The sequence below is a fragment of the Budorcas taxicolor genome, chromosome 4, assembly GCF_023091745.1.
Source record: "Budorcas taxicolor isolate Tak-1 chromosome 4, Takin1.1, whole genome shotgun sequence".
In the NCBI taxonomy this organism is placed as follows: Eukaryota; Metazoa; Chordata; class Mammalia; order Artiodactyla; family Bovidae; genus Budorcas; species Budorcas taxicolor.
The window spans coordinates 50,095,492-50,239,670 of record NC_068913.1 but is presented as its reverse complement, the minus strand read 5'-3'; the positions used below and the strand labels follow the sequence as shown (position 1 = coordinate 50,239,670).

At 39.5% G+C, this 144,179-nt stretch overlaps 2 protein-coding genes and 1 pseudogene across 4 annotated transcripts in view; all 3 read right to left on the bottom strand.

Moving 5' to 3' along the window:
• Positions 1–10,099, bottom strand: part of HBP1 (HMG-box transcription factor 1) — a 30,866-nt gene extending 20,767 nt beyond the window's left edge. Inside the window, exons 1-2 of one of the 3 annotated variants that reach the window (XM_052638448.1) lie at positions 10,056–10,099; positions 549–732 (exon numbers count right to left, since the gene is read on the bottom strand). In XM_052638448.1, coding sequence (XP_052494408.1) covers positions 549–732; positions 10,056–10,070 — 199 coding nt within the window. In that variant the 5' untranslated portion in view covers positions 10,071–10,099. Of the gene's footprint in view, positions 1–548; positions 733–5,251; positions 5,430–9,898; positions 10,019–10,055 lie in introns of those variants that run through there. The other 2 variants (XM_052638449.1, XM_052638447.1) reach the window with 2 other exon arrangements.
• A 4,337-nt stretch (positions 10,100–14,436) lies between these two features.
• Positions 14,437–16,526, bottom strand: LOC128046269 (WW domain-binding protein 11-like; annotated as a pseudogene).
• A 7,833-nt stretch (positions 16,527–24,359) lies between these two features.
• PRKAR2B (protein kinase cAMP-dependent type II regulatory subunit beta) lies at positions 24,360–133,777 on the bottom strand. Its single transcript, XM_052638811.1, has 11 exons — positions 133,474–133,777; positions 108,426–108,461; positions 63,316–63,368; positions 55,680–55,763; positions 39,371–39,477; positions 36,040–36,193; positions 31,103–31,204; positions 29,437–29,511; positions 27,023–27,088; positions 26,753–26,891; positions 24,360–24,493 (listed from the first exon to the last, which is right to left on the bottom strand). The coding sequence occupies exons 1-11, from the start codon at positions 133,775–133,777 to the stop codon at positions 24,360–24,362; spliced, it is 1,254 nt and encodes a 417-aa protein (XP_052494771.1).
• Between the last annotated feature and the right edge of the window lie 10,402 nt (positions 133,778–144,179).

Here is a 144,179-nt window from a genome sequence, read left to right as displayed (position 1 = left end):
ACAAGCTCACTCATCGGCTGTTTATTCTCTTCAACACTTACCTCAAAGCAGTAACATTCAAAGTCATACCTCAACAAACCTACACAGTTCTATATATCATGCATCTTTGGGGTAGCTCAGCAGTACTGATAATTACAAATGTCTGATCCTCCAGTTTCAAGTGTCCACTGGAATTTCCCCCATCATACCAACAAACCAGGCATAAAGGCATAGCCAGCATAATTTGCTGAGCTTACAAGGCTATTTCAAAAGTAACAGCTTTCGAAAAGCCACACCACAAGGTTTTCATAAGATGTTTAAAGGCTCATTTTTACCCACAAAGACAGTTGAGTTTGAATTTGTAAATGAGTCTCTATGATAACTAACATAATCAACATAAAGTTATGTTGGTTTAAATAATACTTTATAAGCAATAACAAGAGAACATTGAAAGTTCCTAGTGAACAAAACTTAGCATACTTTTCAGCAATTCAAGCTGGGTGGAAAAGTTAAACATGAAAATTAATCCACATCTCACTGAAGATCCCTAAAAACTGAATTTTGTTTACCAAGTTCCATGTGCTCATCACAAGAGTTGTACCCAGGCGAGGACGGCAGCGTCTCCTTGCACTGCAGCAGCTGCAGCGAGTCGCTCACTCCGGGCGCTCTCTTGTCCATGACTAGCAGGAGCTTCTGCACTGCATCAGGCATCTGGTTGCTCTTCACTTCCCACACCATGTTATGGCGCTCCGACTAAAAATGACACAAGAAAAAAAAGTCACGTGGTCTATGAAAGCATAAAATCAATCAGAGACATCACAATGTTGTATCTTTAATCATATATTGCCATCTGTATCCCCCTCAAAATCACTACACATGGACAACTGAAGGTCCATTCTATTTGGCACCTTTTTTGGAAGATTTGAATTTCTCTATCAATTGTGTTCACTATTTTGTTTTCTCATCTTATGAAAGTGAACAAGTGTAATGTTACAGTCTCTAAAGAACATTTGAGAAAGAGTTTTTTGGGATTTCCAGTGGTTAAGACTCCATGCTTCCATTGCAGGGTCACAAGTTCAGTCTCTGGTCGGGGATCTAAGATCTTATGGCCAAAACAGAAACATAAAGTAAAATAGTTTCTTCAAATGGACATATATTATACTTCTCATAAAAGTAAAAATATTTTCTTAATGATAATTTGGAATCTAATCATAATAAAAAGGCTACTATTTTTACAAAGATGTATAATAATAATGGGAAATTTAGCTAAACATTATCTAAATCTACCATTATCTCAAGCATACAAAATTGAAACAATGAAGAAAACAATATAAACTGATACATCTAAATAATTTCTCACCTATGTCTACCAACTAAATTGTTATGAAAGTAAAACATGGTTACACCTTTTACATTCTTGCCTTTGAACAGTGATCAAATTAGTTATTTAATACAAGTGACAGCAGCAGGGGATTTCCTGATTTCTCAGGCTCTACCCCAAATTTCATTTTTAAAAGTTCTAATGAAACATACCAACACACAAAATTCTAACATATTTTTTTTTCCTCGAAATAAAACAATAAAGTATACTGCTGTTAAAAGTCACTTAAAAAAATGAAGTTGGGAATTCCCTGCCAGTTCAGTGTTAGGAGTCAGTGCTTTCACTGCCAGGAGCCTGGGTCCAATCACTGGTCAGGGAACTAAGACCCCACAAGCCACATGTAGTATGGCCAAAAAAAAACAGGCATTAAAAGTCAATTACCGTAGCCCAGGCTAATCAAAAAATGCAGTGAAAAGATATTTAAATCAAAAGCTAAGTCATGACATAATCACCAACAAACACTGACATTTTTTCTACAAAGGCTTTTTTCATGAATTTTCTTATGAAACATTATCCTGACTATAAAACATATGATCACTGTGGGAAAAAAAAAAAAGAGCTTTTCTTAAGAAAAAAGGAATATAGTAATTATTTCTAATTCCACCAACCTGAGTTACTGGGACATTCTGATGTTACTATCTAATGATCCAATCTCTTTTTCACACAGACATCTACATTTTACCTAAACAAAATCATTTCTTTTTCTTCATATGTCATATTATATATAAATGAGACCTTTTCTTAACATTAAGTTCATAAGCATTTGCCTGTTCATAAGCATTAATTCTTTCAAAGATCTATTTTTAAACATTAAATTATATATAATCACAGGAATTACCAAAATTTACTTATCCCTCCTACTACTAAACATGTTCCCAGTTTTTTCACTCTTACTTTATACATTCTTTTTTTAAAGTATTTGTTTACATCTGGTTATTTCTTTGGACTTCTAAGAGATAGATTAGTGGTTGGATGGCAATTAAATATCTTCTAAGGCTTACTCCTTGGAAGGAAAGTTATGACCAACCTAGACAGCGTATTAAAAAGCAGAGACATTATTTTGCCAACAAAGGTCCGTCTAGTCTAGGCTTTGGTTTTTCCAGTAGTCATGTATGGATGTGAGACTTGGACTCTAAAGAAAACTGAGCTCTGAAGAATGGATGCTTTTGAAGTGTGGTGTTGGAGAAGACTCTTGAGAGTCCCTTAGACTGCAAGGAGATCCAACCAGTACATCCTAAAGATCAGCCCTGGGTGTTCACTGGAAGGACTGATGCTGAAGCTGAAACTCCAATACTTTGGCCACCTCATGCGAAGGGCTGACTCATTTGAAAAGACCCTGATGCTGGGAAAGATTGAAGGCAGGAGAAGGGGACGACAGAGGATGAGATGGTTGGATGGTATCACCGACTCAATGGAGTCTGGGTGGACTCCGGAGTTGGTGATGGACAGGGAGGCCTGGCGTGCTGCAGTTCATGGGGTCGCAAAGAGTCGGACACGGGACTGAGCAACTGAATTCAACTGAAAGCTTTTGACACATACAGCTAAACTGACCATTGTCTTACTTTATTTCTACTATTTTATTTCAGCTTTCATATTTCTGCCTCAAATATGACTCATTTCTTGGGTACTTGGAGCCTTACACAATATAAACTGTAAGATGTACTATGGAGTAGTGGGCAAGTAGTGGAGAAGAGGGCACTGGGTTAGGTGTAAGGAAATGGGTTTGATTCCAGCTTGATCACTTATTAAATCTATGACCTAAATGACTGAGCTTCTCACTAATTCAGTATGTCCATATGGAAACAGGGCTCATGACACCTGCTCTCTCTTCTTCCCAGAGCAGTTGTAAAGATGAAACAAAATGAGCAAAATAAAGTAAAATGATCTTTAAAAAATTTTTATCCCTAGACCGACATAGGGCAATATTATGCATATTTTGGATACTTAATCTCTTAACAGAACAGTTACTGAAAATAATTAACAATAGGAACCAGACAGGCAGTTATTCAGCTTTGGTAATTTCCTCCCTGCAAAATATGACAAATTAGCCAACACATTTCAATAAACGTCACAGATCATACCATTACTTTAAGCAAGTAACAGTTTATCTAAAAGATGTTTGAGGCATTCCCAAGAAACGAACACTTTTCAGTAAGTACAATCTATTATGTAATAATCACAGTCTTATGATATAATTACAGCAAATACGCTAGTGTATAACAAATAGCTTCCTACCAACTTGGTGGCCACAAGAGATGTGGTTAGTAACACAAATTGACTTCTCAAGCATAAATGGCCAAATCCTGATTCTGAGCCTCCACTTTCTCACTGCAAAAGCTCAGCAAACTTAGCTTGATCTGTGATGTGCAGGACCATGTCTGCTTCAAACCAATGATGCTCAAGCCCTGCCTTCCAGAGCATGTGATTTATTTGAACTGAGGTACAATCCTGTGCACTGGTTTTTACTTGTTTTCATTCAAACAAACTCCTGGTGCACTGGGAGAAGGAGCAGGCTAAAAATGATTGCCATATTCCTTTCTTATCTAAACATATGTGTGTATATATATAATATATTCAGTCATTTAATACATATTATGTACAAGGCACTCTACTAGGTATTACGTTGAAACTCAATGATGAACAGTTTATCATGAATCTCAAGGAACCTACACTTGAGTAGAAAGACAGAAGCAAACAACTGCAGTTCTATGGAGGCACGGCTTGGCTACGAATAGGTAAAGGAAGGAAGGGAAGCTCCTAATGAGAGAAACTCACATGAGCAAACTCAGAATTAGCAAAGTACTGGATGAAATCAGAAGGACATAGAAGCCAGAGGCTAGGATATCTCCTGGTTGTCAATAACAAGGCTGGAAGGTAGACTGGGATCAGAAACTTCAATTCTAGCTCAGGAAAACTGGTTTGCTGCTTTTTTTTTTTTTTTGAAACTAGGCTCCTGAGTTTATACATTTGCTACCTGCCAGCTATGTGCCCTGGACAACTTATTTAAAATCTTCATGCCTTCTTCATAAAATGGAAATAATAAAAGCACCTACATAGGTTGTTATAAAAACTCAGTGAGCTCATAAACATCAAAAGCTTACAATAGTGCCTAACAGAGCAAACTCTCAACATAGAGTGGCCAGTATTATTATTAGCGACTAGCGAACAATGGGAACCACTGCAAATTTTTTAATAGAAGTCTAACATAATCAGAACTATACTTCAAACATTTTTTGTCTATTTTAAAAAATCATACTGAAATACAATGAGTATGCAAAAACATCTATAATAAATACTTCAGGGAGAGTGTTTTTAGAGCACAATATATTCACATTCCCAGTTTCTGTCTACGCCACTCACTCCCAGCTTCCTTTGCAAGAGTCCTCATGAGGGACTTTCCTGGTGGCCCAGTGGTTAGGACAATGCTTCCACTGCAGGGGGCATGGGTTCAATCCCTGGTCAGGGAACTAAGATCCCACAAGCTCAGGGCAAGGCCACCCTTCCCCCCAAAAAGGCAAAATAAGGCCCCCTGGTGAAAGCCCCCTCCAGAAAAGCAGCAAGGTGCTCCCCTCCCCATGAAATAAGTGGTAATTGGTAGTATCAGTGCAGATTCCTCTTAGTAATGCCCCAACAAGGGAAAACTAGTTATTCTATGTGGGTTCTTGGCACAGCTAATATTAAGTTTGGTCGATTTTAACCCTTTCCATAGAAAACTTTCTGACATCCTAAGGATACAAGACACAATTTAACCTGACTTAATGACTCAAATTTCATATGAACATCTATTGGACATTTCACACATGGAAGTGATCAGCATAAATCAGTGCAAGCTGCAATCTCAAACATGAAAAACTTCTCACTTTTCCCCAGAGTTGCACTGGCCACGTATACCTCCTCAGCAGAGCTGCAGCTGGTCTGTCGTGTCCCATCGCCTGCAGAGCCCTTCCCAGCGAGGTCTGCTCTCCCCTCAGCAGGTCCCAGGTGCCCAGTCACCATTCATAGTGCACTCACATCTCCTTACAACTGCTACCATCTCTTCAGCACTCTTAGAAACCTACCAACATCCCATCACAACACACCTTAAATGAAATTGGAAGAAACATTTTGGTTTCAAATCAAAGAACAAAAGTATCAAAGAAATATTTGTTGAACTTGAGTTCTACCTGTCTGTACCTCTCACTGTTTGTACCTTATTGCACAAGGCTATCAAAAGTTTGGTCTAGATAGTGGAGATTCTCCTTCTCTAAACCTGTAAACAGGAGCAACAGACTTGAAAATCAGACCATTTTCTCTAAAAAATATAAAATAAAAATTGAGAAAAAGGTAATCTGAGGTAGGTCACTTAACCTCAAGGTACCTCTACTGATCTCAGAAGAGCTATTTCGAGAAAAAAAAAAAAAAAAAAGGCCTCTGATACAATAAAGGAACACCAGAGAATCCATATTCAAAATAACTCCTCACATACATCACACCAATTAAACATTCATTTTGAGAAACAAGCTTCTCTTTCAAACTTTTCCTGGGAGAGCTAACACTGTTGCTCATTCATGCTGTTGTATGCTGCTTTGGCATTACAGGATTTGACACAGCTCATACTGTGTTTTAGTTGTCTCTGCACATGTCAGCTCTCAACTAGACTGGTGATTTTCCAAGAGTAAAATTCTCCAGCAGTTGTACTCTGAAATGTCATGATCAATATTACATATTTTTACTGGGTGGAGATGAGACAGCCCTATTGCATCTGTTTTGCAAACTTTCAGAAGTAAATATCCACAAAGTCTCAATGAAAGGAAAGGAAGAGATGACTAGAAATAACCAGGTTTCAGTGAAAGAAAAAGGAAATTAGGTTTTACTAAATGCCTACCTGCTATTTGCCAAGCATTTCCACGTACTTCATCTAATTTTGTATAAACTTCAAATCACGTAAAGCTCAGAACAAAGTACTGTTCTGGATCAGGAGGGAATTCCCTGTCAATTCAGTGGTTAAGACTTCTGTGCTCCCACTGGAGGGGGCAAGGGTTCAATCCCTGGTCCCTGGTAGGGGAACTAAGATCTCACATGGTGTGCGGTGTGACCCCAAAAAATAAATACTATTCTGGATGATGAAAACAGGGCTCTGATGACTGAATCAGACCATTTTCCCTCCCCACGCCCCCAAAATGAGAAAAAGGACAAAAGATATAGACCAACACAGACATCTAATTTCAATTACATTCAACTGCCTGTCCTTCCCTGAATCTTTATCTTTTCAGCATTATGGATAAAGGAAAAGGATCTTCTCTGTGCCTCCCATAATCCCGAAGGATGACTTCTTTTTTTTTTTTTTTCCGAAGGACTTCTGTATGAAGCTCCAACTCTTTGGGGGAAGGAGGTGAAGAAACGGTAATCTGCAATTATTTTATATCTCTAACATGAGAAATTGAGGTGGTATTTAAAATGTATTACACAACTGCAAGCTAAAATCAACCTCCATAACAAACCAGATTAAACACAAACTACACCAAAAGCAGTTGAGGGCCTCTATGCGGTTCTTTCAGAAACTTCAAACCAAAGAGTTCAGAGAGATTTCTACAACTCTAGTTTCCCATAATGTTAAGAAGGAAAAAAATCCACATCCCAATAGTGGGTGGTATTCTTTCCATAAAATGTTACTGTAGAGTATCACTTACAGTGTCATTTCTATATATAAAGTAGAAAAAATAATTTTCTTCTCTAATTTAGTTGATCGAATTTTTTACAGCTATTGGTAGTAGTTTAGAAAAGCTATATGACTATTAACAATTTAACTTCTATGCCTCAGTTTTCTTTTTCGTAAAATGGGACCAGTCTACCTGTCTACCTGTGTCTACCTGTATCATAATTACCGGAAGTATTAAAGACACATGACGCACCCTCCTAATGGTTCCAAAGCATTCCCTTAACTCATCAGTCGCTGCTGCTAAGTCGTTTCAGTCGTGTCCGACACGGTGCGACTCCACAGACAGCAGCCCACCAGGGTCCCTCGTCCCTGGGATTCTCCAGGCAAGAACACTGGAGTGGGTTGTTACTGCCTTTTCCTCAGTCACTGCTGCCCAGTGCTAAATACATCTATACAAGTTCTTATTCATTTTGTGCTGACCTGACACAAAATACTGAAACCTGAAGAAGAGAACACCAAACACACCACTACAAGCCATCTGTAAACCTGTTCAAAGGTACTATCAATATAAACAGTACACAAGATAAGTCACTGCACAAAAAAACTTGAATCTTTACATCATGTGTAACAACCTGTGAGAAAAGTTTTTCTAAACTACCAATAACTTTAGAGAAGAAAATTATTTTTTCTAATTTACAGAAAATGACAGTTAATATGATATGAAATACCAAAGTAAATGCAGGTCAAAATATGAAAGGTATACGATTACTGTTGATGAGTTAGGCACAAACAATATAAAATATCATTAAGAGTATATTATTTTTCCTGAATTTTTTAATATACAAAGTATTTGTCAACTTAAAAATATCTGGTGTGATTTCTCATTCCAGGTAAATATTCACTTTCATAATTAAAAGATAACACATGTAAAATACCTGGCATCGTTTCATTAACATGATACTAACTTAATGAATGGCAGAAAAAAGAAGTACTAATATTTTCATTTCAAACAGAAATAAGGAGACGAGCTAGCTTCTCCCTCATAAAGCCCAGGTTATTTGCACTGAGCATTTAGGTAGTGAGGAAACGGTCCGAAAAAATTAAAATACAGTGGCGGAAACAACTCTTAAAGTGACAGTACCATTTTTGAAGTCTGAGAAGCAGGCATTGTGAAACATGGAAAAATGTGGGAAATCCCGGGAGAAGGTTACTTTGAACTAAGGGGAAGATTTTTCTAAGCTGAAAAAGGTAACTGGGGGACCAGTGGTTCGGGCTCCGTACTTCCTCTGAAGTGGGCAAGGGTCTGGTCCTTGGTTGGCGTGGCCGGGGAGCCAAATAAATAAAATCTTTAAATTTGTTATAAGTAACTGGGCTTATAAAACTAAGTAAAATGGAAACCAGGAAGTGAAATCAAAATTTCACCCTATAATGTACTGTCAATTTAGAATTTAAATATTTTGTTTTGGTTTCCTCAAAAGTATAAAACAGCTCCAAAATGTATTGGGTGTATTGAATTCTTTTGAATATAATTAAAATTTCCTTAAAACTTTGTCAACTATTACCTACTCAGCAAGAACTGAGGAGTTCAATCGTGGAAACTCAACAGTTGACCCTAGTACTCAGCAAGTTAAATCGGAAAACAGCAGAAACAGTAACAACAAAAAGCAGAGACTGAAAGAACTAGCAGTACATTATAAATTTATTACCAGTAGTTAATAGAAAAATATTTACAAATGTTACAACTATTCTAATTCTCCAAACGTAACTTTAATTTCACTAAATCATTGTTAGCAATCACCTGTTACTGCTAGTTAGAGGGAAATAAATCTATAGCACTCAGTCGGAATTGTTGGTAGGACTCCAACACTTCCTGGTATACACACAACTGACTTTTAACCTCCTCCCTTAGCATCACTGGCTCCCAGAATTAAAGACTCTTGAGTGTTTCCCTGCAGTCAGAGCTTCCTTTACAAAAGATTCTTGCTGAAAACTCCTAAAGAATTAACTCTAGGTGATGTGTTCAAAAGAATGCACGGCGGCGAGCGAACTCCCCTAGACAGCACGCAGCGTTTGAAGGAGCTACAAAAACCCGGCCCCGACAGTCGATTTCGCTAGCCGTCTTTTTTGTTTTAATCCGCCTGGGGCAGCAGCATAGGTTGGAAGGCGGAGACTGAAATCGCCTGCCAAGCCTCGATCTCGGTCACACAGAGGCAGTGCCTCCCGGTTCACGCCAAGTCCATCCCCCACCCTCTTTCGCCATTCATCGCGTTCCCCTCCCCTCCCCCCATCATGTGACCGCAGCCTGGACTCCAGGCTTGTTTTTCCCCTCGGCTCAACTCCACCGCGCAGGCGCCAAGGAGTCCATTCATTCGAACTGCGTAACAATGAGCCCCGGGGCCCAAAGGCTCCGCGAGCTTCCCAGTTCGGCCCGAGCCCCTCTCGGCCCCCAAAGAGGCGGCGCCTCACAGGAGTCCTCCACCCGCGGCCGGCCGCCCACCCTGGGCCAACCTCCGACCCTCCGCCCACTCGCGGGGAGTTGAAGTCAAACTTTCCTGGGCAGCCCCAGAGTCGCGTCGGCCCCCTTTCCCCCGCCCAGGCCCGCCCCATCTCCTCACCGGGCCCGGCCACCCACCGCGCCACCCGGCCCAGAGCGCCGTCCTCGCAGACGCCTCCCAGCCCTCGCCCCAAGACCCCCACGGACCGTGCCGACGCGAAGCCCAGGTGAGCTCGCGGGAAGCGCCAGTCCGGTGGGTTCGCCGCAGGCCGGTATCGGACGGTTAACTGCCCCCGCCGTCAGGAAGAGGACAGCCGACCTGAGTTCACCCGGCCGCCAGATACCCTCGGGATCCTGCCCCTCCCTTCCCCACCCCCACCCCTTCCCGAACAGAAAGACAACAAACCGCCGCGGAGTATAAGCAGCCCCGGCGCGGGCCGCCCCGGCCGCGACAACACCACCAGCAACTCGCGTATCCCCTCTACAACTGACGCCGGCCTTCCCCGGGCGCGTTACTGCTCCCGCCGCCGCTCTTAGTCCTCCACCGAAACTTTCCTACTTACCAAACCCGTCGCCATTACCAAGTCTTTCAAGCTTCGTCTTCCCCCTCCCCTCAAACCCCCGGGGGGTTGAGCCTCCGCCCAGCTCCTTCGCCTTCTTATTGGCCCGCCGCACTGCCATTCGATCGTTTCTCCTCCCTATTGGTTGGTACCGTGGTCCGTCTCGGTGGGCGGGCTTGTGTTGACTTTTGCGTTGTCTTTACTGGGGAAGACGGAGTGTCAATCACCAGGGTGAGGGCTTCGGATTGGATTGCTGCCGAGACTCCCGGGACTCCAGCCAAACGTTGCCGCCGAAATGGGTTGTGGGTTCGTAGTCTGGGTCTGGCTGTGTTTCTCTCCGAGACTGCACGTCGGAGTAACGGGTTGGACTACATTTCCCAGAAGTGCGTGCACGGTGCAGTCTTGATAGTAAACAAGAGTCATAGGGACACGTGTATCAGCTCGTTTGTTTTGGTGTCTGGGACAAAAAGGAGGGGGCGGAGGAAGGGAGTGTTTTAAAGCTTTGGCCTCTTCTCTTCCTCTGGGCCTGTGCTAGCACTCAGAGCAGCCTCAAGCCTCTCGCAGCACCCATTCCGGGCCATAAACCACCAGAGTCGCTTGCAGCTCAGAATTTGGCAAGAGGCCAAGGTATTGTTTTAGTGCGAGGGGAAGGAGATGACTGAACAAGCGGAAGCAGTGCTGCCTCGAAGGGGACCCAGTCACCCAGAAATCACGGCCCCAGGCATGATGGGGATAATAAAGGTGGCGCTGGGGTCCAGTGGGAAGACTTAGCATTCCTTTATCCTGAGCCTGGCTGCGCCCCTCCCTGGACAGCAGCTTGAGGTTTCTCTGCGGACTCTGTTCAGTTCACCCGAGATTTTTTTGAATGCCGGCTGCGTGCCAGGCACCGAGAGGCTTGGGGATGAACAATGAGAGAGAAGCTCGGAGGTCTGGACAATTTACAAAACTGTGAAGCGGGAGGTGGGGTCGTTACTGTTGACTTAGGAATTGAGGAAAGGCAAATTGATGTTTTCTATATTTGACCAGCTTACTCGTTGTTTAAGGTAATACGGAGGGGTATAATGTGTGACTTAAACTGATGTAATTTGTGAATCGTTATCAGGGTTTCTCTGGTGAGTTTCAGTTTAACCATTTTTCCTCTCCAGAGGTCTTCCCATTGATGAAAGAATGTCTTCCTACTTTGTTTCCACTGGGAGTTCCTCCTCAAGTTACGAATTCTCTGACTCAAAGAGAGGAGAATGGCTTCTCTGGCATTATAGTTACCTTCATTTTAAACGAGGCTGTCCAGTTCCTAGTCTATAATTGATGTTTTTACCATTCCCATTACAAAGGCATTATTAAGCTTTTTTCCCTTTGAACTTTTAGTGTTTAGTCATTTAAGCTATGCTTTAGGTTTTATACCTTTAGATCACTGTATTATGTTTAAGAGGAGGAAAACATACTAGAGAGAAATCTATAAAGTCAAACTTTTGGAAAGGAGCCTTAAATCCTTGCAGGTGATTCCTTTAAAACCCCTACTTTTCTGGAATTTTTAAATCTGAAAGCCACGGAACAAATAAGGAAATCCAAAGTAACTTTCCTATACTGAAACAAGTTTTCAAATTCTTTTAGGGATTCCCTGTTTGAATCCTTAAAGGGAATTATAAAATAGCCCTCCCTACCATGTGATCAAAGATGGTATTCAGATCAAATACAGATCAAAGATTCTGTATTCACAAATACTAATCAAATTATTTTGTTTCTTAAAAATAATTCAGAAGGCCAGTAAAATGCCTAAATTTTTCCCTGAATAAAAAGGACAATATTTGTATTTATCTTCGTTCAGAGATTAATGGAGTGACCCCAAGACTCAACTGTGGCCCTGCTCTTTTGTGTATTTTTATTTTCTTTCTTCACTTTTTTTTTCTTTTACAGTGGAGGTTCATTGTGCCTCAGAATTGAAAAATTGAAAATATGAACTCCAATGTTTAATTTCCTGACAAAAAGAAAAATCCGTGGAATTCACTTGATCATTGGAAAACTAAAATCTCAGCTATTAATGACTAGCTCCCTCCAGGAAACTAAAAACCTTTCCCACCATCCAAAAAATGAACTCTTAAGAGCTGGTACCACACCATCTCCCCCGCCCTCCGCCCCCCCCCACACACACTCCATGAACCATGAGATCTGCTTTTGGGTGAACCTTAACTCATTTTAAAAGGTTTTCTGTTTCAAAGCGGTTAGTAAAAGCCTTAGTGGAGATATTTTTTTATTTGTGAACACAGTGGTAGGAAGAATAGCACCTTCAGATCAAGGTGTACATTATTAGAAATGATTATCCTTTAATTAGCACTATAAGATTTTCCTATCCATTCATTCAGAAATACCTATTTAGTTCCTACTATTGGTTGACCACTGTGCTAATTCATATGGATACAAAGATACAAAATATTTTCACATACTCTCATTTTTGTCCAGGTCATTAAATGGAAGAGTAAAATTCTCTTGAGTTAATTCAGTCATAACTGATTAAATGTCAGTGTTAGAATCTCTGTACCTTTAAGAGGACAGTTAGTCCATCTTTGGACTCTGCTGGGAAGCTAAATGCTTACCTTATGCACCCATGTATATTTAACAGGAACCTCATTATTCATTTTTGGATGACTAAGAAAACCAGACAACTCAGCCAGAACTAAGATCAAAGTACAAAACCAGTAAGATCTCCTTAGAATTCTTTACTTATATAAATTCTACTACTTCACTAAAATATATATAAAGAATTTTTGTACCAATTACTTATTATTTATATATGATAAAATATAAAATGACAATTATATTTTATATAGTATAAAACATTTTAGCTCTGTGGTGAAGGATCTGCCTGCCAATGCAGGGGATGCAGGAGGCATAGGTTCCATCCCTGGGTCAGGAAGATCCCCTGCAGAAGGAAATGACAACCTACTCCCGTCTTCTCGCATGGGAAATCTCATGGTCAGAGGAGCCTGATGGGCTACAGTTCATAGGTTTGCAGAGTCGGACACGACTGAACCTGTAAGGGATTTTTATATATACTAAAGAACATTTGTTCATAACATACTTACATGATAAAGCTGACATTAAAATCAATTTTGGGAATTCCTTGGCAGTCCACTGGTTAGGACTCAAAGCTCTCACTGCCAAGGGTGTGGGTTCAATTCCTGGTCAGTGAATGAAAATCCTACAAGCTGTAACCGAAAGACAGTTCAAAAATAAAATTTTCTTTAAATAGCATCTACTTCTGGTCAGTGCAAATACCATACACACACACACATATTCCACATAAACTATGCCCAAATATGTCAAGAGTTGTCATCCAAAATCAAAATGTCTTCAGCAATTTGTAAAATACTTCTGTATTCATAAAGAAACATCAAATTCTTTTTTTTAAATTTTTTTTATTTTCTGTGCTTTTAATAACAAAAGCTCACAGAAGTGACAAATTCAAAAACAGCAATAGCAGTAGCCTTTTCTAACTATCTAACAGCTTAGAAATGATTTGAGAACTTTTTGCTATTCAACAGGTATCCATCCATTCACAGAGCTCTGGAAAAGTAATCTTTGAGAATAAGACTCCTCTTCTTAGCAATGAAACCTCTCAACTTCCTAAGCCAATATATAATAATCCTAAAGGAAAATAATTATCTCTTCTTTATCTTTTAAAGCTTAGTTCTAACCATTTTCAATAAAATTCTCTTTCCATATTCCATACCAGAAATGGCAGTTCCTTAAAACCCAAGTTTTAAACACTTGCTTTTCTGCCCATAAAATAGTTATTATGTTTATACATTGTCAGTAAGACAGAAGATATCCTGATGTAGAACATTTATTTATTTATTCCATGGAACACTCAAAGTTTAGATCAGTGGGAATTTTAATCGAAGAATTGTCCATTTTCTTCCCACATATATCGCTTTGTATTAGGAAATGACATTGTGATCCATTTCACTACAATATTACAAAATATTTACAAGAAAATATTAAAAATAACTCAAACATGAAAGGCAAGATGGGGGTGAAATAAACTGGTTTTTCCAGAAATCTCTACTCCAGTGCCCACAGCACACAATAAGAGAGCCAAAACAAATAACAAAGTTCCCCTTGATCACAAGTTGCCAAGGAATTGGAGTAGGGGAAGAAATCTGATGAAAATGGTGGTATGAAAGGGGATGGATGTTATTAGCAGCACTGCTTCAATAACCAATTTATTTTGAATGAAATACCCTCTCTTTTATATGCAGTAAATTCTGAACAAGGCTAAACTTTAAGATATTCCTTGAAATGAAATTAAAAATACCCTGACAGTGAAAGCAACTCTTCCACCTAAGCTGAGTAAGACATGAACCACTGATGTGAACAGAAGCCTGATCTAGCATCCAAAGCTGTCACAGCAGCCCTTCCATCCTTTCATGAAAGCCTCATAGACATCGTCCTTAGTCTGCACCGACACGGGAACAGATGGGCCAGATTTGGGTGCTGTTTTGGCAAGAGGCACAGCAGAATCATCCTCAGACTTTCTCTGGGGAGCAGTAGCAGCCCCTTTATTCTCCCGACGCACCCGCAGTGCGGTCGGCACAAATCGTGTGATCTCTGCCTTGGGATTAGTGATCTGTGGCTTGGCACTGATGGTTGCCGTGGCTTTCTTCTCGATGGTGGCTGCGCTTGTGTCATCCGCCTTGGGTCGCTGGATCAAGTTGGGGGGAGCACTTAGAACCCCCGGGTTGGGTAAGGGAGCTGGTGGGAAGAGCCCTGGTGGGGCAGGTCCAAGAGGAGGCACCAAAGGTGGGCGCATCATGCCAGGACGGGGTGGAGGGATACCTGGAGGTGCAGGGGGAGGTAGCCGTGGTGGGGGTCGCCGAGGAGGAGGGCCAGGAGGCAGACCTGGGGGTGGGCCAGGAGGAGGGCCAGGGGGTCGACCGGGTGGTGGGCCTGGAGGTAAAAGGCGAGGCAGAGGCCCTCGGAGTCCTGGCGTTCCAGGCGGTCTCAGGAACGGAGGAGCTCCTGGAGGTGGTCCAGGAGGAAGGCCTGTAGGTGGTCCAGGTGGCTGTAAAGGTGGAGCAGGTGGCGGTCCAAGCGGAGGTGGTCCTGGCATGGGGGGTGCTTGTATCTGAGATGGAGGAACAGACTGTGGAGGGGCTTGCTGCTGGGAAGCTGCAGACGTGCCATCAGAGAGAGATTCCTCCTTATGCTGTTTCTGTGATTGCTTTTCTGCTTCAGAATCATCCGAATCTTCATCATCGTCCTCTGAAAATTCCTCGACTTCACGTCCCTCTTCAGGGATTTCCTGACCTGCCATTCGAAGCATCATGGCTTGGAGAGGAGTCAGCTCCTTCATGTTCTTCTTCTTCTTCTTCCTAGATTTTCCAGGCATATCCGCAAACCGTACACTCAGACCTGATTTCTTTTCTTCATTGTTTTCTCTCTCAGTGTCATCACGGTGCACAAATTCATCCCCTTCACTTTCTCCATCTGATCTGTCACTGTCGCTGTCATCAGTACTGTCGTCATGCTTATCCTGGTCCATGTCTTCAGGATAGCCATCATCTTCACTGGTGCTAGAAACATCATCGTCATGACCCCACTGAGCAAGTTCAGAACTATATAACATGTCTTCATCTCGCCTACGAGTGGGAAGATCTAGGGCAAAGCCCACTTTGCGGCCATACATTTGTAAGACTTGAGGAGGAGGTGGGCCCGGGGGAGGACCTGGAGGTTTCCTGCCAGGGGGCAAACGTGGAACGCCATGTCCAAGAAGAGGAAGTATAGAAACTGCCCGAGTTGGAGGTCCATAGGCTGAGGTCTTCTTAAGGATGGAGGGTGGCTGGGCCCCAGGAAGTGGAATGTCCTGGATCAAGATGTTGGAAGGAGCATGCGGCATATCTGGGAGAGGAATACTCTCCACTTCCACATGCTGGGCATTCTTGACAGCATCAAAATACTGGCTAAGTTGAGCCCTCTTCTGTTCATATTCTACTTCTAGCTTTCTCAATTCTTTGTAAATATCTGGATTCTCTTTCTCATAGAGTCGTAGAATACGTTCAGATGTTTCACGTAGCTTTTTACGCTTGTCTTTCAGCACTTACTCATTTAACTGTGGCTGCTGCACTGGGTTAAACTCCCATTTCATCCAATGTTTCCATGTCCCGGATAATTTGTTTGGGATCCTTCATCTTTAAAACTGCAGCTCGTACCATCATGCGCTGTTTTTTGTTCTTCTTTAATTCTCTTTTCCGAGCTTCTTTTCTGGCTTGGTCTGTAGGGTTCATAAATTTTCCACTTTTGGTGGATGACGTGGATCTCCGCCCCATGTTGACAAGTTGTTTGATTTACTTGCTTGTTTAGAAAATAAAACCTAAAACGCTTCTGCTGGGCTCCTGGGGCTGTGAGAAGCGGGGAGGGGACGATTCTCGGCCCGTTCCACTTCGTAAGGGCCTTCACCTCTGCCTTTCGGTCAACCACCCAACCACTGCCATCTTGAAACCTCGCGCCCCTCCCCATCAAATTCTAATTTGTTTTTTAAAAACTAGATAAAGGTTATTTAGGGGTGAAATTACTGTATTCCAACACAGTTGGCATAACAATGACTACTGGGCTAAGAAACATAGAAGTTAAAGTACCTGGCATTGCTTAAATATTTAAAATATCGCTGTTCAAAATGTTAAAAGGTAAGCAAGCAAATGAAGTCAAGTATTCAAATTAGGAAATGGAGCACAGATGCCTACACAGTCTCTCTCATGTCTGTCTGGTATGCTAGGCCTTTCTCTGTGTAGTTTCTTTTAGTTACCAATCCAGGGTAGCGAATGTTAGGTGCAAAGCCATCAAGGTCCCAGGAGTAACATGTACCTAACTGCGGCGTTGTGCTCAGTCACGCAGTCTGACTCTCTGCGGCCCCGTGGACTGTAGCCCACCAGGCTCCTCTGTCCGAAGGACTTCCCAGGCAAGAATACTGGAGTGCGGTGCCACTTCCTTCTCCAAGGGATCTTCGTGACCCAGGGATTGAACCCATGTCTCTTTTGTCTCCTGCACTGACGGACGGATTCTTTACCACTACACTGAGCCACCTAGCAAGTCACTTAAATGTGCTGCACTTAACCATTTTTGCTTACATTTACCTCCCCCCAAATTCACATTATTTATTCCTTCCACGTTCCTTATGCATCTTTTTGTCTGGTCCATATCATATGCATCGTTTTGCCCAGGCAGTCAATAAATATTATAGATACCTGCTGAACAGATGACTAAAAAGAAATAAGAAGATGCATTTTCTTATTTATAGTATATGTTATTTTGTATGTCATAAGTTGCTTTGAACACTGACCTCATTAAATATAGTTTCTGTATGCTTTGTGTCACTTGCTGTGTCTACTCATCACCATTTTTTTGAAAACAGATCTCATCTTACTCTCATAAGAACTATCTTGTAATTCATTTTGATTCCCGTATGTACCAGTCACACAAAGGCAGACAATATTTGTCTAATTAATACACTCCAGCTCCTTCAAATTACATTGCATATCATAATGTGCAATATAGTAAGAAAAAAGTGGAGGATATTTCGGTTCAGCTTTGAAAAGCAATTAAGAAAAGACTTGCCAAAGATGTCTTTATAGTAAGCACCTCTCCTAATTAAGATATTTGGCTTTTAAAAATGTCATTTGTATACATTTCAAGAATACAGTCATTTTGTAAAGAGAGATTCACTTGTATTAAATGTCAGCCTTCCACCTAAACGCGGCAGTGCAGTTCCAGGGATCCGGGACACTCTCTCTTGTTCCTCAGCAGGACTGTGGTCATGGTAGGTTTTAGGGCAGAGATGGAAAATCAGGAGTTGGAAGCAACTTTATCCAAGGTTGTGCCTGGGCATATTTACTGCTCATGAACTCATTCAGAAGTTCTACTTGGTAAGCTTTTATCGTGTGAAATATATAAGGCATTGAGGGTTCCATTTCTAGGTGGTTACAGTCAAAAACAAAGGCAGCTTTTGTTATTTCAGAGTCCATTTCCAGCTCATTGAGTTTCCCTGGTGGCTCAGTAGGTAGAGTCCACTTGCAATGCTGGAGACCTGAGTTCAGTCGTGGGTCAGGAAGATGATGCGGAGAAGGAAATGGCAACCCACTAAAGTTTTCTTGCTTGAGAAATCACACGGACAGAGGAGCCTGGCGGGCTGCTGTCTATGGGGTCATAAGAGTCAGACAAGACTTAGCAACTAAACCACCCTAACCCCCCCAACGCCTGGGTAATAAAACCATCTTTCCAGTTTTTTCCAAAGGCAAGTGCCTGACGCACAGTGAGACCAAAGGGGTTGGGAGCAGAGAAAGGTTTAAGGTTTACTGCAGGCCAAGCAAGGAGAATGGGCACCTCGTGTTCAAAGAACCCCAGACTCCCTGGTGGGGTTCAGGGAAGAGTCTCTAAGGGCAAAATTTGGGGTGAGGACACAGGGTGTGTGACTTTCCACTGATTTGCTGGTGATGAGGTAACAGGAATCTTGGGTTCAGCCTGAAGTTACCATCCTCCCCCTGGGTGGGAGCCGTCAGTTCAGTTCAGTTCAGTTGCTCACTCGTGTCCGACTCTTTGCGACCCCATGAACTGCAGCACACCAGGCCTCCCTGTCCAGAGATGCATACATGGGTTATAAAAACATAAACGCAAATGTCTATCATCACAGTCAGGAGGGAGGAAGAAGGCTACAACTGTGATTGAACGTGGAGGGACATCTGAGATGCTGGAAAAGCACTATTTATAGTGATCAAGGTGGTCTTTGCCTTACAATAATTCACTAAGATAAATATTTATTCCATGTAGTTTTCTGTGTTTGAGCTTTATAATAAAAAGGTATACAAAGCTAATTGTTAGGGAATATATTTTTATATGTATATATAAACATATGCATAGATAGGTATGAAGGTAAATAGAAAAAGAAATACATAGGTAGATCAGTCAGTCAGTCAGTTCAGTTGCTCAGTTGTGTCTGACTCTTTGGGACCCCATGAATTGCAGCACGCCAGGCCTCCCTGTCTATCACCAACTCCCGGAGTTCACTCAAACTCCTGTCCATCGAGTCGGTGATGCCATCCAGCCATCTCATCCTCTGTCTTCCCCTTCTCCTCCTGCCCCCAATCCCTCCCAGCATCAATCTTTTCCAATGAGTCAACTCTTCGCATGAGGTGGCCAAAGTACTGGAGTTTCAGCTTTAGCATCATTCCTTCCAAAGAAATCCCAGGGCTGATCTCCTTTAGAAAGGACTGGTTGGATCTCCTTGCAGTCCAAGGGACTCTCAAGAGTCTTCTCCAACACCACAATTCAAAAGCATCAATTCTTCGGCGCTCAGCTTTCTTCACAGTCCAACTTTCACATCCATACGTGACCACTGGAAAAACCATAGCCTTGACTAGATGGACCTTTGTTGGCGAAGTAATGTCTCTGCTTTTGAATATACTATCTAGGTTGGTCATAACTTTCCTTCCAAGGACTAAGTGTCTTTTAATTTCATGACTTCAATCACCATCTGCAGTGATCTGGAGCCCCAAAATATAAAGTCGGACACTGTTTCCACTGTTTCCCCATCTATTTGTCATGAAGTGATGGGACCAGATGCCATGATCTTTGTTTTCTGAATGTTGAGCTTTAAGCCAACTTTTTCACTCTCCTCTTTCACTTTCACAAGAGGCTTTTTAGTTCCTCTTCACTTTCTGCCATAAGGGTGGTGTCATTTGCATATCTGAGGTTATTAAGGTGGGAGCCTTAGTTCCTGCAAAAGAACTCAGCGATTTATCAGATGGTTATGAATGTATCTCTTCAAGAGAAACCACAATCTTGCCCTTTCTCTGCACTGTTATTCACTGCTTTTCCTTTCTTTTGGCATTCCCTTGTTTCCCTAATGAGTAACTTTGAATCTGCCCTCAGAAGATCAGGAAAGGTCTAGGAAGCTGAAGCTTTTCCCTACAAACAAGAAACAGGACATGAAAAGTTTCCATACCCCATAGGTCCTGCTTAGTTTCACAACTGAGTAATAAATGCATCTACTTTAAAGATTCAATTATAATTGGTACTAACAAAACATTTCATGTATTTACATGTTGTAGTGGCTTGAGTTTTTCAGGAAGATAGCAAGACCCAAGCTGTGGTTAAATCAAAATGTGGGAACACCACCTAAGAGATGGCACTTCATTTTTATGGTGGAGACAGTCACTTCCGTAAGGTCTACCATCACATCTTTCCATATATAAATGTTACCTTTTCAGGACTTACAAACTTAAAGCATAAAGAGGGACAGAAAGACCGAGATCTGTTGGTCAAAGAAAGTCTTCCTTGGAAACTCTGTACACATTTGTCTATATACCAGGCTCAATTACATCATTATTCAGAGAGTATGAGTGTGGACAAAAATAAAAATGTTACCTACCATTTCAGTAAACAAAGAATGTTGCCTGCCCTCAAGCCAGCAGCCATTGCAGTCACTGCACCCTGAGAGGAATTCAGGATGGAAAAAAACCAGATACCGTCCCAAGAGGAGAAAACGACTAAAACCTTTTCACTTGAAATATCTTTTTGTGTGTGATTAGCAATGATCTTTTGATATCTGACTACATTTTTCGTCTTTTTCAGCAAAAACTCCTATGTATCCTGGCTCCTCCCTTACCTCTCTGAAACAGTCCCTCAGGGTTATCTGAAAGGCTGTTTCCCTAGGCTATAGTCTCAGTTAAATTCCCCAGATAAATATCTCTCTCAACTTTTAGGCTGTTTTGGGCTCCCAACCCCCCCCCTCCGCCCCCGCCCAGTTGAAGTATGAAGCCAAGAACTGCAGGGGGGAAGCGAGAGAGTCATGACTGCCCATGAGTTCTGCCATGGATGCTCAAATCAAATGGTTTTGGTGGAGTCATGGATCTTTCTCACTTATACAAATGAAACTGATCTAACTTCTTGTAGTGACTAATTGCGGAGAAGGCAGTGGCACCCCACTCCAGTACTCTTGCCTGGAAAATCCCATGGACGGAGGAGCCTGGTGGGCTGCAGTCCATGGGGTCGCTAAGAGTCGGACACGGCTGAGCGACTTCACTTTCACTTTTCACTTTCATGCATTGGAGAAGGAAATGGCAACCCACTCCAGTCTCTTGCCTGGAGAATCCCAGGGACGGGGGAGCCTGGTTGGCTTCCATCTATGGGATCGCACAGAGTCGGAAACGACTGAAGCGACTTAGCAGCAGCAGCAGTGACTAATGGGCACACAAGTCCTCCACAAACACCTGGTTTACCTTACTGCTTTCATTTCCGTAATTCATTTTACTTTCAATTTTTTTTTTTAATACCTGTAAAGATTATTTACTAACAACAGTATAGTTTCAGTTGCTCAACCAGTTTTGCTGCCTTGAAAAGTATCCTGGAGCAGGTAAGAGTTTGTCTTAACTCTTGCTCCAATTTCTTTTTTTCCCTTCAATTTCTTATCAGAATTCTTTCTGATACTCAACATGAGGCTGTACCTCACACATTTATTTTAGAAGCCAGGTTTCCTTATTATTCTATTTCTCCCTTATGTATTTTCTCCCACATGTGTTAGTAATTCTGTTTCTCCCTTAGTTATTAACATTTTATTTAGATTTGAGACTCTCCTTTCCAGTTGTTAAAGCTGGATAGTACAGCTTATCCAGATGTGTTACTTAGCACTCTAGGCTTATACATTATTAATGTTCTTTAAGAATGCCAAAGGCCATCTAGTCCTTGTTAGAAATGTAACACTTCTTGAACAAGGTTAGGAAAAATTACATCCATATTTTAAAGATGCTTTAGAAAGAAAAAGGACTCAGCACTTAATCCCACATATTCCAGAAAAATCCCAAGTGCCTTGCTTCGTGATGTATGTTTCACTTGCAGAATTCTAAAGCATTTTAAAGAGTCTGCTCGCCAGGTTTGTAAGAATAAACCAAACACATTCACAGAGCATGCGTCCCAGGTAGTGTTTTACGTTTATACACACCAAGCCCTAGTTTGTATCAACAGGACACACACGCATACACATATAAAACAAAGAAAAGCACCTTTGTATTAAAATTGGGAGTCCTCCCAGAATTCTTAGTCATACATGATGCATGCCTGAATGAAACATCGACAGAGAATTTCCAAACAGAAAGACTCTTGGCTAGTGATTTAACAGTGGCATCCACAACTCAAGCTTGTGGTGATTTAATTACTTTAACACATACATTCCCTAGTTAGCCAGCCAGACTTGGTTATTCTAAATGGCTGAATGAGTCTGCCACATATCACAACTATCTGTATCACATATAACCAATAGCTAAGATTTTTAAAAACCTCTTGTCCTACAGAACCACAGTTTCTTGCTGCAAGATGCCCGATCTTACCTTTCTTTTCACACATGCCGCACCTCTGTCACACATTTCACATAGTATAATGTGCACTATAGAAGTCACAGTAAAGAACAGGAAAGAAAAAGACACCTCAGTAATAACATTTTATTATAAAACTGTGCTTTATTATAAGGAAATTTTAAATATAACCAACAATACTGAAAATAATATAACTGGCATTTACAGCCTTGGTCAGAGTTCTTTATTAAACAGGCATTTGTAGTTAACAATTAGCTTATGCAACAAAATAGGTAACTTGAAAAAGTGAAGGAAGTTGAAAATACAGAATGATAAACCAGGAATTTGTGGTTTTTTGTGTTTTCTTCTTGTTTGGTAGACATGACTTTTAAAATCTGAAATATTATAGAAAACAAGTCTGCACGCAGTAAGCTGTCTTCCCGTGGGAAAGTTTGCAAAGTAGTTAAAACTGTCCTAAAATGTGGCTGAAGGTATATTTTACATACTTCTTATATATACATTATCCAATTCACGTATCTTTACCACATTTTCATTATACAAGCAAGACCAGAAACATTCTCTAATAAGACCACACTAGCCACAGAATTTTTTTACCCATGTATATATTTCTTTGAAACATATTTCCCAAAATGAAACCACTGATTTAAAAGGGAACAACTGGTTAGAATTAATGTCTCTAGACACTGGAGTCACATAGTCCTAGAACTCATGTAAGAGTATACTGCTTTGGTGGAATATAATTAATTCATTCTATGTAGCAGGATACTAAGCATTATCAATTATCAACAAATATCTATTCAGCTGAGTTCATTCTGCATTTGCAGAATGAAGTGAATGCAGTTGAGAGTCTATATTAAAGCAAGTGGAGGGGCCTAATGGTATACTTGGAATGGGCAGAAATTCCTTTCATCCTTATATATGTTTTACTTACAAGAATTTATTTCTCCCACTTTGGAGGAAACCCATGGGAGCAGATGTCTGCAAGGATTTTATTACACATGTCTAGTGAAGAACAAAGAAATATCTATGGGCATGTTGATAAGGACCCCAAATATTTTTGGTATAGGAGACTTTTTTTTTTTTAGCATTTATAATAAGATCTTAGGCTTTTAGAAGACAACAATTAAGTTTAAAGAGCATTTAAAAATATTTGTGACATTAAATGTCAAACAAATTTTTAAAGATAACAAATACAGAGAACTGCAAAAATGAAAAAAGGAAGCATAGATAGATGCTTTATGAGGAAAATAATGACCTTTCATCTAAAGACGCTTTCCTGTTGTTGTAATGACTAAACTGCCTGTCCTTAAAACCACTAGAATATGTAGGCTACTGACATTATACCCAAGAAATCAAAAGGTACTTTATTGCAAAAATATAAAAGATTTTAAAATTGCATAAGATGTTTTATACCATTTCACCAATAGGCCAAGGCCAGCACATAACTTATCAAGCCAGAAAAACTTTAAAACAAAAATGGTTAAATTGTACTTACTATATATAGTGAGTTGTAAAAAGAATGTGATGCCATGCTGTATAGCATGATTCACTGCCAAGTTCCCTTTTACATGGGTGTAGTCATAACATATCAATCTGAGTAAGTCAAAATGAATACACATTGCCTATGATAACATCCTTTAATTATCTTCTTAAACAGATACTTTCAACATATTACAATCATCTGAATTTTCAGTCAAATCATAATTTTGTGGAGTAGAAAGTCATTTTATCAGTATGTTGATTTTTTTTTTGATCTACTCTTTTTAGAAAGTGATGTTAAAGCCTATTGACTATTAAATATCTATCCTGTTTACTGATACATTGTAAATGTAAAAAAAGGAAAAAACCTGAAATCACAGAAAATGCTTGGCATCTACACAAACACATTCTCAGTGGACTAACCACTACTGTGTAATTTTGTCACTAGAGGTCTTGCTCCAATACTTTTGCTTCATGCAGTGGGTTCAACAATATCCATGTTTGTTCCAAACAGGGCAACCAATTGCTCTTCATAGGTAGCGATGTTCCTTTTCATAATTTCCATGCAAGGTCCCAAAAGCCTTTCAAACGCTTGCACATCCATGGCTAAGAAGAGTGGAGAATAAAAGAAAAATAACATTCTTTACAAATCTGGAATTTCTAAGTCACTTATGGTACCTATTTCACATACATCAGTGACGCAATGGCATTTTTGCATAAATAACAGATACAAGAAAAAGGCATAAAGATAAAAACATTCCACTTCAAAAAGGAAGGGGCCAGTGGCCCGTGGCCATATGACATTGTATTGGAAGTTCCTGATCCAGGTTAAAAGAATGAGGGATTGTTATGGCAAGACCTTAGAATTTTAAAAAAACAAATACATTTTTATGTCACCACTTTAGCAGTATGAACTCAGGGGTGCAAGGTAGTGTTTTCTATCTTGTTTTCCCTCCTCAGGGCTTACAATGCAATGTTGTGAAGACCAAATGTTACCTTTTATAATTTTTTATACTAGAGTCTAGTCAATTCAAAATGGTAGCCCAAGTAATGGTTTTGTCCGCTTCTCTAAGTATATGCTCTATGTTGCTTAGATTGCTTGTCTCGAGCATTTTTAAAAACCGAATTTATATGAAAATATGATCATGCTATCACTGAAATTAAAATTCTTTTTTTTTTTTTTTTGCTTCTTAAATTTACAGAACTAAAAAAGGCAGTGTTTACAGTAGAGTGAATGGAAATTCCTGCACTGCTGGCAGCATGTAAATAAGTGCAAATACAAGTGATCTGGCAATAGGTATCAAAAACCATAAAAAGAAAACCCACTTCCAAAAAGCATTTCTCAGGAAAAATCCTATTATGTGAAAAAGTAGATATGTATACACCCCCACAGAAAAGCTCTCCCCCACAGCGCAAAATGGAGCCCAAACTCAAAAATTATGTAACAGTCGGAAGTGAGTAAATATTTCATCGTGTATTTAACCAATGTTAATATCTGATGTAACAAACATGAGAAAATGCTTAAGCTATAATGAATGAAAGAAGCAGTTTACAAAACTGATTTAAAACTGAAAACGTACAAATAAAAAAGGATGATAAGAAATTATAATAGGAGGTGGAAATTGCTGGGTGGTGGTGGTACTGGGTAACTCTTAGTTTTTCCTACCTTTCTGTATTTCTCAAATTTAATGTGACTATACATTTTATTGGAGAAGGAAATGGCAACCCACTCCAGTATTCTTGCCTGGAGAATCCCATGGATGGAGGAGCTTGGTGGGCTATAGTCCACGGGTCGCAAAGAGTCGGACACAACTGAGCGAGCGATACATTTTGTTATAGAAAAAAAGTAATGGGATTTCACTCACATCATCTTTACTCTCTACTGTCTAACACGTCTACTCAGAGAAATTACCTGTCAGCGTCCAAATTTTTCTTTTTCATCCAAGTGTAACACTAGAGTAATATTATACTTATTTAAAACCATTTAAAAAACAACTTCTCTAAGAAAATTCTGGGGATACTTGCAAATCTTAACACTGAAGCTAAATTTATTCTACTGAACTGTGGATGAAGACTATGGAGTAGCTAATTACTTTTAAAATTAATTTTTATTGGTGTATAGTTGATTTGCAATGTTTATTACTTTCTGCTGTACAGCAAAGTGAATCAGTTTATACATACACATATATCCACTTTTTTTAGATTCTTTTCCCATACAGGTCATTACAGAGTATTGACTAGTTTTCTTAAAGAAAATGTCACCTGTATTAATATCTCCTGAGTTATATTTTTTATTACTAAAATAAGTTATTTCTCACATATATAATCTCTGCTATATACAGATGTCTTCCAGCTGAAGATGGCACTTCTGTTCATGGCATTTCTGTGTGGTACACAGAAGTAATAAACAGCTGAACAAGATTTTTATTGTGCTATGACAAACTTGAACTTTTGTTTCCTAATCCTAGATGAGTAAGTATTCCTACAGACATTTCAGCTTCCCCTGCAGAACAGTATATCTTATAAAAGTGCTGTTTGAGGTGTTTTTTTTTTAGCAGAAATGGAACATAGTGCATGTCGTTCATTTGAAAGATTAGATGTAAAGCTTGGTACTCAGAATTCTTATCTTAACGACATACTAAAATGTTATTTCATGTCTATAAAAAAGGACAATGTGTATGTGTGTGAAAATTTTCTAAGAAGTTGACTTCTACAAATTGACTGTGCAATGAATCCTAATCTTGTGTTTTGTTGGGACCATAAAACCTGTGAAGCCAGTAAAATAATCAGTGTGACGCTGAATACGTACAATGCACACAGAAGGATTTCAACTGGGGCAAGTGTGCCCTGGGCTGTGAGTCCTACCTAAACATTTGACGGTCCCGATGGCGTGTGCCGAAGCTGCTCGGGGCTTGTTTGTTACCAGAGCCAATTCGCCGAAGTACTGCCCTCGAGAGCACCGAGCGATTTCAACTGCACCGTTCTCCTCCACCTCTGACTTACCCTGACAAGGTGATGGAAAGTGTTAGCATTCACTCAGCTTAAGAAAAACAGAATGAAGCTTAGTCAGGGGAAAAAAAAAAAAAAAGGTCTATTATGTTACTTGCTAATATTTCATGGATTTTTAGGACTTACCTTCCTTTTCATAGTAATTTTCACTTCTCCAGATTCTACAATGAAAAAAGAATCAGCCAAGTCTCCCTGTCAGAATAGGACAAAAAAACAGAGGGTGAAAAATGCAACTTCAGTTGACAGCAATCCTGCTGCCCACCACACCTCTGAAATCAATCCCATGCCAGTTTACAGATCATCTCCCGAAAGCTGAAACCCCGCAGAACAGGTTATGGCCCCTCCTAAGTTGAGATGTTATGATCAACAATTATAGTGTAACAATTTCATTTGTAAAATTATCTGAAATGATATACTGTCTACTATAGCATTTCTGCTAAAACTAGCAAGAAAATATAGCAACCAACACCAAGGTAAGGATTTCACTCAAACTGCAGCCTGGATAAAGCAGACATGGTCGGAGATGTAAGCACTGTTTCCCAGCAGCGTCGCCTCTGTCGGCTGCTCCTATGCTGAAATGTGCCACGCTGGGTCGTTCCTAACCTACGAAGCCAGAGTGTGGCAACCCCAGATAATCCAGCAGCTCCGCAAGTGGAGGAAGCAGGCAGACTAAGCCGTACGTGTGGGCCCTGATGCCTGTCCTGCAGGTGGCTAGGGACCGAAGTTTAGATGCTGGGTTACTGAAAGCCCACCTCAAGGCCCAGAAAGACTTCTCAAAGAAAGTGTTGCCATTTCGAACTACATAGCTGCGTTTTCTTGTTTTCTTTTTTGAACAAACTTCCTTGACTTCCAATGATGCCTTATGAATTAAGTAATGTAATACGAATGATGACATTGACTTTCCTAAGCTTCTCAAAGTGATTCTGGAGAAACTCAGGTATTTCAAAACTCTTTACTACAATTCAAGAAATACAGTATCAGATTATATTACATCATAAGGAATGCAGAGTCTCCATTATACTATAGTGCAGACTTGTATGTTTATCAACGCTTAAAAGACAACTATCTAAAGATACCTTTAATAAACTCTCAGTATACATATATCTTTTCTCTTATCTTTTTATCAGGCTTTCTATAAGAGCTTCATGCAAAATATTCAAGTGTCTTAAATCATAAAAGGTCTATCAACTGCCATGTAATGTCATTTTTAAAACATGCTCAAATTGCATGTAAAACTAATGAGTTAAGTTCTGTTGGTTGTGTCGATGTCAGTTTGCTAGTTTTGATGTTGTACTAGTGATACAAAATGCACTGGGAGAGACTGGGTCAAGAGCACATGGGACTTTCTTTTTTTTGCAGCATGCTGTGAATCTATAATTATTTCAAAATAATTGGGAAAAGTCATTTCAAAAGCGCTCTATGCTTTGCAGATCTTCGGTTTGTATCATGGAATCTCAGCCTTGTTCTCTAATTTGACAGACTGGGGGTGGCAGTGGGGGAAGACTGACTGATTTACTTGTTTATCTGCCTTCTAAACTAATTCTTTTCTCAGCCTCCCAGACCTTGAATCTTGTTTCACATGTATGAAAAGAGACAATATATTACAATATAGTATAATGTTGATAGGAAAATTACCCAATTTGTTAAAAACCTGTTTTTTTTTTAAGTCTTTATTGAATATGTTACAAATTCGATTTGTTATAAACTGCTTCTGTCTTTTTTTTTTTTTTTTTATGTTTTGGGTTTTTGGCCATGAGGCATGTGGGATCTTAGCTCCCCAACCAGGGATTGAACCCGCACCCCTAGCTTTGGAAGGTGAAGTCTTAACTACTGAACTACCAGGGAAGTCCCTAAAAAACCTGTTTAAAGCATGCAGTCAATGCTTCATACTAACTAGCAAGTTAGTAGTATCATCGATATGCTTTCACCTGTAAACTCTAACCGTCTCTGTAAATCCTACTTCTGGATAGGTCTGTTCTAACCAATATGTGTGTGTATTGCTTCAGGTTCTAAATGGGATTTGAGAAAAGCATTATGGGTTCAAGAGCACGCTGGCCCCCTCAGTGCCTGGCAGCCAGTGAAGTACATGGTGCAACATGTCCCCTTCTTGGTTAATTTCACCAGGAGGGGGTTTCACCAATGAACCGATTGTGCAGAACTTTACACCTTCCAATGCACCTTCTGGGTCCTTATTAATAAATCTTATGGAACGATTACTAGTTTTTTTCCCCCTCTTACAAATGACATCTTAATTCTCTCTATATATGTGACCTTCATGTCTGGTACAAACATAAAATTATGCCTAAATCCATTGGATGATTTAATATATATTCCTTAAGATTTAATTAAAAAAAATAAAAACAGTCAGATAGCTTGATGGCTATAAATTAAGCCATTTTTAATAGATTTGGCAGGAAATAATTATATTAATCCACCACTACATACTAATTATGGATACACGAAAATGTTATTAAGACTTAGAATATATAAGAATCTTTTGGAAAATAACCTCAAACTGAGCTCCATAAAAAGTATTATACCTGAGCAATGATTTGTTCTCCATCGTTGTATACTTTGGTGCCTATCACATCTACCACTTTCAGGCGTTCAGAAACCTATAAAGGAGAAAAGATGATACAGTTGACCCCTCAGTGATATGGGTTTGAACTGTGCACAGTCCACTTATCTACAGATTCTTTCCAGTAGATATACAGTTGCCCCTCATGCCCACAAATGTGGAACCCAGGGCCACGGAGGGTCTGCTGTAAGGGACTTGAGCATCTGCAGACTTTGGTATCCACCAAGCTCCTAGAATCAATCCCTTGGAAACGGATGAACAACTGTATGAAACAAACTAATCAGGTAAATCTTAACTATTTCATGGGTTTAAAAATGGTAGCCTACAGGCCAAATAAACTGAGCAATGTGTGTGTTTATATTAATAAACCTAAATAATATAAAAAGCACAATCACTCAGTGGTATCCAACTCTTTGTGACTCCATGGACACAAGGCTCTTCTGTCCATGGATTTTACCAGGCAAGAATACTCGAGTGGGTTGCCATTTCCTACTCCAGGGGGATCTTCCCAACCCAGGGATTGAACCCATGTCTCCTGTGTCTCCTGTATTTGTAGGCAGATTCTTTACTCGCTGAGCTATCAGGGAAGCCCCATTATATAAATTACTTGCCAGCATTTTAAACAAATTTTTCATAAAAACTTGAATTTCCAGCTTCTCTCGAAAAATCAGAACTGTCAGCAACACTCAGCCTATATTTTCCTGTGTCATAAATAAACTCTGGTGCACTAACAGCCGTTTCCTAAGATGGAGCACATGCTCTCCAGTTTACCAAAGTCCCATCCTGGCTTGGTTTTCTTCTTTGTTACTTGCCTAGCTCTGAAGGCGTTTGAATTTCCAACTCTGACCTATTTTTACTTAAACAGATCTGCTGGTGGAGAAGGTGAGCTGCCCGATATGCATTCTGAAATGAGGCCCGAATGTCTACCAGGTGAATACTGACAAGCCAACACAGGGACATGACAGCAGGTAGGTCTGTCAACCTCAGGGATTCTGGCCAAGAGGCTGGAAGGATGGTATTGCTATCACTCAGGTGGGGAAGAGAAGGAAGGATGTTTGGGACATGTCCGTTTGAGGTATCTTTTAGATATCCCAGAGGAAATGTTAAATATGCAGTCAGATAAACAAGCCTGGCTTCAAGGGTGGGGCCTTGCACAGTGATGTCAATTTTAAGAGGCACTGACCATAATAGACATTTAAAGCCAGGGGATTTGACAAGTACAGCACGGGAATAAGTGCAGCCTGCAAGAAAGAAAAGAGACACCTTGGGATGCCAATTTTAAGAGGAAAGGAATAAGGAAGGAGAGGCCAGTGAGGACATTCTGTATTTAGATAACCTCTTCCTGTAAAGGCTACTGCCTACATTTATGTGATTAGTTTAAGTCTGCTTTTAGAAAGAGACCTCATATAAATCTGCTGTAGCTGCTCCCAGGAGCCTATTATGTGTAAATAACAAAATAGATAGTTACAGGCAGTAAAAGAAATACTAAGCTATTAAAACAAAGTAATCTTTTTAAGTGAAAATATGGATAGATTATTATTCAAAGAAACCTTCTACAAAGCTAAGCATTCCTAACACAACAGAAACTTTTAAAGCAAAATAAAATAAAAGCAGAAACATATACTTACTTCCAAAGATTTAAGGAATGGCAGTGACTCGATAAAGCTTTCATACATTTTTCTCTTTTTGGCATTATTTTTTACAATTATCCTCCTGAAGGTTACCCTGTCCTAAAGGCAGAATATCAAATATGAAGACAATTAAAAGGTAGACTTTATGAGGAAAGAAAGTTTGAAGAGATAGTTTCATTTATTCCCTGTAAGAAACAAACAATAATTGAAGATTTTCAAAATAAAAGATTAATATTATTATACTTCTAATACAACTCATTTCAGATTTTTATTTTCTTAAGCATCAATATAGAACCATATAAAATGTTATTTTCATGCTTTTGAAGGAAAGCAACAGTTTACTTTTAATTAAGAACAGAGATCTGACCAACATGTAACTAGTGGGCTAACCCACCAGGTGGCGGTGTTGCACTATTAAAGAAATACCAGCTTCTTTTTTTATTTTTCTCCTCAGCTTTTTGAGATACAATTGACTTGTAATATTGTTTAAAGGTAGACAACATGTTGATTTGATATACTTATATACTGTAAAATTATTACCACAGTAGAATTACTTAGTACCACAAATAATTGTCATTTCTTTTTTTGTGGTGACATTTAAGATTTATTCTCTTAGCAGCTTTCAAATATATATTGACAGTATTGTTAACTATAATCAGGTACACTGGATCTTCAGAACATATTCCTTTTATAATTACGCCCCCCAGCCCCTGGCGACCAACATTCTACTCAGTTTTTATGAGGTCAAACTAGCACTGAGTTCTTCTGTTATAGATAACAGCCCTCGAGTGTTAAAATTCAGTGGGAAGTGGCGAGCTTTTTTTTAAATTTTTTAAATTTTAAATTTATTTTAATTAGAGGCTAATTACTTTACAATATTGTATTGGTTTTGCTATACATCAACATGAATCCACCACATGTGTACACATGTTCCCAATCCTGAACCCCCCTCCCACCTCCCTCCCCATACCTAAATGTCCATCAGCAGATGAATGGATAAGAAAGCTGTGGTACATATACACAATGGAGTATTACTCAGCCATTAAGAAGAATATATTTGAATCAGCTCTAATGAGGTGGATGAAACTGGAGCCGATTATACAGAGTGAAGTAAGCTTTTTTTCTTTTTGAGGTATAACTGGCATACGTCATACTAGTTTCAGGTGCAGGACATGATGATTCAGTATTTGTATCTGTTGTGAAATGATCACTACAACAAGTAGTTAACATCTGTCACCATAAATAGTCACAGAATTCTTTTTCTTGTGATGCGAACTTTAAACATCTACTCTCACAGCAACTTTCAACTATACAATACAGTAGTATTAACTGTAGACACCATACTGTACGTTATGTCCCTAAGATGTATTTTTAACTGGAAGTTTGTACCTTTTGACCCCCTTCACCCATGACCAGCCTTTTATTTAAAAAACAAAACAGAAAATCTGGGTGTGCATCCCTTTTAGTAAAGTGTTGTTATATGTATGTTTCAGTTATACACAAAAGCTCACACACATATGCACTGGTTTGACATTTCCTCATGTTTCTTGTGGGCTGCAGTTAAAAAAAAATACATGGAAACCAGTAGTATTAGAAAATGTTTTTAAATCATGCAATTACAATGTAAAGAGAGCTTGAAAAATTACTGACTCTAGGATTTTTTGTCACATCCACATATCAGTTTTCTTTTTTAAAACTGTGCACAGAGAAACTACAACTTTCTTGAGTAGACTTTGATTCCAGTGTTTATCATGTTCATTGCCCTCAAATGTTCCTATGTTTATACTACTTAACCTCAAGGTTCCAACACTGAATTGAGGAACGAGGGAAAACTTTGTAGGTAATGGCTCAAAAAATGGTCTTCCTACAAATTTTACATTTTAAAAATTCCTACAAAACATTATACTAGTTCTCAGTGAAGAGCTCTCAGAATTATGTTAGTTTGGCATACACTGATCAACAACTATATTCTTTTAATACAAAATAAAATTAACAGGGATATGTTCTTTAGTTAATAGATTACTAGGACGTAAGTATCTAGGAAATTAAACATCCTGTTCTCTAATTTAGTTTACTACAATTTTATAAGGGCTGTGATTTGGACTTGCACTCAATCATTTTTTAAAAAAGAAAAAAAAATTTCAAGATAACAAGTAAAATTATTGAAATAATTTGCAAGCCTGGCTCTGCATTGGAATCAGTTGTTGTGTTTTTTTTCAAAAAGGTTTCTAAGATCCCAGACTTTAATGACTGAAAATCTCTGCAAATAGTGCTCTATAATAATCTTCATTTCATGAAAGCTCCCCAAGTGACTCTGATATATAAACAGGTCTGGGAAGCAGCTCCAACACCATTTTATGAACAAGGTTTATTACAAAACAGAGAAGCCAAGAAATGGGTTAGCAATTTAGAAATTAACCACAGCAACAAGCTATGTATCTCAAGAAAAATCTACTAGTGGCCCGCCTCTTCACACTCACTGTGACATATCAATAAAATCCAGAAAGTCCCATTTCAAATGTTTTCACCCCAGTCATTTCAGTCGTCACCTCTCTAAATCACCAGCATGGTCATGTAGATCAGCTAATCCCCCAAGGCTAACAGTGACCTAGACTTATTTACAAAGTTGGACTATTCTACAAAGGACTTTTCTCTTGAGATTTGCTTATCTTTGCACCTGCACTTACATGGCAGAGTTCCAACCGGTTGGTCTCAAAAGCAAAATTCCTTTTCTATTTGACTTTGTCTGAAAGGGGGCTAGTTAGGCCAGCTGCTAAGAAAGCAGATTTGAAGTATTAATTATGTTAATGACTATAATTTTAGAAAAACACCCACTTCACTTATACACATACCCTAAGGTGATCATCACAAACTGTTCACTTCTACAGAGCTTAAAACGGGTGTGTGCTTAAGTCGCTTAGTTGTGTCCGACTCTTTGCAACCCCATGGACTGTAGCCCGCCAGGCTCGTCTGTCCGTGGGGATTCTCCAGACAAAAATACTGGAGTGAGTTGCCATGCCCTCCTCCAAGATATCGTCAAACAGGTACAGATTAGTAAAAAAAAAAACAAAAAACCTCTGAAAAATCCTTCACCCTTCCCGAGAACATAAGTATCATGTATACCTGGAAATTGCTGGACCTCTGTCCCTAGTTTAAGGTTCCTTCCAGGGCTGAGAACTATCAGTACTCAAAAGGCCAACCTGCTAAGTATGGGGCCTTGTTCCAAGGATGTGCATGAGGAGGCCTCCTTATCCTGTGACAATCTGACCCTGCCTGGCAACCCCACCAAGATGATTACATTTTAAATGGTACCTTCTTTAAGGAAACAGATCACAACCCACCCTTGTGACAGTAGGCAAACACTTCCTAAGGGCCAAGTCTACTCGGGTTTTGAGTGTTTATTTTGCCGGCTTTAGGTATTCAAATCTCTGATTATCCTTAAGACACTTCAGAGGACAAGCTCCCTTCCACCTGAAACAATTCCAATTTTGCTTGCACCACTTAAAAAGTGACTCATGACGTTTTTAAGAAGTCAACAGTAGCTGCCTGGGTCTCAGAAGAAGAAATGCACAACAGGTCTTGTTTCTCTGATCAAGAGAGATTTTTATTGGCTGAATTCACCTCGGAATCAAAGGCTGAGTGGTGACTGAACCACGCATAACTTCTGTGAGGCTACAGTTCTTGAAAAGGAGGTTTTAACAAACTTCCTGTTACTTCAACCTTGCCTCCTTCCACAAAAGGATTTGAGAGAAATAACCAAATAAACTCATGTCAGAACCATAGGGTGGGATGTTATCAACAATTTTAAAAGAAAACATTAGTAGTATCAACAGTCCCTTAAATCAGGCTACTTAAAGTGTGTTCTGGGCACCAGCAGCCCCTGGTGCCTCCTGGGAGTGTAAGAGAAATGCAGAATCACAGACCTCATGCCAGACCCCGTAAGTCAGATTCTGCTTTTTAACTAGATTTCCAGGTGATCCCTAAGCACCAGCTTAACCATAGTCCAGAATCAGCTTTACTCGGATCTGCTACTTGGTCTCCCAAGATCATTTATGAAAAGAATGTCCTTCCTTTCCCTCACTCAAGTCTTTAAACCAAATTTTAAGCCTTATAGAAAAGGCATCAAGAAATTTATTTTTCTTTTTGGATGGGTTTTTTAAAAACTGGAGTATAATTGCTTTATAATGTTGTGTTAGTTTCTGTTGTACAACAACGTGAATCAGCTATAACTATACATATATTCCCTCCCTTGTGAGCCTCCCTCAAGAAGTTTGCTTTAAAAGCCCAGGTCTGAGAGTTCCAACCCTGAGAGTTGAATAAGTTTGTCTGTAATGGAGCCTAGGTAAGATAATTTCTTTTTTAACACCTCTAAGTAACTCTGACGTGCATCCACGTGAGAAACACAGACACTGAGTATTTTTTCTCTACACAGTTGCTTGCCAATGCAGGGTTGTTACCAATCAATTTATACGACACAGAGAGTCTCAGTTTACAGTGGTTCTCTCAAGCAGGCATGAGACTCATGCGATGGGCTTGCTCCAATACAGATTGTGGAGTCCCATAGCCAGTGTCCGAGTCAGCAGGCCTGAATCAGTAAGTGGGGCCTCAACGGGCATTTCCAGCAAGTTCCCAGTTGATAGAGATGCTACAAGGCAGGGGACCCTGCTTCGAACCACAGATATTATACTTACAACAGAAACGTACCAGAAAAAAACAGCACTGAAGCCTCTGCTTATTTGTGTGACTGGCTGGTTTTTAAGAATGGTAAAAGAGGAGCATTTAGGAGCACCTGTTAGTTGCTTAATAAATTCTCTGATGCCCGATGGTGATCCCCAAACCATCTACCTATTAAAACTAAAATACTGCAGCTACCTGGCTGCTGGCATAATGATTTTTCACAAATGACATTCAGGTCAAATAAATACTTCACTCACCAAACCCCACAGAGCACCAGGAGAGGTAGCAGTGATTGTAGCTGCTCTGGGTGTGTTGTACATTAAGGCCAGTTCGCCAAAACTCCCACGATTGTCATAGTTGCCAACACACCGTCCAACACCATCGCATTTCACATAAATATCAAATGTTCCTCTGGTGGATGCATGAAAAAGAAGACGTAAAAGTAATTCAAATCAAGTCTCATCACAACAAAACATGAGCCTTTGGCAATAAAATCTCATTTTTTTAAAAAAAAATTACTTATTGCTTGGTCTTCTTGCTCAAACATCATAACACATTGACTTGATTAAAATTTTAAATGTCTAGAAGGATGAACAGTGGGAAGTTCCCTTTTGCCCTGGTCCAGCCATTCAGTTTTCTCCAAAAAAGCCACTGCTCCCAGCTGCTACATCCTTGCAGAGGTCTTTACACCTGGGAGCAGCGGAAGCTGGATGGATACACTGGAAGCCTTCCAAAGGTGCTGGAAGTAACAGGAGCCGTCCCTGAGACTGAGGGCACATCCCCAAGGGCGACAGCTGGGGATGGGCTCTTACTTTCCTTTCCTCTCTGATGACAAACAGTAATAAAAGGGCATCAATACATGACAAAGACACCGCCTATTCCGGACCAGCAGGAGGAAGAGACCAGCAATGGGACTAGGGTAAAGTCTGTACATGGGCCTGCTGGGGCAAATGAGGGTAAACAACACACATGTAAGATAGAAAAATAAGGGATGAAAATATAACTGACTGCAGCCAAAGAGAACAGGCAAAGAAAACCATCTGAAGGCATGCATGTGAATCTGCTGACCTCAATGAGCTCTGAGTTTAAGCATCATGGAGGCTAGTGACGTTCACTATGTAACTGAAAAGCTTTTGTTTCCAAAACGAACATGCATTACTTCTGAGATCAGAAGAAAATAATCTTAAAAAAGAATATAGCTCTAACAGTCTGGTCAGCCATTACTGTACAGTACCTACAGGGTCCTTTATGATCTAAAAGGTGGGGGCCGGCAAGCTGGGGCCCAAGACTGGTTGCTTGCTGCTGTAAATCAAGCTTCACTGGAAAGATAAACACGCTGGCTGTTTCTGCACTCTGCAGCTGACCTGCGCCACGAGAGCAGACATGGGTAGTTGCAACACAGACCTTATGGCCTGCAAAGCCTGCAAAATTTATTCTGTGGCACTTTATATCTCCTGGCCCTATATGTTAGACCGACCGCCCATCTAAAGGTGGTAGAAATTCAGACTAAATATCCAATCCCGGTCTTCTAGATTTTTTGTGCTTATCTTTTAATTGGGTTCCTTTTTCTAGCAAATAAAATGCTGTTTGCATGTCACTGCACTCCTGATCCTTTATTTCTATTAACTTCATTCTCTCTGTGGAAGACTGTCATTTCATGTACTGTATCTATTCAGGGAACATGGCTTCACGGCTTGCTGAAACACCTGTGAGGTCAGACAGGAGAAAATTCTTTGGCCTTATTCTATTGGCTAAAGTCTGGCAAAGACAAAACAGGGAGTGCTGTTAAGGTCAGGAAAGGATTACAGATGGTAAAGATACAACAAAAGCAAACGCATGAGGTACTGGACAAAAGATATTCATGAATTAAGAATTACCGGTTTTTAATATAATTCATGACTAGAATGGCTGTTTCAGGGATTCCTTCTAGAATTTGTCTCATGGACAGTTATTTTTCAAGTACAGATTAATTTTTCTATTTATACATTTGCACTAAAATCTTTTTCTACATTTTTCTGCTTTGAGTACGATAAAGTATACAACAAATGTGCTGATGAGAAGTGCAGTGAGCTACCAGTCCTGTTAAAATCACAGCAGTCTAAAAATCGGCTAAAACACTACATGCCGCTTTTCCTGCAGATTTCTCCCCCTGAGAACATGAGGCCAAAGGCAGTGCAGAGTCACAGAAAGACACACACGGTGGCCAAGGGACCCGGGTGCTGGGTCGGCCGGCACTCACTTGCGTGACCTTCCAGACTTGCATCACTTTTGTGTGCCTGAGAATTTTCATCTGTCAAAAGGGTGATGAGGAACTAAGGGAAGGCACTATGCACTAATGTAAGGAGGTTTTACAGTCAAAATACCAACTAAACCAAAGTGATTCCTGTACGGTATTTGGGGTTCTCATATACTCTTACTATTCAATACAATAAACAGTGAATTTCTGAGGTGTTTTGTTGATGAAAGCTGCTAATGGTACCAGAATCGTGACTTCAATTTACACGTGAGACCATTCTGAAATCACAGAGTCCCCCTCCAGCCCTGGCTATTGCAGCCCCTACAGGTCACCAAGGTCTAAGGGATGAGGGGCTGAAGGATTCACAGAGCATGCGGTGCTGATGCATGAAAGGTACCTCCCACAGCCCAGAGCGGGGAACAGAGCCGACACAGACAGCTGAGGGGACTTCCTGTGAGGCCTCTGAGTAGAACACAGCTGGGCCCAGAGAAGCCAGTGTAACCCAACAAGTCAAGACTGGGAGATGATCCATGTTCTACATAAACAGGAGAGGCTAAGGATTCCAAACATCTCATAAACGCTTCCTCACTGCTTAAAAAAGAAGTGGAGAAATGAAGGCTCAGCTCAGGTTGCTCTCCTTTAACATTTTAGGGTTGTTACCCAAGTTTTGCTTAAAACCTACTACTCTTTGATGAAGTGAAACACAACTTCAGTTTTCTGAAACTGTATTTTCAATATAAATACAAACCTTCTCACGTAAATAATTTATCTGCAGAGTTTTTAACAGGCAAACAGAATAATGCATAAACAATTTCTGGAAGGACACACAAATTACTCTGCTGATGAGATGATGCTAAGGCAGCAGGAAGAGAGACTAACTTTTCACCGTAGGTCCCTCTGAATTGGAATTTTTAAACCATGAGCATGCTTCACTTCATTAAGCAATAATAAAGGAAACTTTTTAGAAAACATAACAACAGATTGAGTTATATGGATTCAGTATCCCAGATGCTGTATCACACTGCTGTTTTCATGTTGACAAGAGTATCCAATTCTGTGACAGGTGTTAACTAGCCCTCAAGTAAACTTAACAGATGAGGAGGCTCCCAGTAAATGACTGAGATTTATTGATTCACCAAAAGTCAACAGTCATCCATACATTATACCTCTTTCCTTGATCTAGCACAGTTTCATTACACAAGTTCAAAGCAGGTTTATAGGCCCAGTTACATAGGAATAAGGGCAGACAGGCAATAGCAATTATTGTATGTTAATCTGTCAGTCTTTATAACACATTAAGATTTTCACAAAAGGTTCATTACATTTCAGGAGCAAAGTTACACAAAACTTACCTATCAATTACATAAAAGTTGTCGCCATCATCACCTTGATCAATTACATGTTCCCCTTCTTTAACCAATTTTTCAAACATGGCATCTAATACTTGAGACATCTGCTCCTATTTTTCAAAAATAAAAGACATAATCTTGTTTATGTAGACCATGTTTTCTTAAAGAACCACAATTAGCTCTATATTTTTGTGAACAAGCTCAAAAAAATGGAAATATCATGACTGCCATTGAGTCTTGTAAAAAAACCTACAGAACAGTCCCCTTCTCATCACATACAAACCAGATGATTATATATTTACTCTCATATTCACTACCTGAATAAAAGTAATTATAACTGGTCTATTTCAGAATCTTTGCAACTCTCACCACTTTAATACAAAAGGAAACTAGCCATCGAATCATCATATACCTTGTGAAATATAACTTTAGCAACTAAAATTATCAGGTTAATAAAGAACTATTGCAAATGCCTTTTAAAGATATCTAAACTTTAAAAAACCTTTCCTATTTTAATCATCACTGTAATTTATAAATACTTAGCCAATGTAAACCCTGACGCCAATCCTTCTTGGTTTAGCACCGAAAACAATACAGAACCAAAAAAAAAAAAAAAAAAAAACTAAAAGTAAAACCAAAAATGATTGTAGCAAACATTCCATCCATGTCCTTTATCACTAAGGTTCTCTTCAGGAAGCAACCATGTACCTCCCTAGGACAGATGTATTAAAACTGAATCCAGAGACATCAAACCTATCAGTCAACAACTATCTAGAAACTTTGTTCTTCTAAAGTGTGCTTGACAAGGGTTAAAAATCAACCCTGGATAGTGAGAATAAATTAGAAGGCCAATGAAATCCTTCAGAACAAGTCCTGGGACAATTCACAGGTCTTTGAAGTTAGAACAAATGGGTATGGAGGAACAGTGTGGTGATGGTAACAGGAAACTCAGAAGCTGTAGGAAGGGTTTACGTCACTCTCTATGGATATAAAAAGGCAGCAACTCCAACCGCCCAGGCCAAAACCAATTATTACTATAAGCAAATTAAGGATCTGAAGATAGAGGGTGGGGGAGATCCAAGTGGAAAACACAGGTTGAAGAAACAAAATTTTCTGGATCAAAAGCACAAACAGACTACGTGTGACTCTCTTCTTCTTGAGACCCCATTAATATTTCACAGGGACCATGAAGGTACCACTCCACCCAGATGAGAACAGGAAGAGGAAAAGTGGAGGAGAGATTTCTAGAGCAAAGAGAAGTTACACAAGGGCAGAGAGAGGGTGTCGCCCAGAGATGGGCAGGGGGCCTGCAGTGTGGAGAGGCCAGCCACCTGTCAGAGCACCAGAAGCTCCAGACTGGGAGACACCTGGCCTGGTCAGAATGGGACTGAGGCACTGCTGAAAACAGAGGGACTGATTCGAAGTCCTCCACGATCAGCTGATACTCTCCTCCACATGTCTGCATCCTGAACACAGAACACTAGCAACCAAGTGTTAATCCCAACTCTTCCCAGACAAGAGATCAGAGTCAGGTTCTTAGGAGAAACTAAGTAAATAAGACAGAACTAGAAGAGTTACTGTGAAGACTGGTGCCCTGGAACAAGGACCTTCAGCTGCTTGGATGAGGGGTTCCTCCACGTGAACAGCTGGCTCCTTGCCACCCAACCAGCACGACACTGATGGTCAGGCCTGCCCCACTTACTCAGGGGTCCTCGTCAGCTTTGCATAGCCCCTCTGGGAGCCTACAAGACTAAGATAAACAGCAGTAAAACACCAATGAGCTAGAAAACTCAAGAACAGTGATGAGCTTTCAGAAAGTTTTACTCTATACACCCAGAGATGTTCAAGATGATGTCATAATCATGAGATGAAAAAAACAGGATGATTAGAAAAAGTGCAAGAGAAAAATAGATAAGCTCAAAACTGAAAACATCATTACCAAATTTTTTTCCTTTCAACTATTTTAATTTTTAGATCAGTTTTAGGTTCACAGCAAAATGGAGCAAAAAAGCATAAAGAACTGTCCTAAACCCGCTGCCTCCCCATGTTTCTCCTCTATTAACATGACCCAGAAGAGGGTACGCTTATTACAAGTGATAAACGTACAATGACATCAATATCACTCGGAGTCCACAGCTGACATCTGGGTTCAGTCTTGGTGCTATACACTCAGTGGTTTAAACAAAGGTACCCACAAAGGTAAAAACGTACCCACCACTACAGAATCTTCTGTAAGTAAATAAAGAACTAAGAAGGTAAAATAAAAAACTTCAAAGAAAGTCGACAGATGAAAAGATAAGAGGAACAAAGGGATATCACAGACAACAAATGTAAGAAAATAATTAGGAAACTAAGGAATGAATTTTCCAGTACCAAAGGATGTAAGTTTTCAGACTGAAAGGGCTCACTCACAGGCCAGCACCTCCACACTCACACGACAGTGTAGCTTCAGGAAACCAAACATACAGAACTGACTGCAGGGCTTCCAGTAAAAGAGGAAGGAACCCTTAAAAATATAAAACAATGTTCAATTTCTTGGAGTTCAGTTCAGTTCAGTCGCTCAGTCATGTCCGACTCTTTGCGACCCCATGAATTGCAGCACACAAGTCCTCCCTGTCCATCACCAACTCCTAGAGTTCACCCAAACTCATGTCCATCGAGTCAGTGATGCCATCCAGCCATCTCATCCTCTGTCTTCCCCTTCTCCTCCTGCCCCCAATCCCTCCCAGCATCAGGGTCTTTTCCAATGAGTTAACTCTTTGCATGAGGTGGCCAAAGTATTGGAGTTTCAGCCTCAGTATCAATCCTTCCAATGAACACCCAGGGCTGATCTCCTTTAGAATGTACTGGTTGGATCTCCTTGCAGTCCAAGGGACTCTCAAGAGTCTTCTCCAACACCACAGTTCAAAAGCATCAATTCTTCGGCGCTCAGCTTTCTTCACAGTCCAACTTTCACATCCATACATGACGACTGGAAAAACCATAGCCTTGACTAGACAGACCTTTGTTGGCAAAGTAACGTCTCTGCTTTTGAATATGCTGTCTAAGTTGGTCATAATGTTCCTTCCATGGAGTGTCTTTTAATTTCATGGCTGCAATCACCACCTGCAGTGATTCTGGAGCCCCCAAAATAAAGTCTAACACTGTTTCCACTGTTTCGCCATCTATTTCCCATGAAGTGATGGGACCAGATGCCATGATCTTCGTTTTCTGAATGTTGAGCTTTAAGCCAACTTTTTCACTGTCCTCTTTCACTTTCATCAAGAGGCTTGTTAGTTTCTCTTCACTTTCTGCCATAAGGGTGGTGTCATCTGCAAATCTGAGGTTATTGATATTTCTCCTGGCAATCTTGATTCCAGCTTATGCTTCCTCCAGCCCAGCGTTTCTCATGATGTTCTGCATATAAGTTAAATAAGCAGGGTGACAATATACAGCCTTGACGTATTCCTTTGCCTATTTGGAACCAGTCTGTTGTTCCATGTCCAGTTCTAACTGTTGCTTCCTGACCTGCATACAGGTTTCTCAAGAGGCAGGTCAGGTGGTCTGGTATTCCCATCTCTTTCAGAATTTTCCACAGTTTATTGTGATCCACACAAAGGCTTTGGCATAGTCAATAAAGCAGAAATAGATGTTTTTCTGGAACTCTTGCTTTTTCCATGATCCAGCAGATGTTGGCAATTTGATCTCTGGTTCCTCTGTCTTTTCTAAAACCAGCATGAACATCTGGAAGTTCATGGTTCACATATTGCTGAAGCCTGGCTTGGAGAATTTTGAGCATTACTTTACTAGAGTGTGAGATGAGTGCAGTTGTGCGGTAGTCTGAGCATTCTTTGGCATTGCCTTTCTTTGGGATTGGAATGAAAACTGACCTTTTCCAGTCCTGTGGCCACTGCTGAGTTTTCCAAATATGCTGGCATATTGAGTGCAGCACTTTCACAGCATCATCTTTCAGGATTTGAAATAGCTCAACTGGAATTCCATCACCTCCACTAGCTTAGTTTGTAGTGATGCTTTCTAAGGCCCACTTGACTTCACATTCCAGGATGTCTGACTCTAGATGAGTGATCACACCATCGTGATTATCTGGGTCATGAAGATCTTTTTTGTACAGTTCTTCTGTGTATTCTTGCCACCTCTTCTTAATATCTTCTGCTCCTGCTAGGTCCATACCATTTCTGTCCTTTATCGAGCCCATCTTTGCATGAAATGTTCCCTTGGTATCTCTAATTTTCTTGAAGAGATGTCCAGTCTTTCCCATTCTGTTCTTTTCCTCTATTTCTTTGCATTGATCGCTGAAGAATGCTTTCTTATCTCTCCTTGCTATTCTTTGGAACTCTGCATTCAGATGCTTATATCTTTCCTTTTCTCCTTTGCTTTTCACTTCTCTCTTTTCACAGCTACTTGTAAGGCCTCCCCAGACAGCCATTTCGCTTTTTTGCATTTCTGTTCCATGGGGATGGTCTTGATGCCTGTCTCCTGTACAATGTCAGGAACCTCCGTCCATAGTTCATCAGGCACTCTGTCTATCAGATCTAGGCCCTTAAATCTATTTCTCACTTCTACTGTATAATCATAAGGGATTTGATTTAGGTTATACTTGAATGGTCTAGTGGTTTTCCCTCCTTTCTTCAATTTAAGTCTGAATTTGGCAATAAGGGGTTCATGATCTGAGCCACAGTCAGCTCCCGGTCTTGTGTTTGCTGAGTGTATGGCGCTTCTCCATCTTTGGCTGCAAAGAATATAATCAGTCTGATTTCGGCGTTGACCATCTGGTGATGTCCATGTGTAGAGTCTTCTCTTGTGTTGTTGGAAGAGGGTGTTTGCTATGACCAGTGCGTTCTCTTGGCAAAACTCTATTAGCCTTTGCCCTGCTTCACTCCGTATTTCAAGGCCTAATTTGCCTGTTCCTTTAGGTGTTTCTTGACTTCCTACTTTTGCATTCCAGTCCCCTATAATGAAAAGGACATCTTTTTTGGGTGTTAGTTCTAGAAGGTCTTGTAGGTCTTCATAGAACCATTCATCTTCACTCAGAGGAATGCAAATTAAAATGGAAAGGAGATACTCTTTTTATTAGACTGTTGGATATGGTGCGGGCAGGAGGAGTCCTCCTGAAGATGGTTGATGGAACAGGCCTCCAAGGGAGTGCTGGCCACAGTCAATAACATTTTGAAGGTGTTCCCTGTCACCTCATCATTCCTTGTCTAGGATGATATTCTACACACATTTTTGAAATGACGTGTGCACAGGCATTTTTTCATTGCAAAATGTGCATCGTAACAGCAAAAAACTGAAAAAGCACGTTCATCAGCAAGGCTGTGTATAAATAAGTTTCGTACATCCATACATCAGAAAGCAATGAAGCTAATAAGAAAAGAACATGAGGCTTTTAAGATCCCTGTCTTTTACTGGAGTTGCTGGCAAGCATGAGAACACTCAATGAAGGGCAACCGGAAGTCTGAAACCCTGCGCTAGGAGGAGCTCCAGTGAATGCACCTGCTGTCTGCTGTCACACTGATGATGTGCATGATTGCAGAGGCCAGAACTGGTATGGCTGGGTAGACATTTCTGGAGATTTGGGAACAATGTGAAGACCTGCCTAAGGAGGAGAGCTGTCTAGCAGTGATGGAGCAAAGACATGAGTTCCCTGCTCCTGTCAAGGCAGGCTCCCCACCTTATACATGCTGTCAAAAGGGCTCAGCGTTTTTCAGATTGTTTACTGGAACCCAGGACTTTGTAGAGGCGCTTCAAGGATCAATTCTGTAAACAGCTCTTTTTTTTTTTAACCATTTTTTAAATATTGAAACATAGCTGATTTACAGTGTGGCATTTGTTTCAGGTGTACAGCAAAGTGATTCAGGTATACATATATATTTCAGATTTTTTTCCCTCATAGGTTATTACCAGATATTGAATATAGGTCCCTGTTCTATATAGTAGATCCTGACTGATTATCTGTTATATAGAATAGTGTGTACATGTTAACTCCAAACTTATCCTTGAAGTGTATTCTAACCATTAAATATTAAAACTAAAGTAAATGAACACGTTCAGATGGCTATATACATAAATACAAAATTTTTTATAAAGTGAAATTTCATATAACATAAAATTTACCTCTTTAAAGTGAACATGTTAGTATCCATAAAGTTGTGCAACCACCATCTGTATCTAGTTCCCAAACATTTTCATCACCCCAAAAGGAAACCCTGTGTCCATTAAGCAGTCAGTTCCCATTTTTCTCTCCTACTAGGCCCTGGCAATTACCAACCTGTTTTCTGTCTTTTTTGGATATTTCATATGATGGGGCTTTCTTTGTGGCTCAGACAGCAAAGAATTTACCTGAAATGCAGGAGACTCAGGTTTGATCCTTGGGTTGGGAAGATCCCCTGGAGAAGGGAATGGCTACCCACTCTGGTGTTCTTGCCTGGAGAATTCCCTGGACAGAGGAGCCTGGCGGGCTGCAGTACACAGGGTCACAAAGAGTCAGACATACACTGGAATCACACAATATGTGACTTTTAGTGCTTGGCTTACCTTAGTCATTCTAAGGTTTTTGAAGTTCAGCTATGTTGTAGGATATATTCTTGTTGTTTAATCACTAAGTTGTATCTGACTCTTTACAACCCCATGGATTGGTAGCCCTACCAGCCTCCTCTGTCCATGGGATTTCCTAGGCAAGAATGCAGGAGTGGGTTGCCATTTCCTTCTCCAGGGGATCTTCTTGACCAGGGATCGAACCCGCATCTTCTTGTTGGCAGATGGTTCTTTACCACTGAGCCACCAGGGAAGCTTCATTCCTTTCAATGGATGAATAATATTCCACTTTGTATAGAAAGTGGAATGTGGTAAAACTACATATATGTATATATATTATATGTAAACTTTGCTCTATGTATATACATGCGCACAAACACACCACAAATTACTTTTCCATTCATTTTCAATGGGCACTCGGGTTACTTCCACCTTTTGACAATTGTGAACAGTGCGACTACGAACAATCATATACAACTATTTGTTGGAACACCTTTTTCAGTTCTTCTGGATTTAAACCTAGGAGTGAAACTGCTGAGTCATATGGTAATTCTGTGTTTAACTCTGAAAAGCCATCAACCTATTTTCCACAGCGCCTGAACTATTTTACTTTACCACCAGCAATGTACTAGGTTCTGATTTCTCCACATCACCACCAACACCTGTTATTTTCCTTTTTTAAAAACTGATACCATCCTAGTGGGGGTGAAGTGGTATTTCATTGTGGTTCTGACCTGTATTTTCACTCGTGACTAACCATTTTAACAATCTTTTCATGTGCTTATTGGTCATTTGTATGTTATCTTTGGAGAAAAGTCTATTTAAGAACTCCACACATTTTTAAGTTAGGTTGTCTTTTTGTTGCTGAGTTACTAGTCCTTTCTATATTCTAGATATGAGGCCTTATCATTTATATATGATACAAATACATATGTATGTATTTGTGGTGTGTATGTGTATACACTTGATTTGCAAATACTCCATTCTATACATTGTCTTTTTACTTTAGTGCCTGATGTCTTTTGATGTACAAAATTTGCTACCTTTCTGAAGTCCAATTTATCTTTTTCTTTTCTTACTCTTGGCTTCAGTGTCTGTCTAAGAAATACTGCTAACTTGAAGGTCATGAAGGCTTACCCTTGTGTTTTCTTCTAAGAGTTTTACAGTTTCAGAGCTTATATATAGATCTTTGGTCCATTTTGAGTTAATTCTTCTACATGAAGTAGAAGTGAAGTAGGAGTCCTACCTTGTTCTTTTGCATGTGGAAATCCAGTTGTCCTTTCACCATTTATTGAAAAGACTATTCTTTCCCAATGAGTGATCTTGGCATTTTTGTTGAAATCAAATGACTACTGACGTATGGGTTTGTTTCTAGACTATCAATTCTATTCCATTGTTCTATATGCCTATCTGATTTCGGTGCTGACCATCTGGTGATGTCCATGTGTAGAGTATTCTCTTGTGTTGTTGGAAAAGGGTGTTTGCTATGACCAGTGCGTTCTCTTGGCAAAACTCTATTAGCCTTTGCCCTGCTTCATTCCGTATTCCAAGTCAAAATTTGCCCGTTACTCCAGGTGTTTCTTGACTTCCTACTTTTGCATTCCAGTCCCCTATAATGAAAAGGACATCTTTCTTCGGGTGTTAGTTCTAGAAGGTCTCGTAGGTCTTCATAGAACCATTCAACTTCAGCTTCTTCAGCATTATTGGTTGGGGCATAGGCTTGGATCACTGTGATGTTGAATGGTTTGCTTTGGAAACAAACAGAGATCATTCTGAAGTTTTTGAGATTGCATCCAAGTACTACATTTCGGACTCTTTGTTGACCATGATGGCTACTCCATTTCTTCTAAGGGATTCCTGCCCACAGTAGTAGATATAATGGTCATCTGAGTTAAATTCACCCATTCCAGTCCATTTTAGTTCTCTGATTCCTAGAATGTTGATGTTCACTCTTGCCATCTCCTGTTTGACCACTTCCAACTTGCCTTGATTCATGGACCTAACATTCCAGGTTCCTATGCAATATTGCTCTTTACAGCATCAGACCATGCTTCATCACCAGTCACATCCACAGCTGGGTATTGTTTTTGCTTTGGCTCCATCCCTTCATTCTTTCTGGAGTTATTTCTCCACTGATCTCCTGTAGCATACTGGGCACCTACAGACCTGGGGAGTTCCTCTTTCGGTATCCTATCATTTTCCCTTTTCATACTATTCATGGGCGTCTCAAGGCAACAATACTGAAGTGGTCTGCCATTCCCTTCTCCAGTGGACCACATTCTGTCAGACTTCTCCACCATGACCCGCCCATCTTGGGTTGCCTCACACGGCATGGCTTAGTTTCATTGAGTTAGACAAGGCTGTGGTCCATGTGATCAGATTGGCTATTTTTCTGTGATTATGGTTCCAGTGTGTCTGCCCTCTGATGCCCAAGACCGGGAGCTGACTGTGGCTCAGATAATGAACCCCTTATTGCCAAATCCAGACTTAAATTGAAGAAAGTAGGGAAATCCACTAGACCATTCAGGTATAACCTAAATCAAATCCCTTATGATTATACAGTGGAAGTGAGAAATAGATTTAAGGGACTAGATCTGATAGAGTGCCTGATGAACTATGGATGGAGGTTTGTGACACTGTACAGGAGACAAGCATCAAGACCATCCCCATGGAACAGAAATGCAAAAGAGCAAAATGGCTCTCTGGGGAGGCCTTACAAATAACTGTGAAAAGAGAGAAGCAAAAAGCAAAGGAGAAAAGGAAAGATATAAGCATCTGAATGCAGAGTTCCAAAGAATAGCAAGGAGAGATAAGAAAGCCTTCCTCAGCAATCAATGCAAAGAAATAGAGGAAAAGAACAGAATGGAAAAGACTAGAGATCTCTTCAAGAAAATCAGAGACACCAATGGAACATTTCACGCAAAGATGGGCTCGATAAAGGACAGAAATGGTATGGACCTAACAGGAGCAGAAGATATTAAGAAGAGGTGGCAAGAATACACAGAAGAACTGTACAAAAAAGATCTTTAGATAATCATGACCCAGATAATCATGATGGTGTGATCACTCACCTAGAGCCAGACATCCTGGAATGTGAAGTCAAGTGGGCCTTAGAAAGCATCACTACAAACTAAGCTAGTGGAGGTGATGGAATTCCAGTTGAGCTATTTCAAATCCTGAAAAATGATGCTGTGAAAGTGCTGCACTCAATATGCCAGCATATTTGGAAAACTCAGCAGTGGCCACAGGACTGGAAAAGGTCAATTTTCATTCCAATCCCAAAGAAAGGCAATGCCAAAGAATGCTCAGACTACCGCACAACTGCACTCATCTCACACTCTAGTAAAGTAATGCTCAAAATTCTCCAAGCCAGGCTTCAGCAATATATGAACCGTGAACTTCCAGATGTTTAAGCTGGTTTTAGAAAAGACACAGGAACCAGAGATCAAATTGCCAACATCCCCTGGAAAAAGCAAAAGAGTTCCAGAAAAACATCTATTTCTGCTTTATTGACTATGCCAAAGTCTTTGACTGTGTGGATCAAAATAAACTGTGTAAAATTCTTCAAGAGATGGGAATACCAGACCACCTGACCTGCCTCTTGAGAAACCTATATGCAGGTCAGGAAGCAACAGTTAGAACTGGACATAGAACAACAGACTGGTTCTAAACAGGAAAAGGAGCACGTCAAGGCTGTATATTGTCACCCTGCTTATTTAACTTATATGCAGAGTACATCATGAGAAGCACTGGGCTGGAGGAAGCACAAGCTGGAATCAAGATTGCCAGGAGAAATACCAGTAACCTCAGATATGCAGATGACACCACCCTTATGGTAGAAAGTGAAAAGGAACTAACAAGCCTCTTGATGAAAGTGAAAGAGGAGAGTGAAAAAGTTAGCTTAAAGCTCAACATACAGAAAATGAAGATCATGGCATCTGGTCCCATCACTTCATGGGAAATAGATGGGGAAACAGTGGAAACAGTGGCTGACTTTATTTTTCTGGGCTCCAAAATCACTGGGGATGGTGATTACAGCCATGAAATTAAAAGACATTTACTCCATGGAAGGAACGTTATGAGCAACCTAGACACCATATTCAAAAGCAGAGACATTACTTTGCCAACAAAGGTCTGTCTAGTCAAGGCTATGGTTTTTCCAGTGGTCATGTATGGAGGTGAGAGTTGGACTGTGAAGAAAGCTGAGTGCCGAAGAATTGATGCTTTTGAACTGTGGTGTTGGAGAAGACTCTTGAGAGTCCCTTGGACTGCAAGGAGATCCAACCAGTCCATCCTAAAGGAGACCAGTCCTGGGTGTTCATTGGAAGGATAATGCTGAGGCTGAAACTCCAATACTTTGGCCACCTCATGTGAAGAGTTGACCTACTGGAAAAGACCCTGATGCTGTGAGGGATTGGGGGCAGGAGGAGAAGGGGACGACAGAGGATGAGATGGCTGGATGGCATCACCGACTCGATTACATGAGCTTGAGTGAACTCCGGCAGTTGGTGATGGACAGGGAGGCCTGGCGTGCTGCGATTCATGGGGTCGCAAAGAGTCAGACACGACTGAGCGACTGAACTGAACTGACTGATATGCCTAACTGTATGTCAGTAACACATTGTTTTGAATACTGTAGCTTTGTAGTACTTTTCAAAATTTATTTATTTATTAATGTATAGTTGATACATAATATCGGGTTAGATTCAGGTGGTAGAGCAAAAGTTTTGAAATTTGCAAGTGTGAGTCTTCCAACTTTGTTCTTTTTCAACATTATTTTGACTTTGTATGGGGCCCCTCTTGTATGTACAATGTTAAAACATTAGACAATAGCAAAACATAATGTGTGTCCATGGTTTAGCTTTATACACATAAATGTTACCTATTTAAACTTTTATAAATAATTTTTAAAAAGAATATGTAATCTCTGTAAATACAAATATACTGTTTAGTTAAAAAAAAAAAAAAAAAAGAACCAGGCAGAACACTGTGTAGAGTTTGCTGCCACTAAAATTTTTAAAAGAATTACCTGTATATACATAGCATAACCCTGGAAAAATATGCATCTTAGTGCTAAAAGAACTTGACTCCTGATAAACTGGATTGCTGGGAAACAGGGATAGAAGGGAGATTCCCTTTCACTGACTACTTTTTGTTCCTTTTGAATTTTTGTAAATTACATATGCATACGTTGTTGTTGTTGTTTAGTCGCTAAGTCTGTCCTACTCTTTGCAACCCCATGGACTTAACGTGCCAGGCTCCTCTGTTCATGGGATTTCCAGGCAAGAATACTGGAGTGGGTTCCCATTTCCTTCTCCAGGGGATCTTCCGGCCAAAGGATTGAACCCCGTCTCCTGAGTCTCCTGCATTGTCAGGCAGATTCTTTACCAATGAGCCACCAAGGAAGCCCATTTATGCATACTGATTTAAATTTAATTAATTAAACTGCCAAACTCTCCATCTGAACCGAGAATGTTATATTGCATCTTTATGGAGTTAAGAAAAACTTTTGGAAGAAAGATGGTGATCAGTTTGCAGGCAGTGGCTTTCATCCCCTTCCTGGGTCCCTATGTGAGCTCTGGCACCTACTTGTGAAAGAACAGCCAGGGCTGGAGATGAAGCCAATGGGTCTGTGAAACAGTGCTTTCTTGATGTGATGCTAATTGGCCCCATGGGGACCAAATGAGTTCATCAATCCAGGCAACATATGGTCACCTATCAAAACTACAAAGTTTGATTAAATGGTTTACAAATATTTAATTTTTGCTTACTATTTATATTTCAACTTGTTTAGAGCAGGTTGGGAGGGGGAATATCAGCTTCATTGATTAGCTCTAGTCCTGGATGTTAAATGTAAAAAAGGATGAAATATAGTGCTATATAATAACTTTTTGTTATCTTGGAATTAGCTGCATTTTAAAATATTATAAAGCTTAAGAATTCATACATGGATGTATGAAAAAGTAATCCCTGCTAAAATACAGAACAGTTATTTCTTTTAGAACTTCTCTGTGTGACAGGTATCTGTTCTAGTCAATCAAAATGTTAATTTCCCCATAATTATGCATAGAGTGCAAAGAATGTAGGAAATATTTAATATGCAGAGGCTTATCTCAGGGACTGACAGCTCCTGTAGGAAAACCACATCTTATTCGCCTACAGAATGCAAATTCGAGACTGAGCTCAGTAAAAGGGCCCTGACTCCCTTAAAAAATAACAATTTACTCCCCATTAATGAAAGAGCCTATCATATAGCATAGGACAATTATTTCAGTTTGCCTCAAATTAGAAGTATTTCAGAAGAAACATGGCCTACTGAGTTGAGCATTAAAATATTCATGAAAAGAATATCTTCAAAGAGATTAAGAATTATAAATGCTGGGCTCAATGTATGAATATACAGAACTCCAGGAAAAAATGTTCTGAGGTCTAGGAGGTGCTAGATTTTCAAGCTAAACAATGCCTTTAAGGAAGTCAAATGAGATAGTGGATACAAAGCCACGACCGTGCTTCTTGCCAATCCGTAATCATGGCTTCCCCTTCCTCCTCCCAAGTTCTCCCTTTTCAGGGAAAGGCACCAGACACTGGGGCTCATCCAAGACTCTTTCTGTTAGGCCTCAATTCATGTGATCACCAAGGACCAACTTCTGCTCGTCCTGAGTACTTTATGAAACCATTACTCTCTCCCCTTCCTCAGCTGAGTCTGTTTCTTTCCCCCTTAACAAGGCGTGGATCGCTGTTTCCTCACTGAGCTCCGTCCTTTTGTTCCTGACCTGTCCCTCTCTCAACTTGAATTCCACCCCTACACTGTCACCACAGTGACCTTAGCCACCCCTGACTGTTACTGTCTCTGCTTAAAACGCTACTGCCTACGTAGAGCGCGTGTCCACTGCTCCTGTGTGGCACGCCGCACGGGTCCTTCCTGACACAGCATGTACATCTCAGCCCCCACCAATGGATGTCTTCCACTTCAGACTCCAGTGTTGACACTCTCCAGTTTTTTCTTTCAGCTGGCAATTCCTGACTCATTTCCTGAGGCTCAGTTCAAGTGTCTCTCTGGCTTCCTGGATCCTCAGGTGGGGCTGAGAAGCCCTCATCCTTCCCTAGCCCTGACCATATTACAGCATTTATCACATTTTACCAAATGGATTTTTATATGTATTTGAATCCCTCACCAAGTATAAGTTCCAAGAGCACAAGAACTATGTCTGAGTATTTTTGTGGCATCCTACGCTTTATACAGGCCCTGGAACACAGTGGGTGGTCAAGGAATTGACCTGAAAGGAGCTGCTATATGATATGCAGATTATATAAATGAAGTATGTAATTCAATTTACATGCATTTGGGTTATGGCAAAAATATATATATGATAAAAAACTAGAAATTTGCTTAAAATATGAACTTAAAATCTTCAACCTGCTATATTTGGGGATAAATTTCTTATTTCAAGTGGTTATTTTCTGAGAAAAATTAATTTTTACTTATTTATATTCTGTATCATTCTTAGAAGGATTTAAGATAGTAGAGAAATAAATCAAGATGGTATGAGATCAAATTCAAAAAAAAGATCTTTTGGAAACAACTATACAAATACGTTTACTTCTTCCCAATAAAATATTCAACAGTGGTAATTTATGAACTTGCTAATTTCATGGACTTTTTCTTTTTTGTCCTTACAAACTGTGACCTTTAAATATATATATATATATGACCTTCAACAGAGCAGTAAAATCTTTAAAAAGTCTAAAAAAATCCTATGTTTATAAAAATAACCACTGTATTTAAGTAAAGGTGCTCCCTGTCAGAATACATAGGAAAAGTTTTATTATTATTTAAAATGCAATCAAACTTTTCACAATGCTTTGAAAGAATTAAAGTTGCAATGGTAAGAAAAATCAATTTACTTTAGAGGATGGAACAGAACAGGCAGCATCCGAGGAAACTATAACTGGCAGCTATTTCACTGATGCCTGTTATCACTGCTGAAGCATTAAAATACTGGCTGAAATGAATAGGAAAGTAAACAAACAAAGTAACATATGGTAGTACCAAAACACTGCCCTGGAGGGTCTTCACATTGGGTTCTAGTCCTTCCTACTCAAAGTGTGGCTGTGAGAGGAGAGCACTGCTGTCACCTGGGAGCCTGTGAGAAATACAGACTCAGGCCCCACCACTGATCTACTCATCAGAATCTGCATTTTAAACAAGACCCTCCGATGATGTACAGGCATATTAAAGCTTGAGAAACTGTTTTTGGTGACCCTGCAATTTTCTCATGCAAAGTTCTGGCCTGAAAATAGAATCTCCCTGCTGAAGCCTACCCCTAAGGATAAAACTAAGGGTTAATTTCATAGCTGTCTTCTAGGTCTATCTGAAGCAAAAGAATTAAATACTAAATTAATTTAATTCCAATACCAAAATTACCATCTTAGACACACACACAGACAATGTTGTATCTTTTCACTAACAATTATTTGAATTCATTTTGGTGAAAGATCACTAGAGATCATAGTTTCCATGTCCTTTGTTTCATAGAATCATTAGCATTCTAGATAAAAGAAATCTAAGATTATCTGGAAGCCCATCAAAATCTTTTAGTTGCTTATTCTACTATTTAATACTACCAGGAAATGTTTTTCACTCATAAACTAAATTCCTACACTTTCTATCTTAATTCCATTTCTTCTTCCATCATTAGTTACCAGCAACCCCATTCTTTACAGCTTTAGTTTAGGTGATAATTCTGGAGGACCTGGATCAAAGTGGGCAAAACTTGTACTATGTGGTCCTAAAATAAAATCTCCAAAGTTACAAAATGTAATCTGTGATCCTGGAGGATATAACATAAACATAACTGGTATCAGACAAGGAGCTTTAAAAAGTAATTTCAGGGTGTAATATGACCCAGCATAGAAGACTTGGTATAATGCAACATGAAATGTATTATAAAGTATTCTTTATAAAAATGGCCGCCTAAAAAAGACTTCATCTTGTAAGAGCGGGTTTTGATTTAATGTTTTCTTCTCTGGCATCAATCTGAAAACTATTAAGATGTTCAGTCTGACCAAAAAAAAAAACTGAAATAAGTTATACAAGTTGATTCAGGTTTCACATGAGAACTTGGTAGCAAGGGTTCTTCCCCAAATGACCAAACAGCAATGAATGAGCAAAATCTGCAAAGAAGGGAGCAGGGCACTGAGGTCAGGGTGCAGGGTACTGAGGTCAGGGAGCAGGGCAAAGTCTGAACAGCATGATCACTCCTTCTGAGAGAAGGGATTCTAGAAATACATCCCAAACCAAAGATGAGAGATTTCAAAACTTTTATGAAGAAAAAAAAAAAAAAATCCTTCTACCTTTAAAGTCAAGTAGAAGTTTACTTTTAAAATATGTATAATATAAAAGTCATACATTAAAATATAATACTGGCTGGTGAGAGAGGCACTCCCCCATGGACACTGCATACCCCTACTGAGTGGACAAAGAATGCAGTCTTAGCCTCTCTTCATCCAGGCCAGTTCTCAGGGCTGTGTCTGCAGTAACCTTTGATGAATGACCTAATGCCTTCCCCCGACACACAGCAGGCACTCATACTTGCTCTGACAGCAGTCACCCCTCAGCAACCAGAACACAACCCAATGCACACGCAGGCATCTGTGGTGGGGCCTTTACACTGCCCTGGGTGATGTCAGCTTGTAAAGAGGGTGAAATCCAAGGCCCTTCACAGTTCTTCATATGGACACTGAAAAAAATCATCTCTATTATTGAGATTTATCTTACCGGATCCAGGTTCTTGAATAGCAGGATGTCTTTGCAAGCCTCTTGCAACCGATTTCTCTGATCATCAGTTTTGGGATGTATAATCTACAAGAACACCAAATCCACAATTAGACTAGTCTCCTTACTCATAATGGATAAAATTTCCTAGCAGGACATTAGAAGGAAGAATGGTTACAGTTGAGGTTCACTTTAGGTGACTAGACATTAACTACCAGCCTGCTAATAGGGGAAAGTAATACAACTTATCTCAGGGAGGTGGTGGGCATTAATCAATACAGCACTTGAATGTTTTCCAAAGAAGTGTTTCCCCCAGGTTAGCAAGTTCATTCTGTAAAGGTCTGGATGGGCTAATCACTAAAGACTCTGAAGGTCCAGCGGGAACATGAAAAAGGACTAAGTGCTGTAACAGTTATGTTGAAAATCTAGACTGTCTTTATTCTGTTTGCATGCTAAGTCCCCTCAGGTCTATCTGACTCTTTGCGACCTCACCTGGAAGCCCATCAAAATCTTTTAGTCCCTATTCTACTATTTAATACTACCAGGAAATTTTTCCACTAATAGTCTGCCAGGCTCCTCTGTTCACAGGATTCTCCAGGCAAGAATACTGAAGTGGATTGCCATGCCCTCCTCCAGGGGATCTTCCCGACCCAGGGATCAAACCCTTATCTCATGTGTCCCACAGTGGCAGGCAGATTCTTTGCCTCGAGCACCACCTGAGAAGCCCTTATGCTGTTTAATACTCTTAATATTCTTTAATACTGTTTCATAATTTTTACCACTAAACTTAATACTCTTTCAGAATGTAGCCCCTTTCTTCAAAACTTGACAAAATGTCTAGACGTGAGTAAATTCTTACCTGTATATTCGATATTAAATACACTTTATGCATGACACATTTAACCGAGCCCACAGGGACTGATTTTGCACAGGAAGCAAGCAATCATGTACTGTCAAATCAGGAGACTATGGATTTGAGGGAAAAGGAATCTAACACTCCTGCTGCGCTCATTTGAGAATGAGCTCAAAGAAGACCACTGCCCGAGGTGCTCAAACTTTCAACCTGGAGGGCGAAGGCCAAGAGAATGCCCTCGGTAAGTGAGCTGGCCAGCTCTTCAGAGTCCCTTCTGACCACCGGAAGGCTCAACTGACTTGGACCCAAAGGCCCGTTCTTTTGTGAACATGGGTACCATATAACCATAAAATGGGGTAACGAGGCAAGAGATGGTCCTAAAAGCAGAAGACACCTCATGGGTCTCCTGGAGACCCTTACATCACCTTTTCCTACTCTAATGTCACACACACAGTAACCGGAGGACGTGATGATGAGTAGGGGCCCCACCATCAGAACAACCAGGGTCGGCCAGTGCTGAGCTTTGTGTCCATGACTATATCAAAACTCACAATAGGAAATTAAAACCAGCATTTCAAACCCACCTCAGATGGCTAAAAGCCAGAGGCCCAAGAAGAACTGAGGAAATGTACAGTATATGTGTACTATTCATATGTGTACTGTTCACATACTATTAGCCAGTGAGAGAAGGCAGCTGTTGCAGATTTTTCTTTGAAAGGGTAAGGGATATGCAAACTAGTGTTTCCTATCTAACCAATATTCACATCAAACTAGATTCTATTATGGCGTGTGGACCTAGAAAAAGCAGATCCTGCTGCCTAAGAACTCACTGCTGTTTAAGAAACTTTAAAAATTTGGATATGAACTAAATCATGCCAACCAAAATTCATATCTGCCTACGTCAAATAAGGATGATTTTAACACAAGCAAACAAAACAAAAAGTTATTTCTCACTTCACAAAAACCATCTGGAACTTCAAACTGAAGTGATCATAAGTGTTTGCCTACTGAGAAGCTCTCTCCTCAGAAAGAAAAGGTTGGGGATACCATGTCACAGATGTTGAAAATAATTTCCTGAGCCCAAGATGGAGCCACCCCTGCCCAGGGTGCCACATCAGCAAAGCAAAGCTGAGATCACTCCCCTGTCTCTAGAAACGCTCCACTTCGCCAGCAATACAGTGTATCCAGTCAGCCGATCCCCAAAGGCCAAGCCAGATCTGGGCTCCATGCTCACTTCCTTGTTCCTCATTCACTTTCTGTTTTTCTCTTCCTTGTTCCTTATTCTTTATCCTCTAAAAGCTTCCTGCCCTCCACTCCATTGTGCAGTTCTCTGGACCCTCGGGAATGGAGACTGCCTGCTTCATGCAGCATTAAATAAAATGTATACCACTGAAACTGTCTTCTTCAATAATTTTCAACACCATATTGCACCTGATTTACTTTTGCCATCAATTTAAGTCTTTCTCCCCCAACCCATTCACTTTGTATGACTACCTCACACAAAAACCTGTCTTCTTCTTCTCTCTCTTTCTCCTGCTACTTCTCTTATGAATTCACAGTTCCAAACATTGTTTCTCCATCCTGCTACCGCTGCTACTGCGCACTGCTCTCCTCCCTGCTTTCTTTATTCCCCTCTCTTCCTTCTGCCTGCCATCACTCGCCAGGGTCTTTTATCTACCATACTCGCCCCTCACCCTCAACCTCCGCCATTAAAATTCCTGCTCTGTATGCTGAAAAGCAAACAGTCAGAAATCAGGTGAATCTTTGAAGCTCTGCCCTCCCTGCCCTGTACCAACTGTTCAGATGCTCTCCTCCTACAGACTCATTTCCTTCTGTTGGCTTTGGTGGGATCCGACATCTGAGATCTGCCTCTGGGCAATTAAGGTCTTCTATGTGCCCAATCGTGATTTCTACTAGGGGTAATTTTGGTTTTTATTATTTATTTCTGATTTCAAGATAAAAATCTCTTTGTTCAAACAAATACTGATGTGGCATTTACCATGTGCCAGGCACTGTTTTAAGGGCTTCACAAACATTAGTTTTATTCTAGTAACAGGGAGTGTAGATGGCACAGTGGTAAAGAATCTGCCTGCCAATGCAGGAGACCCAAGAGACACGGGTTTAATCTCTGGGTCGGAAAGATTCCCTGGAGTAGAAAATGGCAACCCACTCCAGTATTCTTGCCTGGAAAATTCCACGGACAGAGGAGCTTGGCAGGCTATAGTCCATAGGGTCACATTCCGCTGGATTCAACTGAGCATACGCACACACACATCCTAGTAACAGGCTCCACGAAGCAGGTGACTGCTCAGTGAAATAAGTCAGACAGAGAATGCATGGCCTCTCAAAAGGGAAGACGTAAGAAAATCAACTTGCCCAGGCAACTTCTTCAGTGTGACACAGTTGAGAAGCTGTAGTGCTGGGATTCACCCCAGGCAGGCTAGCCACAGAGTTCTTACTATAAGCCAAGGTCAGCATACCATTGCCTGAAGGCCACATTTCTTTCTGTAGGATCCCTACACTGACAATGATTTTCTTAATGACTGTGGGAGGATAATCAAAAGAATGTTTCCTAACATATGAAAAGTATAAGAAATTCAAATCTCCACAAGTAAAGTTTCATGGGTCACAGCCACACGTGTTTATTTATGTATTATCTACAGCTGCTTTTAAGCTGAAACAGCAGAGCTGAAGAGTTGTGACAGAAACTGAAAGGCCCCCAAAGCATGAAGTATCGATTATTTGAAAATAGAATTCCCAGGAAAAAAAAAACTTTACAGGAAAAGTTTGTCAACTACTGCTATAAACCTCTGTAGCCTTTCAATTAAAAAAAAATAGAAGAAACAATAAGACTGACACCTTTTCTTTAAAGAAAACACTGTGTGTCTATTTTGTTAAGCAAGGGAAGTCTGTACAAGATGTTTTCATATCTGTCCAATATGTTCTCCACACAGAGCTGAAAGTAATCTTTTAAAAGTTTAAATCAGAACACCCCATTCTCCAGAGTAAACCCTTGGTAGAGGCCATCACATTCCCACCTCCTCCATCTTCCCCTTAGCCACTCAGCTCCAGCCACACCAGCCCTCACTCAGAGCCTCTGATTCTTCCCACTCTGATGGGCGTGGGTCAACCCAAAATGCACTCCCAGACTTTTGGCAAGATTCTCTCCATGTTCATCCTCTGGTCTCACTTCAAGGAGCCCTTCTCCCTCTATTCTGTTTCATTAGGGACCTAGTTGATCTGGGGGGTTTGGTTTTAATTCCTACACCCTATCACACTGTCCTTTCAACAGTTCATATTTTGTGACTGCTAATTTGCTAGCTTTCTGTTAGCTTCTGTTATTAGACTCTGAGCTCCAAGACGGCAAGGACTTGTCCATCATGTTCACCACTGTATACTTAGCATTCGACCAGATATGCAGAAAGCACTCCCAAAACATTTCATGGAGTACAAAATGAAGAAGTACTCCACTCTTAAATTTACTAGCTCTTCTCTGCCCATTTCTACATGCTAGATGTACATAACCCTTACATTTTCATTTATTAAAGGTATTCCAAGTAAAATCTAATTTGTTATTTTCCAAAGTCAATCTTAAATACTTAAGTTTTCTTTGAATACATATTATTTGATAAAAAAAATAAATATCTACACAGCTCTGAGATTACAGGTTGTTGTTGTTGCTTAGTCACTAAGTTGTATCCAACTCTTGACCTTACAGACGGTAGCCCACCAGGCTCCTCTATCCATGGGATTCTCTAGGTAAGAATACTGGAGTGGGTTGCCATTTCCTTCTTCAGGGGATCTCTCAGACACAGGGATCAAACTTGTGTCTCCTGCTTGGCAGGCTGGCAGGCAGATTTTTTTTTACCACTGACCCACCAGGGAAGCCCAATAAAATAAACAGTCTTTGGAATAAGGCAAAATGTCCAAATGAAAAGTTAATTTATCAAAATGCACTGTGTGTTTTCCTTATGGACATTTTCTAAAGCCAATTAATTTTGAAATCTATAATAATCATTTCTAAAGGCTATGGTACAAACTGCCTTATAGTATCTATTAGTAAGACAAAAAATTGTAGTTTTTAGCAACATGTTTAGAGAACAGTCAACTTAATGAAAACACCGAGACACTTTATTATAATGATTAATCATGAATTAATTACCAAAAATCTACTAAAGTAACATCGAAGGGTGACAGGCACAACTTAGGTTGAATGTCCAACCCACAAGATGCCTCCTTCACCAGGAACTGCCCTTATCTATCTATTTATATACCTTTAAAAAAATTATAGTTAATTTACAAAGTTGTGTTAGTTTCAGATGTAAAACAATTGTTTTATATATATATATATATATATGTTTTTCAGATTATTTTCCATTATAGGTTATTATAAATACTGAATACAGTTCACTGTGCTATGTTGGTTATTGTTCTTTACCTATTTTATAAATACATATATACAGTAGTGTGTATATGTTAATCCCAAACACCTAATTTCTCTCTCCCCCAACTCCCACTATCTGCTATGGTAACCATAAATTTGTTTTCTATGTCTACGAGTCTATTTCTGTTTTGTAAATAAATTGACTTATACAATTTTTTAAGATTTCATATACAAGTGATGTCATATGGTATCTGTCTTTGTCTTACTTCACTCAGTATAGCAATTTCTAGGTTTATCTGTGTTGCTACAGATGGTCCTGCTCCATTCTTTTTTGTGGCTGAGTAGTATCCATTGTATGTATCTGCCACATCTTTATCCATTCACCTGTGGAGGGACATTTAGGTTGTTTCCAAGTCTTGGCTATTATATAAGTGGTGCTGCTATCAACACCAGGGTACATGCATCTTTTTGAATTAAAGTTTTCTCTGGATATATGCCCAGGAGTGGGATTGCAGGATACCCTCATTTTAAGTGAGGCCAGTTAAGTCTGTACTCCTTGGCGTGGCCCCCAACCCCAAAGTCAGGTCTGTGAAAACTCTCCACAAGGAAACTAGGATTGTGAACTGAGAGACTTAAGAGCTAGTGGCAGCTGAGTCCCTTTCAGTGTTGATACTCTTAAGTGCTACACCAGTGCTGTGAAAGGGCCCCAGAGGGGGCTGGCTCCTGCCTGCTAGCCACAGCCTGGGGTTTTCTTTAACTCTCTCAGGAATTCTGTAAGATCTCCAAGCACATGTCCAATAGTTCCCTAATGTTTTTGTTTTTTAATCTCAATGTGATTAGGGGTTTCTTTCCCCCAGCCAGATGATTCTTATCTGGTATAGTCCTCCCAACAAGACTGTCAGCAATTAGTTGGGGTGATCCAGTCAAACCACTTTACCTATGGCATGGACCAAATGGTAGCTAACAGTCATCGAGTCCATGAGATACCATATATTGCTTTCAAACTATATTTTTAAATGTTCTTTTTAATTTAAATTTTTACTAAGTCAAACCAGCTCATCAAACATCTCAATTACTAAGCTTTATCATATACATTTATACACAAATACAAAGTATGATTGGAGTAGGAAATGGCAACCCACTTCAGCATTCTTGCCTGGAAAATTGCATGGAAAGAGGAGTCTGGAGGGCTACAGTCCATGGGGTTGCAAAGAGTCGGACATGACTGAGCACATATACATACACACATATGCACACACACACAATGCTGTCTTCAAACTAGCCTATTATTGTTTCGTTGAAATACATAAATAGGATAGGGGAGGGTTGCTTGGACCACATTATGGTGGTTATAGAACATTAAACATAGTGATGATACCTTGACCCTAAGGCAACATAATTTTCAGACTGGAATTTATGGATTTCATAAAAATATGTAAGTTTTGGTTCTCAGAAGTGAATACTGCAAGTCTGGTACTGTCCCCATCATGGACAATTGTGAAATGGGATTTCCTTCAAAATCTTCTGTGTCAGTTAAGGTTCCTGATCTTTCTGTCACTGGATTTTATTTACATTTCAGGGAGCTTAATGATGTAATGTCTTAGGGACTCAAGTATTCTGCTTTTCTATAAAACTCAATCTTACTGAAGTATTTTTCAGAGCTACAGAAACAGATTTTCTTTTCATTTTTTAACACCAAATGAAAAAAAAAGAAACGTTTGCAATGTACTCAAAAATAAATAAATAAATGATTACTTTCCATTTCCAGGCTCAGTAATCTCCTATTTAGTTTACTTTCTACTAAATAAGTAATAGGAGAATGGAACAAAAGGACACAGCTTAAAAAGTGTTTCAAAGCAGACAAACTCTTACAAAAACATTAGGCCCTCCAAATCAGTTTCTGAGCAAACAATCAGATACACAGATTTTAGAAAATAATAACTTCTGTACTGACACTCTAGATGTAATTTTATTGTGTCTGTTGTTGTTTCAGAGTAAGCATCTGTTGTGATAAATTAGTAAGAGCAAAAGTCTTTTCCCAGTATTTTTCTTTGCTAGAAATACTTACTTATCTAAGAAAAATAACATCACTTTGGGAAAGATAGCTAAAAACATTTTTCATCACAGGCTGTATTTTTGCAAGAGAAATGAAAGCACAACTTCAGTGAGTTATGATGTCCATCTTTCGTTTTATCCAAAGAGAGAGATGCTTTGGATCAAAGTAACTACACAGAACATGAAGCAGTAAGCTATCAGAGAGAAGACTACAAAAAGAAACAGTCAAAATAATTCCATTATGCTTTCTGTTAATCTATAAGCCTGTTAACATCTTTTCTATTACTATTTTCCTTATCCAAGACAAGAGTATAATGTAAAATTAATGTATTCAGTAAGTTACATACCCTGGATTCAGCATCATCTTCTTCTTCATCAGGGTTATAAGCTTCTGCACATACTGTAAAGATAAACATGGAAATTTTAAAGATTCTTTCACCAAGAAACATGCTACAATAAATATATCTTTAAAAATTAATGAACAAAAAGAATGCTGTGGTGTGAAAAAGCATGAATCCACCTCATCCAGGGCAAGTAGTCTACCCCCCAAAGCCAGTCTGCTATTGCAATTTATACATTATTTACTAAAATATAAAGCTGTCCTTTTAGGCACTGATAACTTCTTTTCTTTCTTTTACTCAGAGAAACATAGCTAACCTCTTTCACCTTCATTTCCAAGCTGGAGAAATGGTTAAGATCAAAAATTACTGGAAAGAACAGGCACACACAAAATCTAAGTCTGCTTTGAAATGGTCAATTTAATCATGCAATTATGAGTAACTTGCATAAATTATCCATAATTCAATCTTCCAGGAATAAATACCATTAATATTTTGCATATTCCTTTCCAGTCTTTATTCTGAGCTCAGTTCATACTGCATTCAAAATTTTAAAACTTGATTTTTCATTTAACACTGTAAGAATTCTGCATGCCATTGGAAATATTTTATAAATATTTTTTAAAGACTGCTAATTATTTATCATAAGCTCCAATTTACTACTCCCCTTAACGCTAGACAGAAAATTGGCTTCTATTGAAACAACCTTGCAGTAAATATCTTAATGCACAAATATTTGTCGACATTTCAGATTATGTTGTGGAATTATTCCCAAATGTTATTTTGGGGGCTAAAAGGTATGACAACTTTTAAGGCATATTTATCATGACATTTCTTCGCAGGGGGATTATACCCATCCAGTGTTCTATAAGGAATGTGTGAGGAGACTCCCCTAAATGGTACCACAGAGTTAGATATTATTGACAATTTAAATGAAAAAAAGATTTAAATTTTTAAGTATTATTGAATTTGAACAATTTTCAAATGTTTGTAGGCAGACTGTATATCCTCTTTTGTCCCTATGCCTGAGATATTTACTTCTGTATTTTATTTTCTTTTTGATTTACACCGGTTTCTCAATACAAGTTTGACATTATAATCATTTTATCCAATTTTCTTTTTTTCTTTGGCTATGTTATGTGCTTGCAGGATCTTAGTTCCGAGACTATGGATTAAACTCAGACCAAGGCAGTGAAAGCACGGAGTCCTAACTACTGGACGGCAGGAAATTCCGTCCAGTTTGCTTTTTAACTATAATTACTGGAGAAGGAAATGGCAACCCACTCCAGTGTTCTTGCCTGGAGAATCGCAGGGACGGGGGAGCCTGGTGGGCTGCCATCTATGGGGTCGCACAGAGTCGGACACAACTGGAGCAACTTAGCAGCAGCAACTCATGTTTCTTGTTTTTAATGTAATGGCATCAAGAAAAAAAATTCCCCAATATGATTTAAACCCAACGTTAAACATCACAAAAGTACCAATGCTTCTGAGTTTGGTATTTGCAAATCTTTTTTATTTGCAAATTTACAGATCTGTAACTTCTCTTCTTTCAGTTTGTAAAGGAAGACCTTTTTACATTTATGCTTTAATCCAGGTGGTGCTAGTGGTAAAAAACCCACCTGTCAATGCTGGAGATACTAAGAGTCACGTGTTCAATCCCTAGGTCGGGAAGATCCCCTAGAGGAGGGGATGGGAACCCACTCCAGTACTCTTGCCTGCAGAATCTCATGGACAGAGAAGCCTGCCAGGCTACAGTCCATAGGGTCGCAAGGAGCCAGACATAACTGAAGAGACTTAGCACACACACTTTAATCCATGTGGACTTGATTCTGGCATGGACATAGAAATTTAAAGAGCAGAGGACAGATGAAACGCTGACAAACATCTTTCCAGGGGTCTCAGAAGTACTGTCATCTTTAGTCCAAGGACTGTCAATATTATGAAGTCTGCCAGTAGCTTTCTTTTTACAGGCATTGTTCTACACACCTTAGCCAGCGAGTGATTCTTAACCAGGGCCTTTTCTGTCCCCCAGCATGACATTTAAGCAACATCTGGAGACATTTTGGCTGTTACATCTGTAGGGGGTTAAGCTGCTGGGGGAAGCTAGGAGACACCCCATCACGCACAGGACAGCTCTCCCTCATCCCTCCTTCCAACAAAGAATGATCTGATCCAAAACATCAACAGTGCTGAGGATGAGAAGCCTTGACCAGGTGTATATTTTCTCCTTCAGTCTCACAACCCTAGGTGTCATATCACCACTTGGGAGATGAAAGAACAGGGCATAGTTATATATCTTGGCTAAGATCACACAATGTGGTACAACCACAGGATTTGATCCCAGGCCTGTCTAGCTCACTCCAAACGCCCTATTCTTCTTCTTTTTTAATGTTTTAAAAAGCAGCTTTACTGAGATATAATTCACATGCCATACAATTCACCCATGTAAAGTGTACACTCAATGTTTTTGGTATATCACATTATTAATTTATTGTAGCAGGTCCTGGAACTTCATTCCTTTTTATGGAAAGGGCTTGTTCTCAACCACTGTTCTGCCCTTGCTGGCTTCAGTGAATTCACCAACAAAATGCCTGGACCTCAGCCTTCTGCCTCAGAAATCTAACAGGAGGAGGCCATCTCCCAGGGACAGGCTCCCATTAAAGAACCTCACTGATGAATATCACCAGGATGCCAGCTTAGTAACTAACTTCCTGAATTATTACAGAGTCACCATAACCAGCCAGCTCTCTCCCTGAAGGAAGACCACAGAAGTCAAATCACAATTAAAAGCTTCCTTGGTGAGGAGATGGGAGGAGGAGAGAGTCTGTCAAATAAACTGTTTAATGCATCAGTCTGGGACAGCCTAATGTGGACGAAAGTGAAAGAGGAGAGTGAAAAAGTTGGCTTAAAGCTCAACATTCGGAAAATAAGATCATGGCATCTGGTCCCATCACTTCATGGCAGATAGATGAGGAAACAGTGGAAACAGCGGCTGACTTTATTTTTCTGAGCTCCAAAATCACTGCAGATGGCGATTGCAGCAATGAAATTAAAAGATGCTTACTCCTTGGAAGGAAAGTTTTGACCAACCTAGACAGCATATTAAAAACCAGAGACATTACTTTGCCAACAAAGGTCCGTCTAGTCAAGGCTATCATTTTTCCAGTGGTCATGTATGGATGTGAGAGTTGGACTGTAAAGAAAGCTGAGTGCCGAAGAATTGATGCTTTTGAACTGTGGTGTTGGAGAAGACTCTTGAGAGCCCCTTGGGCTGCAAGGAGATCCAACCAGTCCGTCCTAGAGGAGGTCAGTCCTGGGTGCTCATTGGAAGGACTGATGCTAAAGCTGAAACTCCAATACTTTGGCCACCTGATGCAAAGAGCTGACTCATTGGCAAAGACCCTGATGCTGGGAAAGATGGAAGGCAGGAGGAGAAGGGGACGACAGAGGATGAGATGGTTGGATGGCATCATCAACTTGATGGACATGGGTTTGGGTGGACTCAGGGAGTTGGTGATGGACAGGGAGGCCTGGCGTGCTGCAGTTCACGGGGTTGCAAAGAGTCGGACACGACTGAGCGACTGAACTGAACTGAACTGAACTGGGACAGCCCAAGGCACACACATGCAACACACACAGTCCTGAGAACGTGGCCCAGACTCTAGAATTGTGTTGCCGCAACTTTCCTAAAAGCAGGAGAGTATCTACCTCTAAAGCTTGGCTCTGTAATTTTCTTTATCCCTGTCTGACCAACCTCACAGGCAGGACTGATATATATATAACTCGCAGGGCTCAGTGCACAGTGAAAATACAGGCCCATTTTCATAAATTAAAAAACTTAAGAGAACACGAGCAGAACACTAAACCAAAGCCGAGGCTCTTGGGAGTGTGGATACCACAAAGTCAACCATTCTAATGGTGTCTGTATGTTCAGTGAGGTGATATTGTAAGATATTATGTTCTTCAAGGTAACCTGTTATATATAGCACCTTGACCCATTAATGTGGATCTTCAGTTTTAGTTCACAGAAGGAAATCTTAATCCTCTAATTTCTAAGTTTCAAGCCCCTAAATACTGACTAAAAATCGTCACTAGCAAGAATCTATTCTCTTTCTAAATAATTTATCAATTGCTTCAGTATTATTACTTAATACTCTTCTGATTTGTGAAACCTACCTTATCACATATTTATTTCTTTCTGGACTATTCATTCCATTGAATCATTTGTTGTTCCAATATTATAAGGTTTAGCTCTGGCACTGAAGTGCGGTAGTTTCACTATATTAAAACTCATCAAAAAAAAAAAAAAACTCATCTACTGCACCTCCTACACTGCCATGGGGCCCTCACGCCTCCTTACTTTCACTGACACAGTCTCTTCTGATTGGAATTTCCCCCACGTCCTCCTTTCCAAGCCATCCCTTCTCTTCAGCCCCAGCCGAAAAATCAGATCAATGGCAGAGTTGTGAGTTCCAACAGAAACTTTATGGCCTACAAGCCTAAAATATTTACAATCTGGTTTTTACAAGCTGAATTTTGTCCCTCCAAGTTATATATTGAAGCCCTAACCCCTAAATGCCTCAAAATGTGTCGGTATTTGGAGGCAGAGCCTTTAAATGGGTGATTAACTTAAAATCAAACAATTAGGTTGGGCCCTAATCCAATCTGACTGGTGTCTTTATAATAAGAGGAACTCTGGACACAGAGACACACCAAGGATGCACACTAGTGGAGGAAGGACCATGAGACAGCACAGTGAGAAGGTGGTCTTCTGCAAACCAAGGAGAGAAGCCTTATGAGAAACTAAATATGCTGACACGTTGCTCTTAGCTTTCTACCCTCCAGGACTGTGAGAAAATACATTTCTGTGGTTTAAGCCAAAAAAATAAAGTGAGATCAAGAGTCAAACACTGACCTCTTGCTTAGACAGGGCTAACTTAGGATACGCCACTCTGTGTTCCCTTTGCAGTGTGGACAGAGTCCATTACCATCACCTACTGCTGCTGCTGTTGCTAAGTCGCTTCAGCCGTGTCCAACTCTGTGCTACCCCATAGACGGCAGCCCACCAGGCTCCTCCATCCTTGGGATTCTCCAGGCAAGAACACTGGAGTGGGGTGCCACTGCCTTCTCCAGTGCATGAAAGTGAAAAGTGAAAGTGAAGTCACTCAGTCGTGTCCAACACTTTACCAAACAGGTTACCACCTATGCCCCGCCCAGGCAGAACTGTAGCCCTTCGGAAACTATGTTCATTTCTCTATGTCCCTAGTACTGACCAGTGGCTTAGTGGTAAAGAATCCACCTGCAATGCAGGAGACGCAGGTTCAATCCCTGGGTTGGGAAGAACCCCTGGAGAAGGAAATGGCAACCCATTCCAGTATTCTTGCCTGGGAAATCCCACAGACACAGGAGCCCGGCAGGTTACAGTCCATGGGGTTGCAAAAGAGTCAGACACAACTTAGCAACTAAACAACCATGAAAAGCACCAACCTGGCACAGTGACTGGCTCAGTGCACATTTTTTGAAAGAATGACTGATGAACAAACAAGCTTGAAGGTCCTCGAGGGCAGAGATGATGTCTCTTTTAAATATCACCCAATAATCGACCTGTATTATAGACTCTCAAACAAAAATACATAGAATGAATGAATAAAAAGTTGTTCTTTGTATACTATTTGTCCAAAAAAATGGGAACAGAGAGGATGAGTGAAAATGAGGACCTTCCATCTTGTTCACCAAAGGACCTGGCACAGAGGTTAGGAGCTTAGTGAATACCTATGCAAGAAATGAATGAATGAAAGACTCTATATCTGGATAGACCCTTAAGCCCAAGCCTCCAGATACCCTGAGCTGCCTTGAATTTTTTTTTCAAGTGTACCCCATCCCTCCTGGGAAATCTGAAATTGAGCCTGAAACTATATACTCTATTCTGTTTGGCAATTACACAGTTAAGAGAAAAAGAGCCTTCTTCTTTATGTGAACCCTATGTTGAGTTTTCCTGCCAAGTTGTGTATTTATGTATTTGGATAATACATTAGTAATCTAGAATGCTCTAAGAATTTTAGTAGTTTCCTACATTGCAGACAGTATAATGTGTACTAGCATAGCCAGACAAATGCCAGGGTTTGCAGGACAGAAAAGTGAAAACTATATATTGGGTCTGCATCTTGTGGGACTTGGCCCTCAATCTTTTCATGCACTACCCACCCACCCACCCACACACACACACACACACACACACACACACAATGTGACAGACAAGGGCCAAATATTCCTATATTTATTCCATTTTCCTATATTTAAAAGCACATTGTCTTTTCCAACATCATTTCCAATAGGGTGTCCAAAAACTCACTTCAATTCTGACACTACCTACCCCTAAGTTAGCATTATATCCCAAGAGTTGAAGCAGTAGTCCCACAAGACTGCCCCCACTTTAGGCATCAATCACAATTCCCAGGCTACCATACTTCTGACCAACCAGCTATAAACTGAGGGTTCCCACAACACCCTCCTCTAGTTTGATAATTCAGTAGAATGACTCACAAAACTCGGAAAGTACTTGCCTTTCTCTTACTGGTTTATTATAAAGAATACAACTCAAGAATAGCCAAAAGGATGAGAAGTACAGGGTGAGATATGGTGGGAGGGGCGCAGCCTCCACGCCCTCTCCGGATGCCACCCTCCCAGCTTCGTGCTGTGCTCCCCAGTCTGCAAGCTCTCTGCAGCTGGTTGTTTAGGGGTTTCTATGGAGGTTTTGTTACATGGGCACAAACCAGTGGCCTTTGGTTAAACCAGTGGCCTTTGGTGATTAACCTCCATCTCCAGTCCCTTTCCCATACTCCGAGGCTGGACTGAGTTCCAAGCTTCCAATCACAGTTTGGTCTTTCTGGGACCAGCCCCCATTCTGAAGCTATCCAGAAGCCCCTCAGCCAAGAAACTCTAGTGAGCACACCAAAGAAATCAGGAGATCCCCAGGGTTTTAGGAACTCTGTGCCAGGCACCAGGACCAAGTATCTTTTTCTTTTTATACTGCACAAGGGATTACACCAACTCCCAGGGTTTTTCACCAAGTGCCCACTATACTTTGTTGGGGAATGTATAAAAATCAGTACAGTCAAAACAACTGTGCCCTGGACAAGTTTACCCTGTGAGTTCTGAAAAAGCCAACAAAGAATAAAGGAAGCAGGCCCAGCTCCATGAGCCACTGGGCCTCAGCACCCGGCACGGAGCCCTGCACACAGTACAGCCTCAATAAATATTTGCGGAAGGAATCAAAAGCAAATGTGGCCTGCAGAGAAAGACTGCGTGCTTCAGAGGTCGAAAACCTAGGGGAAAAATGGACTTCTGCAAAATATGTAAAATTTACTTCCCCAGTGTTCTCAACGCACTAAGATTTCAGCATACTTAAATGATAATCAGCTTGAAATAAAGCTATTATAAAAGCACAGGTGTATTAGACAACAGAGTTCTGATGCAATGTGGTTAAACTTAGCTTATTGAAGTGGAAATGAGCTCCTACAAAGAGAAAAAAAAAGTACCTTTTACAAATACTAGTTTAAGGCATGCATTTTCAAACAAGATTAGTTGGGGGAAGGGGCAAAAACCAAACTTTACTTTTACTTTACTTTGCTTCCATATAAACCATAGATATACATACAATTGTTGTTTAGTTGCTCAGTAGTGTCCTTCTCTTCTGTGACCCCATGGACTGTAGCCCACCAGGCTCCTCTCTCTGTGGGATTTCCCAGGCAAGAATACCGGAGTGGGTTGCCATTTCCTTCTCTAGGGGATCTTCCCAACCCCAGGGATCAAACCTGGGTCTCCTGCATTGACAGGTGGATCTTACCACTGAGCCACCAGGGAAGCCCTTTTTTCCATATAAAGAATAGGGATTCCTACAATACTTAACCAGATACACAGTATATCTGTTGTACTAAAATCTCATGGAGGCGACAGTTAGGGGGAAAAAAGACTAAAACAGACTTGGAGGCAGAGGCAATAATAAATATAAGACTGAGACACACTGGTATAGGAGTACACTAGTTATAACTAAGTAAAAGGAAGAGGCATGACGACAAGCCATAGACACCCCCCTCCCCTCTTCAGTCACATTTTTGCCCAGACAATCTGGTACCTATCCACTGTGACACATCAGCAATCAGATATCTTAACACGTAATTCTCAAAGCAAAGGCATTTGAATAATATGTCCAAAAACAGAAGTTCACACTTTGATCCCAAATCACAAGCAAAATGACCCACGGGAAGTCTGAACTTACTCACTTAAAAAAATAGTGTTTGAAATGTGGGAGGTGATGCAGGGAGAACAATGCAAAGTATATGTATTATCACTCTATATTAGACTATGTAATTTGCTATGTCTATATATTTATAGTACTTTTTTAATATTTACTGAAATATAGTTGATCTATAATACTGTGGTAGTTTCAGGTATATAGCAAAGTGACTCAGTTATATATATATATTTTATTATTATATATTCTGCATATATAACTTTTAATTTATATAAATTAATCCAAATGGAATCTTTTCCCATTATAGTCATTAGAAGTATTGAGTACCACTGCCTGTGCTATAAGTAGATCCTTGTTTCCTTGTTGGTAAATACTACATATAATGATGTACCATGTATAAACTACTTGTTCTCTGGGCGATCACAGCCTAGAAAGCAAGACAGAATAACCACGATACCATCAATGCCACAACGAAGGTGTGTGCAAAGTGCACAGGAGCGAGGAAGAGAAAGAGGTGGCCTGCTGCTCAGAGAACAAGGCTTTGCAGAAGAAGGGACTCCCTAAACTAACAATGAAGGATGGGAAGAAGTTTCTTGAGAAGAGAAGATTTTGTTCACTGCTCTATTTCTAGAACTTGGAAGAATGAATGGCACGTAGTAAATGTTAACAAAAATAGTGGAAGACATGAATAGTTATTCTGGTATCTCTTTTTTGACGCTTAGACCTAAGGAAATTGCATCTGTCAGGGTAGACTAGCTTATGCTACAGTAACAAGCATCCCCAAATCATCATGACTTAAAAAAACAGAAGTTTACATCTTGTTTACCCTGAACGTCTATCTCAGGACGGTGGGAAACCCCTGTGGTCTTCATAGAGGCCTGAAGGTCCACAGAACTGCCTCCATTTAGAATGTCACCAGTCTCCAAGACAGTGCCAAGTTACTCACTGGCTACTAATGGGGCTCAAGACATGGCACCCCAAAACACAGTACCTCAAAACGTGGCACTCTGACATACCATTTAAGGCTGAAGGAGTTTGCGAAAATGTCAAAAGCAGGAAAGTCACTCTGACCTTCACCCCTCTCCCCAGCCTTCTTCCCTGAAAGAAGAGATAACCTCCCATGTGAAAAGTACCTTCTTCTGCCTATACCAGGAGGAAAAGAAACATTCTTACTACAGGCAGAGAAGGCTGTATAAACAAACCTTGCTTCTCCTTTACCAGTTACTGCCCACAGCTCAAATTCCTCTGTCATGTCAACTCTTCACAAATTTATTTTTCCTTTGTCTAGAAGATATTAAAGTCTCCTGTTCTGGTCACTTCTTTGGGTCTTCATTTTCTTGTGAAGGCTCCTGCTGCAGCTAAGTTGCTTCAGTTGTATCCAACTCTTTCAGACCTCAAGGACGCCCGCCAGGCTTCTCCGTTCATGAGATTCTCCAGGCAGGAATATTATTAGAGTGGGTTGCCAGGCCCCTCTAGGGGATCTTCCCGACCCAGGGATCAAACCCATGTCTCTTATGTCTCCTGCATTGACAGGTGGGTTCTTTACCACTAGCACCAACTGGGCAGTCCCAAAGGTTCCTATGTATATGTAAAAATTCAATAAAAATTTGTATGCTTTTCTTGTGTTAATCTTGTATCAGTTTAATTCTTAAGCCCTGCCAGAGACCCAAAGAGGGTACTGGAGAAATTTTCCTCCCCTATGTTCCCAAAGCATCAGTGTGGAAGTGACACGTCACCTCTGCCAAGAAGGTATGTACACCACATTTCACAGGACAAGCAGCATGATCTTTCCAGAGAGACAGGGAAGTGCAATCCTACCTTGTAAAGGCCCTGAACCCACGCCTTCCTATCCCTGTTTCTTTTTAGGGGCTTATAAGGTGAGAGAAGAGATACTGAAATCAACCTCACAGTTTATGTACAAATAGGGAGAAAAACTTCCTAACTTAAAAATCTATAAGGCTCATCAACTCTGAAAAGAATCATTACCATTTCCTTAAAAGTGCTTTTCAAATATTAATTGACCATTCAGCTATTTAATGTACAACTTAATATCCTATTTCCTGCATCAAAATATTAGAAGCTGTTATAATCTACCATGTTACTGCCTAGATTTTAGCTACAAAACGAGCAATATAAATACAACCTGTACCTGAAAGGTCAGGGCAAGGCCAGGATGAAGGGTCAGGGCGAGGTCAGGATGAAAGGTCAGGGAAAGGTCAGGCGTGTTGAGGCATGCCCGGGCATGTCAGGACATGTCCCGGCAGAGGGCGCTGCAGACAAGCCCCGGAGACGGGCCGGCAACCAAGCCGACCAATCAGGAGCTGACACGAAGCCCTCGCCGTCCAATCAGGAGCTGACACGGAGCCCTTGGACACCAATCACCGCTGAGCCCGCGTTTTCTTCCTTATATGGGAGGCCCGGCCCGGGCTATAAAACCCTTCCCCACCCCCTCACACCTCGCAGACTCCCTTTGCTTCGCAGATGCCCCTCGCTTCCCTGCTTACCCGCCCAGGGAGTTCTGCCTGAGAGCGACCGCCCAATAAAGGGCCCTGAACAACGGTCCATGGGGGTGGTTCCTTCTTCCCGCTGCGTTTCTTACAGTACCTATCTTGCAGTAATGCTGGCAGGCTTCACTGAATAGTACTTAAGTTAATATTTAATTTCCAGATCAATTATGTTCATGTCAGAAAAATTAATTTAAAGATTTTAGCCAAGGTACTTAACTGTATAATCTTGTCTTGGTGAAACGATTAAACACACACCTTCCACTTAATCTAGTTGGTTTTACCTCTCCCTAAGGATATCAACAGGGCTTTAAAAATCAGCCCCTCAAAATCACCTTCTGGTTCTGCATAAATTTCTGAATTTAAAAAAATTTATTTTATATTAGAGTATAGCTGATTTATGATGTTGTCTTAGTTTCAGAAATATAGCAAAATGATTCAGTTATCCATATACATATATTTATTCTTTATCAGACTATTTTCCCATGTAGGTTATTATGGAGTATTGAGTAGAATTCCCTGTAGTATATAGTCGGTCATTGTTGATTATCTATTTTATATATATAATAGTGGCATGTATATGTTAATCCCAACCTCCTAATTTATCCCTCCCCCTCTTTCCCCCTCTTAACCATAAATTTGTTTTCTAAATCTATGAGTCTGTTTCTGTTTTGTTTGTAAATAAGTTCATTACTATCATTTTTAAAGATTCTACATATAAGTGATATCATATATTTGTCTTTGTCTGACTGACTTCACTTCGTTTACAGCCATGTTGCTGTAAATGGCTTTACTTCACTCTTTTTATAAAACATTGTTTTAAATCTTCATTCATGTAGGCTCCTAAAGTGTCAAACATATAATTACCAATTTTAAAAAATTTTTACAAATTTTTTCCTGTTACTTCCACTAGAAAATATATTATCTCATAAGTATTTTAGAAGCCCTGGTGGCTCAGACGGTAAAGCGTCTGCCTACAATGCGGGAGACCTGGGTTTGATCCCTGGGTCGGAAGATCCCCTGGAGAAGGAAATGGCAATCCACCCCAGTATTCTTGCCTGGAAAATCCCATGGACGTAGGGGCCTGGTTGGCTACTGTCCATGGGGTCGCAAAGAGTCAGACACGACTAAGCAACTTCACTATCTATTCAACACTTCACTAAACCACCCTGATTCATCACAAAATCATTATTTTTGTTGCCCTTTAAGAGAGAGATTTAGAATAAGATTATATAATTGACCCATTCCTATCCACAGTTTGTTTCTAAAAACAATTTTCCTCCACCTGTATACCACGCTTCAAGTGATTATACTCTCAGGAACCATTCATACCTCACAAGTAAAGCAACAGAACTCAAAACATTCTTTAATCTGTCTTTAAAAGACATGTAGAAACAACCTAAGTGTCCATTAATAGACAAATGGATAGAGATGTGCGATATTCCACAGACAGTGAAATATTGCACAGCCATTCAAAATGTAATCTTGCCGTTTGTGACAACATGCAAGGATCTAGAGGGCATTATGTTAAGTGAGGTAATTCAGATAAATAATGACAAATACTGTATGACTTGATTTACATGCAGAATCTAAGAAGCAAAACAACCAAACCAAACCTAAAACAGACTCACAGACACAGAGAACAAACAGGTGAATGTCAGAAGGGAGGCATTGGGGTGGATGAAATAAGTGAAGGGCATTAACAGGTTCAAAATTCCAGTTATATAATAAATAAGTCATAGGGATGTAATGTACAACATAAGGAAATGGTCAACAGTATTATAAGAACTTTGTGTGCAGACAGATGATTAATAGACTTATCCTAGTGATCATTTCATAACATATGCAAAATCAAGTCATTATGTAGTAAACTCAAAACTAACATAATATTGTATATCAACTATATATTTTTTAACTGTAAATTTTTCTTCAAAAATGTCTCCAAAGGAAAAGCAATGAACTAACTATGTCACAACCCATATACACATGATAAGTAAATTTTTATTCTAGATTTGGGTTCCTAAGTAATTAGAAACTTTAGTTATGAAGTAAGTAGGCTTCCTAGGTGGCACAGTTATAAAGAATCTGCCTGTCAATGCAGGAGATCCAAGACATGTGAGTTCAACCCCTGGGATGGGAAGACCCCTGGAGTAGGAAATGACAACCCACTCCAGCATTCGGCCTGGGAAATCCCATGGAGACAGGAGCCTGCCCAGCAACAGCCCATGGGCTTGCAAAGAGCTGGATACAACTGGGCACCACCACCACCACCACATGGACTCTGTCACTGCATCTATTCCCAAGCCATTTTCTTTCCACTACATACTGAATATACATTCAATCTATATAAAACATCCATCACTTCTTTTAATAATTAACTCAGTCATAAGGAGTATGGTACAATTAAGAGGACAGAGCAATCGACAGATTTATAAAAAGAATCATGTCGATCAACATGACGTGTTTCTGTGAGAAACAGGACAGGCTCAAATATTCTACACAGTGATACTGTTCAGAGACCATGAATAACCTGTGGGATTCAGAGAATGGAGGATATACCATATGAGCCCTCACTCTCTTTCACAGGAAACAACGGTCCCCCTGTACCTACAGATGTTCCTTCCTTCAGGAAGAATACACGAAAATTAACAACGTGAAGATCTGAGAAAGGTCAAGTGCAGGTAATCAAAGGACCTAATTTCTGGGTATTTTCCAGATCATATATTCCAAATAAATTTTCTTTAAGAAAAAGAGTAATACCTTACATACAAACAAAGGTGAAATAAACAGATACAATAATAGAGGTTTAAAAATATTTCTGAGGAGAACATATTTTGCAAACCATTAATATTTTAAAGCCCATGTATGTGCTTGCTGCTAGTCACTAAAATTCCTCCAGAACTGTTAAGCAGTGGACAGCAAGTGGATCTGTTTGTACTATAGGACTGTAGCGCAATAAACCTTATGTTTATGCCCTGCTGAAAATAGTCTAAGAAAGACTTCAAACAGTGTATTTGATGCATATTGTGGACTTTTGGAAATTAATAGACGAGGAGAAATCAGAAAAGAATTCTAACCTTCTGATCAAAAGACCAACAAATAGTTTCTTAAGAGTTTGTGCAAATGTTCTATTGTTCAGATAATGTGATCACCTCTTGGCACTTTATTTTGCTCTGAGATCTTGAATCACATTAAAGTAATATAAATAAATTCCAGCTGATAATGAACGGTACACTTATATTTATCAAAATATTATTTTGCCCTTCAGATACAGCAGACATTTTTTAAATTTATCTTAAACCTTAAAATAAGTTTTAAATATTTAAGACTTAAAAATAATTTTGCCTATTGTTTTTGAGACCAACATTGCCTAACATGTACCTATAAGAGAATTACAGGAACAGAAAAACTACAGATTCTTCTAATTTATTAATAAATTTTCAAAACCAGTATCATTTGACAATTCTTAGATGTGAAATCTGGACTTAAATATAGTCAGAGTTACAGGAAAATAGTTCACAGCTTTCAGATTCAGTAAAAAAAAAAAACTAAATGTAGTATTACAGGAATATCTTTCAATTAATTCTATGTGATTATCAGAAGTGTAACAAGAATTTTGATTTTATTTTAGAAAAATATCATCTAAATATAACAGAACAAGTCATATTAACATTTAAAGCATATATATATGAAAGTAATCTAATCTAGCATATTCATTATTTAAAATCAAAAGAAATTAATCCTAATAAATAGTTTAATAGGATTTTCTTCTCTGAGAAAAGAAAAATTCCATTTCTATTTTTTTAAAGGGAAACTTTAAAAAGCCAAGATGCATTAGACAATAAATTATTATGAATTTTAAAGAATTTTAAATTTTAACAAATGATATAAAGACAAGATAGGATATACAGAAATAAAATAGCACTTAGACATTTTTTTTTTTTTTAATTTTTAAGTGAAGGATAATTGCTTTATAGTATTGCACTGGTTTCTTCTACCAAACATCAACATGAATCAGCCATAGGTTTCTTTTCTAATTTTTATTTATTTGGCTACGTCTGGTCTTAGTTGCAGCATGTTGGGTGCACGGGCTTCTTTCTAGTTGTGGCTCGAGGGCTTAGTTGTCCCTTGGTATGTGGGATCTTAGTTCCCCAACCAGGGATGGAACTTGCATCCCCTGTATTGGAAGGTGGATTCTTAACCACTGGACCACTAGGGAAGTCCCACACTTAGACATTTTAAGTTTAATTAATTAGCACAATTATATGATTTCACTAAAATTTAGTTTTGAAGAGTATGCACATCTTAGTGTGAACTTTTGCACATATTGCTGGTGAAACTCTAAGCAGGGGTTAGAGTGGAGATGGAGGAGTTTGTCTAAAAATATTTATTAAAAGCCTTGAAAATGTTCATGCCCAATTCAACAAGTGCTCTTGAAGTAATCTAATCTGAAGAGATGCTGACAGCTGAAAGCAGAAGAAACATAAATTGCCAACAGAAAACAAATTTTGATAGTTTTCCTTAGGCAGTACTGATGTACTATGCAGCATTTAAAAACCTGTGTTTTACAAAAATATCTAACAACATAGGAAGATGTTCACCAAATCAGAATTAGGTTTTTATTTTGTTCGTTTTTTAAAAAGCAAGTTTCAAGATAGATGAATGACTCAAGAAGACGGACTGTATGCACGAGGCCTGTAGAAGAGACACCAGCGTTCTTCATATGGTGGTTGTTTCTTGGCAGTATGACTGTGATGCTTCTGATTTTCCTATTTGTGCCTTCCTAGGTTTTCTTCTTTTCAACAAAGAATATACTATATGTTTATAATAAGAAGTAAAGGATTTCTTTCCCATAAAGAGATGACTGTAAAACGCTATGAAACATTAATATCTTAAACACAAAAGGACTTAAAAACAAAACACATGTTACTTTGCTAAAAATCAGTCTTTTTTTTAAATGCATCTAATCTCTCTTCAAAATTATTTTTATAATTTAATACTTCCTAAAAAACATACAGCTTCTTCAACTGGCAGAATCCAGGTATGAAAACTTATTAGAAAGCAGCTATAAAAAACTCATTAATCATACTATTATAAACCTGAACTCTTTCTAATAAAGCTTTTCACACAAAATAAAAATACTGACTTGGTGTCTACCTCAATCTGATAATAAAATGGCTTGCTCTACACCTGAATACTTTAAAAACATCTTCAGGCGTTCAGAACAAGAGAGGAAGGAGTATGGCAAATCCTCACTCCCAAAGCAATGATAAAATATGATTTTCACAAAAAATATAAAACAAAAACATTTCAGGACTCTGGAAATCAATTAAAGGCCTACAAAGAAGCATTTATTCATGAAATACTACTGAACCCTAAGTTAGAACAGTGGGGCTGTGAAAACACTCCTGAGTTCTTCCTTTACTCCCTCCACCACCACATCTACAGCACTCTTGATACCCAAGTGAGAGCTGATTCCCACACTGACCAATCCTCTTTCAATAGCCAGGTGTCCAACAGTTCCCTTCAGTTCTGACACTAGCTCCTTGGAGTGAGCATCAGATTCCATAAGTCAAGAGTTCAGTCCCACAACACCACCCCCACTTCAGATGCCAATCACAGGTAGTGAGTCCCCAGATTACCCACAACTTCTGTCCAAAGTGGCTATATATGGGAGGTCTCCATGACCCCCTCCCTGGACTTGATCATTTGCTAGCCCAGCTCATAAAACTCAGGGAAACATGCTTAGCAGTTTATTATATACTAAAGGATACAATAAAGGGTCCAGGCAGAAGAGAGAGAGAGGACATGGCTGGAAGGGCTCCGAGTGCAGGAACTTCTGTCCCCAGGGAGTTGGGGTGCATCACCCTCTCAGCATACAGATGTGTTCACTGAACCCTGTACTTTGGCAACTTATGCAGAAGCTTCATCATGTAGCCATGATTAATAATTAACTTAATCTCCAGCACCTTTCCCATTCCCAGAGGACGGCAGATGGGGCTGCAAGTCCCAAGCTTCTAATCCTGGCGGGGTGTTTCAGGTAACCAGCTCCCATCCTGAAGCTATCCCCAAGCCCATCCAAAGTCTTCTCTTTAGAACTAAGACATTCCTATCACTCAGGAAAGTTCAAAGGATTTGGGAGCTCTGTGTTAGGAACCAAGATCAAAGACCAAACATTAGAACAAAAGATGCGTCTAGTGCTCTTGCAACCTAGAATATCACAAAGGTTTTAGGAACCCTGTACCAGGAAATGGGGATAGAGACCAATATACGTTTTTTCAATTATTTCACAGAGAATCTATGGCATTCCTGCTTGAGACTGCAATCCTGGCCCCCCAAGTCCAGCATGATCAGCAGCATAGTTCTACCTGCTTTGCTGCTGAGGGAGGCTAACTTGATGAAAAGTGAAGTGCAAAAAATCCATGCCCAGCAACACAGTTGGTAATGGCAATCACGGAGGCAGACAAACAGCAAGACTAGCAGGTTACCTAGCTGGAGATTGTGGTCTCAGCTGCAGCAAGTATCAGACCAACAGACTAAACAAATTTTAAAAAGTGAGACAACCACAGAAGAGCTTCGAAATCTATCCAAACAACCATGGCCCACTGGAAGGCTGTGTGGGCACACAGGAGAAATGGGACAGGGTCCAAGCTATCTACCTCTCTGGGTCCATGAGGCGACAGCACATGCAGAGAAGACAAACATGGCAGCCAGAAGCTGGGAAACACTGTAAAACTACCTGTAACAACTAAAGAGAAAAAAATCCAATTAAAATATGGGCACAGGATCTAACGAGACTTTTTTTTTTTTTTCCAAAAAAGGCATACAAATGGCCAACAGGTACATGAAAAGATGCTCAACATCACTAACTACTAGGGAAATGCAAATCAAAACCACAATAAAGTATCACTTCACATCTGTTAGAATGGCTATTATCAAGAAGACAAGAAATAACAAGTGATGCTGAGAATGTGGAGAAAAGAGACCCATTGTGCTAAATTGGACCCCTGCTGAATTGGTGCAGCCACTATGGAAAATAGTATGGAAGTTCTTCAAAAAATTAAAAATAGAACTACCATCCAATCTAGCAATTCCACTTCTGGGTATTTACCTGAAGAAAATGAAATCTTTCTCACGAAGATATTTGCACCCCAATGTTCACTGTATTTATTTACAATAGCCAAGACTTGGAAGCAATCTAAATCTCCACCCATGGATGAATGCACAAAGAACATGTGATATTTATATACAATGGAATACTATTCAGCATAAAGGAAGGAAATCTTGACATTTGCAACAACACGGATGGACCATGAGGCCATTATGCTAAGTGAAGTAAGGCAGACATAGATAAAAGCTGTTATGATATCACATGTTGAGAATCTTCAAACAAAAAAACAACTTAGAAACACAGAAGATAGACTGATGGTTATCAGAGGGGGGAAAAACCTGTCTGAAATTTGAACATGCTCCCCAACTCACACACATATCCATCAGCTCAAGGCATTTGTAAATAACCTCTAACCAATGATGGACTTACCACTAAGCCATGCAGATACAGGAGCTAATACTGGAGATCCAGGGTTAATGTTTCTTTAATTAAAAATTTTATAAATCAGAGACATTAGCATTCACACACCATGGTGGAAACAGAGTCCATAAATTCAGCCCAGCAAAGCTGTTAAACGAAAAAAGAGCAACAAGAAGTCTGAGAGGGAGTAAATCAGAATTAAGAATTACTACAAAATAAAATCTGAAATGCTGGTTCTCAGCAAACTTTCAAGGCATATAAAGAAACAGGAAAGTGTGTTCCATGCTCAGGAAAAAAGCAGTCCACAGATACTGACTCTAAGTGGATCCAGCTGTTAATACTTCTCAAAGACTTCAAAATAAACCATGATGCTTTGTAACTAAAGGAATCATATTTAAAGAATTATAGTATGATGACAATAACTCAACAAAGAGATCTCAATAAAGCGGTAGAAATTATGAAAAAGAACCAAATGAAAATTTGAAATTGAAAAGTACAATAATTGAGATGAAAAATTCACTAGATGGGTTCACTAGGTTTAAGCTGGGAGAAGGAAGAATCTAGAAACGTGAAGAAAGATCAATAGAAACAATTCCATCTAAAAAACGGAGAGAAAAAAGAATGAATAAAAAGGAAGAAAGCCTCAAAGACCCATAAGATAACATCAAGCATACTAACCTGCATATAATGGCAGTTCCACAAAAAGAGGGAAAGGGTAGGAAACACAAGAAGAAATAATGGCTAAAAAACTCCCAAACTTTATGAAAACTGAACTTACAGATCCAAGAAGTTCAATGAGCCCTACCCTAGAATAAATACAAACAAACACATACCTAGGCACATTTCAGTTAAACTGTTAAAGTCAAAAACAAATTAAAATTTCAAAATAGTAAAAAAAAAAAGAGTTATCATATATAAGAGAATAATAAAACAATGGTTAACTTCTCTTCAGAAACAACAGAAATAAGAAGGTGCTGATAGCATATTCAAATTGCTAAATGGGAAGAAAAAAAAAATTGTCTCACAAGAATTCCATATCCAGCAAAACTATCCTTTAAAAACAAAGGTGGAATGAATTCATTCTCAGCAGAACAAAGACTAACAAGATTTGCTGCCAGCAGATGGGCCCTACAAGAGACACTAAAGGAAGCCTTTCAGGCGGAAAGGAAATGACACCAGATGCTAACTCAAATTAGCAAGAAAAAAGGAAGAGCAGCAGAAAAAGGTTAACACTTGAATAAATATAAAAGACTGCATAAATACATTTGCTTGCTCTTTTTTCTCTTAATTTTACTTTAAAAGACAAGATTGCACAAAGCAACAATTGTAACACCAAACTGTCAGGTTTGTAACACACATAATACATATGTCAATAACAGCAGGATGGGCTGACAGTCTAACCCTACTTACTTCAATTCTTCCTGGTTCACACACCTGAGTAAGGCAGTCTAAATGTTCCATGTGGCTATCCCTAGCAAGAGATCACCACTTCTCAATCTGTTTCCAGGTAACAGCTAAGGTAAAAGGGGTGAGGAGGACAGTATTGATCTATTTTGAAATGTCAAGATTCTACCTTGACCATTCCTAGGCATGATATATCTCTGACCAAAAAAAATTTAACATTTCCCATAACATACAGAATAAGGTTGTTAGAACCTTATAGTTAGAAATGTATGGGTGTTTTTTTTTTATAGTAGGAGGAAGGCTCTCAAAAGTCTTGGTAAGAACTTGGGCTATTGTGTGTGTTATAGGAAGCACTGACGGGCTTTCCAGGCGGCACAGTTCAGTTCAGTTCAGTTGCTCAGTTGTGTCCAACTCTTTGTCACCCCATGGACTGCAGCACGCCAGCCCTCCCTGTCCATCACCAACTCCTGGAGCTTACTCAAACTCATGTCCCTTGAGTCGGTGATGCCATCCTGTCCATCACCAACTCCTGGAGCTTACTCAAACTCATGTCCATTGAGTCGGTGATGCCATCCAACCATCTCATCCTCTGTCATCCCCTTCTCCTCCTGCCTTCAATCTTTCCCAGCATCAGGGTCTTTTCGAATAAGTCAGTTCTTCACATCAGGTGGCCAAAGTATTGGAATTTCAGCTTCAACATCAGTCCTTCCAATGAATATGCAGGACTGATTTCCATTAGGATTGACTGGTTGGATCTCCTTTCTGTCCAAGGGACTCTCAAGAGTCTTCTCCAACACCACAGTTCAAAAGCATCAATTTTTCAGCACTCAGCTTTCTTTATCGTCCAACTCTCACATACACACAACTAGCGGAAAAACCATAGCTTTGACTAGATGGAACTTCACTGGCAAAGTAATGTCTCTGCTTTTCAATAAGCTGTCTAGCTTGGTCATAGGTTTTCTTCCAAGAAGCAAGCATCTTTTAATTTCATGGCTGCGATCACCATCTGCAGTGATTTTGGAGCCCCCCAAAATAAAGTCTGTCACTGTTTCCATTCTTTCCCATCTATTTGCCATGAAGTGATGTGACCAGATGCCATGATCTTAGTTTTCTGAATGTTGAGTTTTAAGCCAACTTTTTCACTCTCCTCTTTCACTTTTATCAAGAGACTCTTTAGTTCTTCTGCACTTTCTGCCATAAGGGTGGCATCATCTGTGTATCTGTGATTATTGCTATTTCTCCTGGCAATCTTGATTCCGGCTTGTGCTTCATCCAGCCCAGCATTTTGCATGATGTACTCTGCATATGTTAAATAAGCAGAGTGACAATATACAGCCTTGACGTACTCCTTTCCCAATTTGGAACCAGTCTGTTGTTCCATGTCCAGTTTTAACTGTTGCTTCTTGACCTGCATACAGATTTCTCAGGAGGCAGGTGAAGTGATCTGGTATTACCATCTCTTGAAGAATCTCCCACAGTTTGTTGTGATTCACACAGTCAAAGGCTTTGATGTAGTCAATTAAAACAGAAGTACATGTTTTTCTGGAATTCTCTTGCTTTTTCGATGATCCAATGGATGCTGTCAATTTGATCTCTGGTTCCTCTTCCTTTTCTAAATCCAGCTTGAACATCTGGAAGTTCACGGTTCACGTACTGTTGAAGCCTGGCTTGGAGAATTTTTAGCACTACTTGGCTAGCGTGTGAATTGAGTGCAATTGTACGGTATTTTGAACATTCTTTGGCACTGCCTTTCTTTGGGATTAGAATGAAAACTGACCTTTTCCAGTCCTGTGGCCACTGCTGAGTTTTCCAAATGTGCTGGCATATTGAGTGCAGCACTATCACAGAATCATCTTTTAGGATTTGAAATAGCTCAACTGGAATTCCATCACCTTCACTAGCTTAGTTTGTAGTGATGCTTCCTAAGGCCCACTTGACTTCATATTCCAGGATGTCTGGCTCTAGGTGAGTGACCACACCATCGTGGTTATCTGGGTCAGGAAGATCTTTTTGTATAGTTCTGTGTCACCTCTTCTTAATATCTCTGCTTCTGTTAAGTCTACACCATTTCTGTCCTTTATTGTGTCTATCTTTGCATGAAATGTTTCCTTGGTATCTCTAATTTCTTTTGAAGAGGTCTCTAGTCTTTCCCATTCTATTGTTTTCCTCTGTTTCTTTGCATTCATCACTGAGAAAGGCTTTCTTATCTCACCTTGCTATTCTTTGGAACTCTGCATTCAAATGGGTATATCTTTCCTTTTCTCCTTTGCCTTTAGCTTCTCTTCTTTTCTCAGCTATTTGTAAGGCCTCCTCAGACAACCAATTTGCCTTTTTGCATTTCTTTTATTGGGGATGGTCTTGATCACTGCCTTCTCTACAATGTCACGAGACTCCATCCATAGTTCTTCAGGCACTCTGTCTCTCAGATCTAACTCCCTGAATCTATTTGTTACTTCTATTGTATAATCATAAGGGATTTGATCAGGTTATACCTGAGTGATCTAGTGGTTTTCCCTACTTTCTTCAATTTAAGTATGGTGGCACAGTGGAGAACTGGCCTGCCAATGTAAGAGACACAAACTCAGGTTTGATCCCTGGGTTGGGAAAACCCCCTGGAGCAGAAAATAGCAACCCACTCTAGTATTCTTGCCTGGAGAAATCCATGGACAGAGTAGCCTGGCGGGCTACAGTCCATGGGTTCACAAAGAGTCGGACAGAACCGAGCACACACAGGCTGGGCTATTATCTCAACACATTATTATTTCACAGCTTTGGTCACTGGAAATGTATCCCTTCCATTTCCCATCCCCACCTGTCAAAGTCTTTCCCTTCAAAGCTCTACACAAATGTCACATCCTTCCTGACACTTACCTCAAACACACAAGTTAGAATTAAAGTCTCCTTTTATGCAGGAACACTGCACCTTATTTGCATCTTCCTTTCAGTGGAATCAAAAACTACGTGGGGGCCAAATTCTAAACACAATATATGAAGCAAAATCTCCAACAGCAAATGCTATTCTTGAAAATCTCATAGAAAGCCTTTGCCGAAGACAGTCATATGGTCCTGCAATAAGTCCACAACAATGGGTTTTCCCTCCAGCATTCAAATAGATTGCTTTTTCTTCTGTTGAGTAGCAGAAGTTGTTGTTGGCTACATTCAGAAGCCATGTTGTGTAGAAAATGGGTATCTTTTAATCCTACAAATGGTCTTACTCTGAGAGGCATGCAAGAACTGAACAAGCCAGCATGAAGGGTAGACTTCCTTTTCTTTCTCACTCACTGAGGGTACAAACTCACTGAGTGGACTGTCCATCTGTTCCTTTGCACATGTGCTCTGTGTAGAGTGTGTACTGTGAAATCAGAGTGATGGCACCAGGACCCAATTCTGCTGTGCTGCCCTACAACTGTCTGGTACGTCAGTCATGAGTACATGGTCAGTTCTTCTTGGGGCCTGGGCACAAGCTAAATCTTACTCATCTTTAGCAATCTCTCTGAACAATGCTGTAAATGGTGAGTTAATGATAAATGCTTTTTAATCTAACTGAAGTGACAGCACAACCAACCAGATAGAAAGCCGTCTCTTCCACAGTTATCAGAGTATAAACATTTCCAAAACAAACACTGTTGCACAAAAAAAGCAGTTCTCTCTAAAATTAAAAACTCTGCAAGTCTAGAAAAAAAAATCCAATCTCATTTAAAAACACAGTTTGCAGAATATGAGTGAGCCAGGGGGTTGGCTGCTCTTAATGTTGAGAAGAAAACAGCATCAATAAAAGTCTGTGAGAGGAAAATTACAGTGACCTTTAGCCTCCCACTGATCTCTCTGAAAAACTTGTGGTATAAATGTAAAGTATTATTTCTTTTTCGAGGCATTTTCCATTAGTACCCAGATGAACTGATATGCAAGATAATAGTTCCGTTCTTTTGAAGAGAAGCAACATTTGTCTGCTATTGTTATTTATTGTCATTCTGTATGTAACGCATTATTCAATCATAAAATGGAGATTTTCTCAACAGAAAAAGACAAATCCAAATGGGTCACCTGCAGTCATACAGGCAGGTGGTGAAACAAATGTCAGAGAATCCCTCACACACAGCTCAGGGCTCATCAACTGTCTCTGATTCAAAAAGGTACTGAGGACACTGCAGATGTCCCCTTAGGCTGGAAAGGAAGCTCAGGAACCAAGGGAAAAGCTGCCTTCAACAAAGAGAGAGGGCTTCCTAGGGGCAGCCAATCTAACCTAGGAATCAGCTAGCAGACGAGATCCTATAACCCAAAATAGGGCAGACAAACTTATTCCCCAGGTGAGGTCAGGGTTTTGAGTCCAGTATCCTAGCAAACGAGACAACTTCTAGGCAACTTCCCAGACAAATGAGACAACTTCTAGGTCAGTCCAGGATGACTGGGCTAATTAATCAGAACACTTTCTTGGGATCTTTGTGGGGCTTGAATCAGAGGGAATGTCAGGTGGGTCTCTTTCTGGTGGCTACTGCTGTAAAGTGTAGAGCTGTGGTGGTCATATTCCCATCACATGGAGAAAGTAGCCTACAGTAGAGGAGAGAATTGGAGGCAAGAGATGGAGCGATCCCTACCTGTGTTCAAAACCCAGGTACCCAGCTGCACTCCTGCCCTCCGCTTTTTTGTGATTTTGTGAGACTCCCACCATTATTTCAATAAACTTCCAAATTTCACTTCATGGAATTCAATGTGCCTTTCAGTCACTCACAATCAGGGAGACATCAGAAATTAAGGGGAACACTGGTACAGAAAGATTAGGACAAGAAAAAAAAGATAATAAAGGTCCAAAGAATACCAAAAATAATTAAAAATAAAATCATACACCTGTCATTGATAAGGAAGTAGTATTTGGAAAATAACAAGTTCAAATTCTAGTGAATTCAGTGGAATTCTAACAACAGAAGTGAGTGATACTTAACTCAGGGACCACGTGCAGTTCTGACAGGAGTACCCACAATTCTTTATCGATGATATTAGAGAATGTAAATGATAAAGTAGTCTGCAAAACTGATGGAGAAGGAAATGGCAACTCACTCTAGTATTCTTGCCCAGAGAATCCTGTGGACGGAGGAGCCTGGTGTGCTGCTGTCCATAGGGTTGCACAGAGTCAGACACAACTGAAGCGACTTAGCACGCATGCATGCATTGGCAAAGGAAATGGCAATCCACTCCAGTATTCCTGCCTGGAGAATCCCAGGGACAGAGGAGCCTGGCAGGCTGCCGTCTATGGGGTCGCACAGAGTCGGACACGACTAAAGTGACTTAGCAGCAGCAGCAGCAGCTGCTAAACTGAAATTCTTTTCTTCCACCAAGTTTTGCTGTTTTGCAGAACAAGTAAGGTTGGCCTGTGGTCTTTAGTTTTTGTTTCATGGATTTCAGAACAACTGGCTGGTCAATAGTTTTATTCTTTTTATGATGATGATACATACACTTTTTAAACAACTCATTTTTAACTATTAAAATTTTGTCTTACTGTATGCAAAATGCCTCTAACTTTAGTGAAACTAACACATGGAAACAACTCAATTATTAACTCTTTATTTGTAAAGTTGTGGTTGGTGTTCATGACCATAAATGTACTACAAAGTGTCCCTGCACTCTGGTTAGGGAGATTAATCATCTGAGGGAGAAGTATAAATTATTATTCAAGGCTACACACAGTGGCTGATGTACAGTGTGGGGAAAGAGCATGGGATTCAGACAAACTGAGGCATACCCCAGCTCTGCCATTTTTTTTCCTGCTACTTATTAACTGTGTGACCTTGTACATTAGCAACTACTATGAGTCTCAATTTTTTCAGCAATAAAGTGTAGCTATTAAGATCTACCTCAGAGAGTTGCTGTGATTAAATAAATGCCAGCTGTAGAGACATCACAAGAGATATAAACCCTGAAAAATAGACTGAAATATTTGGCTTAAGCTATCGAAAGATGTAAGGATGAAGCAGACTAGATAAACATTCACACTTGCGAAGGAGACTAAGTTTTGGTCCTTTGCACACACAATCGTCCTGGAATGCTACCCTCCGAGACCCACTACTTTCTTCCTACATGTTGATTCAAATGTCACCTTCTGGGAGAGGCATTCTCCCGCATGCCACAGGTGTCAAAAGCCACTCAATGAAGAACTGAGTCACCCAAACATTCTTATTCAGGATGATACCTGAGTTGGGCTTTAGTCCCTAAAAGCGTCTGTGCTGAAGAGCACACATCCAGTGGGAAATTCACTAGGTTCAAGCTTTAACTGCTCCCTAGAAAACCTGAAGATTATGGACCAGTTAGTTAACTTCTCTGTGCCTCAACTTTCCTTGTCTACAATACGGGGTTAAAATAATACCTTACTCACATGACATTTTAAATCACAGAATGTTTAGAATACAATAGGGAGTCACAGCTTGATTGGATGGAAAAGTTTATGCTGCGGTAACAAAAGACAGGGTTACAGCGTAATTGAGTCTAAGTTCTTCAGGGCCTTGAGTCGAATATCAATTTAAAATGTACAGACTTCATGATGTACAGGGTATCATGACAAAGATCTGCTAGATGAATTAGAAAAAAAGAGGAAGACAAGAGCAAGAGAGATTACCTAGCCTTGCTACAGCAACCTACATGTGTTGTAACTGGTACAGGTGCCAACAGAAACAGAGAGGAAGGGAAAGCAACAGTAAAAGTCAGCACTAATCCAGTGACAGACGAGACACAGGGCCAGAGTTAATCAGTGTACACATTAATAACTTAATTAACACGTATGGTTCCCATCAAGAACTCATTATAGAACAAAAAAAATTGATTGTCACAGTATACTGAGTGACTATCAAGAAACAAATGTGGGTATTACCAAGTACAAGCAAGTAAGAAGCAATATCTTTTTAAAACAAGATGAAATTAAAATGTATTATTTTTATGGTACAAAACACAGAAGTAAACTTTGGCATACTAATGTAATATACCACTGGAAATTTTGAGAAAATAGGCAGTTAAGATGCATTTTTTTGTACTTAACTCTCAGTTCAGTTCAGTCACTCAGTCATGTCCAACTCTGCGACCCCATGAACCGCAGCACGCCAGGCCTCCCTGTCCATCACCAACTCCCAGAGTTCACCCAAACCCATGTCCATCGAATCAGTGATGCCATCCAACCGTCTGATCCTCTGTCATCCCCTACTCCTCCTGCCCTCAATCCCTCCCAGCATCAGGGTCTTTGCCAATGAGTCAGCTCTTCACATCAGGTGGCCAAAGTGTTAGAATTTCAGCTTCAACATCAGTCCCTCCAATGTACACCCAGGACTGATCTCCTTTAGGATGGACTGGTTGGATCTCCTTGCAGTCCAAGGAACTCTCAAGAGTCTTCTCCAACACCACAGTTCAAAAGCATCAATTCTTCGGTGCTCAGCTTTCTTCACAGTCCAACTCTCACATCATACATGACCACTGGAAAAACGATAGCCTTGACTAGATGGACCTTTGTTAGCAAAGTAATGTCTCTGCTTTTTAATATGCTATCTAGGTTGGTCATAACTTTCCTTCCAAGAAGCAAGCATCTTTTAATTTCATGGCTGCAATCACCATCCACAGTGATTTTGGAGCCCAGAAAAACAAAGTCAGTCACTGTTTCCACTGTTTCCCCATCTGTTTCCCATGAAGTGATGGGACCAGATGCCATGATCTTAGTTTTCTGAATGCTGAGCTTTAGGCCAACTTTTTCACTCTCCTCTTTCACTTGCATCAAGAGGCTCTTTAGTTCTTCTTCCCTTTCTGCCATAAGGGTGGTGTCACCTGCATATCTGAGGTTACTGGTATTTCTCCCAGCAATCTTGAATCCAGCTTGTGCTTCTTCCAGCCCAGCGTTTCTCATGATGTACTCTGCACAGAAGTTAAATAAGCAGGGTGACAAGATACAGCCTTGACAAACTCCTTTTCCTATTTGGAACCAGTCTGTTGTTCCATGTCCAGTTCTAACTGCTGCTTCCTGACCTGCATACAGGTTTCTCAAGAGGCAGGTCAGGTGGTCTGGTATTCCCATCTCTTGAAGAATTTTCCACAGTTTATTGTGATCCACGCAGTCAAAGGCTTTGGCATAGTCAATAAAGCAGAAATAGATATTTTTCTGGAACTCTCTTGCTTTTTCCATGATCCAGTGGATGTTGGCAATTTGATCTCTAGTTCCTCTACCTTTTCTAAAACCAGCTTGAACATCTGGAAGTTCACAGTTCACATATTGCTGAAGCCTGGCTTGGAGAATTTTGAGCATTACTTTACTAGCAAGTGAGATGAGTGCAATAGTGCGGTAGTTTGAACATTCCTTGGCATTACCTTTCTTTGGGATTGGAGTGAAAACTGACCTTTTCCAGTCCTGTGGCCACTGCTGAGTTTTCCAAATTTGCTGGCGTATTGAGTGCAGCACTTTCACAGCATCATCTTTTAGAATTTGAAGTAGCTCAAGTGGAATTCCTTCACCTCCACTAGCTTTGTTCATAGTGATGCTTACTAAGGCCCAGTTGACTTCACATTCCAGGATGTCTGGCTCTAGGTGAGTGGGAGTGATCACACCTTCGTGATTATCTGGGTCGTGAAGATCTTTTTTGTACAGTTCTTCTGTGTATTCCTGCCACCTCTTCTTAGTCTCTTCTGCTTCTGTTAGTTTCATACCATTTCTGTCCTTTATTGAGCCCATCTTTGTATGAAATGTTCCCTTGGTATCTCTAATTTCAGAAAGATATTCTTATGAATATTAATTGTAATTTTTCTGCAACATTGACTCTCAAAGTTTGCCTAAATAATGATTTCAAACAAAAATTACTTGACCAAATATAGCATTCTGTTGAGAGAAAAAAGTTAAACATCATTGATAGGTAACTCAATTGACACCCTCTACCTGCATTTTTATCTTTCACTGAAAAATATAAAGACTAGAAAATGTATAGAAAGTAGGAAACAGATGATCCTTCTACATTATACTGAGTTCATTTAATTGTAGGGACCTAAGTTCATTTCATAACAACCACTGTAGACAGCAGGGCAGCCAATGCCCAGTTTATAAATGAAGACACCAAAGCTCAGAGTTCACACACAGCTGGTACACAATGGAGCACTGGGGTTCCCCCTACCCAGGGCTTCAGGTGTCAAAGCCTGGGAATTTCCCCCTACACTGCCCAGTCTCCTGGGTCTACATAAGAACACAGTATATCACAGATAGCCAAGACAGGGATTTCATGAACCAACTAGTAAATGGAGAAAGGGGAGAAAACATTCATCATTATTGTAAAACACCTTTGCAAAACACAGCTGGCTATAGTGATGAAGGATCTTTATAAACTATGAAGTTTGTACCTTTATTTTGCTTCCACAAGAACGTACTCTTCATGACAGCAGGGAGCTTGTGTGCCTTGCTCACCATGGCAATGCCCTAGATCTTCAATTAAGAATTTCGAGCACACTGAAGACATTCAATAAATATTTGCTGAATGGCAGTAATTCCATCTTTGTCTGCAGAATGGGGTTTTTAAAAGAGTACAGGATTGGCAGACAGGATGCCTGAGCGTGAGTCGTATCTCTGCCCCTCTGTCAGCGTTACCTTGGGTAAAGGCTTAGCCTCTATGTATCAGTTCCCTTAGCTGCAGTGCTGGAACAATACAGTAGCTGTGCTATGAGCTCAGTTGCTCAGTCATGCCGTACTCTTTGAGATGACAGGGAACGTAGCCCGCCAGGCTCCTCTGTCCATGGAGGCTATTACGACCATTCAAAGGAGTGCTCAGTGGAATTCTAGGTTCTAATTCTGTACACAGAATGGACCCATAACATGGAACCCAAATTCTAACTTTATCAATATAGAAAATCTTTACCTCATGTATATTACATTTCTAATGTCCTTAGTACTTCTGAAGTTAAAAAAGAAGGATTCTTTTTAAAAATCAGTATTTGGTAAGCGAAAATGATTTTGGAAACAAAATGAGGAGAAGTCATTGACACAAATGCTCCTTATGTATTTATTTCATTTCTCTGCTGGATTCTCAATCTAAAATTAACCTTAAGCAACAGGGTTTGAGTCACTGAAACAATATAACATACTATTTCAGAGTTACTATTGAGCTGCACAAGTCCTTGAAAGGCACAAATCAGAACATACTCTCCTTTCCTATATATGAAGAAGTGTTCTTATAGCTTTATAAAATATACTAAGGTCATTGTTGTAAAAACCCTAAAGTATATACAATCTCAATGGACAAGAAAAAACAACGCAGAAACAAAAAGTCATTTCCCTATGCCTTTTCTTGCTCCATAGTTCAGACATAACCATGGTGACAGAGGATGAGATGGTTCGATGGCATCCGCAACTCAATGGACATGAATCTGAGCAAGGCCTGGGAGATGGTGATGGACAGGGAAGACTACGTGCTGCATGCAGTCCACAGGGTCACAAAGGGTCGGACACAACTGAGTCACTGAACAGCAACAACGAAGCACGTGTGAGTCATAACAAATGCTTCTTGTTGGGGTTTCTAAATAGATCATTCCCAGCTCTGACCCCTAATTACTCACCCAAAATGGAAACCATACTCAATAATGTTGTCTGAAGTATATCCAAAATCCAGACCTTGATTCTATGTTAAAAAATGTGTTTTGATTTGTACTAAAATAATAGTTGACAGTGTTATATTTAAGAATACAATTAATAATCAATACCATGACCAAGCAGAGTTCATTCTAGGAATATAAGATTAGTTCAACATTAGAATATCTATTAATACAATTTACCACATCATTATGTTAAAAGAGAAAAACCAAACGATCATGTGAATGCTATGAAGGCATTTGACACATTCTATTCTTAATTTTTTAAGATTATGATTTAAAAAAAAATTTTTTTTAATCTTAATCTTCTTTAAAAAATCTTAGTAGTATTACTAATACTACTAGGAAACATTATTATATTGTATTATTATATATAATAATATTTTTCATTATATATAATAATATTTTATTATTATATTCCTACCACTTCATTACATTCTACTATTCTCCCTACATGGTGGACTAGATGGTGAAGAATCTGCCTGCAATGTGGGAGACCTGGGTTTGATCCCTGGGTCAGGAAGATCCCCTGGAGAAGGAAATGGCAACCCACTCCAGTATTCTTGCCTAGAGAATTCTATGAACAGAGGAGCCTGATGGGCTACAGTCTATGGGGTAGCAAAGAGTCAGACACGACTGAGCAACTAACACACAAACACACGCACACTATTCTTTAGGAAATGGATTAAGTATTCTACACTGATTATCTCATCAATCAACAATACCCCATGAGTAAGTTACTCTCACAGCCCCAGAAAATGAACTGAAGGTCAAAGAGCCTAAACAACCCTCTCAAGGTAAAACAGCTAGTGAATGGCAAAGCTCAAATTTGAACCCAAAGCTCTGTGACCTTAGAGCTCAAACACTTAATAAAGCAGTAAAAGGGGAAAAAATTGAATAAGCAGTTAACAGAAAAATACAAATGGTCAAAAAAAAAACCACAAAGTAATGCCAAGCCTCACTCAAACTTTAAAAAATGCCAACTAAAACATACTGATCTGTTGAATTGATACACATTTTAAAGTTCTGCAAGTATATGTGAAACATAATTTGAAAGTATAAATTAATATACTATTTTAAAGGCCAACTAGACAATGCTTACACAAATGTCACATGCTTATACCTTTGACTTCTAGAAATAGATCCACTTCTAGAAATATATCCTATAGATGTACTTGCACAATTATGCAAAGATACGTTTACCTAAAATGTAAACACCCTTGTTATTTATATAAACTTTAATACATTCATATAGTAGAACACTGTTCAGTCATTTAAGTAAGAATGGGGTACCTCTAGATGTTAAGGACATGAAAAGCGTTACAGGGCACACTGTTAAGTGAAAAAGGCAATGTACAAAGCTGGATATAATTTTAATTCAAACTAAATATGCACATGCATAAAAATGCCCATGGAAGTACTCAAGAAACCATTAACTGCATTACCTCTAGGGCTAGGAATGAGGGGAGAAACAAGCACCTTTAGTGTTCACTTTACACTTCTTTGTACTATGTGACTTTTTACCATGAGCACGTATCAATTTAATAATAAAAAAACTTTAAATGATACAAAAGGTACATGTACACACTGATTACAATATAAAACATGGGCACATATAAAAACAGGGACACCGATTCATAAAGGTTCCGTTTTAGAAATATTTTAATAGTTGAACTTAATCCAGTACTCTTGCCTGGAAAATCCCATGGATGGAGGAGCCTGGTAGGCTGCAGTCCATGAGGTCGCTAAGAGTCGGACATGACTGAGTGACTTCACTTTCACTTTTCACTTTCATGCATTGGAGAAGGAAATGGCAACCCACTCCAGTGTTCTTGCCTGGAGAATCCCAGGGACAGGGGAGCCTGGTGGGCTGCCATCTCTGGGGTCGCACAGAGTTGGACACAACTGAAGCGACTTAGCAGCAGCAGCAGCAGCAATACAGTGGGAAATGACTTCATCATTAAAAAGGCCAAAAAAAAGAAGAAAAAAAGATACTGACTTTCCGTTGCTGAAGACAGAGAGGAGAGCAGGAAATGATTTCAGATTAACACAGAGAAAATGAACAAGCCATGGCCAGTCAGCCCTCCCCCTCCACGTGTACCCATGTCTCTACGTGCTGCTCATTTCATCCTCTCCCTTCCGAATCACCATGAGGCATTTCACATACTGTTTTTAGACTGCTCAGAGTGCTGGACTCATTGGTTTCTAGTTTATACAAATAGATGTAACTAGATCTTTTTTTATTTATAATATTCATAATTACAATAATAAAATTCTGCAAACCAAGAAAACTTGGCTCATTCACTTCTAAGCATGTTCCTTAGGTATCCCTGCATCATCAATCTTCCAGTCTGATTTGCACACATCCAAAAAGCATATAGATGGTGGTCATGACAATATAAATTAAATTGATTCTTCCCAATATTAAAGAGTTTTTTTCCCTTCTCTAGGGAGAAACAAAGAGAAATAATAAACCTCACTAAACTTCAAGCAAATTATTTCTACCAATGTAGTTAATTCTATGTAAAAACAAGTAGTATTATAGTTTATAATATTTCCAGATACTTATCCATTAATTTGAGTGGTAACATAGTATTTTCAGATACCTAGCTGAAATGGAAAGGAAGTACTTAAATTTAGATCAAAAGCAATCTGAATCAAGATGTCAAGCGGCGAAGGCAGAGAGCAAGTCACATCAGGAACTGCTTTTTATATATTTTGTATAAGGACCACTTTGGAAAAGTTGGTTTTAATAAATGGTAGAATCACATGCTATATCACAAGTTCAGGGTGAGGATTTTTTAATAAACCTTTTCTGCTATTAAGAAGGAAAAATAAGAGGGAAAAAAAATCTGAATCACTTGAATTGACTGCTAAAAGTATCAGAATGTAAACCATTCTCTAATTTGGGACACAGAAAACTTGACTAACCTTGGCTGTTGAAGAACAACAACAATAAACGCTTCATTTGCAAGTATGTGTAGAAATAATGCTCATACTAGAAACCATTGCTTTTTCTTTCCTTTCATGGAATTTAGTGTATAAAATATTTAACATAATTTCAAAATTCAGGATGAATTATAAAGAAAACATAGCTAGTTGTTCGATTTAGTGTTCTCCAGAATCCTCACAAACAAGGGGATGATTTGGCTGTGACATAGCCAAATATTTTATAGTTCTACTAGCCTATATCTCTCATTTAATAAAACTGTTAAAAACTAGTTTGATTCAATTTTCAAGTATAAATTAACCATATTTTAAAAAATGAAAACATGACCTTAGGTATGCTAAACTCTTTGTGCCTCAGTTTTCCACACCTGTAAAACGGTGGGGACCAAAAGAAAACTTCCTTCGAAGCCGGCAGCAGTGATTCTTGTGGGTTATCATAAGGAAGGAGGCTAAACAGCAGTGCCTGGCACATGATCCACCCTGCATAGATCTTAGTGTCATCATCCCCACCTACTTTCACAAGAAGTTAGACTGCTAGGGCTCATAACCAAAACAAGTGCTCCTTACTCAAGCCCCCTTGTTAGAGAAATTTATTCTTTGACAAAAGCAAAGGGGAAAGCTCAGGGAATTAAAAATTCATGAGAAACATTTAGCACTGGTGAAAACAAGACAACAGGCCCAAAATGAAGTTGCTTCTAAGCCTCAAGTCATCAAACTGAGACTTAATTACAGTTTCTGCTCTCCCAGAAACGGAATCTTAAACCAGCCAATCAGGAGTCACTCGGTCTGCCTCACAGACCCTGCTACTCCCTTAAGGAAAGTGACCTTGCAAATAACCAATTCACTTTTTTTCCTAGTGTAACTTGCTCAGCTCCACCCCCTTCTGCCTATAAAAAGTGTTTCATTTCGTGCAGCTCCTCAGGGCCCCTTCCTATCTGCTAGAAGGGATGCTACCGGATTCAAATCAATCTTTGCTCAAGGTAACGTTTAAAGTGTTTAGTATGCTTCACCTTCTCTTCTAACAGGATGCACAGGCTGCCTTCAGGACACACAACGATCTCTGCCTCAGAATCTCTGTCCAGGATGAGACAACCAACCAAGAAACACCAGGACCTCTGCCTACACGGTTTAACAATAAGAATCCCTTCTAAAAGATGTAATTCAAGAAATGACTTAACTAAAGAAAAACTCTGATTTTATTTAAATTCTAATTTAATTGCCTCAGTGATACAATATGAATGTTTATTTTTTAATCAATAAAAATATATAATTCTGGATTATAAGCCTTTTTTATTATTCTCATTCCAAGAATAGCTCTCAACTCTAAAAAATGTACTTAAAAATAGATTAAACAGTTTAATCTATTTTTTTTTCTGAAAAAAAGAAAACCAACACTGTAACGGTCACAGGATCTGAATAAAGTGAAAATATCAAATAAAAAGGTAACTTAAATGTAGCAGTTTATTTTTAGAAACCCACAGAGTTGAAGTTTCCAGTTTCTACTGCAGCACACCACTCTCAGCAACCTGTTGAAACTCAGCTCTGAAAATAACCCCACAGCATAAAAGTCATGTACATTTTCTGGAGCACCACGGGTCTGCTTACCTCATCTACATTATGCAATGAGCGTATCAAACTACCTACATCTGCTTTTAAATGGGAGCTATAACTTGGAATTCTCTTTTAAAATATCTAACGAGAGGGTCAGTTCCACCTTTTTTGATGGAGGCCAGTAAAGATGACTAACATTCACAATTCCTTGAAACAAGTATAATGATATACTTATTTAAGCTGCTCAGTCTTTCAAATGAAAGGCTCTTTTCTATGGTCCTGAAAACAAAACACTATTAATTTGTATTTTCATTTTTTTTAGCAATTTGATTATACTATCTTATGTAAAATGACAGCAACAAAATCAATAATCTCTGGTTTTAATGCAAAACCGAATGTAGGAAAAAATGGTGGTAGTGGTGGTGAAACCCACTTGTTAATGTTTTCAGTTGCACCATTAATTTTCAGAAAACATGACCAAACGATTAGCTAGTATAAAATACACTGCTGAGCTCTTGGTGTCAGAATGCAATGACAGGTACATTCTCCAGTAATCAGCTCCCAGAAGCAACTGGTTCAATCTGATTAAGAGGGCTGGGGGGTAGGGGTGGGGAGGCGAAGGCTATACACACACCCATCTAAAATTAAAGGTTAAATCTTAAAAAGTGGATCAACTCATTTTCAAAATAACCATCTACAAGCACAGCTTATAATTTAGGGGAGACTGAAGTTGCTTTCTGTTTTTACTTGAAGCTAAAGGATGTCACATTTGAGAGCAATCTCTCCCATCTCCCCACAAATACTGACATGGTGTTAATTAAGTTAATCCAAATTTGCAGTAAGGGAATTAGCTGTAAGAGATACACAGAATTATGCACTTTGGTCAATTAAAATTAAGTGGGAGGGATTATCGGAGAAAATAACATAGATACTAATATTGTGACATTCTGATTAGATTAAAATTTGACAAATTGAGCCTAAAGATATATAAAAGTTTATTTAGCACCCATTGTGCATCAGGTGTCACGCATTTTTTTTTTAAGCTTTGCCTACATATCTTCGTGAATTATACCAACCCAGTTTTACAAAAGGGGGCTTAAGGAAGTTGTCCACGGTCACACAGCTAAAAAATAATGCAACTGAAATCCTAAATTACATTTATCGGCCTCTGGCCCAGCCCAGTGCCAAACACACTGCAGGCTCTTGTTGAATATTTGGTCAATAAATGGAAGAATGGCCTCAAATACAAGCTCTTTGCTTCTATACCTCCTGCCTTCTGTAATCATGATAAACATGAGGTTAAGGTGCTCTCACTGGGAACCTGATAGTTAGCCTTACAGGAAGTTTAACTGAACAAGCATTCATAGTGAATGAATTACAACCAAAAGACCCTCCATCCATCTCTGTCCTCGTTGTTCTGCCATCCTTGGTCACCCACAAGATGCAAGACCGTCTAGACAACCAGCTTTCCCCAGTTTCATCCCCATGCTTCTCTAAGCTTCCCCGTTGGTCCTGGAAGGCAGAGCATGTTTACTGCTACTCTGCCCAGCGCCTAACACCGTGCCTGGTGATGCTAAGTGCTCAATAAATATCTACTCAATAGCTGACCTGTGGGACAGCCCCTGCCCCCAACCACTGTAAGAGCACCACTGCTGTCAAAGGTCCTATGCTCTGCACACAGTGGGATCCAAATGATGGTGAGGGATGGCCCTGGCTCCCCACTCTGGCATCCAGACCATACAGGTACTCCCTGCTGATGCCCTGCTTCTGAGATTCATGACATTCTGGCACCCTTGGACCAGCATCTAGCTCTGTCTTATTTCCACCCCAGTTCTGCCATACTCACAGAACACATCAATGTCCACGGCCACCCTCAATTTTTTTCTGCTTCCTCAACCCCAATAAAGCTTCATCCAATATCTACTTTAGCAGTCTCACTCCACAACTGATGCATACTGGGTCCCAATTCCTCTGGAATCTTAAAGCACATTACAACACAGCTGACCCAATCTTCCCATCCTTCCGGGACTCCCATTTCCTTACCTCCCATTCTCTTTTTTGCTTCGACTTCACCCAGAAATGCCCTTTTCCCACAGTTCACTAATTAGTATGCTCATAGTTTAGTAGAAGAAGAGAGACATTTGAACAGCCACAATATCAAACAACGTGTAACAGTAACAGCAGCTTGGGTGCACACATAGATGGCACAGCTTATAATTAAGAAAGAGCGCTGAGGGGTGGGGTACATGGCGCGGGGTGAGTGGTCACAAGGCCAGACAAGCAAACCTCATGGAGTGTTTCCAACGTGAAGAGGCACATGGATGCCAGGAACAGAGGTAAGAACACACACGCCATGAATCAGAGCCAGGGGCCCCCACATACCAGCATCCTGCCTGTCCAAGGGTGCCACTCACGTTCAGCCTGCTCTCATAAAAATGCCCAAATGGTAAAATATACTTTTTGGTTTTGTTTTAATCATCAGTTCCTCCATATAAATGTTCAATTTCCCTTTTGAAAAGCTTCTTATGAGAACTTTCATATCTCATGCAGACCATATCAAGGTCATGACACCTAAACCTCAGCATCCATAGTGAGATAACTCCAGACAGCAGCAGCTTCTAGGAGATATTACAATTATTCAGTAGTACAGCTTTGTGATACCACCCTGGCAATTTCACTACAGTTTACAAAAGGGCAGGTCTGCAATGGATTGGGGGTGAAGGGGCAGGGAGAACTGGTCCTTCACACAGCTGTGGAGTGGTGACCTCCACTCTGATCATCCTTACAGAACAGCTGCAGTTAGTTCAAATGTCCACCCTATGCCCTCCTGTCTATTTCACAGGCAGTATCTAGGGACCTGACACACAAGGGGCTCAGCAAGCTGCACAGGCCTCCCTGCCATCTTCCAAGCACTTGGCATCTGCTGGCCCCAAGTCTGAGGACACATTTAGGAGCAGGAGGAGACGCCCCACCCAGCCCTGAACTACAGACCAAGGTTTTACTATTGTCTCTCTTTCCTTTCCTGGGGGTCTCCAAGAGAACTTGGGAGAAATTGCAATAAACGTCAGGAGCTAATCTCCTACTGGCCACAGACAGTTTATCAGCATTCCTAGGCCTAACAAAAAAGAATCAGAGATGGAACACCTGCCATGGTCCACTGGGCTGTCTTGCACTGCAAGTCAGAAGCACCAGTCAGCTAGGACTGCCAGGGAGGGCAGAGGTGGGGAAGAAACTGGGGCAGAAGGGGAGCAGCACTGGCTCTGGTCCCCTCCTCTGACTTGTGATGGATCCCAAGGGAGAATCCATTTTAACACAAGCCTGAGAACACAGAGCGAACAAGTGGCTTGGAATCACTCCCCCAACGAGAAGTCCCAGGGCCTGTGCACTGGCCTCTCAGAGACCACCCCGCCCCCGCCAGGTCCATCCTCCACCCTCCCCTCACCTCCCTGCCCAGTGCTGGCACTCTGATTTCATCTGGCTGCCTCCACGGAGCTGTCTGACTCTTGACTTCAGCCCCATCCCTGGGTGTTATCTTTCTAAACAATTCTTGGTGTCCCACTGTGCAGTCGACAAGATACCTCGGACAACCTTACATCCGCTCCTGAAGGCCCCTGCCTATTTCGAAGACTCATGTGAAACTCAGGCTGAGATTGTGGAACCAAACTGGGGTGAATACTGTATCAAGTGCCTTTCATGTATTATCTACTGTTTAATCATTACAATCTTTTTGTGAGATAGCTCTTATCTCCATTTTATAGCTGGAGAAACAGAGGTACCTAAGACCAACACACACACACACACACACACACACACACACACACACACACACACACACTTTTAATAAGCGGCTATATGAGTAGCAGAGTAAATACTCCAGCCTAGGTCTATCTGAAAGCAGAGCCCACACGGCCTCCCCTGGTAAGAGAGACCCTAAACATTTTGCAGCAATGGTTTTGTTAAAGGCAGAAATAACTCCTGGCCTTCAAGCCTCTGCTGTCCATGGCCTTGAGCATCTGCTTACTTCAGGTCACAGGTGCCTGATGGCAGAGGTCAAATGTAGAGCACCAGACTATAAAAAAGGATTTATAATAAAAATAGCTGGCTACTAGTGACAAAGTACAGATACTGCCCTTATCTACCTGCTGAAACCCACATCATAAGCCTTAAAGACCAGCTCAATGGCACCTTTGTGTGAGCCCCACACCCTGGAAGAACTATACCTTTTCTCCTTCTCACTCTTTGGATATTGTGGTACTAAGCACATGCCTACTAGACTCTGAACTTCCTAAGGGGCCCTATCCTGCTCTTCTTGCATCTTTAGCACTATAACTGGCACAAAATAAAGACTCAGTAACCTTTGCTAAATGAATTAGTAAATTAAAGCAGGATTCTCACAGAATGCATTATCTAGTGTTTTTGACTATCAAACCTGAAATGAGCTTCTAAGCACAAAATATAAATGTAAATATATTCATACCAGCAAATCAGTTTGAAAATACGAGAATGACCTCGGGGAGAAAACAATTTGGGGGCTAAAAGCTCTTGTCAAATAACTTTAAAATAAAAACAATGAACACCAAGGCTACAAAATATTTTCAAAACAAAACAAAAGGAAGCATATGCTCCCTGAATCAAGGAAGCATATGTTCCCTGAATCAGATTCAAGACGAGATCTGAACTTCTGCTATTTCACTACTTTTCTTGGGAATTGACCATGCTCTGTTTGAGGGTGATATTACTGAGTTTTTAATGTGCCATTTTACACAGTGGGTGTGTGAGATTCAAAGACTTAATTTCACCTCCGAATTATTCCACACGCTGGTTTAGGGAAAATTAGATCTTAGCTCTGTTAAAAATATACTATAAAATTCAGTTGCTCATGTTATGGCTAAAAATTGAACAGCAGCTAATTCTCAACATGAGAAAAGAAAATTAGCTAATTCATAATTTGGAGCTTCATTTTCACTTCTATTTTAAGGAAAAAAAAATGATGTACTAGATCAAGTGATGCTCAATAGCTGTTCATGAAAGCAATACTAAATGTCCAGGCAAAGACTTCATGGCCTTCAATGGGGCATCGTGACCAGACAGTGGATGTGTCCGTACAGTCTAAGAACAGGTCACAGGGGGAGGTGCCTCACTGTTGGGGACAACTGTCAGAACTCGAGAAAAGCAGTTTTCAAAATTTCAGGGAGCCAACTTATGAAAGACAAGAAAAGTGGAGTCATGACAATTAAATGCAATGTCAAATCCTTGAATGTGCTTGAATGAAGGAAAAAAAAAGACATACCAAGACAACTGAGGAAATCGGACTCTAGACAGTAGATTAGATAACAGCATTATATCAAGGTTAAATTCCCTGCATGTTATATTATGTAGAAAATGTCCTTGTTCTCAGGAGATATGCATGAACTATTTATGATTCCTAAAAGGTTCAGTTAAAAATAAATAAATACAAGTATTTATCTGGGCATGTGCAAGGAAAAAGAGAAAAGAGCATATAAATGTGGCAAAATAGTAGTAACACCTGGGAAATCTAGATAAAGGTGTTCATTGAACTATTCCTCAAACTTTTCTATAAGCTTGACTTTTTCAAAATAAAATTCTGAGGTTAAAAAAAATTCAGAGAGGTCTGACCTCCCGAGAAGGCATTGTCTCAAGATTAATGGGTCATTTCTATTTGTTTTTCAATTCAGAGCCAAAACCACAAAGGAAAACCATTAAGCTCTTAAAAAAAAAAACCTTGCAATGTATAAACAATAAAAAGAGAGACCCATATTAAAGGATGAATATCAAATACTGTTATGACTCTTTAAGGCTTTTTTGACAGACTAAGACACAGAGTTGAGCATTTTATTGTTTTGTTCTAAACTATGTTCCAGGGGGCTGACCACCAACTTTTTTGAGAGCCTTGATACTCTGCTTCACAAAAACCATCTAACTTACCCATAACAAGGTGATTATTGCTGCTATGACCTCAAAGTGAAAGAAAATGAAAATAAGAAACACTCGATGAGATAAATAACTTATCTACAAATTCACACAGTAAATGGGTGGTTTGAACTCAAGTCTGTGTAACTCTACATTCTAGGGTCTTTCCCATACAATATACCAGATAAAACACAATGCAACAGAGTTGCTGTTTGCTTTAAGTTTTAGTCTTCAAAGATTTATTCAGCCACTATCTCTATACTACCACTAATTTTAATAGTAATTAAACAATAAATGGGCTTCCCCAGTGGCTCAGTGGTAAAGAATCCATCGGCCAAGCAAGAGATGGGGGTTTGATCCTTGGGTGGGGAAGATCCCCTGATCCCCTCCAGTACAGTATTCTTGCCTGAGAAATCCCATGGACAGAGGAAACCTGGCAGGCTACATTCCCTGAGGCTGCGAAGAGGCAGATATGACTTCACAACTAAACAACAACAACAAACAATAAATGGTATATTTCCTTTCTTTTCCATCAAAAAATCAATCTTCCAAAACAAAGTCCATAAGCTTTAAGAAAATGAAACCCCAAATTGTCAGTGTTATTTCTATCAAAAGTCTAAAACAGATTATGTATATGACTTTTGTATATCTGAAAAGACATACCAATAAGAAGTGATTACTCAGAGGAGAAATGGATCATAAAAGAATGAAAGAACAAAACAAAAAAAATTGTTTAAAAATAGCATTAGGATCATGGGATGCTGTTTAAAAATAAGTTTATGGATAATCATATTGTAATATATAAATGTATTGAATCAACACGCTGTCCATTTTAAACATACGCAATGTTACTAATACATGCCTTTCATTTCTGAACCAAATGGAAAACTAGTTTATGAAACTTCTAAAAACTCTTAAAATTCTAAGAATTTTGTTTGAAAACTGAGTGAAACTAATTCCTTTTATAGAAAGAAAAACCAACAGGTTTATGGGCGGGCACTGGAAACACATGAAGACAGTTCAACAGATACAATGCTATTAAAAGTATAAAAAGGATCCAGAATAATGTATCTGTTAGACACACTCTTAATATAAAAGTCCCCTCATCCTCCTGAACCATAACATTCTTAATATAAAAGTACCCTCATCCTCCTGAACCATAACAACAACAACAAAAGGCATGAAAAGGAAACATGTTTTGTCTGAAGCACTTGGGTTGAAATATCTACTTTTGACAGATGCAGTATGAATTGCAAAGCCAAAACCTCAAAGATTTAGGAAACTCAGTCAGATAAGGACTATGTATATAATAGTCCTAAGCTTTCATTCAATCAAAAGTGACTGAATACCTAGCACTATCAAATTGTTTTTGATTGTTGTAATGTATACACACATTATTTGTTATTATAACTATTATTTAAAAATAGTAGTGGTAGTGTTAGTCAGTTGTGCCCCACTCTTTGCAACCCCGTGGACTGTAGCCCATGAGGCTCCTCTGTCCATGGGATTCTCCAGGCAAGAATATTGGAGTGGGTTGCCATTCCCTTCTCAGATAACTTCCCAATCCGGGGATCGAACTCAGGTCTCCTGCATTGCAGACAGATTTTTTTTTACCACCTGAACTACAGGGAAGCCCTCATTTAAAAATAATAGATAAATAAGAAATAAATTCTTATATTCTATACGTCTGGTTGATTTTACCTGACGTAATTTTTTTTCCCTTAAATTACAGGTCTCACATTACAAATTTAAATTTATAGTTTATTTCTAGAAAGTATTTCTGAACTAAAATGTCATCAAAAAAAGATATCCAAAGAAATATTTTTAACTATCAAATATGAATTTCTCTATTTTAAGTGGGTATCTATTTTTGTTATTTTTTGGAAATGCTATTTCAAAAGAAATTGAAGTCTATCTCCACTTCTAAATTAAATTACTTTTAGCCACTAAATTAAATTTACAAAGAGAAATAAAGAATTTCCTCCTCAAGATGCCTTACGACTGTTTCTGTTTTCTTCTTTGTCAAAAAAGTTTTAGTGATCTTTTTATCTAAGGTAGTAAATATTTCATTTCCCTTGCCCGAAAGACTGAAAATGTATATAAGATATACATGTATATAAGATATAAATGTATATAATGAGATGCTTAGCATAGTCCCTGACCTACCAGGGTACTCCACAAGCCAGTTGTCTTTTCCTCCCAATAATCACCGTCAAAGTTCATTCCTACAGTGGTCTCCAGCATGTTATATTATTAGGGTTGTAAAGAGTCCGACACGACTGAGCGACTAAGCACAGCACTACGATACTTATACCTTTAAAAGCTTTTGTAACACGGCTCTGAACTTGATATCACTTCATTTCTCTTTCAACTGCTTCCTGCTGTTTTCACATTTCCTATTACCTGTCACTCTAGGAAAAAAATGCAACATTTGACTTGAATGCGTATTTCTTTGCTGGGGTTCCATCTTACCTGCATTTCCAGCCAATTTTGCTAAGATACAATGGACACAGATTTAGCCGCAGTGGTAGGGGCTGAAACAATGCTGTTTCAAAATGAACCGACATTGGGACTTCCCTGGTAGTCTAGTAAAGACTCCACTCAGGAACCTACTGAGCCCTGGATCTATCATACCAATGGTAAGTATATTGAACAACAAATGTTAATGGAATTTGCCCAGAAATAATGTCTCACGTCAGGCAGAAAGGGAGATAATTTATTCTAAGAGTCTTAATTACATTTCTATGGAAAGACTCTCACATCATGAAGACAAGATATCACACTACTGATTCTCTCTTATTGTTCCTCTCTGTTTTCATCACTGTTGACAAAGACTATGTATTACATCAGAATAAAATCATTCTTGATTACTCTACTTTGGGATAAAGTCTGATTAATGCCTTACTAACAAAAACATAATTTCTCACTCCACAAAAGGCATTATAATCTACTCTTTGTTTCCAACATTTAAAATAGATATGCCTTGACATTACAAAAAGCTCACAAGGATAAAGCAGATACCATCCCAATAGAACATATTTTCCTAATCTCTGTCTTATTCCTTATAGACCTGGTCACCACATAATAAGAGTAAATTATACCAGTAACTGTTGACAAATTAAATACAAAACTTAATTTTAAAATACCCTTAATAATATAGCACATATGGAAAGGAGGTAATTTTACGAAATAAATGACTCATTTGTATTGTATAAATGTCAAAGATGATCTATTTGAATTTTATCTTGTTTTTCAACCAAAAAACTTAGTTATAAATAAAAGAATGTTGTTTTTTTTAAACCAAACATGGTAGTACTTCATTTGTCCTGTATCTTTAGAGAAGAAGGTATTTCACAGAGGTGAATTTTCCAAACAATAATTTATCCATTTCAGTGCCCAAACTCACTTAGGATAGAAATGCTTTCAGCTGTGTCCTGTACTTACCCACCCATGTAATGTAGGTGGTACCCAGTATGAGTGCGTGTTAAGTCGCTTGAATCACATCTAACTCTTTGCAACCCTATGGACTAGAGCCTGCCAAGCTCCTCTGACCAGGGTTTTCCAGGCAAGAATACTGGAGTTGGTTGCCATACCTTCCTCTAAGGGATCTCCCCACCCCAGGGATCGAACTTGCATCTCCTGCATTGCAGGCAAAGTCTTTACTGCTGAGCCACAGGGGAAGTATCCAGTGTAGGGAACCAAATTTAAATTCTTGCCAATGGCTAAGGTCTCCCTCATTGTGAATATGCAAGAGGTTACTAGGGTATCTCTAGGATACCAACAAATATAAAGCAATTTGCTCCTATTCTAAATGGCTCCATGATGACAAGTTCTTGCATCTCAGTGTTATGAGTTTTCATGTCTTTATTAAAAACTATCATCCCTTCCCGTTTTGAGTCTCCTTCCCTGGTGGTTCAGACAGTAAAGCATCTGGCTGCAACGCAGAAGACCCGGGTTCGATCCCTGGCTGGGGAAGATCCCCTGGAGAAGGGAATGGCAACCCACTCCAGTATTCTTGCCTGGAGAAGCTCACAGACAGAGGAGCCTGGTGGGGTCACAAAGAATTGGACACAACTGAGTGATTTCACTTTTACCCAAGTTCTAAATCACTTCTTCTAAACTGTGGCCGGCAAACCAGATAACCATTAGTAATTTATCAAGTGCAGAAATAAACAAATTTGGGTAAGAGTCTCCATACATTAGCCACAGTGGGATTTTAAATTCAGCCACTCAGAGGATATTTTCATTTACTTCCTAGTTCTTGACTTTATCATATGGCTGTTTTGGGAAAATGACTGATAAATAAGTTATTACTCTATAGCAATTATTCTTTTCATACCTTCTTATCCAGTCCATTTTTAAAATGTCACCATTAGTAAGCAAAATCCATAAGGAGACTTACCTGAGGCACGCCTTGTAAATCGGTTTATTACTGGAGCTGAAAGAGAAAAGTGGGATAATATGCTTAGATAAAATTCTAATTTATCCAAAACCCTGAAAAGGAACTATATTGTTAATGATCCCATAAGTTAAATAGGAGAAAGATATGAATGAATAACAAGCGCTAGAAGAAATACATAAATATATGAAAATTAAATGTTTAAATTTAATACTAGACAAGGAAATATAAATTAAAACCAATATTTCATCTGTTAAATTAGTGCCTTCAAAACTCTTTAAATGAAAAGCCCTAGCTATGTGTGGCTGAATCTACTTACCTAGTATAGTACAAATCTATATAATATTTTTATAAACAATTTGGCGATTACATGAAGTATCATAAAAGGTTTATCTTCTTTAAAAAAGTAATTCAACTTTTAAGAGAGTTGTCTCAAAGAAATATTACTAGAAAAGGAAAAAGCTATTTAACAGCATCATTTTCACAGTGAAAAAATCTGGAAACAAAACTAATGTTCACATATGCTGATATCACTATTAGGTAAAGATAGTATATTGTTGATATTCTCAGATTTAATGTTTGTAGTGTTGACAATTTTTGTGTTCAACCCGGAAGTCCATGACATGCAAATATGTCTGCAGAAGGCTATAATTTCAGGCTGGGTGTGGGAGTGTACTGCTCTACTGGTGAGCCCACCCTTGGCCCACTTCCCACACTCAACTCAGCTCTGTTGTTTCCTCTTGGTTTTGTTTCTAACTATCTAAAGAAATGAAGGTTGTTTTTTTTTTAAAGCTTTTTTTCTTGATAGAAGCAGGTAAGTTTACAGTTCATATTATATACAGAAAGAACACCAGGTACTAACTACAGAGTGTATTTTAGTAGCAGGATGTCATGGGTCCACTATAATACTTTCTAATACTTCAATACTTTTAAAACAGTCATTATAAAGACAGTTTACACTATGGATAGAGGTCAAGTAAAAAAAGAAGACTAAAATTTTTGTCAACATTATGTCAAACAGCACAAAAATTACCGACGCTTAGGAATAACTACTAGAAGAAAATTCTGTCAGATGTTTTACACTAATCCTTGCAACTATGCCTTTAAATATCAGCACCTCCACATTACTGATGACAACATTTTACAGTAAGGCTCGGACATACTGATTAGTTTGCTTTAGATCACACAGCCACACTGTGGCAGAACTTGAGTATTTGAACTTAAGCACTTCTAGCCCCAAAATGCTTTCCACCAAGAGCAGAAAGCAAAAATACTGACACTTGAAATCACAAATAGGTTATTTCCTCCCATATTGATCTCCACTTTTAATAAGGATTAATTCTGTAAAATAATTCACAAACCCTATTATTAAAATACTATAGTTTACAGCAAAATTATATCCTCTCAAATGATCAAGGTACAAAATTGCCACTATTTACATACCAAATTAATTCAGCCATATAGCTGCAAAGTCACAAATCCCTTAAATAAAAATCTTTCATCAGATAAACTGTAGTTATATTTTAGATATCACACACACACAAAAATGTCCACCAGTTTTCTTGGATATTTTCCAATCTCTTTTTCACAACTCCTTTAGAACCTAGTCTAAAGGAAGCCTCCCCAAGCCAGCCATAAGGATGGGAAAGGAGAGAGTAACAAAAACTTCAACCACAAGAATGCAGAATAGACAGTGCAGGCTGACCAGAGCAAGATGAAGGTAAAAAGCATATCTCAGCTCCGGAGTGAAAACACAGCACATACTCTCTGCCTCCTGCTCCAGACTCTCCTCTAGACAATGAAGTCACAGCAAAATGAGCTTCTGGTTTGTATTTCTGGGATGTCTTTGTTCTCTTGGGGTCCCTCAGGTTTGTGTGTCTTTCTGAAGTGTTAGAGGCAGAGACAGATTTTCAAGGTAGTGACACTGCCTTCTTGGAGGTGTACTCTAAGTTTGTGGGAGCAATTTTTTCAACCGTCTTAATAATTCAGAGGAGACCTTTGACATTTGACAGACGATTGGACATTGACAGTTCTATACAACAAAGAACTGTCCTAAATCTCACAACTTTCATGCTTTCACATATCCAACTGGACATTCATGTTGGCAAGCAAGTCAACTTGCAACCATCTGAGACTAGATTCCAACACTGTTTATTATTTAAGTACAGTACTTCCCTGGTGGCTCAGTGGTAAAGAATCCACCGGCCAATGCAGGAGACATGGGTTTAATCCCTGGTCCAGGAAGCCCCCACATGCTGTGGAGCAACTAAGCTCACGCACAACTACTGAGCCTGTGTTCCAGAGCCTAGGGCTCAGCAACAAGAGAAGCCACCACAAAGAGAAGCCTGCACACTGCAACCAGAGAGCAGCTCCTGCTTGCTGCAACTACAGAGAAGCCCAGCCCATGCAGCAACGAAGACCCACCCAGCACAGCCAAAAAATAAATAAGATTTTTTTTTTAATATGCTGCTGCTGCTAGGTAGCTTCAGTCGGGTCTGACTCTGTGCGACTCCATGATGGAAGCCCACCAGGCTCCGCCGTCCCTGGGATTCTCCAGGCAAGAACACTGGAGTGGGTTGCCATTTCCTTCTCCAATGCATGAAAGTGAAAAGTGAAAGTGAAGTCGCTCAGTCGTGTCCGACTCTTTGCGACCCCATGGACTGCAGCCCACCAGGCTCCTCCATCCATGGGATTTTCCAGGCAAGAGTACTGGAGTGGTGTGCCATTGCCTTCTCCGTTTTTTAATATATACAAGTACAATTATTAGATGCAGTTTTAATATACATAAAACTTTCTGCAACACAAACAACATAAATCAAAAGAACTGGGCGGGCTTCTGGTATTTTGTTGGGAATTACATTAATATTTGTTCATCATTTCAAAAAATCATGTCACTACTCTATTTGGGGTATCTGAATGGCCAGTAGAATATACCTGATTAGACTACATTTACAGCTTTCATATTCTTAGGGATTCAACAAGTGGGAGAATCTAATTATGTCTCCCTGTGAACATGTAAGCACATGCCTACTGCAACACAGTACTATAAATTACTTGCCTTTGTTTCTCTATATTTTTGCTAGAAATTATGTAAAATTTTAAATTGTGGGTAGAGAGGTTCTATGACAATGACTTCTGTCTCCCATTGTAAACGGGGCACAGGACTGGGTAGTTAAAAAGATGGGGGCACTAAGCATATGTTATGCAGTTGTCAAGGTAAACACTGGGTTTTGACAAAATTACCAAAACTCCATCCAATACCTCATAACCATATCCCTTCATACCTACTTGTAGGGATAAAACACAAGTGTTTCCTACGACAGCTCTTGGCAAACCAACAGTAACCTTCACCATTTTTCTTGGTTTTTTTTTTTTTTTAAGTCCAGCAGCCAAAATCGGGAAGAAGGTTGAGATTTAGGGTGGAGGCCTCGCTGGAAGTAAAGCAATGTGCATCTGGGCAGGGTGTGCCTGGTGTTTTCTCTCACAGGAACCCAAGTACAGGGAAGAGGAGCAGGGGGAAGGTGAAGAAGGACGCACCACTGGGCACCAACTAGGGTCAGGAGGCATGGGCTCCACCAGCTCCATTGCCTTCTAGGAAACCGTGGATGAATCATGTAACTTTGAGCTAAATTCTCAATTAAAAAAAAATGCAAGGTAACATCTGCCCTCCTTAATTCAAGAGGGTTTTAAGAAAAAATAAACATCTTTTTGAAAGTGCCTATAAACTATAAATTCCTATTCAAATATAAAAGATTGATGTTTATTTATTGTGAGCTAATATTACCAATTTTAACATTACCACTTTTTAAATATACAAAGTAAAGAGCAGAACAAATTCATAAAAAAGTTAACAGATGATGTTTTAAAATCTACTAAGTCAAAGTAGGCTTTCACAGAGTCTTCTTGGTTTCCACCTTTAGATTTTCTTATTCTATGGATCCCTGATGGCTCAGTTGGTAAAGAATCCGCCTGCAATGCAGGAGACCCCGGTTTGACTCCTGGGTCGGGAAGATCCGCTGGAGAAGGGATAGGCTACCCACTCCAGTAATCTTGGGCTTCCCTTGTGGCTCAGCTGGTAAAGAAAGCACCCCGCAATGCAGGAGACCTGGGTTCAATCTCTGGGACGGGAAGATCCCTGGAGAAGGGAAAGGCTACCCACTCCAGTATTCTGCCCTGGAGAATTCGATGGACTAGTCCATGGGGTCACAAAGAGTGGGACATGACTGAGTGACTTTCACTTTCACTTTCCTATTCTATGGATATTCCAGGAGTGTATTTACACACACACACACACACACACACACACACACAATATTAGGAGAATATAGAAGGAAAAATATAGCCTGGCTGGAGAAACAAATATGATTTAAGAATATACTAAATGCCTCTAACATCTGAAACAGATATAACCTATGATTTTAATGAATCCTCAAGGGAAAATACAGAAATGTTTATATAGGTTTGACTTTCTCCCAAGTGCCATTCCAGCAGAATACTGAGAGTCCTGTGTTCCTATGAATATCTTTCGTGCTTATCTAACCAGAGATTCTGTCAGTTTCCAAACTAGATGGGTCTTAATTCCTCCGCCCCCAGGAGACACAGAAGTGTAGCTGATTCAAGTCGTCTTTAATCCTGGAGCATCCTTACAAGAAAAATGCTCCATTACTTGAAGATGGCTGAATAAGCCTCTCTATTCCTAGCAGAGAAAACAACCTCCCACACCTGTGACTCCCCACCAGTGCCAGTGGGACCTGCTTATCTTCTCACTTCTTTTTGCCTGAAGCCCAAGATAAGCAGTGCCTGGCAGATAAGAGGCACTGATTCAACAGCTGAGGGTTAATCCATCAATTCTGTGAAGTAAACAGAGCCAAGTCTCCTCGTCCCACTTACTCTGCTATTTATTGGATGTGGACGCTGGGCACTGGGAATGTGACAGAGTCCTTGCCTCTGAAGAGCTTGACCAAGTTGGGAGGTATTTTCAAATACTATGTCTGCAAGGGCTTACACCACATAAGCAGCTACTCTAACAGGAAAATTTAGATAAAAGAGAAATTTCACAGAAAACTAGAACACTGAAGAAATTCTATGAAAACAAATGCAGTCAACTGCAAGCATGAACCAATGAGTTTGGCCTTCAAAAAGGAAAGCCAGGTTGGTAATCATGCAGGCAGTCTGCGTCTGAGCATAGTGCTGGGAAAGAAGTTGTGATTTACGGTCATTAAACACACACACACACACACACACACAGCCACTCTATCTATACGGTAGCCACATTGGTTAAATACTCTTTGCGGAAAAGAGTTCATGTACCCTGAAGTAAGACGTACACAACAGTCTTGGAGTCAGCGCAATAATTAACATCCCCAGCCTCATGAGTCACCTTTTCTAGAATAAACATTTTCCAAATCTGCTCTCTAAATAAAAGATTCTAGAAATTATGTCAACTGAAACCATGTTAGGTAATTATTTTTGACAGAATAAATACTTGGCTCAGAGTAAATTTCTCTTATGCCTGAGTTATAAGGCTCACCTTTGAAGGAAGGAAAATTTAACTTTTTTAAAAGATCAACAGCCACTAAAGCAAATAAACAACAAAACCTGAAATATTGTGCTAATTAACCGAACAAACACGATTTTCAGACTTCTTTATACATGCTTACTTTCTGACATTGCAGAGGACCACTTATTTATTTCCTGTGTCTTTGTTAAAGCTATGTCCCCTCAAAGTACTTCTGATCAGACATGATGGGAACTGTTTGAGAAGCAAGTGTTTGAGGGACCAGTTTTCTTTCTCCTTTTCAATTATATAATGTGCGATTTAGGTGTCCTATCTACCCATATACATGGAGCATGGCTGGAGTAGGGCAGAATGAGATGAAATATAGACGTTCAGCTTTTTTTAAATGCCACCTTTAAGGACCACTAAAGAGATGCACAGTCTCATTCTTTCTATTCACAAAGCAAACTCCTTAAAATATAACTGATATTCTAAAATACCGATGTAATAGAATATAACTATTACTTTAGGGGAAAAAACACTCTTGGTTTACTTTTGCTTATGAATGAACTTGATTCTCCACTTTTTAATTCATGAGGACTTTACCAAAAATACCCTCTTAGGACCAGAAGAAAATTCAGCTTCAGCTACAAGAGTCTTAAGGTAGCTAAGCTTATAAAGCCACACAAAGAGTTGATGTAATAACAATGTCCAGAAAGAGGCTCCCAATACTTTAAGGATTTTGAAATGCAGACTCTGAAATAAAATTGGAGATGGGAAAGGCCATTTCCAAAACTACATCAATGCAATTTCTGCTTCTGCATATGCTAAAACTGTCTCTTCTAAACCTGCAAGATCAAATATGTGTACAGGGCAGATTTACAGAGACTAATGTTTTGTTCCTAATGTTTTTTTTGTTAAGAGTGAACAATCCAGACTAGACCACTAAGAATACTACAAAAACCAAAAGCTAGGAGAGTTCAAATCCTCACACATCCCTGAAGGCACAATAAAATCAGACCCAGAAAAGAGTAGTTAAGAAAAATATAAGGGCTCTGAAATGAAGACAAAACCATCAGGAAATGTGATTAAGGTTGGCCTAATCACAAAAGTACAGAAAATACCACCTTGTCTTCACAGAAGGATGTTCCTGCTATTCTAGGCTCAGCTTAAATGCCTCCTAAAAAAAGGAGGACATTCTCTGAACACTCAGTTTAACCCCGTGCAGGTCCTCTCAAATGTCAGCACTATCTAAAGATACTTTTCGTTGCTGTCGTTCAGTAGCTCAGTAGTGCCCAACTCTGCGACCCCATGGACTACGGCATGCCAGGCTTATCTGTCCTTCCTTATCTCCTGGAGTTTGTTCAAACTCATGTCCTCTGAATTGGTGATGCCATCCAATCATCTTGTGTATTATGTTTACTGTGTGATTCCTCCCGTGCTACCGAGAGAGCAGCATCCTTCCTTGTCTGTTTCACTACTATATACCCAGCACCTAGAACTCTGCTTAATATGTATTTACCTCAACAAATACTGAATGAATAGTGCTATTGAAAATTTAATATAATAAGGTTATTTCCTGATACTTAAAGATTATTTGGACAAATGTAAGTGATAATTTATACACACATTAAATTTATGAAACTCATAAAATACTGTACTGGCTGGAACATAAAATCAACTTTAAAACGGTAGAGTTACACTGGCCTTTGACTTTTTGTACAAGCAGTAAAATGCAATCCCATTTATGAACCATAATTAGAAAAATTCAACCCAGCTGCTAGTTTCCAACAAAAATAATGAAAAATTTCCCAAGTTAATCAGTGCAGAAAGCAAAGGCACTTTTCAATTAAAATGTGGGAAAGAGGCTTTTAAGAACATCCATGTTTCAAAGTTTTATTTTTAATCAAGGTGAAAATGACATACAGTGAAGTGCACAATTCACTGAGTTCTGACAAATGTATACAGCTATGTAACCAACATTCCAATCAATATACAAAACATTTCCAACACCCTGGAAAGTTTCCCCAACTCCTTACAGTCAATACCTAACATCCCTTAGTAGTTTAGAACCATATCTAACCATAGCTTAGTTTTGCCTGTCTCTGAATTTCATACAAATCTGAGATTTATTCTCACTGCTGAGAAGATCAATAGTTTGTTCTTTTTTATTGCTGAGTAATATTTCATTGTGTGAATGCCCTACAATTTGTCTATCCATTCTCCTGTTGATGATTTTTTCCAATCTGGGCCATTCTGAATAAAACTTCTGTAAATATTTTTATACAAATCTTTTTGTGAACATATGCATTTCTCATGTGGCTACCTAGAAGGAGCTTCCCTGGTAGCTCAGCTGGTAAAACAGCTGCCTGCAATGCAGGAAACCCTAGTTCGATCCCTGGGTCAGGAAGATACCCTGAAGAAAGCACAGGCTTCCCCCTCCAGTATTCAAGGGCTTCCCTGGTGTCTCAGGTGGTAAAGAATCTGCCTGGAATGTGGAAGACAGGGGTTTGATCCCTGGGTTGGGAAGATCCCCTGGAGAAGGGAATGATAACCCACTCCAGTATTCTTGCCTGGAGAATCCCCATGGACAGAGGTGCCTGGCAGGCTATGGTCCATAGGGGTTGCCAAGAGTCGGACACAACTGAGTAAGCAAGCACAGCACCTAGTGTGGGACTGCTGGGTCACAGGTAAACGAATATTTAACCTTATAAAAAATCTGCTGATTTCTCGTTTCTACCACTTCATCCTCTCATGTAATAAACAAGAATTTCAGTTACCTTATATCTTTGCTAACGTAAGACATGTCTTCTATTTTAGCTATTCTTGTGTGTTTAGTGGAATCTCATTGTGATTTTAATGTTAATTTCCTTAATAACGAAAGATACTGAGCACTCTCCCATGGGTTTACTGGCCATTCTCATGTCTTCTTTATTAAACTGTTTAAGTCTTTTGCTCAGTTTGATTAGAGCCTTTTTATTATTGAGATTTAACAGCTCCTTATATATATTCCAATAAAAATAAATTAGAATACATAAGGGAAAAAAACCACAATTATAAGAGCAACAAAAAATAATAGGTAACTTAGAAATAAGGTTAAGAAAAGACAAGAAAACCCTTTATGAAGAAAATTACAGAACACTGAAGAAATCAAAGGAAAACTGAATAAATGGAGATAGGCAATGTTCATGGACAGGAAGATTCAATATCATTGAAAGAAGCTTATCCTAAAAGTTCTGTGGAATAACAAAAGCCCATGGGTAGTTAAACAATTCTGAAGAAAAATAAGGTAAAAATTACTTCAGTTCAGTTCAGTCGCTCAGTCGTGTCCGACTCTTTGCAACCCCACAGACTGCAGCACTCCAGGCCTCCCTGTCCATCACAAACTCCTGGAGTTTACTCAGATTCATGTCCATTGAGTTGGCAATGCCATCCAACCATCTCGTCCTCTGTTGTCCCCTTCTCCTCTCGCCTTCAATCTTTCACAGCATCAGAGTCTTTCCAAATGAGTCAGTTCTTCGAATCAGATGGCCAAAGTATTGGAGTTTCAGCTTCAGCATCAGTCCTTCCAATGAATATTCAGGACTAATTTCCTTTAGGATGGACTGGTTGGATCTTCTTACAGTCCGAGGGACTCTCAAGAGTCTTCTCCAACACCACAGTTCAAAAGCATCAATTCTTCGGTGCTCGGCTTTCTTTTACAGTCCAACTTTCACATCCACATCACAACTTTCCATACTACTGGAAAAACCATAGCCTTGACTAGATGGATCTTTGTTGGCAAAGTAATGTCTCTGCTTCTTAATATGCTGTCTAGGTTGGTCATTGGAGAAGGCAATGGCAGCCCACTCCATACTCTTGCCTGGAAAATCCCATGGATGGAGGAGCCTGGTGGGCTGCAGTCCATGGCGTCGCTATGAGTCAGACACGATTGAGCAATTTCATTTTCACTTTTCACTTTCATGCATTGGAGAAGGAAATGGCAAACCACTCCAGTGTCCTTCCCTGGAGAATCCCAGGGACGGCAGAGCCTGGTGGGCTGCCGTCTATGGGGTCGCACAGAGTCGGACACAACTGAAGCGACTTAGCAGCAGCAGCAGCAGCAGCAGCAAGTTGGTCATAACTTTTCTTTCAAGAAGTAAGCGTCTTTTAATTTTATGGCTGCAGTCACCATCTGCAATGATTTTGGAGCCCAAATAAAGAAAGTAAAAATTACTTACCCTACCACATATCAGGACCATATAAACTCATATTCAGATAAAAATATTAAAATGAAGGAATGGACAAATGAATAGACGAGAATAGCCTTTAAGTACATTCACATAAAAATGAGAAACTGATGTTTAAAAGTCAGTGAGGGAAAAAGTAAAAAAATGATGCATATTTTAAAAAAATGAAATGAGATTCTCATCTCTCACCATGCACAAAAACAAATTATAGATAGATTAAAACCTTAAGTGTGAAACTCAAGACTTTTTCATTTTTACAAGAAAATGAAGAGATTATCTTTTTAATGTGGGGCAGAGATGGATTTCTTAAGGCACAAAAAGGTGTAAGTATAAAGGAAACAATTAATGTTAGCCTATAATAAAATCAAGAAATTATGTTCTTGAGTGAAAAGGCATGTACATGAGTGAAAAGAGTGAAACAAGTGAAGGAAATTAAGAGGTAAACTTCCATTTACAAAACAAGTGAGTCATGGGGATGGAATATACAGCAAGGAGACTATAATCAATAATAATGTATTGATAATATCTTTGTATGATGACAAATGTTAACTAGACTTAATGTAGTAATCAATCTGCAACGTATAGAAATATCAAATCTCTCTGTTATGCATCAGGAACTAACAGAGTGTTTGCTGTAGGTCAATTATTCTTCAACAAACAAACAAATAAACAAACTCATAGAGAGATCAGATTTATGGTTACCAGAGGCAGAGGCTGAGAGGAGGAGCAATTGGATGAAGACAGTCAAATGGCTTAAACTTCCAGTTAGAGGATGAGTAAGTATTAGGGACGTAATGCACAATAAGATCTATATAATTAACACTACTCTATGTTATATATGAACGTTGTTAAGAGAGTGAATCCTAAGAGTTCTTATCATAAGGAAAAAAATATTTTTTCTTTCATTTTACATCTATATGAGATGATGGATGTTCACTAAACCTAGTGTGGTAATCATTTTATGATGTACATAAATCAAACCGTTATGCTGGACACCTTAAACTTACACAGTGCTGTAGGTTGATTATATCTCAGTAACACTAGAGGACAAAACAAAGAAAACTCTGTTCAAACTACGCTACTGTAAATAAAATGAAGAGACAAGCCCAAGACTGGGAGAAGATATTTTTTAATGCATGTTACCAACAAAGAATTAGTAACCAGAAGATAAATGGATGGATGGATAGATGGATGGATGGAAGGGGAAAGAAAAGGAACACCCTTACAAATCAGTAAGAACAACACAGTCAGATAGGAAAAATGGCAATAAAAAATTATTTTTCACAGAAGATGAACTACAAATATGATCAGTGAACATAAAAAAGATGTTCAAGATCAACAGCAATCAAAGAAAAGCAAATTCAATTCACAAGATCGCAAGGTAACATCCATCCTATTGGCAAAGCTGCTTAAAATCTGACAACATCAAATGGTAGCTTGAATGTGCACAACTAGAAATTCTCACACTACTGCTGAGGGTGAAAACTGGATAATAGCTTTGCAGAGCAAATAAGGTAAAATGAGGTAGAGTGAAAGCTGTGTGTTCCCTCCAGCCAGCCTTTCTACACTTAGATATGTAACCTGGAGCAGCAATCCTCGAACTTCAGTCTCAAAACCTCTTTACATTCTTAAAAATTATTTGTTTATATGAGTGATAGTCATGAATATATATTGTATAATAAATTAAAATTGTTTTAAAATTATTTCACTTAAAAATGAACAGTATGACAACTACACATTATTATACATAACATATTCTTTTTTTGCATTTATTTATTTATTTTTTTTACTTTACAATACTGTACTGGTTTTGCCATACACTGACATGAATCCACCACAGGTGTACATGAGTTCCCAACCCTGAACCCCCCTCCCGCCGCCCTCCCCATATCATCTCTCTGGGTCATCCCAGTGAAATAACATATTCTTATGGAAAATAACTACATCCTCCAAAACAAAAAAAATTAATAAAAAGCATGGCTATTTTACATTTTTTACAAATCTGGCATAATAGAAGACAGTTGGGTTCTCACATCTACTTCTGCATTCAATCTGCTGCAATAGCATACATTATGTACCCTCTGGAAAATTCCATTATATACTTATCAGAAAATGAGGGGGAGGGCAAAGAACTTATTATATATTATTATTATTGTTATTTTCAATCCATAGACTCCCTGAAAAGGTCAAGGAGTAGGAGAGGAATGGTCCTCCAGGGGTCCCCACACTTTAAAAAACTCGAGTACATTTGCATAATACACATACATGCACACACACATCATGCTCATCACATCACTGTAATAACAAATAATTAGAAACAAGCAAAATATTTATCAAAGAACAGATAAACTGTCTATTTACATAAGGGTATACTGACAGTTTAAAAGCAGTAAACAAGGGCTACATGAATCAATGTAATATCTCAAACACTGTTCTCAAAAACAAGCTGAAGGATGATAATTTACATAAATGAAACTTTTATAAGTGGTACAATTATACAAACTTGGAATATATGCAAAATAGCCATATTCCTAATCTATAAATAGATGCCTTTGTAGTAACAGTACAGAAACAAAAATAGGAAATAAAGACAAGAAATTCATCATAGTGGTGGTTATCTATGGAGAAGGAAGTTAAGAGAATGGGTAAGAGAGGGACACACAAGGACTCCTACTGTATGTATGATTATTTTCTTAAAAGAAAAAAAAACCGTGAAGGGTTAAAATGTTAGAATCTGTTAGAGCCAGGGGATGGTTTATATGAGTATTCATTTTTGTATATTGGAAACACCTCATAATTTAAAGAAAGAGAAAGAGAGAACAAGAGAGAGAGAAAAAATTTCTCCTCTACTTGGTTTTGGAGATAAAAATCTCTTGGTACATAAAAATCTCTCAATACTCTCAGTCCAACCAGATTAGTCTACACTGCTTTTTTTTTTTTTTTTTTTACTTTGTTACCTTTGACATATAAAAACAATATATGTAAGGCATGCAACTTGATATTTTGGCATAGCATGTACTGTACAAAAAATCACAATGAAGCTAAATAATTTAATTATCACCTCTATATAGTCACCATTGTGTATGTGTGAAGATTTCAAATAAGATCAATTTTCTCAGCCAATTTCAAGCATCCAGTACAGTACTGGTAACTGTCACCCTGCTACATACTTAGATTCCCAGAACTTATTCATTTTGCATAACTGAAGCTTTGTACTCTTTCAATGCTAAATGTGCTCCTAAAATATATTTTACAAAATATCCTTTTACAAATGAGTTTTTCTTAAAATTTGAACACTAAAATATCTTTTGAATTCTTTTTAAGGAATTATTAGGAATCAAAGATCCTAATATTGCTTAGTTGGTAAACTGTTGTTAATGACAGTCAAATAAGATATCAAAGACCTGTGAAAAACTCCATGTAAAAACAAAGATCCAAAAGAACTATCTTTTTCTTTCTAAAAATCTACTAAGATAGTAATTTGTAGTGGAGCAAGTATAGAATGATGGGTTTTCAGAATAAAATCATTTTAACATAAAACTTAGGTACAAAAGTTTGTCCCACCATAAGCTTTCTTTCATAAATATTATGACATAAGGAAATGGCAACAAGCTGTCAATTTAATGCAACCAATTTTTCCAATTTATATTTCAGGCACACATTCATGTTTTTACTATAAGCATCTGCCTCACTTAAATAAAGTACCTACTATCAATACCCCTACCTACTCTTCCCAAGTTGTTTTAAAATGACTTATTAAAACTTGAATAAAACCATAAACTGGGAGATTTTACACACACAAATTTATTTATTCTACCAGTTAAACACTGATTGTCAAGGAAGGAGATGGTGTGAAAACAAAGCAAAGCATTATCCCATTGCTTTTTTTTCCCCTTATTTTTTTTTAAAGTCAGACTATTTACCTTGCATTTTAAATAGAATCAAAGGAGGACTTTAGATTTAAAAGAGCAAGGGTTTTTTTAAAGTTTGAAACACTTAGCTGAAAGATCTAAAAACTTTAGTTTTATACTTTTCATTAACAACTTTTTGTTTAAGTATTATTACTCTACTGACTTGAAAGTAATCTCCAGTGTCTTACATTCTCAATCAACTTCCATTTTTTTAAATTTATTTTTAATTGAAGGATAACTGCTTTACAATGTTGTGTTGGTTTCTGCTGTACAAAAACGTGAATCAGCCATAAGTGTATATATATCCCCTCCCTCTTGAGCCTCCCTTCCACACCCTCATCCTACCCACCTAGGTCAACACAGGGCACCAGGGTGAGCTCCCTGTGTTCAAACTTCATTTTTATGAACTATAATGTTCTGACTTCTAAAACCTGCCTTTCCTTCCTTCCTTCCTTTTCTTATTTTTTTAACAAACCCATATATAAGGCTAGTATATGTCAGACACTGTTAACTCAATTAACCCTCTGAGGTAAGTAGTGTCATAATTCCCATTTCACAGATGAGGAAACTGAGGCATAGATGGTAAAGTAACTTGCTCAAGGTTCCAAAAGTTATAAATGGCAGAATCAAGATTCAAACCCAGAGCTTATGCCAAAGCAAGGGCATATTTTTTAAAAGTTTTCACTGTTTCTGATTTTTCAGCATTACTTTAACATTTTTCAGCACTAAAAGCAATCTGTTTTCCATAAACTACCAGGCTTAAGAAGTATAAGGCAGAGGAAAGGGGATCTACTGACCATGTTTATCAAATGAGCGGAGGGGAAAAGTGGAAGGAATAATAATTGAGGGAGATGACTGTAACACATTCAGTTTAGGGCAAAATTATTTGAGTTGCTTGAAGAATATGCAAGCAGAGGTGGCTGGTAAGCAGGTAGACACATTGAATCTTAAGGAGAGGGGAGGTCTGTGCTGGAACTACAGTTAAAACTGGAGGGCTCCAAAGAGCAAGTCAGCCCTAGGGGGCGAGCAGGATTCTCGTAATAAAGGTAAGAAGGCAGTGTCTTTCAAGGTGGTTAGGAATGAGGCAAGATGGAGAGAAAAAAGGACAAAGCAGGTTCATGGCAACAGATGCATTTGAGATGTAATACAGGGCTCACAGACGCAGAAGGAGAGATCAGAACATCTACTCAGTGAGAATATGCAATTCTCAGCTGCAAGACAAGCCTGTATGCTTGTGTTCTTTGCATTTTGCAGAATGATCAAATATCAGGCCAAAATATAATGCCGCCTTATTTTGTTTAATATAATGAAGTCTAAACCTACGAAACTGAAGATTAGCAAAGGCTTTTACATTTCATGAAAACACTTTAAAATGTTTAAAATATAAAGGATTATCAAGAGGGTATTTTTAATATTCACATGCCCAAGAAGGTTTTGATCACTTCAGAAATATATGTTTACAGACATTTACTATTATTAGACATTCAGTATTCAACTTGAGGTTAATTAAAATGTATTTGGCCACCTAATGTGAGCAAAGCAAGATGCACACAGGAAAGTCTAGGAGGGAGGGAGCTTATTACTGCATATCCCTGCCTGCTTGTGCCGGGCACATCTGACAGCCACCGAGCTTTCTTTCTGCCATTTTGACACCTTTCATGTCAACCAGAGAATTTTGTAAGGATCTTTTTGGAAGGGTGAAATGAAGCTAACCTTTGGAGAAAAACTGAGATTTGGCAGAAAACTAAGGAAAGAAGACTGGGTACCTAGGACCAAGAGAATAATTCAGGCAAGAATATTTGAATACATCAATTTTGAACCACACTATATGCCTCTACAGTGTTTTATCTACTACTCAAGGGCTGCTTACAAATGAACAGACTTTCTTTCATGTCTTTTTTCACTTAAAATGTACTTAATAGGTAATACAAGTATATGATAAGCTTTTAATCAAGTTACAAAAAGGGGGACAGTGAAGAGTCTCCCTTCTAAACAACTGTCCTCTCCAGAGACTGCTTTCCTGAGATACCCTGTGCATGCGTGCATGCTAAGTAGCTTCAGTTGTGTCCGACTCTTTGTGACCCTGTGGACTGTAGCCTGCCAGGCTCTTCTGTCCATGGGATTCTCCAGGCAAGAATACTGCAGTGGGTTGCCACAGGCTCCTCCAGGACATCTTCCTGACCCAGGGATCGCACCCATGTCTCTTGCATCTCCTACATGGGCAAACAGGTTCTTTACCACTATACCCTATGTAACTGCATTTCTTTTAAACTATTTTAAACTTTTTTCTCCTTACGGTGTTGCCTGGTCCTAATCTTTTAAAATATTTTAAACTTTAGATTTTCTTCTAATTCAGATAGCATTTCCATGACTTAGTGATTCTTAACTAAACACCTATAACATGGTATGATTCTGTTTGTCACATCCCCAAAATGTGTACCAAGAACCTTAGTACTCTATAATCTAAATGGAGTTCAAGGTACAGAGGGGAATACAAATTTAAAAGAAAAAGCCTGGATCTTATCTGTCATGTAGTATGATTTTATTTCCTCCTTATAAGATAGAATTTTCCTCTTTATTCTGCCAAACTTTGGTTGAGTTAAACAATTAGCTTACCTAATGAGTGTCTATTTAAAAAGACAAACACAAACACACTAGGACCCTATAATTCAGGAGCTTAAAAGAGGAAGCCAAAGTTTATTACAGCCAGCTTATATATTAATAGAGTATCAGTTTAGTCGAATTGTTAGGATTGTGGTCTCCAAAATGGGGTCATGTACCACAAGACAGAGTATAAGGCAGTCTTTAACGGTGTAGGAAAAAATTAGAACTTGTTTACAATGACTTCTTCTCCCTTTCAAAATTTATATTGTAGAATCCTTTCTCATGGGACTCCCCTGATAGCTCAGTGGTAAAGAATCTGCCTGCAATGCAGAAGACACAGGTTCGATCCCTGGGCTCAGAAGATCCCCTGGGGAAGGGAATGGCAACCTACTCCAGTTATCCTGCCTGGGAAATCCCATGGACAGAGAAGCCTGGTGGGCTAAAGTCCACGGGGTTGCAAAAGAGTCAACAACAACAACACTTTCTCATATACTGGTACCTGCACAATATTTATAAAGACATACTTGGGATATGTATACTCATTATGTTCCCTCATTAGCAAAACTGCTATTTTGCAAATGAGGGTACATAATCAAAAAAATTTGATAATTAAACAGCTCAGTATACGAGGTGTTCATTTCTAAAAATAAATAGTTTATTGATTTTCGAAAGTACACCAAGTACTTTCCCTGATGGTCCAGTGGTTAGGACTTCGTTCTTTCACTACTGAACACCCAGGTTTGATCCCTGGTTGAGGGACTAAGATCTCACAAGCTGCAGAGCATACAAAATAAAATAAAACAAAGCTCATGTAAGAAAAGTATACCAAGTGCTAATTTGGATAGAACAGAGAGAAAAAGCAAATTGTAAAAGGGACAGATCAATGCTGAGCTAGACTAAATTTCAGAGGGAAAAGTAGGTGGCTTAATTTTTGAAACGTGGTTCTTTTCAGCCATGTTATTGCTGTAAGAGTTACTAACACTGAAGTGTGTGGTCAAGCAGATGCGCTTGAACTTAAGACTGCCAGGTTCAAATCCTGACTCTACCACTCACTCCGGGGAGGGCTGAATGAAGTGTATAATAGTCTTATTCAGGGCCTGGCAGTTAAGTAGCCAAAAATGTTAACAATGACTAAATAAAAAGAATATCATTTAACAGACATTAGCTTTCTACAGCAACTGAAACGAAACAGCTGAGTCATGTTTTAATTAAGAACCTTTTGGAAAGATGCTTTTTGAGTCTAACATATTTAAACAAATGGAAGTTTTTCCTTCTTTTTTATCCAAAAAAGAAAAAAAAAATATTCCCCTCAGTAAAACTCCCATGAACTATTCTATCTTGGAACAGCTAATGTAAATTAAACAGTGTCAGTCCCCAGCCAAACGGATACCGGAATCACTGTATACAGTATATCTTTTTGGCTTTACTTTTATGTGGAACATGTGTTTATATTTTGACCTTTTGTCTTTTTTTTTTAAATACAGAACATTTTTAAACAGCAGCAACTGGAATGATTTTTTTTTTTTAGCTTCCAAACATACTAAGCTACACATGGCAAAGCCTATTGCTGAAACATTTATAAATGTTACACCAACTGTGTTTATATTTCTGATTTTTTTAGATTGTTGTTTTCATGTAAGCCATGACCTGAAAATTTGAGCTCAAATTCTTTCCACAAAATAATTACATAATGGAACAGTCTGAGTCATTTCGAATTTCCGAAACACAAAAACTTGCTCCCATAAAATAAAGATAATAATCAGTATCACAGTGAAGTTTTCGTACGGGGTTTTGTAACCATGACCATCTCAATCACAGCTAAGTAGTAGGGATAAGGCTGGAAGGACAATAAGAACAGGACCAAGAACACGATGGCAACCACTCATCCAACTCAGAAAAGTCACTGCACTCTTTTTTCTTTTCCATTGCCTCTTCTTAAGCAACTGATACAAAAATAAACTCTAATATTAAATTTCACGGCAATGAAAAAATCAAAGAGAAAAAAAATTGGTGACTCTGAAGGGAAAAGTACAAAAGCACTTCTTGTTAGCCTGGCCTTTTAGACCTTATCTATCACCCTGATGGAAGACAGGAAGGATTTATAGTAGGTAAGTTAATATCGAAAGGCACACAAAATGTAAAGTGATGATTCTATGAACAAAAAGACCAAAACGGACTAAATCTGGGCAAGGAACGTCTCTGGCTCTCAGCGGCTCCATCTGTTAAACGTTACAGACAACATATTCTATCTATGAGACAGTCTGTGACAAAAGGATTGTCTCTTAAGGAGTCTAGAGATAGTAAACTTAAAAGAAAAATTACTTCTTTTTTCCTAAGAAAAAGAAAAGGAGTTGGTTCTCAATAAATATGTCTGCAGTGAGTGAATAAGCAGAGGATCCTCCCTTTCAACTTTACATGTTCTTTCTCCTCAAGGACTGCTCCAGGTCTCAGCTCTGTTACTCTGTGACTCTGAACACTGCTAAGGCAGACCCCAAGGTCAGTCAACTCAAACACCTTCGCTGAATCCCTTACCTCAAATATTCCATCAACCACTACTTCCACCATAGGCTTTCTCTATTCCTACTACTCTCATTAAGATCTCTTTTTTTAAGGGATCACAAATAAATTCCTCCTTGACAATTTCAAAGATCTTTTGTTAGTATCCACATGGTTGAAAAAGATACACAATTTTTTTTTCTTTTGACACAGCTATGGACATAACTTTGACAGCTAGAAATTTACTGGAATCCAGGGAATGAGATTTGCAACAGTGAATAACCAATAAATATTTACTCTGTCCCACCCAGTTACAATACATCACTTTATGTACAAACTCAAAGGGAAAGCTTACATGCCTTCAAATGGAAAGCTTGTAACAGTCTTAAGTTAAATAACAGCTACAGTTTGATCTTTTAAGATAGGCAGGTAAACATATGAAAGCATCCAATGCTGCAGTTTTTGTTGAGATGCTTTGATTCTATGCCACTGCTTAAGAAAAGATATCAGTTTCTCAAAGAACCCTTCACAAGTTGCAACAGATGTTACTCCTCTTCCTCCTCCTCTCCCCTCTCCCTCCCTTTTCCCAAGTTTAAAGTAATAGATGCATAAAAGTTTGAGAAAGGACACCCAAAGTCCTTTGATTTCCCAATTTCAATCCCTAAAGTAATCCATTTAATGCTACTATTAAAATGAATAATGTTCTTAACTGTTCCTTGAAAAATCATAATTGCCATCTCTAATGCAAAATATTTTTTTAAATCTTCTCTAATGTTGTTTTAAGCCCCTAACTAAAATAATGGCTTTAATATTTTAGCCATTGTCATGAATGATGTAATCCATTTCAGGAGGAGGATTTAAAACTACTATATAAATTTCCAATAGCCAAAGACCAGAAAAGTCTCATTAACTACAAAATCCTAAAGTGCTTGCTTAGCTACAAATTATGAGTTGAAAGGATGTGGGTTTTACTACTATGCAACATAACTTCACATTAAATCCTAAGAGAAACTGCCCAGCAAGCTCATTTCCTATTTCATCTGTGTAAAAAGTGCAAACATTAGATTCACCTCCACCAAACACAATGAAAGCCTCATTGTGAAGAAAATACTTCTGGAAGACCTCTTGTAAATAAGGTTATTTGTTTAACAGGTAACTGATGCTTGTTGGGTGCAGTATCCTAAGGGCCTTGCAAATATTACTCCATTTATCCTCATTAAAACTTCACAAAGCAAGTACTATTTTATTATGCCATGTCAACATGCTGAGCACAGCATTTCATACATTAAAAAAAAAGACACTAAGCTGCAAGTTAACCCTCCAAAATCAACTTCATGAATGCTTTTCAAACTGATTAAATGGATTTCAGAGGTTGATTATATACTAAAAAATAATTTAACTTTCAGTCCATTGCACAAGTACCATCACTAAAATAAATTTCTTTCTTTAGCTGTATGCTGATGGCTACATGCAGTAGGAGACTAAGGATTGGCTGCTTTGTCGCCCAACAGTCTCCAGGAGCCCTCCACAGAGCAAGTTCTTAAAAAAGGGCTCACACAAATGAGCCTAAAAAACCAACCAAAGCAACTCTCCTTTAAAGCTCTAATTCCTCTCTACAATTTCCTACTGTCAGTTAGGCCATGAATGTCAACGTTTTTTTTACTTCTAGTATGAACAAGGTTAAGAACTTTTTCACAGCAGATTCTTAGCAAGTCAATCTATTACCCTCACTGCTTTGTCATCTCATTTTTCAGGAAGACCACACACGTCATTCCAGACAGATGAATTTCTGACTTTTATTCTTCAAGTTACAATGAAGCTTAGCTCTTCCCATTCTGTATTTAATAGAGATGAAGAACATTTGTTCTTAATCCTCTTAAGAAAAAATTTCAGACACATGCATGCTATTCTCAGCTCTTTCAACCATTCCCTCTCATGCTATGTACCTTTGTTCCCTTAATCTCTCACCATAAGCTCCAACTTTCCAATATTTTGCATAATTTTCCAGATCTCTGGTAAACTCTACACAATCCCCTTAAATTGTAAAAATGTAAAGGTAGATAAAGTTCTCCTAAAAGACTTGACGTAAATCAGAGTTAAGAGGATTAAGTCACAGATTTTACATGCTAAATTTCTATTTATATACCTTTGACATCAAGCTTATAAGCCATGGTTCTATAGTTTTGCCTTGTAAATTAACCTGACCTTGGTATCTTTGCCTTCGATAATTTAGTATATTAATTCTTCCATGTTTTACCTTAGTCTATTTTTCTTCCAGTTTGATTCCTCTTCATGGGTCCATGTGTAATTTGTTTCCAACTACTTGTCAGTTTTGGAGATGGAAATGGTAACCCACTCCAGCATTCCTGTTGCGATAATTCCATGGACAGAGGAGCCTGGCGGGCTACAGTCCATGGGGTCGCAAAGAGCTGGACATGACTGAGCAGCACTTCTCATTTACTTCATTTTGTAATTTGAGTTATTTCACTTAAGAAATAATTGAGCAACACAAGATCTCCCAATGATGCCTGTATTAATTGCCACAGATTTCACTCCAAATTGGTACTGATCCAACTCTTTGGCTTATTGCAACCCTCCTAATAATTCCCAGCCTGGGGACATGGCCCTTGCGGAAGAGACAGGTCAAGTTTCATTTCTGTAGGACGGGGAGGAGGGAGGCAGTCTCAATTATAGCTTTTTTCAGGACTTTAAGAGTTCCCAGAAAGGGGATCACAATATGACACTATCATTCTAACACCTAAAGGTTACCCTTCTAACAAGAATTGACACCAAGCTGGAAGTAAACATCAGAAGTGATAAACTTAGAAGAGAATAGGAGGGGAACAAGAAAGCAATCAGCAGAGGAAGAGAGAAAGGGAAGGGAAAGGGAAGAGAGAAGTAAAGACCACCTTCACCCATCAGACTTTTGGCCAAGGTCCCAAATGCTGGTTCACTTGCTTGATTCAACCACACTATGAGTTCAAGGTCACACATGCTTGATCTCTCTGGGGGAGTCAATGGCAACCAGTTTCAGGGTCAAAAACTTGCCTTTTTGAACAACCCCTCACAAATACGATCACTTGTCCTAAGGGATTCGTGAGAGGGATTCGTGAGAGTAAGTATGAATTAATCAATGCAAATTCATCACCATTACTGAAAAAAAAAAAAAAAAAGCAGGAACACTTGACCTCTGATTCAGCCAGCTGGACAAATTTCATTAAGGGGGAGACCTCTGATGATCTTAGGTCAGACAGATGTGAGTAAGAAACCAGGCTCTACTCCTCACTAGTCCTGTGTGTGACCTTGGACAAATTTATTTTTCTAAACCTTAAAGACAAAACATATTAAGGGCCTCAAGCAGAGCTTGACATAAAAGGGATGCTCAAGGGATGCCAGGCCCACCCCCTTCCCAGAGATAAAAGCCAGGACTTAAGAGCACAGGCATGGCGCCAAGCCCACCGCTCTTACAACCTCTGCAGCCTACCAGCTGTGAAACACTGAACAACTGTTAGTCTCACCTTTCTTATAAAGCTGGGATAATGAATCCAGGCATTTAGATAGTGTTTAGCACACAATCTCAATAAATAGCAGCTATTTTTTAACTGTTAATAAGAGAAAGTGATACTATAATCATCATTATTATCATTATCTGTTGACCAATCTTTCTCAAAGCAGGATCAGGCAACAGTAGATATCATCTGTTAAAAAAAGATCCCAAGTCCACCCCAACCTATTCAAAGAAGCTCCAAAAGCATAGTACCAGGTAATAATCATTTCAGAATCAAACTTCCTTGAGAGGTATACTAAAATTTAAGAATGACTTATCCTTTTCATCTTGCGCTATGTTTCAGTAAATTAAGACTTGCCTTCTAGTATTTTCCCCATTCTTTAGTACTTTTCTTATTCTTTACTATGTCATGAGGGTTACCCAGTATCAGGTGTATTTTTATATTTCAGTACTTTTTTAGACTTAGGCATTAAACTGATAGGCTCATTCCCGTTGTTTCCCTCCCTCTCCCCAAGAGTATTATTTTGACTTTTTCCTCCTTTGACTGAGGGTTGACAGACTATGGCCTTGGTCTGTGGCCAGTTTTGTACAGAGGGAATACATGTTTAAAGGACCGTTCAAAAAAAAAAAAGAGGAATATGCGATGAAAACCATACGTTGCTCACAAAGCCTGAAATATTTACTCTCTGACTCTTTACAAAAAAGTTTGCCAACCCCTCAGGAGTCTAGAATTCTCTTTAAATTGGGGGTCTCAACACAAATTACTTTTAAAAAATTGAGAAATGATTAGAATAGAAACTACTCTAAATGTATATTTTTCACTGCACCTAGAAAAGGGAAGCACCATTGCCAAAGTTTCTGTTATACACAGATACATATGTGTGCATTGGATAATGACCAAACTGGTTGCAGTCATAAAAGTCTTGGAGGGTGTGGAGGGGTAGGAATGGGGAATAAATTGGGCAATTGGTTAACCAGTATATAGTAAAACTGACACTGAGTAATTTTTACAATAAAAGTGCTTTGGAGACTATAAAACCATAGTAAATGATCCCTACTACTCAGAAGGTAATGGCTTCTTTCTTCATTGCTAAATGGAAAGGAAATCTGTTCTGTGTACAATATACATTGTTTTAAAGAGAAAACAAAATCATAAATGCAAAGTACTTCAAAACAGTACACAAGCAAAATATTTTAGTTATACTAACAATATATTGCACTGAACAAATGTAGGCTCTTTACCAAGTCCTTAGTCTTTGGTTTTCTCCAATCTGGAAAACTAGTCCTTTTTGTTTTCTTTGTGTGTGTCCATGTGCATGTGGATGTACTCGTGTGTGGATGTGTGTCTCAAGCATTAAAGAGGTATTAGATTTCTCTACCCTTTGTGTCATTCATCAGTGGCTTCTCCTGCCCATCTACTTAAAATGTGCACTCTTTCCTTCTCATGCCATTTCTAATAAGAAAAGCATTAGATTAAGTTTTTGTGCAAAATGAAGACTATGATTATCCTACCCCTGGAAACATTACAAAGTCCAAAATAAAAATTTTTAAAGTAACAATCTTCCATTTTATCTTCAGAGAGCATTAATTTCCAGGGCTTTCTGTGACTGCTTCAGATAAGCTAAAAATACCTTAATTTTATAACACATTTTAACAATTTTGCAAAGAAAAGAAACACCTTCCTAGAAAGGTACACAAGAAATGACACTTTAAAATATGAAATGTACTGTGGACACAAACCACGAGTAGTGTAAATAAATAAAAGCTGGTGTGATGCTGAATGCACGTTTGTCTTGTACCACAAAGAAAAAGCACTTGCACGTTTGCACACCCGGGTATTTTAGCTTGGGATGCCACAAAGATGGGATTTAGGCATGCTGTGTAAATGTAGGAGGCTGTTAATGTGTAAGCGTGTCTGCGTGTGTCAGGGAAAGAGGGTTATAAGCGGGAGGGGTGGGACCTGCCAGGAGCAGCTACTGGAGAAAACCCCCTTTTCTTTCCCATTCATTCTTTCTAGCTTCAGTGTCTGGCACAGTCCTTACAATCACTCACTGCTTTTCATTCTAAAGACAACCAACAAGCTTTCAGAACGTCCTACAGTGTTTTTCCCACAGTTTTGGTTTTTTTTTAAAGACATCAAATCATCCAAAATTTGTTTTAAATCAAACCCGTTTCCTCATTCCAAAGGCCCCACGGGTTGCAGGCTAAACAGGATCCTTTGCTGTGTGTCCCAAAAGAATACAACACGCTATCGGTAAACTGGAAAATAATAGATGACTCTCGTTTCCAAGAATGCCAAAGCTATCACCATAAATTCTATTCTGCCCCGTGAGTCCAATTTCACGCTCCTTTTAGTGAATCTGCCGTCCTTACAAGAGTGAAGTCAATGCGATTGACCACTCCTCCACCTTTTCGTTTTGGACAGTCCACTAATACACATAAGGGCTGAAAGAGGATGCAAAATGGGCCAGCTTCATTTATGCAACCCCAGTGAAAGTTGTTTCTCAGATGCCCACTCCAGTCCTGCCGGCCTCTGCCTCCGAGCCCAGGAAGAGAGGAGGGCGAGTGGGCAGAGAAGCCTCACCTCTCGGCTCCCCACCTCCACAGGAGGGAACGCGGGGGAGGGCACGACGAGAGCGCGGAGGAAGAAAGTGGGCGAGTGGAAGAGACAGAAATGGATGCTGAGGGGGTGGGCGCAAGGGGAAGGTAGGGAAGGCAGGGAGAGGTGGGTGAGTGTAGCTCTGGGATCTAAGGACCGAGGGGGAGCGGCGAGGGTGGGGGCCCGCGCGGGGAATCCGGTCCTCACCGTTGAATGCCCCTGCATCCGCGGCCTCTTCCTCCTCCTCGCCGTTCTCCGAATCGCTGTGCCTGGGCTCCTCGGCGAAGTTGACCCCCTTGCTGGGGGTGCCGCCCCCGCTGGCGGCGCCCGCGTCCCCCCAGGTCCTGCCTTCATGGCCGAAGCGCGCGGCGCCTTTGCGCTCGTTCTCCTCCTGCAGGCGCGTGAAGTGCTGCAGCGCGAACTCCAGCAGGTCCGCGGGCTGGTGCCTCAGGACCTCCACGGTGAAGCCCTGCAGCAGCTCCGTCAGTCCCGCCGGGATCTCGATGCTCATCCTGCCTCCCCTGCCGGCGGGCGCCCGGGCGCCGCCCTCGCCCCCTCGCTGAACCGGCCTCGGGCCCAGCGGCGGCCAAGCGAGCGCAGACGGACGCTGGCGGGGCTACCGGCTGCGAGCGCGGCGCACTGGGCCCCGGCAGCCAGGCTGGCCCGGCCCGCGGCTCCCGGCGCGCGGCTGTTCCGTGCGGCGGCGGCGGCTGAGCAAGCTCGGCCCGGGGAGGGCTGGCAGCATCTCCGGCTCCTCCCGCTCCTGCCGCGGCCGCTCCTCTCCCCCGCCCGGGCCGCCCCGCCCCCGCCGCACCGCTGCACGCGGGAGGGGGCTCCGGCGCGCCCCCACGTGACCCACGGAAACCATGGCAACCCTGCCGGCGGGCGCCGAGCACCCGCCACTTGCACAGCTGAGGGGCTGAAGACGCAACGCAGGCCGGCGCCACCAGGCTGGCGGGGCTCTCTCCTAGGGGGCGCGGCCCGGGCGGGTCCACCCACCCCCCAACTCGGCACTCCCCGGGTCACCCTCGGGCCCAGGCGCGCCTGGTAGTCCACCTGTCCGCACGCCCCAGAGAGGACGGGCCACTCGGCCAAATTCCCACGCCTCTTTCACCACCCCGAGTCCAAGCAGAACTGCTGCCACGCGATTTGCCCTGAAACTTGGGCCTCCACCTTGTTAGCGTCCTTTTCTTTTCCTCCGAGAATCTAGTTGTAGTAATACGTGCGCGTGCGGGTGATGTCTTTTGTTTAAAGTCGGGTAGTACTGGTTCTTTTGGACAAAGAAATAATGCCCCATCTTTGTGACACCTTTCTTTTTCTTTCGCCATGTGTTCTACAGCCTTTCTCCACTCAACCTGTTTTATTGTTTTGGTTCTCTGATAGTACCCCATTGTCCATTTGGTGCAGTTACTACTTGTTGAGACAAATGCACGATGTATTGTGAGGCCCTTAGAAGTTAGTCGATGGCCTTCAAACAGGATAGTGCAGCAATTTGAATAAAATGTCAATGTCAGGACAGATGGCCCTCAAGCAAAAGAACCTTTGCCTGATTAAACTGTTATTGTTTATTTTAAAACATTCCCTTATGCTTTGAGTGGTTTTGAATTATATCTCCAAAAATAGGAATACGTAGTTCAATATAAAGAGAAATAGAATCCAAGATGTGTGCTTTTCAAGAAGTCCTTGACTTTGAAACAAGGCTTATTCTGTTTACAGTTTCGAATTAGAAAATGTCTTTTGCCAATTAAATGGTGTTTAAAAACATTTCATTTTTCATCATGACCATCATTGTAAAATAAAATATCTCAAGAGCAAGCTCAGTTAAGTTATTGTGATTTCTGTCTACACACAAAAAAACGGTAAATACATGGTTCAGAAACCTCAAAGACTAGAAATCAAGATATAACAAACTAGTCCCTTTAATAAAAATACATTTGGCAAATAACCCTTTGTTTATAATACAACTGATAGTCACTCCATGAGTGACTATTTTATTTATTTGCATTTCTTAATCTCATAATAATTTTATTTTTAAATATAGTACGGTACTTCCGATGATGAGGGTCAAGAATTTTAAGAAGTATGCTTTTATGAAACACCATGATCCTCACTGCATGGTCCACAGTATTAGTCAAACTTTAACCATATAAATATTATATAGACAATATAAGCATTATCATCTTTATAGACCCAGTAATTTAAGACAAGTTTGCATCATCTATCTTCATTTATGATTTTTTTTTTTTAGGATTAACAAGAAAATGGTAAATACAGTAACTTAAGACAGAAGTTCATTTCTCTGTAATGTAAATGTCAGCGGTTCAGGGCTCACATAGTGGTTCTAGGATCATTAGGCAACCCAGCCTCCTTCCAGCTTGTTGCTCTGTAATCCTCAATTTGTTGTCCAAATTGCTGCTCTACCTCCAGTCTATTCATCCATATTTCAGTCAAGAGGAAAGTAAAAAAGAGAAGGGAACTTCTCCTCTCACCACACACACATCCCCCATCTAAGAATACTTCCAGGAAGTTAAACACACCAATTCCTCTTATATCATCTTGTCCAGAACTTGGTCACTGGCCATACCTGTAGTGTGACCAACTGCGTGTTCCAAACATGACTGCAGAAATCTCACCTGTTCCATGTGCTCTTCAGCAGTGTGCCTTGCCATACCCCATCAAGAGCTGAAGCCTTAATTCCCCTCCTCTTGAATCTGGGTGGGCTCATGACTGCTCTGATAGCAGTCATCCCAGAATGACAGAAGAAGCCAGCCCTGTGATGCCCCACCCCATATCTTTGAGCATAATAAAAACTCTGTTTTCAACCTCTGCATTTTAAGGTGATTTATTATACAACAACAGTAACTCAGATACATGGCTACAAGGAAAGCTTGGGAATGGAAATTCTATTTTGAGCAGTTGTGTGCCAAACAAATATTTGGAGATGAAGTAGAACAAATTCTGGGAGCAATAATTAGTGTCTGCCACAATGCTCAACACCCAGGAATGACAGAAGAAAAAAACACTACTTTCCCAAACATTAACAAGAGCCATATTTCAAAGTAGCATTCTTTATTTTTGTTTCAAAATGCCATTATTCTTCCCTGTAGTTTTACTCTGTGAGGCACGGTAGATGACTCTGTTATGAACCACAATGTGAGGGCATGTGGCTGTCATTTCTTTAGGGGTATAGAGGTGAGTCAAGCATGAAATGCATGATTGGGTTAGATGACCTCTATGGTCTCTCCCATCCTAGGATATTCTGCAATAGTATAATAACAGAAGACATATTGGATTTAAAGCATCTTTGCAAACAGCTCTCTGATAACATTTTTTACTTCTGTCAGTTTTTAAACCAATAACCATGACCTGCAAAAAGTAAAGTTTGATGCTGATATTCCTATTATGTTAATACTGTTCTCAGAACAGACATTCACACACACAAAAAAAGAACAGACATTCACCGCTCAAATCATATTCTTGCTTTTATTTACTACCCCAAAGCCCTTTTGGTAATATAATGTTACCAAATTATGGTAATAATAACCAATATTATTGGTTATTATTTGTTATAACCAATATTATGCTTTCTCCTGCTTTCATTTTCAGAATATTTCCTTTTGAACCTTGGAGTGCAGTAACAGTGACTTATAGGGACTGTTTATCTTTGAATTCTTTGAAAGAACATCACTGATATTGATTCTTTGGTTGTTGATTTACACAGCAATCTGCACTAGTTTCTCAGAAAATCAGAAGCAGTTGTAAAAGAACTCCAAGAGTTCAGTACTGGAATAAAATAAGAGTGCTACAAAATTTGTTTTCACACATGGGAAATGAAACATATTGGACAGAAACAAAAGTTTGTTGATATGTAACAGCTAAAACAAGACAACAGCGTGGATAAGCCAATAATTTGGACAACTTCTATAATGCATAATAATAATTATGGCCAATCCTTTGTCCTATTGTACAGCAAAGGGAACTATATTCAATATCGCATTAAACTTAGTGGAAAAAAACTAAAAAATAAAGTGGTCAGGTAGTATAAATATATGACAGTCTGCCCCTTCAGTGGAGAAGAAAGTCCCAAACACAGTCACTTGGTGGTATAGGCACCTCACACTTATTTCCTGAAAGATGTTCATCTCATAGCCTGAAAAATCTTTTAAATGTTTGGGCTGAGACTAAATAAATGTTTAGTTTCTAGATGCAGCTTTACGAAGAATGGCTGCTAGATGACTGATGGTTCTCCAGCTTTAGGGAGCACCAGATGCACCTGCAGGACTTGTTAAAATACAGTTGCTGGCCCCACCCACAGATTTTCAGATTCAGTAGGTCCAAGGTAGAGCCTGAGAATTTGCTTTTCTCTCAAACTCCTGGGGATGCTTATGCTGCAGATGTAGGGACCACACTTTGAGAGCCTCTACACTACTTACCCAGGGAAGAGTGTATACACATATTATTTGTATTCCAAGAAGGTAACTATTTGAAGTACCCTTTTTGCTTAACGTCAAAATGTAATTTCTTCTTTGGTTAGATGAGCACTAGAAGCAACTTCATTATTTTTTTCTCCTGTAACAAGTCTTGCAAAGTTTTGAGATTCTCAAAAGCTACAGAGAATGTATCCTTAAATGCTAGTTTTCATAAATGGATTGTGGGTTTCTTAGGACTAAGTTGGACTCACAAGTTTATCTCTGCTTTCTGAAAGTCCACTAAACTAATGGCTAAAGGAAAGGGGAAAATAAAATAAAACTATAAACTCATAAGAATAAAAGGACAAGTGAATCATAATAAAAATATAAAATAATAATATAAAATTTAAATTATTCAGCTTTAAGAAGGAAGGAAATTTGGGCACATGCTATAGCATGGGTGAACTTTGAAGACAGTATACTGTGTGAAATAAGCCAGACACAAAGGACAAACACTGTGTGATTCCACTTATGTGACTTATCTTATTATTGTTATTGTTTACTTGCTAAGTTGTGTCTGACTCTTTGTGACCCCATGGACTATGGCCCGCCAGGCTCCTCTGTCCATGAGACTTCCCAGGCATGAAGACTAGAGCGGGTGGCTATTTCTTTCTCTGGGGGATCTTCTCGACCCAGGGATCGGACCCAGGGATTGAACCCAAGTCTATTGCCTTGCAGGCATATTTTTTTACCCCTGAGCCATCAGGGAAGCATCTAGAGAGTCAAGATTCATAGAAACAGAGAGTGGAACAGTGGTTGCCAGGAGCCTAGGGGAGGGGAAAATGAGTTGTTTAATTGGTAAGAGTTTCAGTTTAGCAAGATGAAAACATTCTGGGGTTGGTTGCGCAACAATGTGAATATACTTAACACCACTGAACAATAGACTTGACAATGATTACAATCATAAAATTTGATACCGGTATTTTACCAGAGTTAAAAGCTTAAAAAAATTACTTTTTTAGAATGAAAAAATGGGAGAAGAGACAAGAGCAAATGACTATTGTCTACTAGAACTTGGGAGCTTTCTGAGCAGACTAGAGAACGTTGGAACACAAGCTTGAGGAAACACAAACCAGCATGATGCAAGAGCATTTCTGTGTCCCAGGGCTCCGAAGCAGAGAATTTGAAGACACTGGGTGCTCCTAGAGAGGGAGAAGGAGCAAGAGTTAGCGTAATGTTTGTAACAGGTGCTGAAAACACTGTCCACCTGCTTGCCACTTCTCTGTCCTACATAGTGAGCAACTGCTCTCCTTCACTCCCAGCAGGAGATGGAGGAGTTGACTTTCTGTACAGGTTGGCACAGCTGATGGTGGGGATAAGTTCAGTTCAGTCGCTCAGACATGTCCGACTCTTTGCAACCCCATGGACTGCAGTATGCCAGGCCTCCCTGTCCATCACCAACTCTCAGAGTTTACTCAAACTCATGTCCATTGAGTTGGTGATGCCATCCAACCATCTTATCCTCTGTTGTCCCCTTCTCCTCCCACCTTGAATCTTTACCAGCATCATGGTCTTTTCAAATGAGTCATCTCTTCGCATCAGATGGCCAAAGTTTTGGAGTTTCAGCTTCAACATCAGTCCTTCCAATGAATATTCAGGACTGATTTCCTTTAGGATGGACTGGTTGGATCTCCTTGCAGTCCAAGGGACTCTCAAAAGTCTTCTCCATCACCACAGTTCAAAAGCATCAATTCTTTAGCGCTCAGCTTTCTTTATAGTCCAACTCTCACGTACATACATGACCACTGGAAAAACTATAGCTTTGGCTAGATGGACCTTTGTTGGCAAAGTAATGTCTCTGGTTTTTAATATGCTGTCTAGGTTGGACATAGCTTTTCTTCCAAGGAGTAAGTGTCTTTTAATTTCATGGCTGCAGTCACTATCTGCATTGATTTTGGAGCCCCCCAAAATAAAGTCTGTCACTGTTTCCATTGCTTCCCCAACTATTTGGCATGAAGGGATGGGACCAGATGCCGTGATCTTAGTTTTCTGAATGCTGAGCTTTAAGCCAACTTTTTCACTCTCTTCTTTCACTTTCATCAAGAGGCTCTTTAGTTCTTCTTCACTTTCTGCCATAGCATGGTGTCATCTACATATCTGAGGTTATTGATATTTCTCCTGGCAATCTTGATTTCAGGTTTTGCTTCATCCAGTCCAGCATTTTTCATGATGTATTCTGCATATAAGTTAAATGAGCAGGGTGACAATATGCAGCCTTGAGTTACTCCTATCTCGATTTGTAACCAGTCTGTTGTTCTATGGTGGGGATAAGAGTCTCTACTAAAAAGAAGGGGACTGGTACAGGTGGTGCTAGTGGTAAAGAACCCTCCTGCCAATGCAGGAGATGTGGGCTCCATCCCTGGATTGGAAATATCCCCTGGAGGAGAGCATGGCAACCCACTCCACTATTCTTGTGTGGAGAATCCCATGGAGAGAGGAGCTTGGTGGCCTTCAGAGTTGGACACAACTGAAGCAACTTAGCATGCATGCACTGATTTGGTGAACTACTTATTGGTGGCTTCCTCCTCTACTGAACTCTCCAAATTCTAATTTGGAGCTTTACGCCCTTCTAGGCAAGGATTTGTTTTTAGAGGACTGACTAACCCAAGAAACAAGATCTACAGATGCTGACATCTGAGGCTCCCTCCATGAAAAACTCAGCTCTCTTTTTACCCCATTTTGAAATTCATCAGTGAATGACCATGTTCACCCCTACCTATCTCATAAACGTGAGTTCAGGTAGAAATCATCGTTTCCAAGGAAAACTTTTAGTATGAAAGACTGGGATGAAAGGAAATGAACTAAAAAAATTAACTCAGAGATGTAAAGACTGTAGTGAACAGAAGAAAATCAAGAAGCACTTTAATATCTTCTGATACACAATAATAGAAAAATAATTAACATTTACTTATCAGAACTGTTCTAAGCACTTTATGTCTGCCAACTCATTTAATATTCACAAAGACTCTATCAGATGCAAATATTATTATCCTCCAGATGAATAAACCAAGACATAGAAAAGTTAGGTAGTTGCCTGAGATCACAGAGCTCACAAAAGGTACTGGGATGGGACCCTAGGCAGTCTGGCTCTTTAGCTGTTGTTTTGTGTTTGAAGGGAATAAGACTCAATGAACTAAAAACTCCTTATAGAGGAGCCAGGGCCTCCCTGAAGGGAGAGAATCTCCTTGCTGGCTCCACTAAGCAGCGAGCCATCTTGGGGAAGCCCAGGTAAACCGTTTTCTTCACTTAGTTTTCAGGATATTGCTTTTCTTGGTTCTCTTCCTACCTCCCTGGCCACATACTCTCAGTCTCAGTTTCCTGGATATGTCTTATCTTCCTGACCTCTAAATGCAGAAGCACCCCTGATATCTTCTTCCTCCACACTCACTTCTCCAAGGAGCAAGCCCAGGGGCATTCAATACCATTTATATCTGAATGATTCTCAGATTTCTATCTCCAGTCTTTCTGAACCCTATATCTTTCTCTGAACCCAATATCTCTATAGCCAACTGCAGTGAGATGTCTAATACAAACGTATGTGCATGCTCCGTTGTGTCCAACTCTTTGGGACGCCTTGGCTGTAGCCTGCCAGTCTCCTCTCTCCATGGGATTTCCTAGGCAAGAATGCTGGAGTGGGTTGCCATTTCCTCCTCCAGGGGATCTGCTTGTCCCAGGAATCGAAACCACATCTCCTGTATCTCCTACATTGGCAGGTGGATTCTTTACCATTGAGTCACCATGGAAGATGTCTAATAGGCACCACAAAATCATGCTGAACTCATTATTACTAGGTCTTCTCTATCCATGACACCTAGAACAATGCCTGGAACATAGGGGGCACTCAATATTTATTGAGTAAAAAGAAGGAAGAAAAGGTAAAAAAAAAAAGAAGGAAGTTGTCTTAGGCGAGGGAATGCACACAGCAGAAAGGCTAAGAGAATTCTTAGAATAATGGTGAAGAGGGCCTGAGATAGCAGCTGTGTGCAGGCCCAGTTGAAAAAAGAAATCAGAGACATACAGAAGGAAGTTCCCAAAGAAGAAAAAAGCCCCTGACAAATTATGTAATGTGCTTGAATTTAGCTTGGTATATTTAGAAAACTACACCCTTAGAAGAGAGTTCCAGAAATGAATGAATAATAGTTTAAGAGAAAACCAGATAATTGACGACAACAGTGAGATCCACTCCAGGGAAATCAGAAGGTTGAAAAAGAAAGGAGGTAAAATCAAAGAACATTATGTGGCTTGGCCATGAGCAATATTTATGTAGTCATAACAATGAAAACAATGAGAATTCATTCAATCAAAAATTGTGGTATGACTATATCGGCCAGAAAAAGAAAAGGGAAGAGTGCGTGTGTATGTCTGTGTCTGCATTGTTGGAGGATGGAATAAGAGCACTAAATCCTGACATTTCACAACAGGGAGTCAATAGAAATATTTAATTGGAGAATCAAGAAATAGGGACATATATATTATTTAGAAATATGTCATTAACGAAACAGCTTAAATTTTTTTTTTTTTTTTAATTTTATTTTATTTTATTTTTCTAATTTTAAAATCTTTAATTCTTACATGTGTTCCCAAACATGAACCCCCCTCCCACCTCCCTCCCCATAACATCTCTGTGGGTCATCCCCATGCACCAGCCCCAAGCATGCTGTATCCTGCGTCAGACATAGACTAGCGATTCAATTCTTACATGATAGTATACATGATAGAATGCCATTCTCCCATATCATCCCACCCTCTCCCTCTCCCTCTGAGTCTAAAAGTCTGTTATAGACAGCTGCGTCTTTTTTCCTGTCTTGCATACAGGGTCGTCATTGCCATCTTTCTAAATTCCATATATATGTGTTAGTATACTGTATTGGTGTTTTTCTTTCTGGCTTACTTCACTCTGTATAATCGGCTCCAGTTTCGTCCATCTCATCAGAACTGATTCAAATGAATTCTTTTTAACGGCTGAGTAATACTCCATTGTGTATATGTACCACAGCTTTCTTATCCATTCATCTGCTGAGGGACATCTAGGTTGTTTCCATGTCCTGGCTATTATAATCAGTGCTGCGATGAACATTGGGGTACATGTGTCTCTTTCAATTCTGGTTTCCTCGGTGTATATGCCCAGCAGTGGGATTGCTGGGTCATAAGGGAGTTCTATTTGCAATATTTTAAGGAATCTCCACACTGTTCTCCATAGTGGCTGTACTAGTTTGCATTCCCACCAACAGTGTAGGAGGGTTCCCTTTTCTCCACACCCTCTCCAGCATTTATTGCTTGCAGATTTTTGGATCGCAGCCATTCTGACTGGTGTGAAGTGGTACCTCATTGTGGTTTTGATTTGCATTTCTCTAATAATGAGTGATGTTGAGCATCTTTTCATGTGTTTGTTAGCCATCCGTATGTCTTCTTTGGAGAAATGTCTATTTAGTTCTTTGGCCCATTCTTTGATTGGGTCGTTTATTTTTCTGGAATTGAGCTGCATAAGTTGCTTGTATATTTTTGAGATTAGTTGTTTGTCAGTTGCTTCATTTGCTATTATTTTCTCCCATTCAGAAGGCTGTCTTTTCACCTTGCTGATATTTTCCTTTGTTGTGCAGAAGCTTTTAATTTTAATTAGATCCCATTTGTTTATTTTTGCTTTTATTTCCAGAATTCTGGGAGGTGGATCATAGAGGATCCTGCTGTGATTTATGTCTGAGAGTGTTTTGCCTATGTTCTCCTCTAGGAGTTTTATAGTTTCTGGTCTTACATTTAGATCTTTAATCCATTTTGAATTTATTTTTGTGTGTGGTGTTAGAAAGTGATCTAGTTTCATTCTTTTACAAGTGGTTGACCAGTTTTCCCAGCACCACTTGTTAAAGAGATTGTCTTTACTCCATTGTATATTCTTGCCTCCTTTGTCAAAGATAAGGTGTCCATATGTGTGTGGATTTATCTCTGGGCTTTCTATTTTGTTCCATTGATCTATATGTCTGTCTTTGTGCCAGTACCATACTGTTTTGATGACTGTGGCTTTGTAGTAGAGCCTGAAGTCAGGCAAGTTGATTCCTCCAGTTCCATTCTTCTTTCTCAAGATTGCTTTGGCAATTCGAGGTTTTTTGTATTTCCATACGAATCTTGAAATTGTTTGTTCTAGTTCTGTGAAAAATATGGCTGGTAGCTTGATAGGGATTGCATTGAATTTGTAAATTGTTTTGGGTAGTATACTCATTTTCACTATATTGATTCTTCCGATCCATGAGCATGGTATATTTCTCCATCTATTAGTGTCCTCTTTGATTTCTTTCATCAGTGTTTTATAGTTTTCTATATATAGGTCTTTAGTTTCTTTGGGTAGATATATTCCTAAGTATTTTATTCTTTTCGTTGCAATGGTGAATGGAATTGTTTCCTTAATTGCTTTTTCTACTTTCTCATTATTGGTGTATAGGAATGCAAGGG

Bases quoted from the DNA above. Each gene is read 5' to 3' on its own strand.
- PRKAR2B (XM_052638811.1), bottom strand. From the start codon at position 133,777: ATGAGCATCGAGATCCCGGCGGGACTGACGGAGCTGCTGCAGGGCTTC. The intron at 39,478-55,679 runs GTAAGATAAATC...TTTGAAAAATAG, and splicing joins TATTCAAGAACCTGGATCCG to GAGCAGATGTCTCAAGTATT. The intron at 31,205-36,039 runs GTGAGTGAAGTA...TTCTGCCTTTAG, and splicing joins CTGGTGCTCTGTGGGGTTTG to GACAGGGTAACCTTCAGGAG.